General features: G+C 40.7%; 4 protein-coding genes across 11 annotated transcripts in view; 2 read left to right on the forward strand and 2 right to left on the reverse strand.

The window, feature by feature from the left end:
* The first annotated feature begins 3,746 nt into the window (after positions 1-3,746).
* LOC115040729 (anoctamin-9-like) lies at positions 3,747-36,410 on the forward strand. 2 transcript variants are annotated; one of them, XM_029497712.1, is made up of 24 exons: positions 3,747-3,955; positions 6,361-6,420; positions 9,070-9,192; positions 9,301-9,440; positions 11,784-11,833; positions 11,964-12,022; positions 14,762-14,841; positions 15,542-15,676; positions 15,809-15,902; positions 19,753-19,813; positions 19,898-19,980; positions 22,358-22,462; positions 22,719-22,883; positions 30,396-30,432; positions 30,664-30,775; positions 31,731-31,785; positions 31,870-31,967; positions 32,508-32,704; positions 33,141-33,293; positions 34,092-34,236; positions 34,333-34,455; positions 34,549-34,642; positions 34,727-34,839; positions 35,846-36,410. In XM_029497712.1, exons 1-24 carry the CDS (start codon positions 3,935-3,937, stop codon positions 35,877-35,879), a joined length of 2,337 nt encoding a protein of 778 aa, XP_029353572.1. In that variant the 5' UTR covers positions 3,747-3,934; the 3' UTR covers positions 35,880-36,410. The 2 variants fall into 2 exon arrangements, with proteins under 2 accessions (XP_029353572.1, XP_029353573.1); XM_029497713.1 differs by lacking the exons at positions 22,358-22,462; positions 22,719-22,883.
* A 9,373-nt stretch (positions 36,411-45,783) lies between these two features.
* Positions 45,784-50,724, reverse strand: fadd (Fas (tnfrsf6)-associated via death domain). Of its 2 annotated transcripts, none has more exons than XM_029498064.1 (3): positions 50,358-50,724; positions 49,209-49,471; positions 45,784-46,643 (listed from the first exon to the last, which is right to left on the reverse strand). In XM_029498064.1, exons 1-3 carry the CDS (start codon positions 50,659-50,661, stop codon positions 46,524-46,526), a joined length of 687 nt encoding a protein of 228 aa, XP_029353924.1. In that variant the 5' UTR covers positions 50,662-50,724; the 3' UTR covers positions 45,784-46,523. The 2 variants fall into 2 exon arrangements, with proteins under 2 accessions (XP_029353924.1, XP_029353925.1); XM_029498065.1 differs by lacking the exon at positions 45,784-46,643 and adding an exon at positions 47,870-48,159 and having other exon boundaries at positions 50,358-50,723.
* A 2,728-nt stretch (positions 50,725-53,452) lies between these two features.
* LOC115040951 (apoptosis regulator BAX) lies at positions 53,453-70,377 on the reverse strand. Of its 3 annotated transcripts, XR_003840585.1 has the most exons (7): positions 69,953-70,368; positions 67,393-67,441; positions 59,479-59,640; positions 55,981-56,113; positions 55,679-55,783; positions 55,428-55,577; positions 53,453-53,881 (listed from the first exon to the last, which is right to left on the reverse strand). XR_003840585.1 is itself a non-coding variant. In XM_029498116.1 (6 exons), exons 1-6 carry the CDS (start codon positions 70,023-70,025, stop codon positions 55,479-55,481), a joined length of 621 nt encoding a protein of 206 aa, XP_029353976.1. In that variant the 5' UTR covers positions 70,026-70,367; the 3' UTR covers positions 53,453-55,478. The 3 variants fall into 3 exon arrangements, 2 of the variants coding, with proteins under 2 accessions (XP_029353976.1, XP_029353977.1); XM_029498116.1 differs by having other exon boundaries at positions 53,453-55,577; positions 69,953-70,367; XM_029498117.1 differs by lacking the exons at positions 53,453-53,881; positions 55,428-55,577; positions 55,679-55,783; positions 55,981-56,113 and adding an exon at positions 56,122-57,855 and having other exon boundaries at positions 69,953-70,377.
* Positions 70,378-96,556: 26,179 nt separating this feature from the next.
* ano1a (anoctamin 1, calcium activated chloride channel a) overlaps positions 96,557-144,179 on the forward strand; it is a 61,108-nt gene continuing 13,485 nt past the window's right edge. For 3 of the 4 annotated variants that reach the window (XR_003840588.1, XM_029498240.1, XM_029498238.1), the window contains exons 1-17: positions 96,557-96,650; positions 101,847-101,989; positions 113,112-113,459; positions 115,472-115,570; positions 116,362-116,513; positions 119,151-119,205; positions 119,661-119,712; positions 121,346-121,401; positions 121,539-121,580; positions 128,046-128,110; positions 128,397-128,531; positions 129,213-129,373; positions 133,461-133,546; positions 134,284-134,295; positions 140,731-140,802; positions 141,562-141,636; positions 142,771-142,972. Coding sequence is in view for 3 of the 4 variants with exons in the window: in XM_029498240.1 (XP_029354100.1) it covers positions 101,891-101,989; positions 113,112-113,459; positions 115,472-115,570; positions 116,362-116,513; positions 119,151-119,205; positions 119,661-119,712; positions 121,346-121,401; positions 121,539-121,580; positions 128,046-128,110; positions 128,397-128,531; positions 129,213-129,373; positions 133,461-133,546; positions 134,284-134,295; positions 140,731-140,802; positions 141,562-141,636; positions 142,771-142,972 (1,711 nt within the window). In the remaining variant the exon portion in view is untranslated. The remainder of the gene's footprint in view (positions 96,651-101,846; positions 101,990-113,111; positions 113,460-115,471; positions 115,571-116,361; positions 116,514-119,150; positions 119,206-119,660; positions 119,713-121,345; positions 121,402-121,538; positions 121,581-128,045; positions 128,111-128,396; positions 128,532-129,212; positions 129,374-133,460; positions 133,547-134,283; positions 134,296-140,730; positions 140,803-141,561; positions 141,637-142,770; positions 142,973-144,179) is intronic. The other variant, XM_029498239.1, reaches the window with a different exon arrangement.

Genomic DNA, 144,179 nt, shown 5'->3' on the forward strand with positions numbered 1-144,179 from the left:
ATAATCTGGATGACCAAGACAAGATACGGACAACAAGGCAGCATCTATCAACATCCTCTCTAGTCTGCAGTTAGAGACACAGAGTGATTCATCCTGAAATTTCCTGCAGAAGATCATCTTCTCCAGACCAACAGACTGCTGAAAGAACTAAGTGCAAATCAGCTGTTAGCTTTCAGAGGAAAGAAGAAGCAGATGTACTTCAGACACCTTGAGCGGGAGGAATAAGGGGCAGAGTGCAGGAAGGAAGGCAAGGATGGAAGAATAGAGCAGCAAGAAGAAAAACTCAAGGACAACAATATGAGAAAACTATGGGTCCAACAAGGGAGGAGGAACAAAAACAAATTCAGAGAAGGATTTTTCTTCAATTCCTTCAAGAAGAAGAATTAAAATTAAAGGAGAAATTCAGAGAAAGAGGAGGACTGATCATGACTTGTGAACTGGCTCGTTCTTACAGTTTTTCTCAGTCACTTTGGTGCATTTCTCACAACACTATTAACATTTGCAGAACAGTTGATGCATTTCTCAAAACAATTAGTACAAACTGAAAAACCTATTTGATAACCTGCAAAAGTGCATAACATGGTTTAACTGGATAGTTCATTACTCAAAAGCAAGTATCCTTGTCAGTAAAAGTGTCAGTGTCGTCAAAATGAAAGTCCTGACATCATGGTTTATGAACAAGATAGTCAAATGGCTTAGTCATGTTTTCATTATGACAGTTTACTCTGTAAATGGTTTCCAAGGCAAAAAAGTCAGATCTTGGTGACACTACCTGAAAATGCTCTAGACAGCAACAGAAAACTACAGTAAAGTTACACATTACTGTATTTAGTGAGGAAATTGATTAGAAGACACTGAATATATAACTTTCACATTTCTATTGCATATGTTCTTTGCAATTCTAATTTGTACACAGCATTGTGAAAAAGAAAAAATACATTCTTATTTACAACAAACACAAAAAGTTAGTTGCACAAGTTTTTGTGTTTACTCTAAATTCCCTTTGGGTAGAACTGGAAACAATATTACAGTAAATATTGGAACTGAACATACACATTACTATAAATCTTTCATGCACATCTAGATGTTCCTCTCTGTCTGGCCACATATTTTCATCTACATCACAGTGAATATCATCAATGCAGCGAGGAAAGCATCTCCTCCTGTGGCGCTCTCTGCAGGACTCTGCTGTGATGTTGTCACATGCTGCATCCATAGCCGCTAGCAGGGCCATTTAGGTACATGGATGCTGGTCATATAACTTCCACCTCCAGGAAGAAAAACTAGTCTATTGGATTTCGGAATGGTGAGTAGGGAGGGAGATATTCCACCAGCATACTATCATGTACTGTAAACCATTGTCTGACCACATCTGAGTGGTGAAAATGGACATTATCCAAAACAACAACATATTTGTTCAGATGGTCTCCTGTTGGACCCCTCTCATTCTCAGGGACTATGTCCCTGTAAAGAGTGTCTAAAAAGTCAGCAAATGTTTTTTGTTGTATGCACTATTTTCAGGAAAGAAAAAGATAAAAATTTATACAATATGCTTGACAGATTTTGACATTTAGTTCGACATTTTGGAAGGAACATACAAACAATGAAATGAGGATTATTAGTCTTACAGGAAATGACTATTCAGGATGCACAAGTATAGTTAATTTTGACTGACATGACAGAAGCGAATGATAAAGTTACACTAGAAAATTCCAGGGAAATTTTGAAGTGCCACAGGAAATTTTGAAATGTTCAAAAGTCACCCCGATCGCATTTTGGTTTGGAGAACTGATTGTGTTCGATTCAATTGTTTAACAGATCTGACTTTGACCTTGATGAATGAGGATATGTCTGTGTGCGTCTGTATATTTGTCTGTGTGTGTGTGTGTGTGTGTGTGTGTGTGTGTCTCTATGTCTGTCTTTGTGTGTGTTCTGCAGTCTAACACAAATGTCAGCAATAACAGTTGATCAGCTGCTCTCATATCAGAGCAGTCTGATGACATCATTGACTGCAGGTGTGTGTCTGAGCTTGGATTGCATCATCCCAGACTTCCCAGACTTGTATGGCAGCAGAGTTGTTGGCACCATTGCCTCACAGCAAGAAGATGGTGGGTTCAATTCCTGGGCCTGTCGCCTACCGAGGTGAAATTTCCATGTTCTCCCCATGCTTGCATGGGTTTTACTCCAGGCACTCTGGTTTCCTCCCACAGTCTGAAGGCATGCATGTCTTGCATGCATGTAGGTATGAGTATGAATGTGAATGGTTGCTGTGCAGAGTTTGCATGTTCTCCCCGGTCTAGAGACATGCATGTTTAGGGTAGTTGGCGACTCTAAATTGCCCTTAGTTCTGATTGTGAGTGTGAGTGGTTGTTGGTCTCTGTCTATCTCCACGTGTTTTGCCCTGCGATGGACTGGCAACCTGTCCAGGGTGTACCCGGCCCTCGCCCAATGTGAGCTGGGATTGGCTTCAGCACCCCCAGTGACAGAAGAAGTTGAGAGATAAGATGAATCCGTGAATGACTTGTGTCAAAGTCAGACTTCTAAAATGATACCTTCATCTGTTTTTGCCTCTCCAACCAAATCACAGGATGTCATAGTGATGTCATAGGACCAGTAACACCTACTTAAAGTCATAGATTTTTTCATAATTTTACTATGGTTTGTGAGGTTTTCTTCCAAAAAGTTTTTATTTTCAAGTAAAGTGACACTTTTCCTACCAAGTCAAGGAGCTAATATTTACTTTATTATTTGTATACAGCTGATTAAATCATCTGTTACCTTCATTAGCTCACTACAGTATATTCAACCCTTCAGCACATTTGATCAGTAGTTACCTGCATCAAGTAGCTTCTGTTTGATTTGATAATGATGCGGTAAACCCTGGATACTGAGTATGTACACATTGACTAGGTTTCAGTGAATTACTTATTCCAAATCAGTAGTATGACAATGTATTATTCTGTAAGGGAAAGTTGTTATTTATTTTTATTTTGATATAAAATAACATTTACACATTTGCAAGTATATCCAGCTTGTGTTTAACTCCAACAACTGGCACAACATATCCACAACAACAGCCCTAAGGGACTATGCATTCCTTACAGCATACAAGACATGTTCCCTAGATAAGGAACCCCCGCCCCCCACCCCCAAGAAGCCTTTCAACAGAAAAAAAATGAAGAGGTTTAAAAACTGTTGGACTTGATTATAATAGACTGAGCACTGGAAATTAACAATGTGGAGATAGCCACAAGTACAACTGCAATTCTCCTACTGTGGGACAAATAAAGGAATTTGAATTTGAAGTGCTTTGACCAGAGTCTTCCTCTGCAGGTCAAGATCCTCACTCTACTCAGTCCGTAGTTTTCATTTGCATTTTAAAAAATTACATCTATCTCCAGCTGAAATGCTGAGAATCTAGAGAGTTTATCTGGACTATGTAAACTCTAGGTTCTACTCCATATCACTGAACAAATATGTTTCATAATAGCTCCATTAAATGAGAAGATGTATTGCTCCAAGACACAAACACACACAAACCTCATTAACTGAAAGAGGAACTCATGATGAGCCTGAATGAAATATAGATACGGTTCCAGGCGTTTGCGACACCTCAATGAAAATTATGTCAGCCGCTGAACATGGAACTTTGAGGTCAAGTGCTTTACATTTTTCCCGCGAACATTGAACTCCTCATCAGACCGTCCCTTTTTTCTGGGAGATGACGTCATCGCCTCGACATACCTTTACCTGTCCACACAGAGCAACGCTCACCTGTAAATATCCGGAAGTAGAGAAATGATTGTCCCATTTTTTGTTCATGGAAATCGACGGTGGTTAAAGCAAATGAGATAAAGCGTTAACGCTTTGAACGGACTTGGCTAACAAGGGACATTTTCTTCTGAAGGTTCTTGCCTGAGGATCAAGGTCCGACATGTTCTTCAAGAATCGCCAGGTAAACACACTCTTAATTGTCTCATGTTGTCTCGATAGAGAAGCTTTTCATCTCATACCGTTTTATTCTGTATATAGCTTTCTCAAATAGAAATTTAAAATAAATAAATAAATAAAAAAATAGGAAATAGCGACAGTTTTCAGATGCATATTTTTATTAAACAACATACACAGAGAAATGTATGATTTATCATCGTAAAAATATGTCTCGTTGGTCATCTGTCGCATGTCTGAGATCCACTTCTTATATTTAATAGTTTTCAACTTTTCTAAGGCTTGGAGTCATTGTTAAATAGCTTTTTATAAAATTCTCTCAAATTGTTATAAATAGCCAAGCCTCAAAATGGATGGTTTATGGTGTAGTTGTTACTGATTGATGAGTACCAATGGAAGTAGGTTCTGAAAGTCCAACCTGTTTCTCTAATTTGCCTAAAGGTTTGTAGACATTGTATACCCATACATGGATATTTGAACATTTGAGTAGATCATGCACTTCAGTATGTATTAAAACTTCATACAGCACCAGTCAAACCTGTGCCTTTCTGGGAGAAGTTGAAGTCACATTAATGTTGAAGGTCTACTGCAGTAATTACTCTAGATCCAGTTTATGTCACTGGTCTACCAGAATAACCTGGTGATGAGAGGTTCTCAGTGAGTTGGGCAGGTCTGGACCTGCAAGCTTCTCAATATCTTTTTAGAGATGAAGAAAATTAAAACAAACGAATAAAAACCGATGCTGTAAGATTTAATGACCAAAAAATTATCAAGTGATGAAGAAAATGATTGACAGATCAAGTAATAATGAAAAGAAAGCTTTGTTGCAAACATGACTGGGCCAGACTTATGTGATGTGCGTGCTTTTCATCCAAACAGTGTCTGTTGAAAGACACACCTCTATATCAACACACAATCAACTTGCAGGTATGCATAGAGCAAGATAAAACCCCAAATTAATACAGTCCAACAATCCACAACTACCCCTCCACTCCTGAAACGCACACAAAAAAGTGACTTACACATAAAACCGCCCTAAAGGCTGCTGAGTAATAATATGAAGACATAGCATGGAGTCATAATACTGAAGCACACTGAAACTTCTACATTTTCTAAATAAATAAATAAACTAAATAAAACTAAATAAACTTCTGGCTTGCATGATTTTGTTCAGAAATTTTCATTTTTAACAGGGAAATATAAAGTAAAGATCTATTTCCTCTGAGAAACTGAAATGAACACTGTTAAATCTGAAGAGAATTTTTGTCTTTTAGAACCTCTAAGTTTTTAATCAATACTCCAGATAAGACACCTTAATATCTTATTAGTACATGTCCAAAAAGAAAACTGATTAAATCCTTACTGTGTGAAAATAACCACTCATCTTTATATAATTCAGCTCACAGAGCCAAACTAAGTATCACCGTAGGTCACCAACTTTTACATATTAGGAGATAATGGTTAGTAAGCTACTGTAACAGAAGAGCCCAAAGAAAAGATATCAAACAAATAAGTCGCTGGTTCGGTTCCCAGGCCTGGGGCCTTTCTGTGCAGAGTTTGCATGTCCTCCCCGTGCTTGTGTGGGCTTCCTCAGGGTACTCCCACGATCCAAAGATATGCATTTTAAGGTTCATTCATTCATCTTCTACTGCTTATCCGTGTCCCTGTCGCAGGGGGTGCTGGAGCCAATCCCAACTCACATTGGACGAGGGTGGGGTACTCACTGGACAGGTTGCCAGTTCATCGCAGGGCCAACACACAGAGACAGACAGAGACCAACAACCACTCACACTCACACTCGGAACTAAGGACAATTTAGAGTCACCAACTACCCTAAACCGGGGAGAACATGCGAACTCCGCACAGCAAGGCCCTGTGATCTTCTTGTTGTGGGTCAACGGCAGTAACCACAATGCCGCTCTGCTGCAGTTTAGGTTAATTGGTGACTCAAAATTTGCCTTAGGTGTGAGTGGTTGTTCACTCTGTCTCTATGTGTTGGCCCTGTGATAGACTGGCAACCTGTCCAGGGTGTACCCCACTCTTGTCCAATATGAGTTGGGATTGGCCTTAACATCCCCCACCACCCAGAAATAGATAAGCAGTAGAAGATGAATGAATGAATGAATGAATGAATGAATGAATCATGCAAATGAATTGAGTCAATACTATGTTTTATGCACCCACATTACCTATTTGCTAAAATAAATGCTAAAATTGTTTGCTAATGTGAAACACCACATGCTAACTGGTGAACCTGGAAAATGCTGTCAGAAAGATACATGTTTTTACTGTAAAGTGTTTTTTTTTATATATATATATATATATTTACTGTACATTGTGTATAGTTGTAATGATACATCTTTTTAAAGTACAGTGTGTGTAGTTGTAATAATTGGCATGTGTGTTTTAAAGGAGCACATGGAGCTATGGGGTAGACAATTGGACACGACTGAGCCTTTACTTCCTGCAATGGTAAGAAACCTCTGACAGTCTCTCTCGCTCTTGAAAATGTGAGTGACAGAAGAAAAGTACAGAGTGTTCTTTATCAGATCAACAAAAAGGGATTTCAAAAATAGTCATCATGAACTTTAAGTGCAATACATAACTTATTGAAATTCAATTAATGGTTGATAGTTTCTACAGAGACTTGTAAGGGCTCCAATGTGATCATTCGAGAAGAGATTGTTAGATGAGAGACATTATGTAATGGAAATAGGAGATAACAGACATCATAAAAAAATTTGCATCATGTTATCTTGAAGACTTGAACTTAGATAGTGAGACCAGAAACCCACTAGGAAAATGTTTACTGAGCTAATAGAACAAGGGACAATTTCAATACAGACAGACTCCAGTACAATCTGACCACTATTTACAGCCAATAGTCACCCCCTGACAGCCTTTACTGAGATGCAGGTTAGGACTGTCCAGCATTGACTTCCCTTGGCAGTTCCAGGGTCTACATTCAGGTTTACAGACAGTCTGTAGGGTTGGCCTCTCAGACTAAAGCTCAAGCTGTTACCTTTATAGCTCCCAGAAGAAGCTTGGAACTCTTCTTGTGTTGTCTGGATATGCACGATATACTTTCCCATTAATTTAATCATTTATATTTTTTTGTTTTGTTTGAAATCAAATCAGATTTATTAGTATAGCGCCAAATCATAACAAATTTACATCAAGGCACTTTACATATAGAGCAGGTCTAGACCAAACTCTTTATAAAATTATTTAAAGAGACCCAACAGATCCCCCGATGAGCAAGCATTTGGCAACAGTGGCAAGGAAAAACTTCCTTTTAAGAGGCAGAAACTTTGGGCAGAACCAGGCTCAGGGGTGGCGGCCATCTGCCTCGACCGGTTGGGTTGAGAGTGGGAGAGAGCGAGAGAAAGAGTTCATGGAGTTGAGCTGTAGTACAGAATTCATGAAGATATGGGACCAGCAGGTGTTGTAGGAACATGGGATGGCGATGAGTCACCACCTGCAGGACGAGGACAGGGAGAGTGGGGAGAGGAACTGGGGGAGACAGAGACTTTGGCAGAACATGGTTAGTAAATGCGGTATAAATGCGTACAACTGGGTGAAACTGTGTTTTTTAAGAAGGATGGTTCTTATCAGCGCATGCAAGGGGGAAGGAAGGGAGCGCGAGCGAGAGAGAAAGAGGGAGAGGGGGAGAGAGGGTGACAGAGAGAGAGAGAAGCTCAGTCCTTCCCCCAGTAGCCTAGGCCTACAGCAGCATAGCTAAAGAGTAGAGGACTTTAACTTTTTAACTATAAGCTCTGTCATACAGAAACGTTTTAAGCCTGGTCTTGAAAATTGCTAAAGAGTCCGCCCCCCGCACTGATACTGGAAGTTGGTTCCATAGAAGAGGAGCCTGATAACTGAAAGATCTGCCTCCAGATTTTCTCTTGGAGACTCTAGGAACCACAAGTAAACCTCTATCTAGAGAGCGGAGTGGCCGACTAGGACAGTAAGGAACTATGAGCTCTCTGAGATATGATGGAGCTTGGCCATTGAGAGCTTTATATGTTAAAAGAAGACTTTTGAATTCTACACTATATTTTACTGGCAGCCAATTAAGAGCAGCTAACACAGGAGAGATATGATCTCTTTTCCTAGTTCCTGTTAATATTCGTGCAGCAGCGTTCTGAATCAACTGAAGGCCTTTTAGAGATTTGTTTGTACATCCAGATAGTAATGAGTTACAGTAGTCCAGCCTAGAAGTTACAAATGCATGGAGCAGTTTTTCTTTATCATCCTGAGAAAGGATGTTTCTGATTTTCCTAAGGTTTCTCAGTTGGAAGAAAGCTGCCCAACTGACTTGTTTTATATGAGGGACAAAGGACATGTCCTGGTCAAAAATGACTCCAAGGTTTCTTACAGTGGAGCTGGAAGCCAAAGTGATGCTGTCTAGACTGATGAGATGATTAGATAGTATTTTTCTGAGGTGCTTATGGCCAAGTACAATAACTTCTGTTTTGTCAGAGTTGAGAAGTAAAACATTTTCAGTCATCCAGACTTATGTCTTCAAGACATGTCTGCAGTCTGACTATCTGCTCTCCATTTTTTCTATATTGGAACAGGGTTTCCTGTTAATGTGTTTGTTTTGGATTGCAGTTTTTCATTGGCTACTCATTTCCTTGTCAGACTACAGTACAGAAACTAGGCATAAACTGAAAAGCAAATTGCAGCATAGTGAAAATCAAAGGGAAGTTATTTCAGTGACAAACAGACTCTCTCTTCTCTTGAAATTTATTTGGCATCAGACATGAAGACATACAAACTTACAGAGATGAGCTGGTGATGGGCCTATTAGTTAACAAAATCTAACATGAAGGTAAGGCGTGTATCCGCAGGAAAGCATATTTTTATCAGCCACAGATCTAGCTTTCTCTGACAGTATTGGTCTGATTAGATTTGAGATGGAGCATAGGCCCCTGACCTCCCTGATTTAAAAGTGGCCACATGTTCGATGGTACTCATTGCCTGATGTGTGAGCCCTCTGATTTATTATTGTCAAAATTGTCAATTGACATTTAGGTGACAAGTTTGGGTGAGAATATTCTGTGGACAGCTTGTGGCTCCTCAGTGTCATTGATCAGAGTATGTCTTGTGTCTGAACAGCCCGCTCACCGGACATTTGATTATGTCCTTGTGGCTCACAAGGTGGATAATGACAACAACCAGAAGTCTCAGAGACAACAAGCGTTCATTGAGCAGCTGAAGAAGAAAAACATCTCTATCACTGTGAGTTTCTTCAAAACAATGACCTGACAGATAACATCATGTAGTGAATGATTGCATGAACCTATGATACCAACTGATGAGTGTGGTGTTGATGTGTTTGTCTGTTAGAGGATTGCTCATGATGACAAAGTGTTCTTTGGGTTGCGTGCTCCCAGTAAGATGTTCGAAGACTACCAGTATCTCCTCAAGGTCTCTGACTCTTGCAACTGGTGTGGAGATGTGAGAGGAACAGTCACCCAAGCAACCAGGTGACAAACACACATTTACACTAAATGCCAAAAGTTTGGACATACAGTGCTGTGAAAAAGTATTTCCCCCCTACGGATTTCTTACTTTTTTGCATCTTTGTCACTCTTAGCCATTTCAGATCAAGCAAACTTAAATATAAGTTTATAAGATAACTCACAAGTACACACAAAATGCAGTTTTAAGTGTATTTTGTGTGTACTTGTGTGCAAATTTATTAAGGGAAAAAAGCCATCTGAACCTACATGGCCCATGTGAAAAAGTAATTGCCCCCTAAACCTAATAACTGGTTGACCAACCCTTAGCAGCAACAACTGCAGTCAAGCGTTTGCAACAACTGGCAATGAGTCTTTCACGTCGCTGTGGAGGAATTTTGGCCCACCATGCCACAGCATCGCAATTGGGTTCAGGTCTGGACTTTGACTAGACCACTCCAAAGCCCTAAATTAGTTTTTTTAAGCCATTCAGAAGTGGACTTGCTGGAGTGCTTTGGATCAATTACCCTGTTGCAGAACCCAAGCGCGCTTCAGCTTGAGGTCACAAACTGATGGCCGGACATTCTCCTTCAGGATTTGTTGGTAGAGAGCAGAGTTCATGGTTCCTTCAATCAGAGCAAGTCATCCACCTCCTGAAGCAACAAAGCAGCCCCAAACCATGACACTACCACCACCATGTGTCACTGTTGGTATGATGTTTTTTTTTTTTTTTTTTGTTTTTTTTAAATCAAATGCTGTGTTCAATTTACGCCAGATCTAATGGGATGCCCTCCTTCCCAAAAGTTAAACTTTTGTGTCATCAGTCCACAGAATATTTTAAGATGTTTTTTGGCAAAAGTAAGATGAGCCTTTATGTTCTTTTTTGTCAGCAGTGGCTTTCACCTTGGAACTCTGCCATGCATGTCATTTTTGCCTAGTCTCTTTCTTATGGTTGAGTCATAAACACTGACCTTTGCTGAGGCGAGTGAGGCCTGTAGTTGTTTAGATGTTGCTCTGGGTTCCTTTGTGGCCTCTTGGATCAGTTGTCGCTGTGCTCTTGGGGTAACTTTTGTAGGCCAGCCACTCCTGGGAAGGTTCACCACTGTACCATGCTTTCTCCATTTGTGGATAATGGCTCTCACCATGGTTCGCTGGAGTCCCAAAGATTTAGAAATGGCTTTGTTACCTTTTCCAGACTGAGACATGTCAATTACTTTTCTTCTTATCTGCTCCTGAATTTCTTTGGATCACAGCATCATTTTTGGGTTCAATATGTCCTACTTCACCTTGTCAGACAGGTTCTGTTTAAGTGATCTCTTTATTTGAAAGGCCTGGCAGCAATCAGGCCTGGGTGTGGGTATGAAATTGAACTCAGCTTTCCACAATAATATGATAAATCACAGTTAACCTCATCATTTAACAAGGGGGGCAATTACTTTTCACACAGGATCATGTAAGTTTGGATAGTATTTTTCTCTTAACAGATAAAATCATCACAGAAAAACTGCATTTTATGTTTACTTGGGTTATCTTTTTTTAATATTTAAATTTGTTTGATGATCTAAAACAGCTGAGTGTGGCACACATGCAAAAAAGTAAGAAATCAGGAAGGGGTCAAATACTTTTTCATAGCACCGTATGTTCCTATTCAAATTAGTAGGAAAGTGTGTCCCAACATCTGACGGATAATGCTGTGCACATTATATCAGAGGATCATTCAGCATTCAGACATACTTCACCGCTTCTTGATGATCCTCCCTGATCTCTTTCTTTGGAGGAAAGAGGTGCTTCAGGAGTGCAGTTATCTTCAATTTGAATCAACAACAGCTGTAACACTGATGATAATGATTACATCTCTTAGGATTTCATTCTGGTTTATGTGCAGTAATAATGACACTAAGCTCTGACTGAGCAGTTGCAGATGTATCTACATGACCTGCTGTCTACAATCAGCTGCAGGAAGCCAATGAGGTGGCACAGTATGAAGTAGCTGTGGTCAACAGACACTGTAACAACCACTTTATTTTATGTATCAATGCAGTATGATGCTCTGACATTTAAACACAATAAACCTGATTTTTGAGGATGTCTTCGAGTATTTGATTGAAATATCTATGATGTTGGTCACCTGGCCCAAATCAACAAACAAATGCATTGCATGGACAGTAGAGATTTTTCTATGTCAAAGAATTCCATACATCTTTGAAAGATCTTAAAAGTGTCTTACTCAGTTGTATTGCGGCATAACAGAAGACTAATACATTATGTATTACACTAATACTTTATGTTTGAAAACAGTAAGAGCATGAAATTAAAATGAGTGAGTCATGTATTCACTGAATTTCACTCAAATGTTTGTTGTTTGTCTAGAATCAGGGTTGTCCATTTCATCCTTCATCAGACCTTTATCAACACTGGAGGTGATGTTTTTCATACTCTGTCACAATCTTTAGTACTTTCATACACTGTTAGCATCTGTAAATAATGATAATCAGTCAGAACAGAAAACAAAACAACCTATCATGCTAACATGTTATTCTCCTCTCACAGAGAACCTGGAAGAACTACTGATGAAAGATGTTTTTGAAACCATATTCTGCCTCCATGAGGTGAGACAGTCTTAGACTACAAACTGCTGTCCCTTTAACATCAGAGTATCAGCTGATACTGAGCTACATCTTTAAGTTTCTCTGAAAGAAACAGCTGCTTAGTGTTCATTCAACAACAATTTGAACATGTATTTAGATATTTTTAATTCATTCTGAGAAAATGGTTTTACTAAACATACTCATTATATTCCATTTAGTCAGACTAGTGCTGACTAGTAGACCAACTAACATGAACTGATGAAGCCCCTTCGATAAGAGGCGAAATGTCTTCAACGTCTTCCTCGACAAATACAGTTGCCTACGAATCAATTTTGAGACAGAGTACAATGACCTGGATGAATGAGAATCATCATAGACATACTCGTTATATACTGTAAATGTAAGTGTAATCACAAACAAAGAGCATATCACAATCATTGCAAGAAAATCATATTTTAACAAGATCATACACATACTTAACCTGTCAGTAGTACTCATTAGTCATTACCAACTTATTACACCAGTGCATGCTTGCAAAAATGGTCAATACTGTATTATAATTATATTCAGTAGTTAACACTACATTGGTAGTCAGTGGTCACTTTTTCTTTTATTGGTCGATATCTTTTTTGAACTTTTTTGAAGTACAAACTAGGGCAATAGATAGGGGCCCCATTTATTTTTAAAACTACGCTCAAAAGCCAAAGTTTGCGTATGCCAGAAATATTTTCTAAAACACACACTTAAAGCAAACTTTCAGCAGTCAGATGGCGCACTCCACCACCAACAGTGCACAGGCATGAACGCTTTCCTCTGCGATCTGCGCATTTAAAAACTGGGTCTGCATCTGCACCGGGATGGCGTGGTTGCGGCGTGTTGTACCTTCTCTAATGCTTCACCCAGCTCCTCAAAAAATCCAAGAGCAGCTTAGGGAATCCAAAACGGCTCAGAAGACAGTCATCATAAGGGGCCAATAAGTCGTTGTAGTCCCTGAAGTCCTTCTCCCTCCTAACTCTGCCACTGGCATAGTCCTTCAGCAGTGCCATGATGCAGCACTACGCACAGGGCTCAACGCTGTATTTGTAGATTTAATCAGTTTGTGCTAACTACCACCACGAAAAATATTATTTAGACTGAAGTGTGCGAACATTACCATTTTCTTTATGGCTGGTTTGTTACGAAAAGTATCAAGTACAGCTGACGAACCGAGAATAGGAAAGTATATAGTATAACCATCTATGGGGAGCTCGGATCCCTCGAGAGGGACACTGGCTCCTCTGAAAGCCTGCCCTGAGACATTCAGGAGGAGCTCTAAACAATTGTCCACTTTAAGTTCTATTTTATTTTCCCAACACTGAGGTTCCTGAAATGAAAAAGAATTAACATATCATGGCTGTGTGTATTTATTTGCTCATTAATGTCCAATATTTCTGAACATTTGTCTAATTAACACAATTCCATATATTGCTGCTGTGGCCATGGTGGCACTGAAGTAGAGTTGCTAGACCTTAACTCCTCATTAGTGAAAGTGTGGCCCTGAGAAATTTTTTGGCGGTATATTTGAAATTGAATGAATGATTGAAAATGTCCAAATGAAAACAGCCATGTCTGGGACAGTTTGGATTTTTGAAGAACCATGCATAATTTGCTCGAACTTTGCTCAAACACTCGCAAAACGCAAAAACTCTGCTGCTTCCCAAAAGGGCAACCCCTTGCGTTGGGAAAGACAGCATCTGCTTTCCTTAGTGGGCAGATAGTCTGAGCGTGTATTTTCTTAGTAATGGCTTTGATTTCCACACTTAGGATTTCTTGGCATTTGATTGTGTTCACAGTATCACAGGAAAACATTGGTAGGCAAATCTCATACGGTCCTCTGCTGCTCCTGCACTCCAGGAGTGGACAAAATGACAGAGACGGTCTTGATTAAATATAAAAAGGGATTTTGATTTTGAATTTTCAGTTAGATTCTAAGGAGATGTTTCCAAAACAATTACCCAGTCCAATGCAAAATAACACTCTTGAATTAAATCATTGTGATGACATGGCTCTAACGCATGATATTGAAATTAAATGTCTGAAGGGCAATAATAAAATAATAGTTCTTCCCACTCTTTATTTCTTCAATCTGATTTCAGTTCACCACCACTCAGTCTGGGTCACCAATTTCTTTACTCCAAAATGTGTGTAAGCATGGGTCAAAGTTTGCATAGGGGTATGCAAATTTTCCAGCCAAGATAGTTTTTTTTATAGATCACAACCTTTTGCGTGGAAAGGGGCATACGCAACGTTTATAAATGAGGCCCCAGATCATCAGAGGGAAAGAGGTCATATAGTTTTTCTATATACAATACTACATCAGACACTTACACAATAAGGCACATAAGCCAAAACACAAACACGCAAAAACAAAAACAAGAAACATACACAAGTCTTCTAGAATGAGCACCCTCAAATTGTGTGATGGGCAGCCCAAATAAATAAATTAGTAGCAGAATTTTTGTATATAATGATATCCAACCACTATATAGGTCCATGTGTACTGGTGGCCATTTCCAAGGAGCTAAAAGAGTCTATATTGTCCTCTCATACATGACCATATAGTTTAATGCTAATTTCAGCCGTGACTGTAGTCTTTTCTCTCTCTCTACCATTGAGTAAACAATGATAGTGTAAAAATAAGCCTGACGTTTTCATGTAGCTGTGTGTAGTATTATTCAAGCCAAATAAATCTGATACGTTGATTTGTTCTATTATTCTCAGAGAAAGCAGCAGAAAGATCTGAAGAGGAAGTGGGCTCGATGGTCGGCCTTGTTTACAGGACAACCAGTCAACAATGTCAAGTCAGTGAATGCACCTCAAACACTATACTTACTGTTTTAGAGGGATAATGGATGCAATTGGTGTATTTTGGGAGATGGAAAACATAGTGTCATAATGTTGCAACAGAAATGCACACACATTAGTGTTCAGTGTTTCTGAAGATAGCCACACTGCCTGCATTTTTCCTTGATCCTTTTAGGTATAAGTCACGTGAAGACTAAGTTTGTTCATTCTCACAGTGCAGAGACCATGTCCTTGTTTTGACCTTGTATTAACACCGATCTCAGGTGGCCCAGTCTCAACTGTACAGCTGTGGATGCACTCAAGACAGACTGACATTTGAAAAAGTTTAGATTCTTCAGACACATGGTAATGCAGGTATTAATAGGAGCCAGGCCTGTGTGCCTGGCTGTTATTTATACATGTTTCCTTCTTAAAGCCAGGCTTCTTCACCTTCTCCCGAGTCAGACAGGAGATTTGTTCTGAGAACAGTAATGCATGTGCTTGAATTAGAGTGGATTTGAGTTGATAATTTAAGGGGAACTTAAATGATCCTGATCCAAACAGAGGCAACCCTCTGGAAGACATTGAGCTGGGAGTCATGTGGCTCTCTCTCATCCTGGGATACAATGCTATAAAACAATTAAATATGAATCAGTCCAAGGTTGTGTTATCTCTTGTATGTTGATCTGACTGTCTGTTTGTTTTTCCTCCCTGTAGATGTTACTTTGGTGAGAAGGTGGCTCTTTACTATTTATGGCTGGGTTGGTACACCAAACTATTGGTTCCAGCTGCTGCTCTGGGTATCATAGTGTTTCTGTATGGACTTGCTTTTTTCAACACCAACCCTCTCATGTGAGAAAAACATGTATAAATTGTAAAATGTCCTTTTATATAAATGACTTATTATAATGGAGCCATTGTCACTGTATGACTGATTTTTATTTCCATTAACTTTGAAAACTTTTTGTCTTTGCATGTCTTTAGTCAGGAAGTATGTAACTCCAGCATCATCATGTGCCCTCGCTGTGATAACAGGTGTGCTGTTTGGCAACTGTCAGACACCTGCTTCTATGCTAAGGTGAATCATCCATTTTTCACTTTGTTGTTGTCCAGTTCATCTGCTTTTTTTCAACCAGCTGCTCTGAATTAACATCATGTATACAGATTCTGTAGAAAAAAGGCAATGTATACGAATTAATCACTTAAATTGATATTAGCAGAAAAACTAGTTCTCACATCTGCCAGCTACTACGTGTAACAATTATAAGGCCCCGCTTCCGGATTTCTTCTGTTTTTGCCTTTTTGTTACGCTTACATGTTTCAGATTGAAGAAATTTTAATTTAAGAAAGACAGCAAGAATGAACATTAAATTAATTAATTCATCTTTAATGTAAAGAAAACCTATATCATTCATGTGAAAAGGTAACTGCCCCCCTAAACCTTATAACTGGTTGAGCCACCCTTTCACATTGCTGTGCAGGAATTTTGGCCTACTCTTCTTTGCGGAATTGTTTTAAGTCAGCCACATAATTTTCCTACTGCATAACCTCAGTGAACTCAAACATAAGGTCACACACTGATGGCCAAACATTCTTCTCCAGGATTTTCTGGTAGAGAACAGAATTCATGGTTCCATCAATTATAGCATGCTTCAGGCCCTGAAGCAGCAAAGCAGCCCTAGACCATCACAGTACCATGTTTGACTGTTGGCATGATGCTCTTTTTACAAATTGCTGTGTTAATTTTACCCCAAATGTAGCAGAATGTACAACTTACGAAAGGTTTGACTTTTGTCAGTCCACAGAATATTTTCACAGAAATCTCGGGCAAATGTGAAATGACCCTTTCTCTTCTTTTAGTTCAGCTGTGGGTTTTGACTTGAAACTCGAACAAGGATACCATTTTTGCACAGTCTCTCTCAGATAGACAGACAAAGAGACAGATATATAGATAGATAGATAGATAGATAGATACCTCATCGACCCTGAAGGAAATGAAGGGAATTTACTGTTGAATAATGAACAATTACTTACTTAAATGAGTGGCAAAACTAAGGCAAATAAGGGCTGCTGTTCTTCAGATCTTGTTCTGGGATAATTAGTGACCCACCTGCACTCGTGGAGTAATTTAAGTAGGCCAGCTACTCCAAGTAAGGTTCACCACTGTTCCAAGTGTTCTCCATTTATGAATAATGGCTCTCACTGTGGTTCACTGGAGTCCCAAAGCCTTAGAATTGGCTTTGTAACACATTGCTGTACAATTAAATTTTGTGTGGGACAAGCGTTCTCATTAGCAGCACATTTTGATGAATAGAATAGAAAAAAATAGAATATTCAGTCTCCTCCAAAAGTATTGGAACGGCAAGGCTAATTCCTTTGTTTTTGTTGCTTAAGACATTTGGGTTAAAGATCAGAAGATGAATATGAGCCTCGAGTTCAGAATTTCAGCTTTTATTTAATGGTATTTAGTATTTAGATGTGTTAAAGGGCATATTGCAGGTAAAAATTTTTTCCCAAATTTATATATAATTTATCTTTCCCACTCAAACTGGAAAGGTGAAAAACCAGTTCTGTGAGTTACAGTATACCGTCCACCTGGTCTGTGCTCAGAATTCCTATCAGAGTTTTCTGAGTTTTTATCAGAGTTAGTACACACCAACCATTACCTCATTACATTTGAGTTTACTTTAATTGGCTACACAGCATCAAGGAATAAATTTAGCTAAGCAAGATGTTTATCTGAAGATGCTGTGGCTAAATTCAAAGAGAACAGTCAGTCCCAACAATGCCATATCTAAATTCAAATAAGGATTTCTCCCATTCACAGGTTGATGACCTTGTGATTAGCACTATGGCCACACTGTGTTCAAATCTTGGTGATGCCACCCCTCTCAAAAAGAAAGTAATAAAACAGAGGAGGCTGGCTCCGTGTTATAATTCCCAAATTCGTGCCTTAAAGCAGATGTCAAGGAAATTATAAAGAAATTGGCGTTCCAGTAAGTTGCATAAGCTCTCAGCAGTGCTACAAGATCATATTACTCAGCACTATTAGACAAAAACAAGAACAACCCCAGGTTTCTCTTCAGCACTGTAGCCAGGCTGACAGAGAGCCATAGCTCAGTTGAACCAGTGATCCACTTAACTCTAAGCAGCGATTATTTTATGGACTTTTTTACAGATAAAATTCTCACAATCAGAAAAAGAATTCATCAGCTCTTGCCTACATTAGACAATAATCTCCTACTGAATACAGCAACTCCCGAATCAACTGCAACGCCTATTGTACATCTGGAAAAATTCTCGCCTCTTAATCTCTCAGCGCTAGCTTTTATCATTTCATCATCCAGATCATCAACCTGTCTAGACCTATCCTATGTTCCTGCAACACCTGTTGCTCCCGTATCTTCCTGAATTCCATACTACAGCTCATCTGCATGAACTTCATGCATTATCATGCCCCTGTCTACACCTGTTTTGAATATCCCCCTCTCCTGCTCTCATTCTCACCCTACACTAAACCCCCCCATGCCTCTCTCGCTCTCACTCTCTCCCACTCTCAAACCAAACGGTCGAGGCAGATGGCTGCCCACCAGAGCCTGGCTCTGCCCGAGGTTTCTGCCTCTTAAAGGAAGTTTTTCCTTGCCACTGTTGCAAAGTGCTTGCTCATTAGGGGAGCTGTTGTGTCTCTTTAAATAATTTTATAAAGACTTTGGTCTAGACCTGCTCTATATGTAAAGTGCCTTGATGTAACTTTGTTATGATTTGGCGCTACACAAATAAATCTGATTTGATTTGATTTGATTTGATTCATGTAATCTTGTCTAAAAAATACCATTTGAAAAGTTAATGGTGGTTTCAAAAGTTTTTTTCAAGACATGAGAGCACAAATTCGCCTCTAAAATGCTCTTTTTTTAACACTGTGTCACATGACATAGGGAGCGGGAGCTAGGGAGCAGGTAGTTATCAGTCAGAGAAGCTGTGTTGTGTTGCATTCATTTTTTATTATCATGACAAATTATTGCATTTGTGGAGGTTGCACAATCTCCAGCCGGTCAGGACATCAAGTCCGCAAGTTTCCTGCAATAGCACAGCACTATACCTTGTAGTGTTGATGGATATTACAAGTATGAGACACTTCATCAAGATCATTAATTATGATTATTTGTAAGTATCAATACTCCTGCCTGTAATAGATAACCAGTAATCATTTTGCTACTGCCTGACATATAATGGTAATCTGTGCAATAGTATCAGGCTGCGGTCCGCCATATATGTGTAATTGTAATTGTAACTGTACACATTTAATGTTTCTTGTGTCAAAACTGAGATTGGGATCCATTGTTTTCCTATTGCCCAGGTTCAATGCTCTCCCTCTGCCTATGTCACTTCCAATTTAGCTTTTTCAGATGCGGAATTAAAATTTTCACACAAAATATCTCCAGAAGCCTAATTAAAGTATTTAATGTATTTATTTTGAAGTAAAAAGAGTTCCTATATTATTTTTCTAAACATTGATTAAATGGGGTCTTGAATGGGGGCAATATACCCTTTAAACATTCTAGGACATTCAGTACCACCTTTTATTTGATTGCACCCATTTTTCAAGGGAGCAAAACTATCGGAATATGTAACTGACAGGTGTTTCTTGTTTCCCAGGTCTTTTAGATTGATTGTTTAAACATTAAATAGCTCTGAATGACTACACTTAGCCACTTAGGTTTTAGCCTTATAAAGATTTCTTGTTAAAAAGGATAAACCAAGATGAAAACAAGAAAGCTGTCTATGGGAGAAACACAAACCATTTTGAAGCTGAGAAAAGAAGGGAAATCGATCTGAGCCATTGGACAAACATTGGCCATAACCAACACAACAATTTGGAAGGTGTGTGTATGTGCATTCACATTCATGATGTGGTTGTGTCCACGCAGGTCAGCCATCTGTTTGACAATGAAGGCACTGTAGCATTTGCTATGTTCATGGCAATCTGGGGTGAGTCTTTCTGTCATGTCTAATGTGAGGTATTGTGGTTGTGTGTGAGTTCCTTTTGAATTGGTTGTGGCTTTGTTTTTTCAGCTACTCTGTTCCTGGAGCTGTGGAAAAGGCATCGAGCCAGACATGTTTCTCAATGGAAGGTCTATGACTGGTGTGAAGAGGAGGTACTGCTGCATGTATTGTTTGTTAAAATTTGCTTCTGTGTCTATATTCTGTGAAGTTTCATGTATTGTGTAGAATGAACTGAATTCTACATGGGCCCAGCGAGTAAACCAGCTTGAATCCAACTTAATCCAAATTTGGATCCATCTTCAACTGAACCCCATCTGATGGGTCCTCGTGTCCCTCATGTCATGCTCCAATGAGTGTTGGCTGTTGCCCCTCTGGATCTCTGGGATGGTGGCATGCCCTGTGGCTGCAGTAGCTCACTGGGTTTGGTGTCTTTGGTGATCTTGCAGGAAGGGTGGAGAGGAAGTCTGGAGCCCTTGACCCAACTCAGGGGTCAATTACCATTTACCAATTATCATTACCACTTGCATGGCTGGCTTCACCTATCAGCATGTGTTGGGTCACATCACAAAGAATTGGCGAAACCCAGAGGAATGGGCTTAGTTAAACCTAAACCTATTATATTATATAGGAAACTATATCCACTGTCTATTCATCTTGAACTTAATTCTTCTTTCAGGACATTTTCTCCTATCTGGACTCTCACTTCTCCAAGGATCAACACAAATTCTCCAGACTCCCATAATACTGACTACTGTAAACAATGCCTGCTTCCTTTCCCTTGTTCGTCATGCCTCATCTTGTGTGTTTCCCCATAGATTCACTGTGTAGCACTGTCCTTCATGCCTGACAAATCTAATTTCAGTTAATAAAGATAAACCAATTAGCCCCCAGAAAAGGCTGGTGATAGTCACAGACAGTGAAATAATAAAACACAAAAAGTGTTTTGGTACTTGTGGTGTTTAACTATGAAGAAAATGAAGACAAAAATAAATAAATACAAAAAAGAATAGAAAGACCTGAAGGTGAGCATCATGGCTACATTTTATTTATTTTTTTTAGCCTTTCAGGCTTTATTAGAAAGGACAGGGAATGGGGGATAGAGATTGGGAGATGACATTAAGCAAATGAGACTGGTTTTAACCAGACCAATGTCACTGATGAGGACCCTGTAACTTCCTGTTAGTGGGGTGCATGCTCTCCCCACTATGCCACCACTGTCCTATATTTAAACAGGCCACCTGGCTGGCCTGTTGAATTTAGATTGGCCCCATAACCCATTGGTTGGGTGCCCCCCCACCCTCTAGTAGGATTACCTGGTATTCAGAACAACTCTTTTTACAATATAGTAAAAGACTCAAATCTCAATCTAAACAAATAGCTATAACCAGACAGCTGAGCTGAATTTTTCTGAAGCTGTGGTTCTCTGGGAATTTTTTGTCAAAAAAAATCCCACAGCAACACAGTCCAGTGAGCAGTAGTTCTGTGTTGATGATGATAATGGACAAATAGGAATGGACAGAGTCATTTTTCTGGGCAGAAAAGCTTCACAGTGCACAATTCGCGCAGCCTTGTAGTAAATTAGAAACCAGAAAACCAGCAATCCAACACTGCAGTGGAGACAGGCAACCCAAGCCTGCATAGTTGAAGACTTGTTTTGTGCGATCTGGGTTTCTGTTGAGTTGAATCCACGATCCCAACGGTCTGTCGACTTAAAGCATGTGTAAGGACGTTAATGATCTAAGGCAGGGGTCACCAACTCCAGGCCTGGAGAGCTACTGCCCTGCATGTTACTCTGCTCCAACACACCTGATTCAAATGATCAGCTCGTCATCAAGCTCTGCTGAGGATTGATAAGGAGCCGCTCATTTAAATCAGGTGTGTTGGAGCAGGAAACATCTAAAACATGCAGGACAGTGGCTCTCCAGGACCAGAGTTGGTTACCCCTGATCAAAAGGATTTTTTCTTGACTGACTTTGACCCTTTCTAATCAGTTATTATCTGTACAGCACCATCTGTTTGAGTGTTGTAGCTGACCAAGACCAAACATCAAAAACAGTTGTTTTCCTTTGTTAAAAGAAATGTGGTATGAGAGGCTATAGCCAACAACATGTTATTATCAACAAATTACACAAGCTTGTATGTTGATGGTTGCAGTGTAAGAAAAATGGAATGTGACTAGATTTGATGTAAACAACCTGCACTAGGGTGATACTTGCTGTCTGGTTGGTACATACATCAGCTAGATGTTCCTGGAAAATGGTGATCGGTGAAATCTATACCATTATACATTTAATACACCCAGTGGCCAAAGATGGTTTTCAGACATATTCCTGTTATTATGTGGTACATTTCATTTAAATGGATAAATAGTTGACTGCTGCTCATGGTGCTGAATGCTGTCACACCATTCTCAAGCCTTGTGTGCTCTGGATTAGTTTTTTTTTGTGTGGGTGATTTGTATATTTAGTTTAATTCTGCAGAAAGTCATATTCTTGTTACAGCTCTTGATTCACGTATTTGTTTTGACAGGAAGAACTGATTCTAAAAATAGTCAATGATCCAGACTGTACACCCAAACAGTTCAGACATTCCTACATGCGCAACACTCTGGTCCTCATCCTGGTAACACTCATGGTAAGGCAAAGACACACACACGTCAGCAAAATGACTGAAAACAACCTCAGATAGACCCACATTGCTTTTGCTCCTGTTTTAACATACCACTGACCATCACAGAAATTATCAACAAAATTGGATCAACAGTGTTATTAATAGAAGTCACAGTTGGAGTAACTGCAGAAGTAACAAGTTATTACATCAGTAACAGCATGAGCAACAGCAACTTACAAGCACCAATCTCAACAAAATGTTATATGTGTTTGTGTTCCAGCTGATGCTAATCATTGGGCTAACTCAAGCTCTGGTGGTATTCCGAGTGGTGGCCGCCCCTATGATGTCTGAGGGCAGCTTGGAATTTTTCAAGGACCACGCCAACACGGTGGCTATGATGCTGGGAGCTGTTTTGCACTATGTAACAATTCAAATCATGACCCGGGTTGGTAACCATTTCATCAAATCAAATCAAATTTTATTTATATAATGTCAAATGAGGACTAAGTTATCTCAAGGCAATTTTAGTTTGTTATACTTATTTAAAAGGACCCAAAAATTAGTAAGCAAGAAATTAGAAAAAGAGAGGGAGAGATGATCAATGCCATCTCCCAGTCTAGTCCTATATCAGAAGGATTTCAAATTCTATGCTGTCCTAGAGAAGCATTTCATGTGAGGGACAAAGGACATGTCCTGGTTAGGAGTAGGATTACTCGAAGGTTCTTTACAGTGGAACTGGAGGCCAAGGTAGCTCCATCAAAAGTGGTTACATGATCAGATAATGCTTCTCTAAGGTGCTAAGCACCAAATCCAACAACTGTGGTGCAATGCCTGAAGTCTGGCTTGCTGAATTACTTAATTTGGCCTCATCAGTAAGCACAGCTGGGTCCCATCTGTGTACCAAGGAAATTGATGTAGCCCTTCTTGATTGTATAGCCCAAAGGAAGTATAGAGAGGGTGAAAATGATTGGTCCAAATACAGAACCCGATGGAAATTCTTGATTTACTTTGGTGGACATGAACAAATTGCAGTCCATTGTGATAATCATAATATGAACCATCTTAGTTTGGTTTCCTTGATCCAAATTTCATGTTAAATTCTCAGTAGTAAAATTTTATAGTTAGAAATGTCAAATGCAACGCTAAGATCTAACATGACAAAATGGAGGCCCGTCCATTGTCTGAAGCAATTAAAATGTCATTCTTAACTTTAAGCACTGCACCTTTTGTACTATGATCTTCTTGAAATTTTGACTGAAGAACTTCAAACAGGCCATTCCGATGCTGGTGTCATTGGTTTTCTACAGCTTTTCGGAGACTCTAGAAATGAAAGGGAGGAATATATAGATATGGGTCTGTAATTAGCCAAAACATTTGGATCAACAGCAAGTGTTTTGGGCAGAGGTGTAGTAACTACAGTCTTAAAGGTTGGTGGTACATACCCTTAAAGATAGAATGGAATTGATTAAATCATTAATATAAGCATTAATTAATGGAAAAACACCCTTAAACAGCCTGGTTAGGATCAATTCTAAGAAACAAGTTGATGATTTAGTGCAGCGGTTCCGGAGCTGCATGTGGCTCGTTCATCCCTCTGCTGTGGTTCCCTATGGCTTTGAGAAATAATGTGAATGTGAAATAATGGTTATTTCGTTTTTTCTGTTTAGTTATTCTTTTCAATGTAATAGTTATGATTCTGGAGATTTAGGTGATCTTGTAACATTGAAATAAAACTTTTTTTTCTCTATATATATATTTTGTCTATCAAAATTTACATCACACCCTATTTGGCTAACCTGTTGCAGACAAGCTGGTGACGCAACCCTTGGTTAGCTAAATCAAATCAAATCAAATCAGATTTGTTTGTATAGCACCAAATCATAACAAAGTTACATCAAGGCACGTCACATATAGATCAGGTCTAGACCAAACTCTTTATAAAATTATTTAAAGAGACCCGACAGATCCCTCGATGAGCAAGCACTTGGTGACAGTGGCAAGGAAAAACTTCCTTTAAGAGGCAGAAACCTCGGGCAGAACCAGGCTCAGGAGGGGCGGCCATCTGCCTCGACTGGTTGGGTTGAGGGTTGGAGAGAGAGAGAGATGCTCAGTCCTTCCCCCAGTAGCCTAGGCCTATAGCAGTACAGCTGAAGAGTAGATGGACTTTAACTTATTAACTATAAGCTCTGTCATACAGAAATGTTTTAAGCTTGGTCTTGAAAATTGCTAGAAACTGTCTTCTGGACCGATACTGGAAGTTGGTTCCATAGAAGAGGAGCCTGATAACTGAAAGATCTAACTCCAGATTTACTCTTGGAGACTCTAGGAACATGGGAGAGATTTGATCTCTTTTCCTAGTACCTGTTAATATTCGTGCAGCAGCATTCTGAATCAACTGAAGGCCTTTAAGTTTCACTTTCTGATTTTCCTAATGTTTCTCAGGTGGAAGAAAGCTGCCGTACTGACTTGTTTTATGTGAGGGAGAAAGGGCATCTCCTGCTCAAAAGTTACTCCAAGGATTCTTACAGTGGAGCTGGAAGCCAGGTGCTTAGGGCCATGTACAATAACTTCAGTTTTGTCTGAGTTAAGAATTAAAATATTTTGGGTCATCCAGACTTTTATGTCTTCAAGACATGTCTGCAGTTTGACTATCTGACTGACTTCTTTTGGCTTCATTGATAGGTACAGCTGAGTGTCATCTGCATAACAGTGAAAGTTGATGTTGTGTTTCCTCATCATGTTGCCTAGAGGAAGCAGATAAAGAGTAAAGAGGATTGGTCCAAGTACCAAACCCTGTGGGACTCTATAACTGACTACAGTGCATAAGGAGGAGCTTTTGTTAGCATGAACAAACTGATGTCTATCTGATAAATAGGATTTGAGCCAGCTTAGTGGCATTCTTTTCATGCCAATTTCATGTTCCAGTCTCTGTAATAAAATATTATGATCTATATAATCTATAATTATTATAAATATTATATGTGCCAAATGCAGCACTAAGATCTAAAAGAAGAAGTAAGGAGGCTGATCCATTGTCTGAAGCCATTAGAATATCATTTGAGACTTTAACCAGCACTATTTCTGTGCTATGATGGGCTCTAAATCCTGACTGAAACTCTTCAAGCAAACCGTTCCCATCCAGGTGGTCGTGTCATTGGTTTGCTACTGCTTTCTCTTTTTTTTTTTTTAGAGCATTTAAGTGGAGGGTGTTCCCTGTTTGAGCCTATTTGAGACCATGTGGTTAGTCCAGGTGAGTTGGCCTGTATTGGTTTGATTTGGTTTGATTATAGGACTGTGAGTTTGGCTGCTGAATCTGCTTGTGTAGCTTGTCCTCCACCTCCTGCACCCTCGATACTTTCATGCCCCTTACCCGAACCAGGGTCTGTATCCCCACCCCACTTTCACTGGTGCAGATGAGAGGTCAGAGTAGAAATGAATGGAGGGTTCGATATGGGTTTATAGTTTGCCAAAACATCTGGATCAAAGTTAGGCTTTTTAAGCTGGGGCTTGATGACTGCAGTCTTAAGAGTCTGAGGTTCATAACCCAAAGATAAGGTCAAATTGATCAGAATGAACGGTTCAATTAAGTAAAAAATCTCTTTAAAGAGGCTAGTCGATACTGGGTTTAATAGACAGGTTGATGATCTGGATGTTGAAACTATAGAAGCGAGAGATACAGAGATGAAAATAATTCCAGATGCACAACAGGCATTGCAGTTGATTTGGGAATCGTTGTATTCAGTAGGAGATTATTGTCTAATGTTGGTAAGAGCTGATGAATTCTCTCTCTGATTGTTAGAATTTTATCTATAAAAAAGCCCGTAAAATCATCACTGCTGAGAGCTAAGTGGATCACACTGGTTCACCTGAGCTGTGACTCTCTGTCAGTCTGGCTACAGTGCTGAAGAGAAACCTGGGATTGTTCTTGTTTTCTTCTATTAGTACTGAGTAATATGAACTTCTAGCACTGCGGAGAGCCTTTTTTTCTAATAATTTTTAAAGCTTTCTTTCTATGCTAGATGAAACTCTTCTGCTTTGCTGGAATGTCGTTTTATTTCTAATTTCCTTGACGTCTTCTTTAAGGCACGAATTTGGGAATTATACCATGGAGCCAGCCTCCTCTGTTTGATTACTTCCTTTTTGAGAGGTGTGGCATCATCAAGATTTGAACACAGTGTGGCCATAGTGCTAATAACAAGGTCATCAACCTGTGAATGGGAGAAATCCTTATTTGAATTTAGATATGGCATTGTTGGGAATGATGACCGAATGTTCTATTTGAATTTAGCCACAACATCTTCAGATAAACATCTTGTTTAGCTGAATTTATTCCTCAATGCTGTGCAGTCAATTATAATAAACTCAAATGTAACGAGGTACTGGTAGGTATGTACTGAGTTTTGAGGAAAAATTCTTAACTCAATTTCAATGCCATATGCCAGAATAAGATCAAGGATATGATTGAAGCAGTGACTTGGTTCATATGCTGGGAAAAGCCAATTGTGTCGAGTAGGGAAATAAACACAGAACTACGGCTGTCACATCTACATGTTTATTGAAATGTTTTTATCTGTTCTAACTACCAACTCTGATATAAACTCAGAAAACTATATACTGTAACTAATAGAACCATTTTTGTCACTTGTCCAGTTTGAGTGGAAAAGAGTAAGAGTGAGGCTTTAAGAAGGCCTACAGCCAGATTTTGGTCTAGGGTTGATTAATAGGCTTGACTGAAATATTGCAGCCACCCACCCTCCTCGGCCCGTGGCTTGAGGGACATGGAAATTAACATGAGTGAGGGGCGTAGCTTCATTAAGACTAACATACTCATCCTGCTGCAGCCAGGCTACTGCTATACAAAATAAATCAATACGATGATCAGCTATGAGATTGTTAACTAGCAATGATTTTGATGATAGTGATCAAATATTCAACAGTCAGCATTTAATTGCAGTGGTATTTGAGACCAAATGTGTGGCTATTTTTATTTCAAGTTTTTGTTTTAGCTCCTCTTCTGTTTAACTTCGGGTTTAGTGACTTTCGACAGGGATCCACTTTGACTCAGGCGCAGAGGAGTGTCTAAAATGTGGCTTTGCCTCCTCTTTTCGACTTGGGGTTGTCAGGGTTTTAGCTTTGTAGTAAACTCGGCCATATTCCTAGATATGACAACGGCTACACCCATGGTGGGATGGACACCATCTCTCCTAATCAGACCAGGTCTCCCCCAGAATGTCTTCCATTTATCTATGTAGCCCACGTTCTTTTTGGAACACCACCTCGACAGTCAGTGGTTGAATGACGACATGCGGCTGCACATGTCATCATTGGTCTGATTGGGAAGGGGGCCAGAGAAAACTACAGTATGGCACACATCATCAGTTGTGTACCTGCATCACAGGGTGTTTCAGCCATTTATCACAAAACACCCTACACTGAGGCAGGCTCACCACAGGTTGATCAAGCCTGGGTGTGTGTCCAGTGGTTAGTTTTGTGCCTTAGTAGCCCAGATGGTGTCACTCCTCTCCAGCCAGAGCCAATGACTCCTCTCAGTGGTGTTGGCCAGCTCTTTATTAGCCTGTCCGTGAACCTGTCCCCTAACTCCAACCTCCCCAAGGTGATTTGTACGTGTCTTGGCTACAAAACCCCTACACCCCATCTCCACCGGGCACACTTTTATTTTGCACCCTCTGTCCTCTGCCTCAGCTGCTAAGTTGGTGTATCTCAGCTTTTCTTTTGTCTGCATTTGTCCTCATAGTATAACACACAGTGTGTGTTAACTTTAAAAGAGGTTGATGCAGTTATAGTCTGGCAGCCAAATGTTTTATTATTTACATGTGTGTGTGTTACCATCACCAGCCCTCCCTGGTGCTAATTTGTTGATCTTTATTGAGTGAAATGACCTTTGTGTGGCAGGGAGGGCAGTGCTACTCCTCTGTGAATATAAGGGGGACCAAAGGACGGACAAGATGTGGAAAGATGAACAGGGGAAGAGAATCAAGTGGTGCTGGTAGGAACTGGTGGAGTGAATGATGCTATGCTTTTCCTGCCATCTTACTCAGGATTATAAGAGTTCTGAGGGTTTCTGTGTAGATTTCAGGAGAAATGGGAGTCTAGATAGGTGAAGGTGTCCTGTGTACCGCAGCTTTTTATGCTCATACGCTTTCTCAGTGGCATCCTCCCAGGGAACTGTCAGCTTGATGATGTAGGTGAGTTGGCAGGAATTAGACCAGATGACAAGGTCTGGTTATAATGTGTTCGTTGCAATACCCGGGGGGAGAATGAGCCTCTGATCTAATGCCCTGACTACGTTCAATGGGCCCGGATTAGGGGCTGACGGGCTAGACCTCAGCATATAGGGGCACATCCTGGTTGTTGAAGGGTTGGGCATTGTTGGATACTATCTTGCACTCCAGTTTATCGGCTGGACACCTGAGGACCTGGTTGTGTCTCTACGTGTATCTGCCTTACATGAAGTTGGACCTACAGCCAACCAAGATACGCTTGAATGTTGCTGGGTTTGTGCACGGGGGCAGGATGGGACCTATCCAAGCCACAGCTGCAGGGTTGTGGGAGAGGGTAGCACATCATACGTAGCTCGGGTGATGAAGTTATGTCTGTTGGATTTTATGCCCCAGAGGTCACTACATGTGAGTTTCCTCTTTTTGAAACCCTCCCACCTCATCCAGCAGCCCTATTTCACTTATGCTATAGCTTTGGAAAATCTGGCTTCTGTCAGCAAACCTCCTCTCCCATCATGGCCTGGCATTCGGTTGCAGATGCCTTTTGCCAGAGACGGGTTATGGTTCCAAGGCCAAGGCCTCCTCTGCCTTGTTGGACATGGCCCACTGCGTCACGATGGAAGAGAGCAGATTTAGCCTGTAGCACAGCTGTGGCTGGGTAGGAGCAGTACCTCTCACTACGGGGTCCTAGGAGTCGGTGAGGGACATGTCCAGCCCTAACTTTGTCACATTTTAACCCTTCAACCAGACTAAAAATTGGCAGTGACAGGGCTCTGTCACTGTAGAGTCCAATGCTGCTGAGGCATTTTGGAAGTCTGAGCCACTTCCTCACATGAGAGTTCACTTGCCTTTCCATTCGATGGCATGGCTCAGCGAGACCTTGTAAATGGTCAACAGCCATAGAAGTCTGGGAAGCAGCCCACCCTGGAGGCACCAGAGCTTCAGTTTCCCTGTTAGTGCACAGTTGCTGATCTGCCTGAAACCGTTAGCTGTGTCCAGCCCGAGTTGTTTTGGATTGGTCCATTGCTGATGTGGAACCGCTCACCAGTTAGTTGGCCTTTAACAATGGAGATGCTGTGTGATTTGCTTGGCTTGAACTCCATTCTTGCCCACTGGATGCTTTCCTGGAGTTTCTGCAGTGAGTATCTAGTGCATGGTTTTGTTGTTGTGATGATGGTCATGTCGTCCATGTAGGCTCTAATAGGTGGAAGACACAGGCCACTCATGTTCCTCTCACCTCCCACTACCCAGTGAGATGCCCGTATGATCAGCTTCATAGCCACACAATTGCCCCTTTGGCATTCTTCATGCCAAAGGGGGAAATTGTGCAGCCAGCTGTAATCCCAATTCCCAGATCCTGCCAAGCAGTGGTGTTGTTTTCAGCTGTTACACAAAACTGGAGATCCTGAAAGCAGCTCTTGACCAATTTTATTATCTGGTTTGGTATGCCGAAGTGATTGAAGGCCTTCCACAGGATCTTGTGTGGCACCAATTTGTTTTTTTTTTTTTTAGTTTTGCATTTATAAAATTAGGTTTCAGTTTACCACATAGAATTTAATACTTTATTTAAAAATATTGCATAAAATTTAAACATAACATGAAAAATTCTCAAAACATTTTGAATTCATTGCATTGTGAAACTAATAGTTCTGCTCCTTTGAAGGTCTACCTGCCATTATTGTAATTACAAAATTTTTTATGTTCAATTCCCCCTGTAGGTAAATCGGTGGGTTTCCCTGAAACTGTGTGACATAGGTGAGAATTAAATTAGAAGTTTTATTACATTTTCAATTACTAGTAAGTTTTACGATAAAGCCAAAATAGAACAATGCAAAAATATCAAAATAGACATAGTTCATCTCATAAATGCAATACAATAGACAAGTATAGCACACACCCGGTTCAAGTTTGAAATATCTTAGTTACATCAATGCATTTTTTCCATATGTGCTCTCAATGTGTGTGTTTGTGTTTGTTTGTCCTTAGAGAAAACAAACTCATTGGCTGCCACTGAGAGAAGCTTTACAGTCAAGATGTTCACCTTTCAGTTCTTCACTCTCTTTTCCTCACTCTTCTACGTGGCATTCTTCCTGGGCAGGTAATCAGTCTGTAACTGTCTCCTTGTTCAGGAGAAATATTTCAGTCGAATATTTCAGTTTGTCTGATACTTAAGCCACGCTTAATCATGACTAATAAAATGTACTGATATTTATTGCTGCACTTATTTGTGTCATTGTACAAAGAGCACACTATCAACTGCAAGGTAGGTTGATCACATTTAGTCAGGTTGTGCTTGAGTATAGCATAGTAGATAGTGATGGAAAACACAGAAGTGAACATTGGAAACACACTTTACTTTTGTTGATGTTGTCTTAGAACAGACCTTCAACTAGCAAAGACTGGCAAATGAGGTGTATAGCAGAAGGTCATCAGTAATCATTTTTATTTTATTATTAACTAATGAAGTACGTAATTTAGCTTTACTGAAGAAGAGAGGGTTAGGGTTAGGGTTAATACATCTAACAGATGTGATATGTCCAAAATAATGGAGCAAGGTATATTTACAGAATGGACAACATTTTAGATGGTGAACAAAGAGAATAATATCGCTAGATGAGCCTTACAACCTATTTTCTACTGTGACTGTCTGGAAGCAGGAAGTTTGCATTACTGTCCTCATCAGGATCACATGGACCCTACTGTATGAATGAGATTTAAGTAAACAAATTTATTCAGCTTAACACAGATCTGCTTGTGGATGAATGATAACACATACCAGATCTGAAGTGATCAAATAGGTCACTAACTGAAAGCTCAGGTGTGATGAAGTTTTCAGACTGCTTTTGAAATCGTGTTTCACCTCAGATTTGTGGTGAACTGATCAGGGAGTGAGGATACTGAATTGTATTATATTAGTAGTTCCACCTTTTCAATTTGCATTCACTGCTAGGAGGTATAGTTCACTAGCATCACCATCACTATGGTAAAATTTACTGTATACAGACCATTCCAAAAATGCTGAATGTTTATGTGAAATAGATGCTCTCTTACAGGATAAATGGCCATCCAGGAAACTATTTGCGTATTGCTCGTTGGAGGCTGGAGGAGGTGAGTATACAAATCATTTTATATTGAAACTCATTACATTTGCAACAAGGTCAAACTTCTTAATACATTCTATGCACCTTGTAGTGCCATCCGAGTGGATGTTTGACAGACCTTTTCATCCAGATGGCTGTGATCATGCTGCTCAAACAGACTATCAACAACATCTTTGAGTTCACAGTGCCGTGAGTGTTTTGAATTACAGGTCCATATAGTTCAAAAGGTAAAGGCCCATGTCTTCTTTCTTTTTAAATGAATAAATGAAGTTGCTCAGTCCACAGATACACACATCCTGATTCCAGGATCTAGGCCTTTTTTGCTTGCACATTAAAATACATAACAGAACAGTCACCGCCCCTAAACCCAGCCTGCCTAGTCCTAAAATCTAACCTTGCAATATTTTTCCCTTTTACTCTACCAACTGGTACACTTACACTGGAGGGTCCCAGTGTATTGTGTCTATGTGGCGGTTGTTGGTGATTTGGGGTGCAGTAATCATTACATATCATATAATCTGTTCATGCAATTGTCTTAACATGTTCTCTTGGCCCATTAATGCCATTTAGAACTCCACATGTATACATATGCTAATATTGCAATATTTACAACAGTTGAAGGATTAGCATTGAAGGTCTAATATTGGGATAAGTGTAGCTACTGCCTAGAACTCACAAGGTTGATCTCACAGTTCAGAACATATTAGACTCTATTTCTGTGTTTTTCAGCTGGCTAAAGAGTTGTGTGAGCAGAAATGCTGCAAAGACGCTGGAGAGGAAGTGTGGTCATTGTTACAGGAAGGCTTGCCGTGATGAACAGGGATGTGTTGAACCATGTGACATCTGCAAACTTCGGGACTGGCTGCGCAACTACCACCTGGCCAACACAGATGCCTTTAGCCTCTTCAATGAGTTCCTGGAGATGGGTAGGTCCACAGCAGATTCTTGGAGCAGACAGAGGCCTAACAGCTTTTGGTGAACCATTCTCTATTTCATTCAAATACACTAAGTCGACCAACTCAGTTTCCTAGCTATATTTGCAATGGAAGTATGAGTAAGATGCATCACATAGTGGTGATCATGACCTCAACTACACTGGAAATTCACTTCAATCAATACATTATCTTTTTTAACTGTATAAACTACAACAGTCTGTAGGCAGAAAGTATTATCATTATTTCTGCTCTCTCAAGAATTCTTAATGTAGCTTACAATTAAATACAGTTGTTTGAAATCTACAAAGTCTAGAGTCAATATTTGATGTGTACCGATTTATTTTTTAATGCTTTATTTTAATTAATCACAATTAATCACAGGTTTAAAAGATTTAAACGTTCTATGGTTTTACTCTATATATTTTAGTCATCCAATTCAGTTTCACCACCATATTTGTGGCTGCCTTCCCCCTCGCTCCCCTTTTGGCTCTCATCAACAACATCTTTGAGATTCGATTAGATGCCATCAAGATGGTCCAGCTGGAACGCCGTCTGGTTCCCAAGAAGACCAATGACATTGGTGAGAATTGTGTCTGGTTGTGATTGATATACATTTGACCCTACCGAATCATTCTCATAGTGCGTGAGAATAGTAGTTTTCATAGTAAAACCAAACTCACTGCAGAAAGGGCAACATTCAGTCAGAACTTAAACACGTCAGTGATACATTAATGCATCCTTATACTGACACATATGAAACCTTTGTCATTTCTTATGTCCTCAAATGAATGTTAATTTAAAGTCATCAATTAACCTAAACATGTATGTGTTTGGATGGGAAACCCACGCAGGCATGGGGAGAACATGCAAACTACACAGAAAGGCCCCAGGCCCAGGAACCAATCATGTGACCTTCTTGATGTAGGGCAACAGCGCCAACCACCATGACACATATGAAACCTTTGTCATTTCTTATGTCCTCAAATGAATGTTAATTTAAAGTCATCAATTAACCTAAACATGTATGTGTTTGGATGGGAAACCCACGCAGGCATGGGGAGAACATGCAAACTACACAGAAAGGCCCCAGGCCTGGGAACCGAACCAGCGACTTATTTGTTTGCCAACCACCATGCCACCGTGCTGCAAAAAGCAATTTCTTTTTCACTTCAGTTTACTTTAGTTTTGTAAGTGGATAGAGAAAGAAAAAAGCATTCACTCTCAGGTCGCATGACTTTATGTACAGTTAAGTGTTCTTTTTGCAGGTACATCTGTGTGTAACAGTATTCTCTCAGCAGGTGTGGGTCTGTACGTAACACTGTTGTGTTCTCTCATGCAGATGTCTGTTTGTGTGTAACAGTGCTGTGTTTCCATACAGGTGTGTGGACGAAGGTGTTGGAGGTCATTGGTGTTTTGGCAGTTATTGCAAACGGCCTTGTCATTGGAGTGTCTTCAGATTTCATTCCACGCCTTGTCTATCAGTACCGTTATGGTCCATGTGCTAATGGAAGCACTCATCTACAGTCAGTCATGTTTCAGCTTGGACAATCCCCTGACACACACTCTGAGTTTGTCTGTATTGTGTCTCATCATGTGTGTTGTCTTTGGTGTTGTTGCAGCTGCATGCAGGGCTATATTAATGACACATTGTCAACCGCTTTTATGAGCCACTCAGCAGTTCTGAAGGACTTCCAAATGAATCAGATGAGGACTGAGAATGGAGTCACTGTCACACAGTGCAGGTTAGAAGTTCTTATTCTGATTCAGCTCTGTCCAAACATATGAAATAGTGAATAATAGATTTGATAACTTGACAAACTGTGGCATGTGTGCAGTTACAGAGATTACAGGAGTGATGAGGACTACACCCTCACTTCTCAGTTCTGGTTGGTCCTTGCTGTTCGTTTTGCCTTTGTCATCCTGTTTGAGGTTTGTACTGTAGAAGAGAATAAGACAGTGATGTTCTTTTTAAGTGATGAGGCCAGTTAAACTGTCTTGTCTGTGCTTCTGCAGCATGTTGTGGTGGTGTGTAAGTTTATAGCTGCCTGGTTCGTTCCCAACAACCCCATTCAGGTGAAGAATGATCGTCTGCATGACAAACTGGCTCGGCTTAAGGAAGAGCTCCGGTGAGTCAACAGTAATGTAACAAACATTGCAAAACAAGCTGTGAAAACACAATAGTAACATTTACACCTGATATTATGTGTCTTCAAATGTGCTACAATACAACATACTTAGTTGTACCGTAATTTCCGGACTATAAAGCGCACCTGAATATAAGCTGCACCCACTAAATTTAAAGAGAAAAACAGTTTTGTACATATATATAAGCCACAGGAATTATGTTACACAGAAAGATTTCGCCTTTTCGCCAAATTGATTGACTTTAACTTGAAAGCTGCATCATATGCATTGCTTTGTGTGTTTTCCATGATAAGGGTGTGTGTATGAAGCGCAAAATAAATGACTGATCTGAAGAATTTAGTGCGGGTGCGTTTAATTTAATTTGCACTGTGACCTGTTGGGTAGTTTCATTGGTCTGATGTGACGCTAAATGTATTGGTGGCATGAAGCTCGTTACCTGTGAAAATCCATAAATTAGCCGCATAGTTGTTTAAACCGAGTTCAAAGCGTGTGAAAAAAGTAGCGTCTTATAATCTGGAAATTACTGAAATCCGGAATGAGCCAAAGAACTTCTGATTCCAAAATATGCAACTTTACTCCTGTAATCCATTCCTGGTTGGAAAAAATGTCTCTCAAAGATTTTTACAATTCCAATTATGTTTGATAACATTTTCTTTCACATGAACTGTCAAACTGAGTCACACTTCCCTTGTCTGACAATTCAGGGACTTCATAAAACTTTTATCAACTTTTATTATGCCACTCACTTTCTCATCTCAGTTAGTCAGACTTTCATTTTTCATAGCACATAATATCATTTCTTTGTGAGGACATATTTATTACATGTGCTTTAAATTATAGTTTTATTGTATAGGTAACAGGAAGTTTGCGATCTCAAGCCTTCTCCACAACTCTCAAGAACAATATGACACATTTTAATGCCTGGTATAAATACGATTAAAAAAATGACAGGATCTTACAGTCTATGCTGTCTTTCTTTTATTTTAGTGAGATGAAACGCAGCAGATCAACCGACGTTTGAAATTTTCACAAGTTACTTCAGATCTCCTCTAGATCTCCTCCTCTCCTCTCTTCCATGTGAAATAAAAAGATTAACCATTATTTCTATAATTTATATTTGCTGTTGGACCATGAGACTTATTTTGCAAACGTTTATGGTGTGATATTGAACTTTAAATTTTTTGCTGCTGACATGTTACCACAAAAGAACCGCCTGACTTTTTAAACACCAGTTGTAGCAGAGGAAACCTCATGCATAATAGCCATGTAGTGTTTTACATCAAAATTTGTTTTACAAAAAAATGATTCCATAAAACATCTTTAACACTCTTTTGTGACATGATCAGACTGTCCTAATATCTACACTTGTACTGGTAACTTCATAATGTACAATGACATGACGGAAATTCAGGAGTGTGTAGAAAGCTCAGGAGGATACAGTTTACTAAACGCTCATTAAAAAGACTTTTTTTATTCACGACTTCATAGCTCTGTGAATCCCTAAATTTACCCAAGTTACGAGAGTTGAGTCATCGTATGTCAATGTCAAAAAGCTAAAAAGAAAATAAATTCATGGCTATCACTTAAAATGAAGTCTGTTCTTCAAAATTAGACTCAATAAATGATAGTAATAAATTATAATAAAACTAAATAAATGATATTGACTAAATACTGAAGTAAATTATTAATAAAGATTTTTTAAGCACTTTACCTTATTCATCAGACCAAACTCCTGAAATCCTGACTTGTTGCACAATATTTTTGATCCATAACAATTTTCTCAGCAAATCACCTGAACTGTACTGAGCCTTGTGTTAGTGAGATCCGCCAGATGCTGTGTCTCCTATGTTGTACTAAACATCTTCACACTGTAGTGGTAAGTGACAATTGTTATAATTAAAAAATGAATATTGTGGCAATCCGAGTGTTCTTTTATTCATCCTTAGCCAAATGTATTTGTAGTAAGGTGAAGTGGATATATTAAATATAACCCACAATGTGGTGCTGTTGTGATCTACAAGACAAGGATGTGTGGAAGAAGAAATGCTGTTCTGAGCCTTACCATGGTGTGTACCCCAAGTTGCTCTTCTCTGCCGTGAGTTCAGAATAAAGTCTTCCAATCCATTTCACAAAGCAGAGCATAGTAGAGAGCATGGAAGTCTACGATCCTCCACCAAATTATTCAAAATATGCGCTTTCATTGCCCATTAAGAACCGCAGGGAATACCTAAAAAAATTACTTTTAGCCGACTTATTTACTTATTACTTTTACTGTCAACGAGAGCGCTAGGCGACAGCTAAATAAAAGCTAACTACCTACTAGGGGTGCATCAGTACAGGTAGCCCACAGTATGATCCTTGTTTTTGGGTCACAGTTTCGGTATGTGCTTTGTGCATAAAGAGACTTTTTTTTCCTCCCAAAATTATTTATTTATTTTGCTTGTCAGAATAAGTTCCAAACAATTCTGGCACTGAATTATGTCAGAGATACTCATTGCGCTGCTCTTCAAGCTTTAATTGGTTGCTAGTGTGGTAGCCTATAACAATAAGGTAACCGAGCCAATATTTTTTTTTTTTTCAAATGTGCTATTCATAACATCTGCATTATACGTCTCCTTTCATTGTCAAACCTGGCAACGCAGCACGCTTACAGCATTGTTTACAACACCATTACACTTGGTGAAGTTACTGTAGCTCCGCTAGCCACCGTAAAATTGATTGGTTTCTAATGAAAAAAAAAGGCCAAAATCCAGGCGGACAGACACAGAGCGTTGTAATGAATAGTGAAGATAAAGAGTCTGACAAAGCAGCAAACGAAAATTAACATGAAGACGCTGGAGAGGGGATGAGCAATCAAACGTCAGGTGTTTGGAGTAAAATCCGTGTGGCTCTCCCCTTGACTTTTCTCTGCTAACGTGGCTGTTGTGAAAAAAAAAATATATATATGAGGATCGCTGCTTGAAGTTAACAGTTGGTTAACAAATACAACACGTAATAGTACACTTCATAGTAGACTTGCCTCTTTTTCCTTGCCTATTACTTACACCGCAGGATAAAATAAAAAAATTAAACATACAAAAATGTAAACAAAAAACACTTTCTAATGTTGAAGTGCCTCTTAGCACTGACTACTAGTATACATAAATAGTAGCAGTGAGGGAAATAACGGTGACCCCTCTCCCAGAGATAAGTTTCATCTACACCACTCGCTGTCTAAGGAAAGTGCAGAACATCCTGTGTGACTACCACCACCCTGCTTATCATTTGTTCCATGTGCTGCCATCAGGTAGAAGGTACAAGTCCATACAGGCCCAAACAACAAGGCTGTCCAATAGCCTGTATCCTCCGGCTATAAGACTACTGAACACTGCCCCCCTACCACGGACAACAGCCACATCCACTAACAATAGTATGAACTGGACTTCGCATTGTTGCACTGTCAATATCTTCATGTATCTTCTATGATGTTGCACGGATACCATAGGCGGCAAAATGTTTAGACTGGGTTATTATGGGGTTATTTATTGGGAATTCTGGGGTCTAAGCACCTGTGGCACAGATTTCACATCAAACTAGGCAGTGTTGATGCTCTAAACTTAATTTTGTTGTACTCTGTGACAATGACAATAAATCCTTTTAAACTATTTACTATTTCCATCATTACAACAGCATTACTGTTACCGACAATTAAATGTGGTGCATTTTGAAGTGTGAAGTAAAGCAACTCACTGAAGCTGCCACCTGACTTGGCTCTCAGACAGCAGCCACAAGTGCTGCAATGGTGTTTTTTTTTTTATTTTTGGTGAGGGTGAGGGGTAGGATACAACTGCATAAGTGATGATTGGCTAAGGTAGATTTCATGGTAAGCCAACCAGAGGTGGGCCTTGTTTACACAGAAACACACACATGTACAGCAGCCTCACACAAACTATCAGAGATAGCCTGCGGCAATGGCGAGTCCAGAGCATTCAAAGGCAAAGTTGTTGTCAAGGTAGACGTTTTCCTGCTACTGTGTGTGTGAGCTGCAACAGCTCCAGTTGCAACAGTGTGATAGGTTAGTCACCGTGAGTGTCCACCAAAAAATGCTTTAGGCAGCATATGTGTCATATGTTTCATCAGCATTTAAGAAAGATTTTCTGTGAAATCCAGGCAATGTAATCTAACAGAAAGGGTTAATAAATGATAATGTACCTGAGATGAAGTGAGCATTACAAACAGAGCCTCTTTGACTGCAGTAGCATCATTCCAGTATTCTCCTTCTCAGTGCTTGGAGCCTCAAACGGCATCTATTTTTTTGAATGGGTGAGATCATGCAGGTAACCTGAAAAACTTAAAAAAACACTGCCAGTTCTATTCACACAGCCAACAATGTTACAACAAGGCATTGCTTTGTGATGTTCCGATTGGATGGACTGTTGATTGACAATGGCTTTGCCTAGTCAGAATCCAGGAAAGTCATAATTTTGTTTAAGAGAAACTTGACAGAATAACAACCAAAATGCACAGATCTTTACTATTTATTTTGTGTTTAGTTAAATTAAGCCAATGGAATGGCCCTTAGGCATTTAGCTGTCCTGTTAGAGCTTACGCAAAGTGACGTTCTTCCATAGACTTTGTGAGAGTTCAGTCGTTTTCTGACCCCAAGATGCATGCGCATATTTCTTTGACGTTGCACCGAAGGGTCCATAAACCTTGACTTTCTCTCTGAACTAACTGTCAAGCAAGCAGCAAGTCATCAAGCTCTGCTGAAGTCTGATCAGGAGCAACTAATTTGAATAAGGTGTCTTGGAGCAGGAAACGTCTAAAACATGCAGGACAGGACTGGATTTGGAGATGTCTGCAGTATGGAGTAGCCAACTCTGACTCTAAAAGTGTTTGGGCCCGAGTGGGCTAGAATAAAACCAGACTGTGGCCCAGATGTGTGCTGGTTTCTTTCACTGAGTTCATTCTTGAGCAACATGAGGAACTGTTATCAAAAAAAAAAAAAATGTTTGGGTTGAGAGTGGGAAAGAGTGAGAGAGGCAAGAAGGGGGTGTAGGTAGGAATATGATGCTGCATGAAGTTCATGGAGATGAGCTGTAGTATGAAATTCATGAGGATAAGGGAGTAATGGGCATTGCAGGAACATGGGATGGCGATGAGTCACCACCTGCAGGATGAGGACAGGGACAGAGAGGAGAGGAGCTGGGAGAGACAGAGACTTCGGGAAAACATGGTTAGTAAATGCAGTACACATGCTTAGAGCTGGGTGAAGCAGTGATTTTTTAAGAAGCATGGTTCTTATCAGTGCATGCAGGGGGCAGGGAGGGAGAGAGAGAGATGCTCAGTCCTTCCCGGAGTAGCCTAGGCCTATAGCAGCATACCTAAAGAGTAGAGCACTTTAACTTTTTAACTATACTCTCTGTCATACAGAAACGTTTTAAGCTGGTCTTGAAAATTGCTGAAGAGTCCGCCTCCCCCAGATCGATACTGGAAGTTGGTTCCATCGCAGAGGAGCCTGATAACAGAAATAACTGCCTCCAGATTTACTCTTGGAGACTCTATGAACCACTAGTAGACCTCCATCTAGAGAGTGGAGTGGCCTACTAGAACAGTAAGGAACTATGAGCTCTCTAAAATTTGATGGAGCTTGGCCTTTAAGAGCTTTATATATTAACAGAAGGATTTAAAATTCTACTCTTTATTTTAATGGCAGCCAATGAAGAGCAACTAACACGGGAGAGATGTGATCTCTTTTCCTAGTTCCTGTTAATATTCGTGCAGCAGCGGTCTGAATCAACTGAAGGCCTTTCAGAGATTTGTTTGGACATCTTTATAAATAAATTTATAAAGAGTTTGGTCTAGACCTGCTCTATATGTAAAATGCCTTGATGTAACTTTGTTATGATTTGGCGCTATACAAATAAATCTGATTTGATTTGATTTGATTTGACTTCCAGATAGTAATGAGTTACAGTAGTCCAGCCAAGAAGTTACAAATGCATGGACTAGTTTTGCTAGGATTGGATGTTTCTGATTTTCCTAATGTTTCTAAGGTGGAAGAAAGCTGCCCAACTGACTTGTTTGATGTCAGGGACAAAGGACATGTCCTGGGCAAAAGTTACTCCAAGGTTTCTTACAGTGGAGCTGGAAGCCAAAGTAAAGCTGTCCAGACTGATTAGATAATTAGATAGTGTTTCTCTGAGGTGCTTTTGGCCAAGTACAATAGCTTCAGTTTTGTTAGAGTTGAGAAGTAAAAAGTTGTGGGTCATCCAGACTTTTATGTGTTCAAGACATGTCTGCAGTCTGACTATCTGACTGACTTCATTTGGCTTCATTGATAGGTACAGCTGAGTATTGTCTGCATAACAGTGAAAGTTGATGCTGTGTTTCCTCATAATGTTGCCTAGAGGAAGCAGATAAAAGAGTAAAAGTAAGTAAAGAGTCAAAAGATAAAAGTAAAAAGGAAAGAGTCCAACTACCAAACCCTGTGGGACTCCATTACTGACTACAGTGCATGAGGAGGAACTATTGTTAGCATGAACAAACTGATGTCTGTCTGATAAATAGGATTTGAACCACCAATTCCTTTAATCCCAATTTCATGTTCCAGTCTCTGTAATAAAATATTATGATCTGTGGTGTCGAATGCAGCACTAAGATCTAAAAGGAGAAATATGGAGGCTGATCCATTGTCTGAAGCCATTAGAATATCATTGGAGACTTTAACCAGCGCTATTTCTGTGCTATGATGGGCTCTAAATCCTGACTGAAACTCTTCAAGCAAACCTTTCCCATCCAGGTGGTCATGTAATTGGTTTGCTGCTGCTTTCTTAATGACTTTAGAAATGAATGGAAGGTTCGATATGGGTCTGTAGTTTGCCAAAACATCTGGATCAAGATTAGGCTTTTTAAGCTGGGGTTTGATGACTGCGAGTCTCAGGTACATAACCCAAAGATAAGGAACCAATCCTGTAATTTGCGGTTGGGTCTGGCAAGGTGGTAGTTCAGTTTCTGTCTGGTTGGTGAGGGAAGGGTTATGTTTGTTTGAGTCAGTGGTGTCAGAGTCTGGTGTGAGTCAGTTTGAGTGTTAGCCAGTGGTATGGGCAGACCAGGAGGCGGGATCCCTGTGTCGGATTTTTTTCTGGTATGGCGGTGTAGATAATTGGGTGGTTCTTTACTGTTCTGAGTAGTAATGGAGTAGATGTGGGATTTACTAGTGACCGTTTAGTCTCCGAAGGATCCCAGGATGGAGTTTGTAGGGTTGTCTCTGTTCGTGTGGCAGTTGGTTGATGTTCACTGTCCATTGTTGATTCCTGTTGGTGCTCTCCTGAGGTCTGAGTTTGTATATGGCTGGTTGTGATTGATGTGACAGGGTTATGTTGTCCTGGTTTGAAAATCTTGAAGATCTTTCCTGATCTATCTCCCCCTAATGGTGGCATGTCAGGTGAAAGCCCTAATACTCTATTCTGCTCAAAATCTTAATATGTGTTTTTCAGGCACTCTTCTACTTCTATCTTTGTTGCTTTAAGCTGCCCTCCCTTGTCCTGGTTAAACAATCCTTTAACAAACTTGAATGAGTCCCTGCAAAACGCTGTCCTTACATATTCTTTCTTTTTTCTCTTTTTCCTAAGATATTCAGCCCTTCTGAGTACTCTTAGCCTACTTCTCAACCCCTCTTGCAACACATTAATTCCCTCCCTCTCTTCCTCTGTAGCTCTTTTCCATTGCTTTCTTAATTGTCTTCTGTCGAACTAATTTCTCCATTTCTCTTTGCTGTCTAGACTTACCTACCTGTACTCTTTCAACCCTCTTTCTATCTTGCACCCCAAATCTTTCGACACCATTGGAGTAAATTATGTCTCCCATCTTCTTTAATCTATCGCTTGCGTTTCCTTCTAGTCTGCTCAGAATTATTGACAAGTTCTTGTTGACTGTCTCCCATTCCTTGCTACTATTTGCCCTCGGCCATTTAACTCTAGCTTTCTGCTCCATATTTCCCTCTCTGACTGGCCTGTTCACCATATTACCAACCACGCTCACTTTGCTCTTCACACTATTCTGCCCACTTCTAGTCTGAGAGAATAGGCCCCTATCCTTCACTGAGTCACATATCCAACTCATTGTCTTAGCCGAAGAAAACTGTCTCATTTCATCCATTATGATTGACAACTGTTTTTGCATATAATAGCTGTGAATCAAGGTCATCAAGTCCATAAGAATATATGTGGTGTTTTTAGCAAGATTCAGAAACATGTTTGCACTCATTCTGTGTTTTCAGGATCTGCACAGACAGACTCCCTTGACCTTTTGTGGTAACATAGCAACTTTATAATACAAGTAGCTGTGGAAGGTCCCCCCCCTCCAGTAGGCTTGCCACCTACAGGGCTGCTGATAAGGGGGTGGTGCATTGTGGTTTGGGTAGCAGCTATGGACAGAGACTTGTGCACCCAACCCCTGGATAATGAATCTGGCATCAGGACATTGCCTTCATTGTCGACTGTGCTAAGAGGCACTTCAACTGATCACCAATGCCGTCAGGCTGAAGAATGAATCCTACCAGGCCTGGTTGGCTTATGGGACTCCTGAGGCAGCTGATGGGTACTGGCAAGTGGAGCAAAAACTCACGACTGGGAGGAGTTAGGGAAGGCCATGGAGGAGGACTATCATTTGGCCTTGAGGAAGTTCTGGCAAACCATTCGGCGTCCCAGGAGAGGGAAATACTAACCTGCCAACACTCTTTACAGTGGAGGTGGGGGGATGTTGACCTCAACCAGAGAAAGTGTCGAGTGGTAGAAGGTTTGCCACTGCTGGGGACTCAGGGGGAAACCTATGATTCAGGTGGAACAATGTGGTCTTTGTCACAGTTGTGGAAAACTGGATCAACTCTTTACTCCCTACAGGGTGGGTTCAGTGAAATTTGCCCAACAAGTCCACTTGTGGTCTGTGGACTTGGAGAAGGTATTTGGCCATGTCCATCATGGTATTTTGTGGGAGTTGCTTTGGGTGTGGTGTCTGGGGTCTTATGCTAAGGGCTGTCAAGTCCCTGTACTGATTGATATATATATATATATCATAGACTCTAGAATTACGAAGAGTTTGGTCTCGACCGAGCTTTGATGTAACTTTGCTATGATTTGGCTCTACACAAATAAATCTGATTTGATTTGATTTATAATCGTTGCCCTTTGTCACTGGTCATGTTTATTATTTTTATGGACTGGATTTCTAGTTACAGCAAGGGGCTAGGGGTGTCTGGTTGTGGGACCACAGAATTTAATATCTGCTTTTTGCAGATTATGTTGTCCTGTTGGTAAAAACCATGTTTACACTTATATTTAGTTAAGTATATCTAGTTTTTAAGTAAGGAAAAACTGAAATTAATAAATAAAATAAAATAAAAATGTTTTGAATCATACTCTAGCCTTTTCAGTATGCATGAACAAATTAATTTAATTGTCTCCTGGTTATAAAACAAGGTTTCTAGGATACAAGTAGATGTAATTTGAACTAAATTGGGTGATTTTTTTTTTATATCAAAACTAATAGTGTTTTTATTATTTGCACTCAATTATACACAGCTTTCGTGTATATATAAGACTTGCATTTACGCGAGGATCATTAATACACAAAGCATTGTACTCTGCAAATATGTCATGAGTCTGTGTTCCCAGTGTTTTCCCCTCCCCCATGTCTGTTTCCCTAGAAGTCCTCTAGGGGCAGATCCAGTGAGCGGGCAGGCCGGCAGGCGATGCACCTGCTTCCCATTATCATCAGTCTCAGTTAAAAGCCGAGTCTCTCCAATCACTCATCAGATCGTCCAGTTACCCAAGCGGTATACTGCGCTCTGGCTCGCAATCTCCCAGCGCTTTAGTCATTAGTATTTCCAGTCTGTTATATTTTGCTTCACTATGTTTTCCTTGTGACCAGATCCCCTCCTCACTCACCTGCATCCTGCCTGCAACAGCTGGACCTGTTGCTGTGCCACTCTGGACTCCTCTCCGAATTCCCTCATCGCCCAGCCTCACTACACTGCCTAACCATCCAGCCCCTTCAAAGTTCTCACCAGTGACTCCCTGGTTGCAGACACCTAAACTTATTCCTGTCTCGCTTTTGGGTCCTACCTCTAGGGCAAACATGACAAAATATAGCTACAACCATGTTCTGAGCTCAAAAAACATGGATTTGATCCACATATACTACTACATAGATGGCTTGAGAACTATGTAGGACCGCTGTCTTCTGCGCCCCTGGTTGTATTAGTCAGTGGTCTGTTTAAGCAACACTGGCAATAAACACATTGATTTGAATACAATCTCCTCTGCTAGTTTTAGTATCGGACAATGAAAGGGTGGTTGATTGCATTTATAATAACTTAGAACAAACATGTCATTGTATCTACATACTGGGGTGTATCTATATTTCTGCTTGTGAGTCTGGCCCCGTTGTGTCCTATGAGTGTATTCATACTCAGTGCAGTGAGTGTCTCACACTGATAAGAGCAGAAGAGGGTGAGTTTACTTTCTTTATCTGTAAGTGTGGCAGATGTTTCAGTCTCAACTTGGAACCCATCAAACAGAACACTAAAGACAACTGGCAAAATAAGTTTTTGTTCAGCACATGAAGATAGACATTAAAGACGTAGAAAAAAAAGAAGTCAAAAGAAAGGAAATATAAAAATATAGCTCATAAAGAAGATATGCCATTAAAATTAAAAATGATAATGTGGAATGCGGGGGCCAGGAAGGGTGAATACTAGAAGGTAATTGAATACAGTATGACAATTTCAAATCAAAATAAAATCAGCCGGTAAGAACGTTATTACATTAACTTGAGTATCAGTTGCCAACAATGCCACTCCCAGACTTTCACCTGGAGGATTAGGTTAACCCTTTACACAATGGTTAGAACACAGGTTCGTTTGCTCATGAGGGCTTGAGACTGGATCCAGAGTACAAATTCAATTAATCTTTATTAATCTATTTCAATAACTTCACAATAAAAATGCTTTGCACACTCACACACCTAAGGCAATCCAAAAAACAAACAAATAGCAAAATAGGGTTAAATCAATTAAACACATAGCTAAGCAAACCACACAAATACAAAAGAAAACTAAAAAAAAAAACAAACAAAAAAACAACTCACTCAAGTAATCTAGAAATAAAAAATAAATAAATAAAAATAAACCAAAAGTAACTTCAAAAGTGATTTACCTTCAATAGACTACACGCAATTAAAGAACAAAAACAAAAAACAAAGATTGCCAATAAAGTTCAGTCCAAATTTAACATCCTAAAAGACATAGATTTGGCGCTAGGGTAAAGACGTCGACCAACTTACTGCCACAACAGCACAGTCGACGGATGTAGGCTGGATGATTCGGTTCAAACAACCTTACTAGACAACAGGCAGAACAGCAGCCAGCTGTTACTGTCAATATCCATGACAGTAGCTTGAACTACCGTCAGGAGTTGAATGAGTGTCGCAAAGGTGAGGAGGAGAAACATCAAAGCCACAGCGGAACCATCACGATGTAACAGAGATACAGGAGAGAAACACTCAGGACCCCGTAATCAAGTCCGATGAGGGAGATGGAAAATTCCCAGTGAGGAACTGAATTAAGAAGACAAAAGCCGACCTCGATGGCAACCGCAACATACCAGGAAGCAGCGAGCCGGGCGACTCAGGTGAGGAGATGGACAGGTGCCGTGATCAGGGGGAGGGGGAGGGGGAGGGGCAGGGGCAGGGCACCCAGGAGCTTCAGAAGAAAGGAACTTCCCAGTACACAACCACCCACTCTGATCTGGAAACACAAGTGACAAGACTTTAATTCTGTCGGACTTGAAGTGTTTTCATGTCTACTCATTCATTCAGAGGGAGGACAGATTTCATTTCAATTCATAGCTTTCTATTAAAAAAATATTTAATCCAAACACCATCACTTCATTAGGCACACTGTGCTTGTACTGTTTGACCTTTTTGTCCTCTGTGTCATAGATTTAACAAAGACCTGGAAAGATCTCTAAAAGATTTTGGTTCTACTTGACATGATAGTATCACACAGTTGCTGCAAATCTGTCGGCTGCTGGTTTGAGATTTGGTGCATGTGCCTCCACATGCACACTTGAGCTCAGTGAACTTGCTATAATATTGAAGAAAACACTTTCAGATGATTTTCGCTTTGCAATATGGCATTTTATGCTGCTGGAGGTAGCCATGATAAAATGGAGATAGTGTTGTCATAAAGGGATGAACACATCCATCTTCTACTGCTTTTCCATTTACATGTCGCAGGGGGTGCTGGAGCCAATCACTCTGGCAGAGAGTAAGGCACACCCTGGACAGGTCATCACAGGTCATCACAGGGCCTAAACACCGAGATGGAGAACAACTCACACTATGGATTATTCAGAGTCAGCAGTTAACCCAAACATGCATGCTTTTGGATGGTAGGATGGGAGGAAACAGAAGTACCCACAGGAAACCCACGCAGGCATGGAGATCATGCAAACTCTGCACAGAAAGGCCTCAGGCTGGGAACTATACCGGCAACCTTCGTATTGTGGGGCGACAGCGCTAACCACTACTTCATGGTGTTGCCGAGGGTTAAACACAGTCAGAAAAAATACTCATTTAGTCGTACTGTAGTGATTAGTAGTGTTGTTGCACAGCGGGTTGTGGGTTCGAGTCCCTGGGCTGGGGCCTTTCTGTTGGGAGTATGTTTTGGTTGATTGGGGACTAACTTACCTGTAGGACTGAGTGAGAGTGATTGGTTGTTCATGTCTATATGTCTCTATGGGTTCACCCTGGCAACTTGTCCAGGGTGTACACCGCTCTCGGATTGGCTCCAGCAACCCCCGTGATAAGCGGTTGAAAATGAGGGCGAGTGAGAGGCTAAAAGTATTCCAAGATACCCCTGACACCATTATTACACAGCAGCCAAGCCAGGATAGAGCAATGCTTTCATGTTGTTTATGTAGCATTCTGACACATCAATATTTACTTTAATGATTACACATATGCTAAATGTAACAATATCTCAATTTTAATGTCAAAGTTTAAAGTTGTCTGTGATTCAGTTGCAATGTAAATCCTCATTCAGAAGGTGTAGGCAAATTTAAAATGAAAATTCAGCGTAAACTTGTCTTCATAGTGATGTGATGCAGGCAGGACCAGCAGCTCAGGGGTCTCTTCCTGTTGAATGATTGGTATGCGTGCCATGTAATCATGCTGGTCAAACATAACTGGATTCTTTTGGGATCAAATCCATATGCTGCAGGTCATTTTCCTCTCTTGCTCCCTGTGTCCTGTCAACCATTCTGCCACAAAAAAAGCAATGAATAAATAAAATAATAATAAAAATACTCTGCTGATGACTTTTATTGCCTCTACAGAAACTGTGACATTTGATATGCTGCTTAGATAACCTTGGTAGATATGAGGAAGACTTCAGGTGATTTAGATGATCCTGTAAAAATAAAACCAGCAAACTGAAAACCATTAGAGCTGATGTGAGACCTTTGACATACAAAATTAACTATCAGTGTAAACACCATCTGGTCTGAAAATAAAGCTACTGGTCTTCTATTATTACAATTCATCCACTTTCTACCTTTCAATACATGCTCATATTTTTACCAAGATCAAGTTAAATGAGGGGATTGATCCCACTCATGTCTGTTTGTCCACCAAATCAAATCAAATTTATTTGTATAGCACTAAATCATAACAGAGTTACATCAGGGCACTTTACATATAGAGCAGGTCTAGACCTCTTTATGGAGTTGTTAGAGACCCCACCGTGAAGCTATGGACACTAGATATTAGAATAAAGCCTGTAAACAGAATGAATGGCTATCCATTTGCATAATCCAGAGCATCTGGTTCATACAAAATTCACACAAGATTTTGAATAGGAAACACACCCATGCACAGTTTCGTGGAGTCAGTTTCAAACACTTGTTCACCCAGTCTGACCTGACCCTTTCAACAGCATTGTATTCCTTCTATTGCTTTCACTGACATGATGACACATGTCTGTTGCCTTTCCATATGATAAAGCAATTTCTCTGGTGATATTTATCTGAAACCATGTCCATCACTTAACCATGCAGTGACAAACTTCTCTTTTTCAGTTCTATGACTTAAGAAATCTTTCCTTTTCATCATAGAAAAAAAATGACATGGCATCATTTAACACCTAAACAAGTTTTTCCACTGTGTTCCCTTCTCTGGTTCATCACATTTAGGAAGTCAATTTATTCATCTAAATATGATTGTTTCATGAAGTCACAAATCTACTTTTTCATAGGTGATTTCAAGTCAATCTGTTTCATTTGACCTGCGGATTTCATCAGTATCTATTCACCTTTAGCTTGTCCTCCACTTTATCAGCAGTCAGGTTGAATTCACAGGCTCTCAAAGCTTTTATTAACGTCTCTGTTCGGGCTTCAGCTCCTTGACTCTTCCTCCACTCCTTCAGTAGCTCCACCGCCGTCTCCTCTAGGTCTGCATGATGTCTCCTGCTGATGGACTCCAGCTTGACCTCAGGCAAACCCAGTTTGCGGCCAAATTTCCGCCAAGACCTCCCAACATTTTGTGAAATCACAACTGTGGCAATGTCTATTTTTGCTGAAGGAGAAGGAGACATTGAAGTTTTAGAGTTAGCAAAATGTCACAAGCCATTGCAATGGGCTATGGATAACTTATGACACAGGCCTATTCAGATTCTAGAACTGTGAGTCGCATGTTGAACTTCACAGAATCAGCTCACCTGGCAGGCCTGATATCCACAACTTCTATTTCATACATCATATTCAGTCTTTTCAAGCACCATCCATGTTCCAATAAGCCACTATGGCATTGTGTGAAACACAGATAAAATGAATGCCTTACATTTTTTTTGTTGAGAGAAGATGCAGCAGAGGCTGCATTGTATTAGCATTACAGACTGTGCCATCTTATTTACTAAGGCAGCAAAAACGTGAAAATGACCTAAAAAAAAGCCAGAATATCAGCACATTGGGGAGTTTCTTTTGGAACTGTTTTTCCAGCAAAAGTTGATAGCTTGAAAAATGAAGCTTAAGTATCTCTCATAAGTTTTATTTTAAAGTTTATGTTATGTTACTTATGTGTGTAAGCCAGGAGTGTGCAAAATTTTATGACTTCATAATGACAATAAAGACACTTGAATCTTAAGTATTACCTTCAACGGTGAAATCTTAAAATGAGAGCATCAGACTAAAGTCAAGAGTTGGATTGATTTCACTGAGCAAACATGATGCACCCTTCTGAGAGGAACACCTGGAGCTTTTCTTCACACTGTGGAGTTTGGGACCTTTAGTTGGATTATAACAGCTTGCGTGTCTACTTCCTACATGTCTGCTCATCTGCTCACACACTCATTACCCTTGATGCATTGCAGCTTGTGTTACAATTTACTTTCCCCAGCAGAATGCCTGCCTGACACAATAACTTCTTCAAATGTATGACGATGACGATACGCGGTATGACCCACCTCTCTCGGTCTGATCCAGCTCTTCTCGGGCTCCGGCTCCGGGTCCAGCATGTAGACCCAGTAACGTGTCGGAGAGGTCTGGCCGCTGGATGTTGATAAGCAGCCATGACAGATAGTCGGTGTTGCCAACTCCCAGCTTGCCTCTCTCTGTTAGTAGCTGGAACAGCCGCTGCCCGCTGCTTATCTTTTCCTGGTCTTTTTTCCCGATCAACCCTTGACACAGGAACTTGATCTTCTCCAAGTCTTCCGACGACAACTGGTTGGAGATTTTTAGTAAATTTGCATTAAAGTCCGAATCGTTCATGTCTCTGGTAGATTTCGATCTGATCTCTGAACCAGGAAACTCTGAAGTGTTGCTTTCACTTCCGTTTTCCCTGAGTTTTCACAGCCTGGTCAGCTCCAATCAGAAGCTCGGAGAGTTCGTTTTGGACCGTATCCCAATCTGGAACTTCAAGACTCACAAATGCACACTTTCTTTATCAACTGGTAATTTTAATAAACTATGGATCATTAGTACTAACACTGCTCATCTGGCTTGTTGCATTTGGCAGCATTAGGGAGCAGTTGGTCTCCTGCAGACTGCCGTTTCAATTTGTGTTATAATTCGGTACCGAGCACTCGACAGTACAATGGCCCTATTGCCTCTGTGGTGATTATTTGTGTACTTTTTCTTCCGCCGGATTAACGGGCGTTTCGGGAATTTAAAGATCCCCCCAAACTCACGAAATTCTAACAGCATGTCAGAAATGCGTGAAATGTCAATATGTCATTGGTTACAGAAATCTATCTCATAAAAAGGCTCCACGGTGCCAGCTTTTGTTGAGCCCCATGCTCAGGTTGCCCGATTTGGCGATTTATAGCCTCGTAATTAACTCATTTTCATCCAATATACTTCATATTGGTTCAATATCAACTCAAGACCATAAAGATGTAAAATAATCAAAATCTTTTTAGCTTTCCCTCCTTGGTGTGGCGGTGAGGCGAGTTTTGAGGCTTTGCAATAAAAAGGGAAGTTTTCATAACTCCAGCGTACAAAATGCAATCAGGTCCAAATTCACCTCACGTGATCACAGTTCCGTCCTGAAAGCTTATCAATGTTGAGTGAAGGGCGCCGCCTACTGGACATAGGCAGTCACTCTCAAGGACCAGGGGCCTCATTTATAAAACTGTGCCAAGGGTCGGTACTAGAAGTGTGTGTACACCCAGAAGTCAAAGTTTGCGTACGTAGAAAACCGGAATCACAAACCAAAGGAAGCAAAATGAGTGGCAACAGGTTGCTGCAGCTGTTAGCAGGTGTGGGCAATCAGGTGCTCACATACAGTCCTGCAATGTACAAAAAAATACTTAGCGGTCGCACATCCTGACAGAGTCTTGCACCCTGTTCATATCCCGCCTGTCTTGAACTGGGCTCTGTCTCTGGGTCATATTGCACGCTCTTATAATGGGCACACTTTGGCAGGATGGTAAAGAAGCCTGCCCTCCGATGAATCCAAAGCCACCACTGACCCTGCAGAGGTATGGACCTCATTAAAGATGGTAATTCTGCCACTGGCATAGTCCTCCAGGAGTGCCATGGTGCAGCATTTACGCACAGGGCTCACCGCTGTATTTATAGGTTTAATCAGTTCGTGCTAACTACCATCACGAAAAATATTATTTAGACTGTGTGTGAACATTGCCCTTTTCTTTATGGCTGGTTTGTTATGAAAAGCATCAAGTAGAGCTGACTAGCTGAGAGCAGGAAAGTATATAGTATAATGATTGTTAATGGCTTGTTAAGCAAATGCCGCGCCGTTCTCTCCTCCTCCTGCTCTGCTGGAGTGGACAAAATGGCAGAGAGAGGGTGGTTAAATACAGAGGAGGGATTTTGATTTCGAATCTTCACTTAGATTCTAAGGAGATGTTTCCAACTACTCCAACTATTCAGTCCAATGCAAAATAACGCTGTTGAATTAAATCATTCCGATGACATGGCTCTAACGCATGATATGGGTTGAAATTAAATGTGTGAAGGGCAATAATAAAAACATAATCGTTCTTCCCACTCTTCATTTCTTTAATTTGACTTCAGTTCACCACCGCACCGTCTGTGTCCCGACCAGCTGGTCTCCGATACGGACCACTGGCCCCTACCAGCTCCTCAGTGGTCTGTCCTGTGGTCCCTGTGGTCTATGAAACGGCTTTTTTAAATTAAATACACCCTCTCAATTTTCCGGTCATTTTGGGCACTCTTAGCTGGATAAATGTGTGAAAGATCACAAACTTTTTTCAACAAAATACAATAATAATTTTTTAAATTATTTATTCCGGTCCACGTAGTCAGGACTAGCTCCTTGCGACCAGTGGTCCCTACCACTAGGACCGCTAAAGATACTGGTCCCTACCAGTGGCACAGCGGACATGACCAGCTTCTTACTGGGGCAGATCTAAGGACCAGCTGCCCCCTAGCACAAAGGGCACTATAAATTATTGGTCCTAACCACCTCCTCAGTGATCTATTCTGTTGTTTGGAGCGGTTGAGTGATCTCTGGTTTGTTTGTGTTTATTTTTCATAGAACCTTTTCCTTTTCTTACTGCAACACGGTGATGAATATATGTGAGAAGGTTTTAAGGTCACGGTGTCCCCCAGGGTTTTGCCACAGGAATATCCTGCTGGATTTCCTCTGCCCACTGTCCAGCATTTCTTTCAGTTCCTTGAAGAATGACATCTGTTAAGAACACTGGTTCAACATGTATTGTTTATAGAAAACTAGAATCAACCCCGAGTTGGGTTCCGCCTGAGGTTTCCGCTTCTTAAAGGAGGTTTTTCTTTACCACTGTTGCCAAGTGCTTGCTCATCAGGGAGATATGTTGGGTCTCTTTAAATAACTTTATAAAAGAGTTTGGTCTAGACCTGCTCTATATGTAAAGTGCCTTGATGTAACTTTGTTATGATTTGGCGCTATATAAGTAAAATTTATTTGATTTGATAAAGAGAAAGTACTGAGAAGATGAGCTTAGTAGCTATGTTCTTACCAAAAGCTGATGAAATTCCAGGATTCTACACTGGTGTCACAAGACTTGGACATCTTAGAACGCAAACAAAACAATTAGTCTTTATATAATTTATTTGTAGACACAAGATTCCAGTCAGATCATTAAAATAAACTCAATCTTAAATTAAACCCCAGAATAGCAGATAAATAGAAAATATGTGATGTCTCTCTTCAAAGTTGGTGGCAATAAAATTCAATTACAGCACAAACTATTTCCATTAAATTATCCAATTTCCATCACATTTGCACACAACGTGATGCTTACACACTAGAACATGTGAAAACATCACTTTAAACATTTAAACTGTAATAAAGTGTTCCCTCATCGGGTGTGGATATGTTTTATACCTAATATTAGACACGTAAAAACAAAATAACATAAATCCTTAAAACTGTTTTTGGCAGCAGTTGCAGAGGTAAAAATCAACTGGCATCTGGCATCATCTGTTCTTCATGAAAACTCACTAATGTGAGGAAAAAGTTGAAATACTATAGAAAGAGAAAGAGAAATAGATTGTCATAAGTATTACTACCCTGTAACATTGTAAGAAAGATGTTTAAAATAAGCTACACGGTGTGAAGTTGGTGAATGCCTCAGGTTATCTGAAAACCCTGATTAAATCAGAGAAAGAGCTTTCATTCATATGATGATATGGATATCATTATCAATCAAGTGTTATAGTGATTGCAGATGATAAAACACTTTTCAACTGGCTGGATAAAGGTCAACACTTCATTGTGTAGCACTTGCTTCTATTATTTTGTATTTTAATGATTTGTTCAGTCACTCAGATCCATGATAATGACCCTAACCCTAACCCTAACCCTTTTCCAAGTGCCTGACCACTGAGTTGTTTGGCAATTGAATTATTGAATTGGCTTGATTCACACACAAAAGGAAGATGTTCATATAAAGACAGGAAATTGGATTAGCTGGGCTTTGTTAGCAGGGTGGGCTATTGCAAAAATGAATCTCCAGTTCACTAGAAGCACTTAATTTTTCTGCTAGTGTGCAGCTGTTCACAGTACAGTAGTTGGTTAGTTGATGAGTCACTCGATGGAAACCGAGCCAACACCAGCATTAGTGTCTCACTGTCTACAAGAAAAGAACTGCAAAGTGGAAGATGAAGTCAGTGTCCACTGCCCATTTAAATAAGAACTAAGTCACATTCATCTCCTGCAAATACCAACATTAGATCAAACTCTGGTTCAGTCCAAAGAGGCAACTGTTTTTGAAACATCCTTTTTAATTAAAGATCCACAGGCACTGGACTTAATGCTTTAAAAGCTCAAGTAAACTGCAACTCAGGGGAGACTTTTCAGTATAAAGTAATAATATGTCTTTGCAAATCTAGTAGCTTGCAGGGGCTTAAAGGTCTCATACTTATATGTACAGGTTCATGGTGGACAAACAAAGCACATAATGTTAACTCATTGCATTGTTACATTAACCAAAGCGTCCAATCCATCTTTCTGTTAAAGAAGTGCATCATTTTAATTTGTAACTCTAAAATTATTCAGTGGATGTTTGAAAATGGTATACCGACTGTAAGGGATCTGTGATAGGGCTGGCTTACATTGGTTCCAGGCAGTGGTGGCCATTGGCACTGAGTTACTTTGCAAATTCTCAGTGTTGGAACGATGACACATATGACACTTAGGAGCTGACATAGCTGCATCTTGCCCAAAATTTGAATTGACTTAATTGAGATGCAGGAGATATGCTGTGTAGTGTAGTGGGGCGTTTTCATGTCCTCTAAGACCCAACATGTGGAGAAATCTAAAATGAAGAAAACCTGAGACCTAGGTAGAGTCAGGCACTTGAGCTTGTTCATAATCATCCTGCTCTGCTTACAGCAACTGATGTGCTCAAGCTGAGAAGCTCCTTAATGGCTGCAAAACCTCTTGTTTCGTAAAAGGCATTGAGTTGCTGGTGAGGGTGATGATGATGACCCCTTCTGTTTCATGAGGTGAAGGTTGTGGACTGGTTCTATTTTATGACCAGAAACAACCTTGATTGGCAAGCTGTGTTTACCCAAGAGGTGGGGCTGCTGCTTTGATTGGAGAGTTGTGAGTTCTGATGGTCTCAGCGTGTCTTTCTGTAGTAAACAATGGCTGCCACCAACACTACTGATGCTACTGCAGTGAATGTCCTCCATCGAGAAAAGCCATGAATCACCCCCTCCTGAGAAAATCAAGACACATAAATGAAAGATCTTGGCCCCAGTAGAGCAGTCAACAACCCTTTAAAACACACGGCTGACTGCACAATGATGTGTCACTCACCCAGCCTCCCTGCTGTATGAGCCAAGAGTAGAGCTGCTCTCTGATGACCTGGAGAACCCAGCTGATCACCATCCTGATATTCTCTATATGGTTGGTGGTCAGTGCCTTTAAAATAAACATCAGCAGTCCAGCCAGAACAATCTTGAAATCCTCAGCTATTACAAGATCTATGTTTAATGTTAATTTACAAACACTGAGCGTTCCCGACTTTATCCTAGCATCTTCATGGCAACTGGTAGCTCATATTCAAGATTAGCCCTGCTGAAAATCACTGCTGTTAGATACTTGTATGAGTGCATTACCTTGTGTATGAGTCTGTAAGCCAGATGGAAGAGGGCCACTACTCGACCCCAGTTGATGCCATCTGTGAAGATGCTCCTGGCCACCTGCATGAAGATGTCCTGAGCACAGTTTCCCTGAACCTGGTTAATCAGTCTGTTGGAATAAAATTATTTAATGGTTTCACTTTCTGTCAGATTTCTCTCAAGTTTATTTTGCCTCACAAGTAGTGTTCATAGTATATAAAGATAGGTGACATTGTAAAGTTCCTATAGATTTCCTATAGTAATAAAGTAGGGTTGCTCTGTGATGATTTGATACGCATTTAGATACACGGGTTACAATATGATTAAAAAATGTAGATATGTTATATAGATGTAGACATTAATCTTACATTATAAAGTGACATTCTTACAGTTTTTCAAAAATGTAAAAGACCACATATCCCCAAGCATTGTTGTTGTATAGCATTTGCAAAAATAAAATTAAAAAAGAACAACAAAATCGCATGTCAATATATTTATTTTTAGACATGGACCAAAAACACATTTGCTGAATGGACATCATTTTCTTGGAGGTAGGCAAAAATAGTAACAGTGCATCATTTCAGCCTGAGCATTGTGTTTTGAACACTTGAGGTAGGAAACAAAGGTGCAACATTTCAATGTGAAGATGTTACAAACTGAAAACTGTAAGCAGCAGTTATCAACATTACAGTTGTACTCTGTTTTCTGTCATGGTAACGCCAGCTACGGAGCATGCACCAGAGTTGTTTTGTGGGCAGCCACGACTCTTGCGTTGTTTTAGAGACACAAATTGTATAGACTGATTGCTAGTCTCGCAATACCCGAGCCATGACTCCATGGAGATCCATGACAATCGATCCATCTATGGAGTCATGGCTGATTTGCATTGATTCAGGAGGCTGCTACAGACACAACCGTATCTCTTACTTGTCAAACCGAATATCCGGTCATATCGGTTCAACGTTCGCAACCCGAGTATAAAGGTAGGTGTTCATTCAGTCATTCATCTTCTACAGCTTATCTGTTTCTGGGTCACAAGGGGTGCTTGAGCCAATCCCAGCTCACATTGGGCAAAAGTGGGATACAACCTGGACAGGTTGCAAGACAGACAGACAACGACAAACAACCACTCACATGCACCCTCATACATATGGGCAATTTAGAGTCACCAATTAACTTAAGCATGCATGTCCGGAGGAAAGCAGAGTATCCGAAGGAAACCCACACAAGCACGGTGAGGACATGGAAACTCTGTCCAGCGCTTGCCACTATGCTGCCTTGCTGCCTAATATCAAATCAAAATATACTAATATAAATGATATCACGTTCACAGATTGCACTCAGACTGCCTTCCAAAATTTGATTAACAGACACCTGATTGTTTTGTTGTATTTATATAAAACAAAACAATCAGGTGTCACAATAAGATACTTCGCAATTTGTTATTATCTCAAAACTAGCTACTGATAATGCTGTCTCTATTTTGCCACACACACAAAACTTTACCCTACACCATTGTGAGCACTTTACATAGAATAGCCCATTTTTACCATTCATTGCTGCACTGAACAGGCACCAAATGTGACAACAATATAATACATATAGATACAATAGAAAAAGCATGTCATAAATTATTCATCATATCATTATCAAGTGTTACTCGGCCTATCAACAAAATTTAAATATAGGCATATAGTTTGCAGTCTGTGCTTCCGATACACATTCAATGGGGACTCAGCAAAGCTGCGTCTTGTTGCTATACATCTTAAGACAGTCTTGCAATATGGACGTGCCAGCATGTCCGTCAGCTCCAAAAGGTTAAGTGTGTTGCATTCTCTGATAACCAGCGGCATGGCAGAGGTAGTGGTCTCCCTGGACACAGAGAAGGCATTTGATAGAGTTGAATGGAGATACCCATTTTCTGTACTGAATGGATTTGGGTTTGGTCCAAAATTTGTTTCCTGGGTTCAACTATGCTGCTCTGCTCCAAAAGCTGCTATAATCACTGATCTTTGCTCACAATATTTCCCTTTATGCAGAGAAACACGTCGGGACTGCCCTCTCAGCCTCTAGATGTTTATTTTAGCAATAGTACCTTTAACTTACAATCTATACATGGAATTAATAGGTGTTGGTATATATAATTTCTTTGTATGCCAATTATATTTCAATTTTATAGCTTGTTGTTTTTCTTGAACACCTGTGATTTTTGAAAATTTGTATGTCTTTTTTGAGTGTAAAATAACTATTCAAAAAGTACATTTCCCTAAATGACAAAACATACCAGATCAAGGATACAGACCTGCCCTTCTGTATATCAATGTCAAGATTTAAAGGTCTAGGCATTAATGTAACTCCTTACTTTTCTGGTTTATTTGAAGCTTACTTTATTCCCCATTCTTGAGAAACTGAAACTTGACCTATTTTTATTTACCAGGGAAAATCAACTGCATAAAAATTGAATGCACTGGACAGTTTTTTTTTTTTCTTTAACTTATTTCAGTCGTTCATATTTTTTTACCCAAGTCCTTTTTTGGCTCAACAGATGAGCAACTTTCAAATTTTTTAATGGGGTGGTAAAGATGACGTAAACGAAAAAAAGTTAGGTTGGCTTGCACTTCTAATGATGAGTTTCTCAACAAACCTACATAAAATGTTCATTGGTTCCAGGGCCCTGAAACAGACACAAAAAGCAACGTGTTGTAAACTGGCTTCACTTGCTGTCCTGACGGCAACAAAACTTCCCTTTCCTTCTTCACAATCCTTCTCCAGTCCAGTGGAAAATTCAGCACTGACGAGCCAGATACAGTTAAGCCAAACTTTTAACTTGTCTGATCTATCTGTATCTGCCGTTTGCAATAGTCATCTTTTTACTGCCGCTAAGTTGGATGACACTTTCAGTCCCTTATAACAGTGGAGTTATAAGGGACTCATTACATGTAAAAAAGTTTACTCTGAAATTTTGCAGACATTAAATATTTCTAAATCTAATTTTCTTGCGATACTTGTAGGTTCACCATTTCATTCAAACATAAATCCTGCCATTCCCTCAGTTACCTGAACATTCAATTCTTATTGATATACTTCAGGCTCCTCTGACCTTGCAAAGACAGATCTCTAATATCAAATCATTCAATCAGTCATTCATTCATCTTCTACTGCGTATACGTTTCTGGATCACAGTGGGTGCTGGAGTCAATCCCAGCTCACATTGGGCGAAGCATTGGTGCTGGAGCACCTGGACAAAACCCACACAAGCACATGCAAACTCAACACAGAAAGGCCCAGGAATGGAGCTCGCAACCTTATTGTTCTAAGTGAACAGCACTAACCACTATGCTGCCTTGCTGCCTAATATCAAATCAAAGTATACGAATGTAAATGATATGTGACCATTGTAGAACTTTCAATCATTTAGACCATAGCTGAAAAATAAAACCTTTGGATAAGCAAGCACAAACTGACTGAGCTGACATTTGGATGAATGAAGCTTACCGTTGAAACTCAACATTTCTGTCCAAATCATCTGCAATCTTCAGCAACTGCTCTACCACCTCTTTCACTCGTGGATCATGTTGTTCATCCGGCCTGCCTCCTAGATCCTCTGAGCTGACGTGTCGAGCAGGGTCCTCTGTGTTTATCCGTTCAATCACATACCTGTAACATCCAAAATAGCTTATCACAAACAGAATAATCATCTCATAAATAAGGTTAGTTTTCTCCATTTTCCTTCAAGGAGTCATTCCTAAGTTTTTCTATTGCTACGTAGCTAACATTAGCATTAACTAGAGGTGCAGCGGTACATGTATTCGTACTGAACCATTGCACTGTTGTACTGAACAAAAAATATGGCCAAGCGAAAGCGAAGCAGAACTACTCGCCACTCCTTGTTTCCTCCGGCTCAGGGTTAGACTATTGCAAAGCCCTGTATGTTGTTGTCGAGGCACCTTGGCAACCTTGTTTAGCACGTAGCATAGATCACACTAAGCTTGAGCTAACCACCAAAATTTTAGTTAATTAATCTTACTAACAGCCCATTCTCATGTTAATAAAAACGAGCCACACAAAACCATCTGGAAACTTGCTTTAGCACCTAGTATTAGCACTGTGTGTATTTTGTTTTCTACATTGAAAGAAGCATGTAAGATTTCATTTATTTCAACTTGCATAGTAAAGCCAATGAGTTTTTTTATTGAACTGAGCAGTTTGAGTCTGAAGATGAAAATGTTTATGCTGTACTTCAATTGGACTTACATTTGTTTTCCTACCTAGACCTAATTGTGTAATTGTTATGTTTAATGTTTTCAATTTGAGAATAAATTAAAAATAAGATTGGTTTTTAGTTTTTTTGTTTGTTTCACATTTGTCTGTACCAAAAATGTACCAAACCATGATTTCAAGGTACATACCGAACCGTGACTTTAGTCTACTGCTACACTCTTAGCATAAACAGCTCTTTAATTACCTGCTTTATCTTCTGGCAGCTTTTTCTTCAGTGCTGTCAAAATGCTGGAACCTATCCAAGCTCTTACTTTTCGCTGTTCTTTACATAGTCTTGACACCAATAATCAAATAAGTAATTGTATTGCGTTTTGCTTCTTTTGCTATTTGTTGTTGTTTCTACACTGGGTTTACCACTTAAAGTGGTTGTAGTGCTTTGTAGAACAATAACAATAAAGTTAATTAAATTTTAATTCAATTAGTTTCTGTCTCTTCTGTCTTTCTGCCTGATCACTTTCCCGATAATGAGTCACTGCAACATCCAGGCTGCTCTGAAGAGAAAGCTGCTCTGAGATTGTGTTATAACTAGGTTTGAGCAAGGACACCACTATCCGTATCATTGAAAAACCAGTAGCAAACCAATTATATGACCATCTGCAGAGGAATGACTTGCTTGAAGAGTTTCAGTCATGATTTAGAGCTCATCACAGCACAGAAATAGCGCTGGTTAAAGTCTCCAATGATATTCTAATGGCTTCAAACAATGGATCAACCTCCATACTTTTGTCCTTCACATAAAACAAGTCAGTAGGATAGTTTTCTTTCACCTGCGAAACATTATGAAAATCAGTAACATCCTATCTCAAGAGGATGCAGAAAAACTAGCCTATGCATTTTACTTCTAGGCTGGAATGCTGTAACTCATTACTATCTGGATGTCCAAACAAATCTCTGAAAGCCCTTCAGTTGATTCAGAATGCTGTTGCACGAATATGAACAGGAAGTAAGGGATCAAATCTCTCCTGTGTTAGCTTCTGTTCATTTGCTGCTGGTAAAATTCAGAATAGAATTTAAAATCCCTCTGTTCATGTAAAATGTGCATTAAAAATGAAAGAATGAAGATTAAATGCTATTGATTATGTCTTATAACTAGAAAATTCCTTGGCAGAAATTTCAAGAGTGACTTGGGGGGCTGCTGCCAGGATGGGGACGTCGACTTGGCGCAATACCAGAAGCATGTGTGCATGAGCGCATGCGTTAAACCAGTCAGACCGAGGTGTTAGGAATTGAGGAAGCCCTTTGGATAAGAGGTGAAATGTCTTTGATAAAACCTATGTCCAGAGTTCAGTTGCTTTTGATTCAATTGTTGGCCAGCTATTATTATGACCTGTGTTAATGAGAATATACACAGTCATGTCTTTAGACACGCATCTATTTATTTTACAAATACACCCTGAGACACTATTGTAAAACTGACAAGTGCAGTCTATCTGTTGTCTGTGTGTCAGCGTTGTTTCTGTTAGTGTCTCTTTATGTGTTTCTGTGTGTAAATTTGTGTGTCTGTGTGTGGTTGTATATTTGTCTCTGTGTATGTCTGTATATGTGTGTGAGTGCGTCTGTATATTTGTCTCTGTGTGTCTTGTGCAGTCTAACAGAAATATTAGTTTGGCAGCTAAGTTCTGATGTCTAAGTTGCTGAGTTTGTTTTTGTTGTTTTGGGGAAGCTCTCCTCTTCAGCGCTTCCCCAGAACTCCTCCAATTCACGACTCTCATAAAATTTCATACTGACCACTTTTATTTGGGGCTGACCCCAGGGCGTGGTCTGGTTATCGGCGCAAATTTGGTCCAATCGAATTTCTCTCTTTAGCTTCAGGGTATAACGAAGGCGGTGTTTGGATTTGAAGCTACACCTTTCATTCACCCAAGTTTGAAATCACATATAAAACAAAGAAAAATATATTGTTTTAATAAATAAAAATTTTCTCTACTCGCTATGGTTAATTCGGTGGACATGGGTATATCTTCTCATATTCACTGCAAAAATACAATTAAATGGTTATGATTTACCCACAACATCACATAACACATTCAAATGAACCACGAACAGAACATTTTCATGCATGTCTTGACTGGCTGTGGAAAATCAGAATTCTATGACTATGGATTATGTATGAAGTTTCTTTTTCTTTTTACAGAACATTTATAAGCAACAACCAGGCACATATATTACAGTGCTCAGGAGATGTACCATCAGTTCCAGTGGTTTGCCATTCAGGTAGTGCTGTGGTCACATAATTGGAATAGTTCATTTCAATAGTTTCAACAGTTCATCAGTCTGGTGTTATTTTTATCTCTGCCAAATTATTTTTATCTCTACTTGCAGGGGAACCAGTTTGGCATTTTTGCGGTCTCTTATTTGACTGGAATAGTCTTTTTTTTTTTTTTTTTTTTTTTTTAATTATATCAATCCTTTGTGTTTTCGTTTTTTTTTTTTGGCCTGGATGCATTCCGGCCATTTACAGCGGCAATTTACAACTGCTTTCTGGCAGTGTTATCAGGTCAACCCGGGTGAAATGTCAAAGAATGATACCTCTCTGGAGGGAGGTTTGGCAGGTTTTGCTGATTTGTGGCGTGAATTGTACTTTATCTGGGAAAGCAGGTTCTTTGGATGCCTCTTTGGATACTCAATCACCTCTCAATTAAATTTCTTTTAAAACTGGATAGAGCCAACTCTCATCTGGCTATCGCCCACTGTCATTGATCAATGCCGACATGAAATTTATTTCAAAAGTACTTGCATCTAGATTGGATACAGTTATCTCATTGATAATTCTCAATGACCAAACATGCATTATCAAAGGCCAGGACTCATGTCACAGCGCAGCAACACAGAAATTATTGTTCACTCGATGCTGAAAAAGCCTTTGGCAAAGTTAAGTGGTCCTTCCTCTTTGCTATCCTTCAAACATTTGGCTTTGGAGAGTATTATTATACCCATTTATCCATTGGGTATCTGCACTGTATATCTCACCTAATGCTACAGTCACCACAAACTGCATCACATCACAAAGCTTCACTCTGCAGAGGGGAACCAGACAACTTACTGTTTGCTATATTTATTGAACCACTGGCATCAGCAATACGTCAAAACACCAATATCAAAAAGGTATCCACTCGAATATTTCCAAACACTAAATCATCTTATATGCTGATGATGTATTGCAGCAACCTCAAAGATCATGACAGGAAACCTATAACTGTATCTCAAATTTCTCAGCTTTCCCTGACTACTCAACTAACTGGTCCAAGTCAACAATATTACCAATAACCGTGAATGCATGGGATCTTGCAGACCAAACTCTCCAACTTTCCTTCTCCACTTGTATTTATTTTCCATACTCCCATTCAAAACCACAGCAAAGTGGTACCAGAAATTAGATCCCGCTATTATAAAATTCTACTCAAAGAACAAAAAGACAAGAATTAGCCTGGCTACCCTTCAAAAAAATAAGTCAGAAGGAGGGTTGTATGCACCGAATTTCATGAATTACTACTTAGCAAATCAGCTGCAATGCATCACTAAATGGATAAATCCAAAAGCAGATGACAATTCCTGGCTTAAAATTGAACAGCTAGACTGTAACAACATGAGTTTCTCTGAGCTCTGAGTTTTGGTTTTAACACTTCAATGGCCAGCAATTTGCAGAAGTACAAGTTCGACCCTACTGCGAAGCCTAGAGCTGCGGCCTCAGGTGCTTCACACACCGGCTCAGCATACCTGAAAGCTGAAATCCTCGTCACTCTTAAAGATGACATTGCCGGGCTGTTCAGACCAGACTTAAAGTGTGCTGGCTGAGGAATTTGAAACTGTTAAATCCAAGCTACATGCTGTGAAAACTGAGGTGGCTAACAACACTGCTACAATCCGCTCTGAGGTGGAGAAAATGAAAACAACTATATCGGAAATAGAGCAGAGATTATCATCTTGCTCGGACGACGTGACTTCAGTACAGACAAAGATGGGCACACTCAAGATAGAGGTAACCAGCTTGCAGGAGAAATGCCTGGATATGGGGGTGAGGATGAGGCGCTCCAACATCCGCATACTAAACGTGCCAGAGACCCACAGCTCCAGTACTCCAGGAACTGTCTACAAACTCCTGAAAGAACTTCTGCACCTGAACAAGGTCTTCAGGCCAGAAGACCAGGCAGTAAGCCTGGCATTGTGGCGAAGATACATTTTTACCAAGATTGCCCCAAGGCGCCTCGCTGTACCAGGGAGTCTGGGGCTCTCCAGTTCAAGGGAACCACCATCTCTGTATTCCCGTATTTTCCACCGAGTATTGCACAAGCAAAATCTATATTCGTGGAAGTCAAGTGGCTGATCCATGGTAGAGATGACATCCGGTATGGTCTCAACTACCCAGCGCGACTTTGCATTACGTATAACGGCACTGAGAGACAGTTTTAGAATCCGGAGGACGCCATGGTTTATGTGAAAACCAAAATCCTACAAGAAGCACTGGAGGAATAACCATGACTGAAGTAAAGAGCGTTTAAACTCACACCAGCTATGCTGATGTCGTCACTTGGTGAGTAAGCAGCCAGCACTGTGACTACAAAAGCCATCCACTTCTTATCTAATTCTAACACCAGTGTGTTAGAAGGAATAAGATACATGTGAAGTGGACACAAACTTACACAGGCTACTTTAAGTTTTTTGTTTGTTTTATACTCTTCATCCCTTCCTGTGTTTATATATGTATCATCACCTTTCCTGACATAAAGACAAATGTGGAGTATAGGCTCCTTTTTATTTACTTACCTTTTTTTATCTCTTCTTTCTCCACTCTTTACATGAATAACGGTGTAGACCTACCATTATATCTGGCCAAAATGTGACATCTTATCCTATTTTATTAATGCCAAATATGATTTTCTCTTAGCTCTTTTCTCTCTCACCTTTATGTCCAGACACCACAAAGGTTACATGTAGTATCAGATCAGCGGTAAACTACCTTAAAGGGAGAAAGATGAACATCGGCAGTACTTATTACAGCCATTTTCTGTTTTTCATTTGTGTATGACGTTATGATCTTTCAGTCTTTCCCAGGTCAGGCTGATAGATGGATTTAAAGGCATCAGGTAGATTGCCATAGCACTTATCCGACAAGTCACAGAAATTAAAGTCCCCCAGGACGAAGACAGGTTGATTAGCTGATCTGGATAGCGCATGGTTATAGTCCTCTGCAATCTTAGTTGCCACCCCTTCAAACTCTGGCCCCGGTATATAGGTTAATATGATGGTGATCTGGCCAAATTCTCTGGGCAGGTCGAAGGGGCAAAATGATACCACCAGGAGTTCATAGTCACGGGTGCAGACTTTGTCTTGAACTGCACTTGTACTGCATGGCCCATTGGTTGTCAACACAGAGACACATGCCACCGCCAACTGATTTCCGTGATAGTGTGTTGTCTCTGTCCGCCTTTATCAATGTATAACCGGGCAAGTTTGGGTTTGTCATCCCCTCTTTTAGCCTGCTCTCTGTGAGACAGATGAGATTGCTTTGTCTAAAGTCACTGTCATACTGGACCTTCGCCGTCAGTTCATTTATTTTGTTACACAAAGATACAACAAGAGAGAGAACAATTACCGGCAGGGGATGTCTGCAGTCGTGTTTCCTTAATGTGTGTTGCACTCCTCCTCTCAAATCTCTTTTCCTTGTGTCCGGATCCCTTGTAATTCAGGATAATTATCTAGTATGTCCAAGTTAAAAGTTCCCCCTGCGTTTGCTGGGGGTTTGAGCAACAGCAGGCATTCATGTGCGTAAGTGAGGACGCCGTGATGCCCCGCTAAGCCTGGCTCTGCCTCTTAAAGGAAGCTTTTCCTTGCCATTGTCCCCAAGTGCTTGCTCATGGGGAGATCTGTTGGGTCTCTTTAAATAGACCTGCTCTATATGTAAAGTGCCTTGTTGTAACTTTGTTATGATATGGCACTGTATAAATAAATCTGATTTGATTTGGACTCTCTTCAGCCTGTGTAAGGTAACAGGAAAAGTACAGCATCCCTCACTCCACTAGTCCCTACCACCTGCTTCCCTTCCCCTGTCCATCTGCCCACATCTTTTCTTTAATTTATTCCCCTCTGTATTCACTGAGGTGTAGCACTGCCCTCGCTGCCAGACAAAGGTCATTTCACTCAATAACGATCACAAACTAGCTTCCAAGGAGGACTGGTAAGGGTCACATATATGCACTGAAATAATAAAATATTTTGCTACAAGATTATAACTGCATCAATCTCATACAATGTTGACACCCTGTGGTGCTTAACTATGACAATGCAGACAGAAAAAAGATATAATAAGCTTTTGGTAATCTTCTGTCTCTTCTGTAGGGGATGGCACTGAGAATAACGGGTGGGGTGGGTTGGTGTTATGGATATGTTATGGTTCTTATTTGTTGCGTTCCATTCGAGCATGGTAGGGCTCAACTCACAGCCTATTGAAGATGCCACATGGCAACACTAAGACTGGGTGATCTCCCATAAATGAACTTAAATCATAATATAGAGGCTGTGGACATCAATGATTAACATGGAAATTTTCAAATAGTTAAAACGATAAGCCTGGTGTTATTCTCGAGTTGTCTTACACTCCAAATATATACACACACACGCACACGCACAAATCACTAAACCAACACTCTATTCCTCAATTTCTCAACCCCACATCTGTATTTCTCAGCTGCAAGACCATGACTTTCATTCTCTTGAGGCACAAAGTAAATAGAGTTACAGATCCCTGACTCCAGAATAAAACAATTCTGTCTGTGACAATTTTGATTTAGTGTTACTTTAATATCACTGTTGGATGCCTAACAAGAGACACAAAGTTTGTGTGGCTGTTCCCTTGGGAATTCCACCTGTCCTGTTCTCTGTCATTTGAATATTTGGGAGAAACAATGTTAAAATGACTAAAAATAAATCCTTTGGTATTCCCCACACGCTGACTTTGTATTTTTGAACAAAGAGAGGAGGGACAAAAAAGAGAAAGGGGGTGGGGATGTCAAGAGGGGCTGAGTGAACCAGCTCTATGATTGAATAAGTAGCTATTTGAAAATAAATCAAAATATTGCATGTGTCTGTCAGTTTGTATGGGCTGCTAATTTAAGCACTGGTGACACTTACCCTCTGAGGACCACTGCTCCTTGCTCCAGAATGGGATCATCTATGACATCTGGAACAACCAGAAAACCAATTAACCAGAGCAGGAGAATCAAAATTGCTACACATGATTATGCCAATCTAAGACACTATACTGTATGTGTAAGCAGGTTGCATATTTTTATCTTTCCCCTCTTCTTGCGCTCATTCTCTCCCCCAACCAATCGAAGCAGATGTCCGGTTCTGCCCAAGGTTTCTGCCTGTTAACGTAATTTTTTCCTTGCCACTGTCGCCAAATGCTTGCACACGGGGGGATCTGTTGGGTTTCTTTAAATAATTTTTAGTTTGAGTGTGTGAAAACCAAATATTAATTAATATCATAGGAATCATTGCAGAGGATTTGATGTGTGTAGATATCATGTCACATCACATCCTAACATACAAAACTCTTAATAACCAAGCGCCATCATATCTCACAGTGGTCAGAGTTCCTTATTTTACCAGTAGGCTATTTCGCTCTCTAGACAGAGGCTTCCTTTTCTGTGGAGCCAAGTTCCAGAACAGTCTGAGATGCAGACTATGCAAAGCCTGTATTTCAATTTTAAATACTGTTCAGTCAACTGCTATAGGCTTAGACTGCTGGTGGATGCACTGAGCAATTTTCTCTCTCACTCACTACATTTACATGATACCTAAAAAAAACAAACAAATCATTGCATTAGTCCAGCCAAAAACTGGACTTTTAAAGTACATGTAAACATGTCAGCTCAACTGAAGTTGAATTTATAATTGTCAGACTAAGATAACGTGATAACATGATTGAAAGTCGATCTACTGCTGCATGTATACGGACAGTAGAGCTGGAGGAGGTGATAGCGCATGTGCTTAAGTTTCGCACCAAGATATGACATGGAATTCCAAAGGCATTCAAAATGTAAATGTAAACATAGGAGGTCAGACAAAGGAAGCCGTGTGCAGCAAAAGCTAATTTTTGGACGGATACAGAGGGTAACTTGCTAGCTCACCTGTCTTTTTTTCTTTTCACCTCTGTTGTGGCCAGTGACGTCATAGGTCAGTTGGTAGTGGCCCATTGCCCACGAGCCGAAAGAGTTCATAAATAAATAAATTGATTTCACTTCCGTGCATGTATACTGGGACAAGGACAGAAGTCTGATTAGATGGCTTTATCGCGCTCTAACCATAGCTCAACTTAACTGCATGTAACAAGCATGTGAACGTGTTGACTCTCAATCCAACTGTCAAGGCAGATTGCTCCGCCCACCCTGAGCCTGGTTCTGCCCGAGGTTTCTGCCTCTTGAAGGAAGTTTTTCCCTTCACTATCACCAAGTGCTTGCTTACAGAGGGATCTGTATGGAGGGTGCTGATTTGAATACATTTAAAGAGTTTGGTCTAGGCCTCTTCTATATGTAAACAAGCTTGATTATGATTCTGTTATGACAAGGCACTAAATGAACAAATTAGATTTGAATTTGATTTATACACACACACACACACATATTGCCAAGGCAAATAAATGTCTGCATTAACAGTTTATTTAGTTAATGCTTTGCTGCTCTGTGCACAAGTTTAGGTTCCCATTAGAAATTGAGAGGTTCTTTTATCAACACTGACATTAATATGGTGTAAATTAAATTTGCTACTTTATTCGCTGTCTACGTATTTTCAATGTAGTCATTAACCTATCAGTAATAACGCTTATGTAAAGCAAACATACCTGATTGGCTGATGAATCTGTCAATCAGAAACATACATTTGATTGACAGCTTTATCAGTCAATGGTGACGCTGGTTGACCAGCGACGTCAGGTCAGTCTCAAAATTCAACATACAGATTTCTAAATGCACATTCAGTAATTCGTATTGTAACCTTATATGCATTATATACGCCCTTACTTATTGTGTCCACGAGATGGCAGTGTTGTGTGCAGTGAGTCCTGGACGTGACTGATCACTGACTACAATACCCAGAAGCCTGAAGCTCCTCCTACCTGTTCCGGCAGATTGTTATGATTAGAGTGGCAGTTCGGTCACTTCGCTCCCTCTCTGCCTGTATAAATAAATATGCCTATGCTTAACCTATGAAGTGTCTATCGAGGGCCCGTCAATCTCCACCGCTACGCATCGCCACGTCACACGTATCCGTGAATTCACATTACAACTGTGCCTCAAATTTACATCTGTGAAGTCCGAAATACAACTACGAAACAAAGCATGTGCATTCGTGAAAGGCCCCGCGAGAGTTCACTCATTATGAGACTGTTCTGACTCCAGTTTTCACCCCCAGCAGTTCGGATCTTAGTTCAGCGACTCTTAGAACAAAAACACTCAGGACAGAAATGGCTGGCTGGATTGCTGCCTAACATACCCTTGTGTTTAGGGTGGAGTCTGACTGGGTCTGGGTCAGGTTATGCACCATAAGCACCTTCACATGAAGTTAGCACTTTGTTCATGTTTAGGTTTACATTTCGACTTGATAGTCAAGTGGATCCCACTGAATGTGTCCACTATTGACTGAATTCAAGCTACGGGTCTGGGCCTCCCGGTGGAGACATGGTTTCACTTACCGCCTCCCCCAACGGCACCCTGAGGCTCCAGCTCGCCGCCGTCTCTTCCCTCTTCTCCTTGGCTGTCGGACATGGCTCCACGCTGTCTGTCAACTTTTCACCAAGACAGGGATGAAGTTTTCCTCCAACATCTATCGTTAGCCCGGCAACTTGAGCCTGCGTCGCTGTTCCAGTGGTCTCGGACGATGTTCGGCTACACAGGAACGCGGAAGTGACAGAAGAGCCGCAACAGGCGCTTCAAACTTTCGTTCTATCTTTGATTTAAGAATCTCTACAGTGCCTACCAGCTTTCTAAGACACACAAAAGCCCTGTAAAGTGACATACGTTACTCTATATATCCAAAGCTATATCGCGTATACGATAAAGCCCGCACACATGATGATTTTAATAACAACTTAATAGATTAACTTTACTCAAAACTGGGCGGATCGGTCCCATGGTATAGATGTGTCGATACCCGCACGTCGCCCGTTTTGTTATCGACTACTAATTATTAAAGGCGAAATAAAAAACTCTAAACTGCCGTGATTATCACCCAGGCATAATTGCAGTGATAAACGGCCGTTTATCTGGCATTTTGTTAAAGGCTTTTGATAATCTTGCGCTGCAAAGTAATTTGTATTCTCATGTTTGGTCTTCTTTTATTATATTTTTATTTTCTATTCTCTTGGCTCTTAGGTAACAGTTTTTAATTGCAATCTAACATTACTTGAATGTCTGATTATACTGTGTTTTGCACGATGTTAATGCTCCTTACATTCATGTAAACAGTATGTTTAATTGCCTTGTGTTTGAAATATGCTATTGTGGTGATACTAGGGTCAAAACAATATTAGGGAGAAGGAATTTATGATTAAGAAATTTGAAAAGAAAACCAACAATGCCACCCCAGGAATTTCACCTAGGGAGTTTTAAATAGAATGGTAATGGGGAGGCACGCAAAGGTAAACCTCCACCCGGGACACCGCCTCCACCGTTGGCTCTCAGTAACTGAAGAGAGAGGGGAGACACAATAACTAACACACACTTCCTCACTTCCTCCTCGTGTTATCTGACTCCATTCTCGCGTTCAGCCCCTAGCGGCTGTTGATGGTCCCTGTTTTCTGTGCAAGAGAAAAAAGAACAGAGAAACTACAACTCCAACAACCCCAGTGTATCTTCTGCATTCAGTCAGCAATTAGTAGAAGGCCACAGTTGCATCATATACCATATATCAGTTACTGTCTAAAAGTAATTGATTGCTGTAACTCGTTACTTTTGTAAGTAACGAGTTACAGCACTGTGTGCTCAACTGCTTGCCTGGCTATCTAGTTGAATGGCCAAAGTGATCTCCGCCCAGACTTCCTCCTCTCCAGACCAATAGTTGCCCATATGATCCCCTCCTCCGCTCTCCACTGTGTGGCATATTTCAGAATTGTCAGTGTGTCATAGGATTTGAGTTCACTAGCCAGGCAGAGCAGAGCACATGTGCCAGAATGAAGTACCAAGAGCGGGAGTTCATGATCTGTTGGTTATGAGCTTGGAAGCTAATAAAGAACCAAGTCAAAATGAATACTGGGAGTCGTTTCGTCCTGTCACATGGAAATAATACCTGATACCAGGAGTACATGGACCTGGCCTTGACTCGACACCTGTGAAGTGAGCTGCCATTACTGTGGCACCTGAGAAGCTGGTGCGGACCGCCGAGCAGTGCAGCGACCGTGTGAGCCTTGACAGTGAGATTGGATGAAAATGGAGCAGCTAAAAGCTCCCACCAAGATGAAACTAACCAATAACATTGAAGACTAGTGGAGACATGTTAAATAACGCTTCACATTCTACCTAACTGTGATGGGGGCAATGGAGAAGGACAACATGCAAAGAAATTGCAAACAGAAGCCAAGAATATTGCTCCAAGAATATGGAAACCGATGTAAACCAGTTGCATACGCCTCCAGAACTCTTTCTGTGGCAGAATGTAATTATGCCCAGATTGAAAAAGAGGCATTAGCTCTGTCATTTAAGAAGTTCTATGTTTTCATAAATGGTAAAACTCCTAGTCACCATTGCAAAAAATGGTTGCCAAACACACCACCCAGGGTAAAAAGACTATTTCTGAACATGCAGAAATATGACCTAAAGCTAGAGTTCAGCCTAGGCAAATAGCTGCTTGTGGCAGATACACTGTACCCGGTTTGTGACAATACTGAACTGAATGCCATGTATGAACAGAAAGAAACTGTGCATGCAAATCTAATCAAAAAGAGTTGCCCAGTGCCAGATGAAATGTGGAAAAAAATGGCCCAAGCCACCACTAACGATATGGTCCCACAAAAAAACTATAAGAGGCATAAACTGTGGTTGGCCAGTAAATTAATATCCTGCACCATATCGCAATTTCACAGATGAACTGTCAGATTATTCAAGGGCTCCAGAGTGGTGGTCCCAGAAGTGCTAAGAAAGGAGATGTTACAAGATATTCATAAGGGGCATTTGGGGATGGAAAAATGTAAAACACAAGCAAAAGCAGTTCTATACTGGCCCAAGATGAACAGTGCAATTGAAGACATGGTCTTGTGAAATCTGTATAACATACAGAAATAAACAGCACAAAGAGCCAGTATAGGTTGAGGAAAAGGAAAGGTTAACACCCTGGAGTAAAGTGGGAATAGATCTCTTTATCCTGTATGGCAAGGTGTTACTAATGGACTATTATTCTCACTATCTAGAGATGGCAGTACTGAAGGACACTGCTGCCAGTACTGTGATGATCCACATCAAGCCCTTCTTCACATGCTGTGGAATACCCAGCACAGTACAAACAAGACAATGGACTGAATACATGCACTGAAACACAGGAAATCCCTGGCATATCTGTTTTTCAATAGAAAACTTAAAATTAGGTTACCAGTGCGTATTAGTCTGAAGCAGACAAGGGTAACAACAAGGTCCTCCATGCAGAAAGGAAGAACAAAAGTGATGCTGACATGCTGATAAAAATAAACAGAACATTGCAACAGCGATTCACGGTGGTCGTATTGTATGAAACAAAACGTCAAATGTTAAATAGAAAAATATTTACATCTATAGGACAATTTTTGCTCACCTCTCACTGTTCCTTTTTCTGTTGGAATCATGATTTTGCAATGCATCCTGGGATATCTTGCTCGGTTAGTGACGGGTTAGTGACCATTGGCTATATTCACTACTTTTCACAATCCATTGTGATTAGTGATTAGGGGGTGGTCTCGGACACAGCTTGTGTTTACATACTGTTAGTAACAACACGGTGAGGGGCATGCGTGTTGAGTTTCTGATGGAGAAATGGCCGACAGAAACAGAAGCTCAAACAGAATTCTTTTTTGAGAAATTTTTTTTCTGTACAAATGTAAATGTATTGATTTACATTTCTGTCGGGATCATTTCATTGTTTTGAAAATAATACTGCTCAGGAAAAGATCAAAGAAAGCTCTAAAGTTTTTTGGTTTATTTCTTATTCATATTTATGTTAATTTTCTTTAACTTATTTTTGAACTGTGCACATTAAAGTTGTTACATGGCCAGTATTTGATGTGATTTGTTTGAAAAGGTACTAATATTAATCGGAAATTACCAATTAATTGATAGCGAATTGAGAAGAGTTGAATTCTCGGTGTTAAACTAGGTATACACTAGTAGAATTCATTATACTGTGGATAGAGTCAAATCCATTATAATTAACTCTCAGATTTTACAAACCCAGGATCATTTAATTGTTTTGAAAATAATACACATGAGCATTCTGGTGGCAGGGATTGTAAATGAAAGAGGGTTTATTCTTGAATAGACACGGGAAGAAGTATATAAACCAGGAAAGGGGCCACCAGGTGCTGTCAAAACAAAGAAACATATAAAACAAAAGGAGGACACCTGAACCAATTGGAACTGGCTGTTATATTGCTAAATGGCATAACACAAATATCCTAAAACTAAATCCTAACTAACTATGCTATCAAATAGTAAAACAAAAATACAATGGACTGCACCCCAGAACCTAGTGAGCCTAAACAAAAGATCCTATGAAGGGAGAGCACTGGTGAACAGAAATACTTTACCCTGGCCCCAAGTCTGGGTTACAACCACAGGTTTTATGGGGTATGAACAAGACCCACACACTGCTGTTAAGGTACACGGACGAGAACCACATGGCTAACCCCAAGCTCAGGCCAGCTGTCTCTGCCCCCATCAGCAGCGGCAACAGCAGAAAGTCAGATTCTTGTAGGGACAGCTCAGGACTGACAGTCCTCTTCAGTCCCTGTTCTCCAATTGTAGTGGGTCTGGGCTGGAGGAGGGGGTGGGGAAAGAGGTTACCAAGTTCACCATTACTACACCATTAGTTCACCATCACCACTCACCAAGTTCATAATTTTCAATTCTTTTTTTGTTTGTTGGTTTTGCCTTTTTTTTTTCTTTTCTAATTTTTCCTTTATATACTGGTTGAAAAAGTCAAATAAATAGTCACAATAAAAATCCTAAAACCATTATTCTTTAAAATACAATGTGTGTAATCTCAGTATTTGACTAGGACAGACAGGGCGGTGCTACAGAGGGATCTGGGTGGGTCAGACTTTTCTTCTCTAATGGCCTCTTGCAGTGACGGATTGTTTTCAGCCCTGTGAAGGGTCATGAGGCCAGAGAATTTGTGGGTGAATTAATTGCTTGTGTATTTAGGCAGTCTGTAGCACATTTTGATGGCAGTATTCTGGATTACCTGGAGTTTTGATAGCTGTGCAGTCCCTATGTTACACCAGGCAGGAAGGCACTGCATATTCAAATAGTGGTCTGATGTATGACTGGTACACCCTTACAGCTGTCTCAGGGTTTGCTCCACTATGTTTTCTACATAGGACTTTCAGGTGGTGTCCTCCCTGCTTCTTTTTCAATTTTGCCTATGTGTGCTGACCACTGCATGTTCTCCTGGAATGAAAGAAAGAAAATGTGCTGTTGGTTTTGATCTGGAGACTTTGTCTGTATAGTTTGAGATTGAGAATCAAATCAAATCAAATCAGATTTATTTGTATAGCGCCAAATCATAACAAAGTTACATCAAGGCACTTTACATATAGAGCAGGTCTAGACCAAACTCTTTATAAATTTATTTAAAGAGACCCAACAGATCCCCCGATGAGCAAGCACTTGGCAACAGTGGCAAGGAAAAACTTCCTTTAAGAGGCAGAAACCTCGAGCAGAACCAGGCTCAGGGGGGGCGGCCATCTGCCTCGACCGGTTGGGTTGAGAGAGAGAGAGAGAGAGAGAGAGAGAGAGAGAGAGAGAGACAGGCAGGCAGGCATTGGAGGGGGGGGGGGGGGTGTAGGCAGGAACATGTTGTTGCATGAAGTTCATGGAGTTGAGCTGTAATACAGAATTCATGCTATATGGGACCAGCAGGTGTTGCAGGAACATGGGATGGTGATGAGTCACCACCTGCAGGATGAGGACAGGGAGAGAGAGGAGAGGAACTGGGAGAGACAGAGACTTTGGCAGAACATGGTTAGTAAATGCAGTATAAATGCTTAGAACTGGGTGAAACTGTTTTGTTTTGTTTTGTTTTGTTTTTTTTTTTTTTTTTAAGAAGGATGGTTTTTATCAGCGCATGCAAGGAGGGAGTTAGAGAGAAAGAGGGAGAGGGGGGAGAGAGAGAGAGAGAGAGAGAGAGAGAGAGAGAGAGAGAGAGAGAGAGAGAGAGAGAAGCTCAGTCCTTCCCCCAGCAGCCTAGGCCTATAGCAGCATACCTAAAGAGTAGAGGACTTTTTAACTATAAGCTCTGTCATACAGGAAAGTTTTAAGCCTGGTCTTGAAAGTTACTAAAGAGTCCGCCCCCCGGACCGATGCTGGGAGTTGGTTCCATAGAAGAGGAGCCTGATAACTGAACGATCTGCCTCCAGATTTACTCTTGGAGACTCTAGGAACCACAAGTAAACCTCCATCTAGAGAGCGGAGTGGCCTGCTAGGACAGTAAGGAACTATGAGCTCTCTGAGATACGATGGAGCTTGGCCATTAAGAGCTTTATACGTTAAAAGAAGGATTTTGAATTCTACTCTATATTTTACTGGCAGCCAATGAAGAGCAGCTAACACGGGAGAGATGTGATCTCTTTTCCTAGTTCCTGTTAATATTCGTGCAGCAGCGTTCTGAATTAACTGAAGGCCTTTTAGAGATTTGTTTGGACATGCAGATAGTAATGAGTTACAGTAGTCCAGCCTAGAAGTTACAAATGCATGGACTAGTTTTTCTGCATCATCCTGAGAGAGGATGTTTCTGATTTTCCTAATGTTTCTCAGGTGGAAGAAAGCTGCCCGACTAACTTGTTTTATGTGAGGGACAAAGGACATGTCCTGGTCAAAAATTACTCCAAGGTTTCTTACAGTGGAGCTGGAGGCCAAAGTAATGCCGTCCAAACTGATGAGATGATTAGATAGTATTTTTCTGAGGTGCTTAGGACCGAGTACAATAACTTCTGTTTTGTCAGAGTTGAGAAGTAAAAAATTTCCAGTCATCCAGACTTTTATGTCTTCAAGACATGCCTGCAGTCTGACTATCTGACTGACTTCATTTGGCTTCATTGATAGGTACAGCTGAGTATCGTCTGCGTACCAGTGGAAATTGATGCTGTGTTTCCTGATAATGTTGCCTAGAGGAAGCAGATAAAGCGTAAAGAGGATTGGTCCAAGTACCGAACCCTGCGGGACTCCATGACTGACTACAGTACATGAGGAGGAGCTGTTGTTTACATGAACAAACTGATGTCTATCTGATAAGTAGGATTTGAACCACTTTAGTGCAGTTCCTTTAATTCCAATTTCATGTTCCAGTCTCTGTAGTAAAATATTATGATCTATGGTGTCGAATGCAGCACTAAGATCTAGAAGGAGAAGTATGGAGGCTGATCCATTGTCTGAGGCCATTAGAATGTCATTGGAGACTTTAACCAGCGCTGTTTCTGTGCTATGATGGGCTCTAAATCCTGACTGAAACTCTTCAAACAAACTGTTCCCATCCAGATGCTCGTGTAGTTGTTTTGCTACAGCTTTCTCAATGATTTTAGAAATAAATGGAAGGTTCGATATGGGTCTATAGTTTGCCAAAACATCTGGATCAAGATTAGGCTTTTTAAGCTGGGGTTTGATGACCGCAGTCTTAAGTGCCTGAGGTACATAACCCAGAAATAAAGTCAGATTAACCAAATCTAGAATAAACGGCTCAATTACATAAAAGATCTCTTTAAAGAGGCTAGTTGGTACTGGGTCTAATAGACAGGTTGACGGTCTGGATGATGAAACTATAGAAGCTAGCTCTGAGAGATTTAGAGGTGAGAATGATTCCAGATGTAAAAGAGGCGCCGCAGCTGATTCAGCAGTTGCCGTCTTCAGAAGGGGATTTTTATCTAACGTAGGCAATAGCTGATAAATTCTTTCTCTGATCGTGAGAATTTTGTCTGAAAAAAAACTAATAAAATCATTACTGCTTAGAGCTAAGGGGATCACTGGTTCAACTGAGCTATGGCTCTCTGTCAGCCTGGCTACAGTGCTGAAGAGAAACCTGGGGTTGTTCTTGTTTTCTTCTATGAGTGCTGAGTAATATGAACTTCTAGCACTGCGGAGAGCTTTTTTATACATTTTTAGGCTGTCTTTCCAGGCTCTGTGAGACTCTTCTGACTTACTGGAACGCCAGTTTCTTTCTAATTTCCTTGATGTCTGCTTCAAGGTACGGATTTGGTAACTATACCAGGGAGCCATCCTCCTCAGATGAATATTTTCTTTTTGAGAGGGGCAGCATTATCAAGATTCGAACGCAGTGTGGCCATAGTGCTAGTCACAAGGTCATCAACCTGCGTATGGGAGAAATCCTCATTTAAATTTAGATTTAGATATGGCATTGTTGGGAATGATGACCAAATGTTCTCTTTAAATTTAGCCACAGCAGCTTCAGATAAACATCTTCTATAGCTGAATTTATTCCTCAATGCTGTGGAGCCCATTAAAGTAAACTCAAATGTAATAAGGTAATGGTCAGACAGGAGAGAAGAGTACACTCTGTGTTGTTGAGGGATTTAGTTTGACCCTACACATATTGGCCCAGGTTTCCATCTCTGAGATGCCTCTCTGAAGTTTTTTGGCAGCATATTGAAAATTTTTTGTTGATGTTCAATAACAAAGTTCATCGGCAAACTGGGAAACTTGACCTTGTCCTCTGGGTGGGTAATAGATGTCAATGATATATATTAAAAACAACAGGGGACTGAGGGCTGAGCCTTGGTGCACACCGGCTTGTGGGGTGAACCTGCTGGAGGTTGATGCACCCACTTTCACTACAATCTCTCTCTGGGTTAAAACACTTTTTAAAAGCACCAGCTTTAGTTTGGGGAGTTGAAGATTTCGGTCCAACAGCCTGTATATGAGCCCTTTATGCCACATTCTATCAGAGGCCTTTTTGATGTCAAAGAATACTGCAAGTGTTGATTCTTGTCTGTTAAAACTTCCCTGGATGTCTTCTGCCAGCCTTAGAATATTGTCAGTTGTACTTTGTGCCTTTCTGAATCCTGCCTCTCTCTATCGGAGCAAGGTACATCTTTGGTACATGGCAGAAGGTTCCGGATCATAAGGAGGAAGTTGGAGACTTTGGTTGGTAGTGGACAGTTTGAATGCTTGCCAGTTTGCTGATTTGTAGTTATATCTTTACTGTCTTTTAGCAGACTTGGCTTCAAGACTAAGTGAAGTAAGTACTGGGAGATGATCACTGCCAATGTCACTGCATTGCACTGGGGTTTCTAGCCAGACTGGAGATGAGATAAAGGCTGGGGTTTGGAGAATCCATGGAGCCGAATCATGGAGAGGACATATACATACACATATACTGTAATAATTAAAAAAGTAAAAAGGCTGGTAAAATTTAAAAGGCAGTGTGGAATTTTAATTAAAACAGTATCAGTATTCTAAAAGGCAATATTAAAAAATCTATAATTTATATGATTTAATATTTCAACTATATAAAAAAAATGGCTTTCTAATGTCTGAGAAGGAGCAGCAGCTCCTTTGATTGGGGGGAGGGGGGGGTTGCAGGCAGGAACATGTTGCTACATGATTACACGTGGTGCAAGTTTGCAAGTACACATTTTTAAACATACAAACATTACTTCCTTTTATTTTAGCAAACTTTATTTTAGGAATATATAAGAATATATTTACACATTTTAAGTGTAACGTAGTTAAGAAATGGTCCTCTGAGAGAATTAATTACTAACACTATATAGAAGTGTTGAGAAAACTAACACTGGTTGGTGTTAAGAAATGTAAAATTTTAACACCAAAAAAGAGTCAAAATTACACCAACTTAGTGTAAAGGTACCAACACTTGAAAAAGTGTTAAATTAAGTGTTAAAGTGTGCTATTGCCCATCACTACTCAAAAGCCCTGACCTTCACCAGAGTAGTGCTTCCCTTTTTCTTCCTGTGCCCAAATCACTGCCAGTCTAATTAACATCAAATTTCTAATAGCAATTTCTATTGTTTCACCATCATTTCATCTCAGCACTCTCTCTACAATCCACACTCCTTTCCATTTTCTGTATTCTCACAACATATTTTTAACTAATCTCTTATTTGTTCTGAATTTGAATCATTACAAACTCAGAATAAATAGCAACTCTCTATTGCTATTGAATGTAACCTCAGCAATATGAAATTATTTGATCAGACTTCAGTACTTACTTCTCTAGGCTTACTTGTTCACTCCCTAGATCTTTAGATCAAATAGTAAATATTTGCATATAATTTTATATTTCTTCTTTATATATTCTCGAGCCAAATGGTCATCCTTATCTCTGCCTATAAAAAGTATCCACCCCCATTTGACGTTTCAACCTTTAATTGCTTTTATAAATGAATGATAATTCAAATTATATCAAGTAAATGATTACATAACTATTCACTCCATTCAGTTCAGTATTTAGTAGATGCAACTTTGGCTGGAATCACAGCACTGAGTCTGTGTGGATATGTCTCAATCAGACTGGCACATCTGTACACTGCAATTTTTCTCCATTCTTCCTTGCAAAACGGCCCAAACTCTGTCAGGATGTCGGGGATTGGGAGGGAATAGCCATTAAATCTCGATTGGATTGAGATCTGGGCTTTGAAACTACCACTCCAGAACATTCACCTTGTTGTCTTTGAACCATTTCTGTGTAGCTTTTGTAGTATTGTTGGAGTTGTTTTCTTGCTGGAAAATAAATGTTATACAAAATCGTAGTTCTCTTGCAGATTATCCCCAGATTATCTGCATTCATGTCTCTGGTAGAGTCTGGTAGAATGGAACATGAATACCAGGGCCTACCGCTGAGAAGCACCACCATGCTTCACCATGTCTGCTCTTCGCCAAACATAGCGTCTAGTCTATTGGCGAAAAAGCAAAATGTTTGTCTCAGACCGAAGAATTCTCTTCAATTGACCTTGGAGTCTCCCACATGGCTTCTTGTAGCCATCTTGTGTCTTATACTTTTCAATAATATTTTCTCTGAGTTGCTCGGGTCTCTTTTGAATTCTATCATTTACTCCATGTTTGGAGCACCCAAATCAATAAGGTGCATCAAAGCAAGGACAAACAGTCTGAGAAACAGCTTCTTTCCAAGAGCCATCACCACAGTAAACTCTCACAAGATACAACTCCAACCATTAATATAACATTTAATATGCAAAATATTGTCTACTGCCACCTGTGCACTTTAACCAATATATTCATTATTTATTCTGTAAATAGCAAAACACCCTGTGCAATGCATCTGTACATTTTGGTTCATCCTCTTTAAATAAGGTAATTACGCATCAACATTTCATATTTCAATTTTCATATTTCATTTCATCTCTTATTTTATACTACATTTGGCCTTCTATTTTATACTTTTATACCTCTATTTGTTGTTCTATGTTTGTTATATATATTTATAATTATGCCTTTTTTTGCACTGAAAAGGGAAAAGTGCTCCAATCTCATTATACAGCTGTATAATGACAATAAATTCTAAAAATTCTATTCTATTCTATTTATCTACTGTCAGGATTGATAATGATAATAATTACAGGGCTACCTGGTGGTGCTCATATTTCTTGGCCATCTGGTGCACATGATTTCCAGGAGAAATTTCAGCAAATCTGGCAACAAATAAATAAATAAATAAAAAATAAACCAAAGCAAAAGCAATGTGGAGATAGAGGAGGTACAGATGCACCACCAATACTGTATATATCAATTCAATTTCATTGGTATATTGTTTGTTGTAACCTACATTTGTAATGCAATTAAGTTAAAGAAGAAAAGTTTGAGTTCAGGAAATATAATTGAAACTTATTTTCTTTTAAGTCTCAGTGTCCAAAACCACAGACCAGACACATGTCTGGGTGAACTAAGTGTGCATGCTCTCATACTGTATTTCTGTTGATTGCCTGTTGGGTCTGTTCGGTTTATACCGAGGCTTATGTGTTTCACAAGCCACCACAAGATGGTGGCCATAAACCATATATCTAACTCTCTCCTCACAGTACTGTTGGAACTGGCATCCTCTTAGCCTTGATAAACTTCAGTGTCTGTAGGTTAATGTTTATGGCCACTTTTCTTAGTTGTCCTTGGTTTATCTGAACTGGTTCTAATACAACCCTTTTCCCTCCAGATCTTGAAACCACACACACCACACACTAATGCAATGAGAAGCATCATTACATGTGCTCACAAAGCACAATACAAAGCACTCACAGTAGCTTCAGGGGGCTAAGCAGTCAGAAAACCAAGATTATAACCAAGTTGCCCGCAGGGGTTTACTTTCAAGTGCTTATATCTTGATCCTGGGAATTTATATCATTGTTTAATACCACACATACAAATACACGCAAAGAGTTGCCAGATAGTTTCCCATCACTCCTGGCTGCCATTGTCTATCAGTAAAACGCTATGAAAGAAATGCCTCTAATCACACTGTCAGTTGGCAAGCGGTCCAAAATAAAGCATGCTTTAATTTCAGCCTCATCATGACAGGAAGTCTGTGTGACAGAGAAGTAGAGAGATAGCAAAGTCTGCATTTAGAGGAGTAAAGGAATAACAGGAAGTGGAAAGGATAGTTCATGGGAAACAGTTATTTTTCTTGGAGACAATGGTGTGAGTAGGGCTGCTGTTCACAGTGATACTAAACTTGTCAGTCATTACTGATATCAGGGTAAGGGTCACTTGTAACTGTGTGTTAAGCTGGAGTAAGATGTGTATGAAGAAAAAATAAGGACAAAAAGGCAACTGAAGTAGTAGTCATTGGGAGTGCTAAAAATTCTGTCAAACTAATATAAAATATTTACAATAATCATTGACACTGTTACATACATATTTCAGAGACTTGACTGTAACATTATCATGAAATCTAGTTACCTCTTTCTCCTCATTATTAAATTTAAAAATGCACAGATGATGTGGTGGAAACTGTGCAGCTCCACTAACTACTGTTACAAACCTTTTGCCTGGTCACTAAAGAAGACTAGAGCTAGAGCCATATTTTTGTGTTTATTTTAAATGGTTGGATTAGAATCAACAATGGCTACTGATGTCTCAATTGAAATATGCTTTTTAAAGTTGTGTGAATGTTTTATTATTTCTGAGAGGGACAATAAAACCACAGAGCAACAAATGAGGGAGAAGACAGCCAAAATGCTAAGCAAAAACAATAAGTGATCAGTGAGACAAAAAATGAGCTTTCACCACACCAGAAAATTGTAGATCTCCCGCAACAGGAAGTGGTAGTTATCTGAGGGGCTAGATTCCCCCTCTTGTTCCCATTCCGTCCTCTTCCTCAGTGTGAGTATATCTTTTGGGAACTGTTCCATGAAAAAAAATCCTCCATTCACTTTAAATTATGGACTAGTTAGAGCATTAAAATGCATTCTGCCACCCTGATTTATTATTTTATTTATTGTTTTAGTTTTGCACACTTAAATGTTTCAAATCATCAAACAACTTTAAATATTAGACAAAGATAGCACAATTAAAGGCCCTGCAATGGACTGGCAACCTGTTCAGGGTGTACCCTGCCCTCAACCAATGTGAGTTGGAATTGGCTCCAGCACCCCTGCGACTTGGAAACGGATAAGTGTTTGATGAATGAACAAATTAATGAGCACAAGTAAACACAATTTTTTTTTTTAATTGAATGAAGACCTTGGCGTGGCCTAGTCAGAGGTCTGACCTGAATCTGATTCACCTGAAACTGAGATGCTGTGGTATGACATTGAAAAGGCGGTTCATGCTTGAAAACTCTGCAGTGTGGCTGGATTACAACAGCTCTGCAAAGATGAGTGGGCCAAAATTCCTCCACAGCGCTGTAAAAGACTCATTGCCATTTATTGCAAATACTTGATTGCAGTTGTTGCCGCTAAGGGTGCCCAGTTATTAGGTTTAGGGAGCAATCACCTTTTCACACAGGGCCATGTAGCTTTGGATTTTTTCCCTTAATAATAAGAACCTTCATAAAAAAAAAAAAAAACAAAATTTGTGTTTACTTGTGTTATCTTTGTGTAATATCTAAATTTGTTTGATGATCTGAAACATTTAAGTGTGACAAACATGACAAACCCCAAAATATATATGGGGTGATGTATTTCAATAATTTCAATAATTTCAATAATATAATTGCAGTAGTATTGACTTAGGACAGACGTTTCCTGGTGCCAAAAGTTATCTGGATCCTGTCAAAAATCTCTGAAAGGTTTTTCACTAATTTGTGCAGAACATTTCTAAACAGTTCATGAACATCTGCATCCACAAGTTAACACATATAATTACCCCTGGTCTAGATATGTTTCTACAATATTTCTCTCTCAGAGTTACATTTCATATTTTGTTATAATTCACACTGTACAATAAAAACAATCAATTTAAAACTACTACACCTCCACAAAAAATATTGAAAGGAGAAGATTAGGAGTAGGCCAAAACTGTGAGGAATTAAATTCAATTTATTAGGTCATCATTTCTAACTGAAGCTTATTCCACATCACATAGATAGATTTTTTTTTTTTTTTTTTTTTTTTTGCGCTCAGTTAAGATTTGGTACCTTGACTCTAGAAATCAAAGTCTGCATGTATAAAGGTATTCCCAAAGACCAGTGTATATTTTGTGAGATTGTTTTGTGAGATTTTGAAATGATTGAAGATGAATTAAATTTTCTGGTTAACTATTGTGTGTGTAGTGATCTGATAAAGCGTGTGTCTGAAAAAGTTCAGAGGAAAACCGAACTTATTTGGCTTGCTAAGTTTGATATGTTGAGTTGATTCATGAGAAAAGAACAGACTGATGCAATAATAACTCTTTGTACTTCAAAAGATTCAACTAGCGCCGCCTCCACATCAAGTAGTGTAAGACACCAGGCCATTATTATTCTGTCTTCAGCACCAGGATCACCTAACACAGTATTTGATATATAATGTCTGCTGAAATGTGCAAAGTGTGTGATGAGTGCATTTTAAGAGGCAGGCAAGTGAGGGCCCAGTCCCCAGGCAGAGGGTTGCTGGTGTGGCGATCCAGGGATCCCAGGGAATCCAGCAGGCCCCCCACCAAGACCCTGCACCCTAGTGCAGTGCACCAGCAGGAGACACGGTTTTGGGGACACCAGTAAGGAGGAATGGCCACCTCTGCTCCCACAGCTGATGACAACAAACCAGGGAATGTTACCAGAGAATCAACCACTGGGCACAATGTGAGAGCCCACCCACAGGGGCAAGCCCACGCCCATGCCAGAGAGGCCAACAGCCCCCCGGGGAAAGAGGGGGCAGAGAGCAGAGAGAAGGAAGCAGGAGCAGTGAAGCCAGAGAGTCCACTGGTCTACACCGCCAGGGCCGGCACAGCAATCCAGGAGGAGCTGGACAGCATCACTCCAAGACCCAGGGACAGCGAACAGATCCAGAGCAACAGGGCACGCCAAGCGGGGTGACACTGCACACCGACACGCGAGGGGAGGGAGGTCAGCCGGGCAGACCCCTCAGAAACAGAGAAATCAAATCAAATCAAATCTGATTTATTTGTATAGCGCCAAATCATAACAAAGTTACATCAAGGCACTTTATATATAGAGCAGGTCTAGACCAAACTCTTTATAAAATTATTTAAAGAGACCCAACAGATCCCCCGATGAGCAAGCACTTGGCGACAGTGGCAAGGAAAAACTTCCTTTAAGAGGCAGAAACCTTGAGCAGAACCTAGCTCGGGGGGGTGGCCATCTGCCTTGACCAGTTGGGTTGAGAGTGGGAGAGAGAGACAGTAAGATAGATTGGGGAACAGCCCAGGGATGAGGAGGTTATGATACATATTCTGCAAGGATCAACCAGTAGGAACTGTTGAGAGACTGTTTATTTTTTTCAGTAAACAAGGATAGTTTTCTTGGCAATGGCTAGAGCTATGAGTACAGATTGGGATAAATGGTTTGGTAAGTTGGTTGTCGTTAGATTGCCAATGAGGCAAGGTTTAGGAGTTAGTGGGATTCTGCAGTCCAAAATGCAGAACGTTGTGCTCGGAGGAGATGATATAGACCTGTCCTCCTGTCCATCATTATGGGAAATGTAAGATCTCTCCTTAACAAGATGGACAAATTAGCGGTGCTGACCCAACACCAGAGGGAGTACTTGGAGAGCAGTAGTGAGGCCTCACTATCTGCTGAGGGAACTCACACATGCTATTATCATAGCTGTGTATGTTCCCCCCTCTGCTAATGCTGATGTGGCCTGCAATGTCCTTCACTCTGTTACAAGCAGGCTGCAGACACAGCCCCTTTAGGCCCTGCTCCTTATCTCTGGAGACTTTAATTGTGATGTGTCACACCATGGTGAGGTTGTCTCGTCTTGGTTTTATTGTGTCCTGTCATTTCCTGTTTTATTTTTAAATTTCTAACTCTTCTCTCGTTTCAGAACACTTGCCCTTCCTCATGTATCTTGTGCGTCTTCATGATTACCAATTGTCTCCACCTGTTCCCCATTTCCCCCACAGCTCAAATAGTCTGTCTTCCCCTTGTCTTGTGCCAGTGTGTTGTCGTTTTTTGTCCCATACCAGCGTTACATCCTTGCCATAGCCCTCGATCCCTTTGTGCAAGTCTTTGGTCCTCGAAAGAGTGAATTTGTGTTGTAACTTTAATATCCTAGTTTAGTCATTTTTATAGCTTTAGTATTTCCTCTGTATGAGTGATTTTTTTTTTTTTTGTTTTGTTTTGTTTTGTTTGTAGATAACTTTTGATAGATTAATGTTTACAGCCTTTGTGTTTTTCCTCCATTCGAGTGATTTTGAGTTTCCATAACGTTATATCGATTTACCTTTGATCCTCCGCTTAGAAGTGTGAGTTTTTGTTTTGACTACTCAGGGTTTTCTCCTTACAGAGTATTTCCTGTTTTCCCCATTAGGTCCCTTTAGTGTAGCCTTATTATCCTCCTTCTGGAGCGATTTTTGTTTGAACTTAGAATCTAGTCACTTCCCTGTAGATATTATAGTTTGATAGCCTTGTTTGTTTCTTCACTTGGTTCTAAGATCATTGCTCATACAAATAAAGATCTGTGCCTCTGCTACCTCTGGGTCCTGGCCTGACATGATGTAACTGGGACAGCTCAATTAAGACAATTCTTTTATTTTGAAAGTGGGTATTTCCTGTTAAGTGGCAGTTACAGCCATTTTGCAAGTTTGAGTGCTCATGTTGATGGTTGCTATCTCCATCCATCCTTATTTTGTGTGTTCATGGGGGCATTGCAGGTAAATATATTTGATTTGGACATTTAGGGACAATATTATTATTTGTGTATTGTTGTGGCTGTGTTTATTAGTTCATTTGCTTACCTGTATGTATTTGTTTATTTCAGTTTTACCTTTTCTTACAACACATTGCCTGTCCATTGGAGAAAAACTTTTTGAAGGAATGAGTTTAGCTTGCTGTTTCATGTTGGATGAAAACAGTACGTTAATGCCCCTCCTTCCTCCACACTGCCCACTTTCACCCAGCATGTGACATGCCACACCAGAGACACTAGACTTATTATATGACCAGTGCCGTACCAGGGCTAAAAATGAATGAATTAACCTAGATTACCAGAATTATAAAATGCACTTAAAAAGGCCACAGAGCCATAAAAATAGCACAGAGATGGACAAATAATGGTTCAGAACAAAAGAGCTTTCCCCAAGATAAGTCTTTATTACAATAAGTATATACTTTTTTTTAAAATGAATCAATACAAGCAGGAGCACTGCAGGATAACTGGGTGGGTAGCTACAGTCAGGGAGGGAAAGTTAGTAAGAATAGAGTACTCACCACGCTCCGTACACAATGCAGGCACACACACACACACACAGCAAAATAACCATAGGGAAAACTATAAAGTGTGAAGGACATGCAAAATTACCACTACACACTGACACACACACGCCTAAGGGGGGTGTGGAGCTGGGGTGAGAAACTCTTGACACCAGTCCCTATGCTGTCCTGCAGTCCAGCAGCGCTCAAAAACAATAAACATGTTAAAAAGACGCACAAAGCTGCAGCAAACTATTAAAAATGTTTTGGGGGGAACGGCAATCAAGGCCTACTCTGTCAAGGAAAAAAGAACAACAAAACTTCTCAATACATTAAATAGAACATACTGAAATAATTCAAAGATAAGATGGCTGGAAGATCAGATCATAACCTGGTTCATCTCCTGCCTGTGTACAAATCTCGTGTGCACAGACGACCGTCACCCGCAAGGACTACTTCAACACAACAGTTTTGTAGTCTATGATCCTCATGGGGAGGACATTGACAGGTTCACGAGCTGTATCCCAGACTACATAAACATTTGTGCGAGAGACATAAAGGCTCTCCTTCAGGAGACCTACCAGCGAAACATTGGGGTGGATGACGCCGTCATCTTCCTCCTACACAATCTTTCTCACTTGGAGAAGCCTGGGAGCACTGTGAGGATCATGTTTTTTGATTTCTCCAGTGCTTTCAACACAATACAACCTGTGCTCCTAAGGGACAAGCTGGAGCACACAGGAGTGGACCAGCACCTCACATCCTGGATTCTGGACTACCTCACAACCCATCTACAGTATGTAAGGTCTGGGTACTGTGTGTCTGATACACTTGTCTGCAATATGGGGCCCCACAGGGAACAATTCTGGCTTCATTCCACTTCACCCTCTACACTGCAGACTTCACACACAACACACCCACTCGTCACCTGCAGAAGTTCTCTGACGACTCTGCCGTTGACGGTCTCATTACTGATGAGAGAGTACATTACAACAGAGAGTACAGAGAGAGCAGAGAATTGAATAAGACTTTGTAGACTGGTGCTTGAGGAACCACCTCCAGATCAACACGGGGGAAAACCAGGGAGGTGGTGGTGGATTTCCGCAGGCAAAGACACACCCCTCCAACACAAGTGAACATCCAGGGAACGGGCATTGAGATGGTGACATCTTACAAGTACATAGGTGTTCACCTGAATAAACTGGACTGGACTAACAACACTGCTGCACTTTATAAGAAGGGCCAGAGCAAACTCTACCTGCTCAGGAGACTGAGGTCTTTTGGAGTGCACGAGGCACTCCTGAAGACCTTCTATGACACTGTGCTTGCATCAGTCATCTTCTATGGGGTGGTCAGCTGGGGCAGCAGCATCTCAGTGGAAGAGACTGGACAAACTTATTAAGAAGGCCAGCTCTGTTCTGGGATGCCCCCTTGACCTGGTGGATATGGTGGGAGAGACGAGAATGACGGCCAAGCTGTCTTCTCTGATGTACAATGACTCCCACCCCATGAGGGACACCCTGACTGCACTGGAGAGGTCCTTCAGCAACAGACTCCTTCACCCCAAGTGCGTAATGGAGGGATATAGTAGGTCCTTCTTCCCTGCAGCTATAACCAGCACTGCTCCCAGAATTGTACATATTTTTCTTTTTATAATGCTCTTCTATCCTCTGTCCATTTGGTGCTGAAACAATGCAAATTTCCTCATTGTGGGACAAATAAAGGAATGTCTTATCTTAAATTATCGTGCCTGGATAGTGTTCTGGAGTATTGGAAATTTCTTCTTAATTGTTTTGATTACTTGCAGGTACTGGAAAAAAGTTTCTCATTTCAAAGGTTTCGAGCAAGTCTGTGTGTGTTACTGTAAAGTTGTCATGGAAGAGGCGATGATGATGGATGATTCTTTTCTGCTCCCAAGTGCTAAGATGAAGAGGAGCTTTGTCTGGCTTTGTCTGGGTTGTGCTAGATTGGGTAGAACATACAGGTTTTGAGTCGGGAATCTGTAGTCTCAAGAGAATTCCACCAAGCCGAGATGGTGGAGGCAATCATTGTTTTTTTTTTAAGCAATTATGATGCTTGAGGATCATGGTAATGAAGGCAAGGTTAGAGAAATTGATGTTGTAACAGTTGGATTTTTCCATTTAGTGATAAATGGAGTTGATTCAACAAATAATTCATGAAATTTGGTGTATCCAGTCCTCCTTCTGATAATTTTTTTTGGTAGGTTAGATCATCTTTTTGTTCTCTGAGTAGAATTTTGTAACAACAGAACCAAATCTTTGGAAACACTGTGCTGTGGGTTTGAATGAGATCACGGATCCATCCATCCATCTTCATCCACTTATCCTTGGTCAGGTCGTGGGAGTAACAACTTCATGGATCATGGATGAATGGAATAAATAGTTGATTGATGGTGACATTTTGATTTTCACCATAGCTACATGGTCCAGAAGGGAGATGGGAAAATGTTCCATCGCCCCAGGTCACCACAGATTTTCTCCAGGAGTGGGACAAATTTCAGTTGAACTAGATCTGATAAGTGAGTTATTTATACAAGTATTTCGTCTTACCTGAGAAGAAGGAAAGTTGGGAATTTTGGTCAGCAGGAGCCCACACATTCTTTGTTATAGGAAGTATTGTTGATGTTTTTGTTGGCATTTGGTGTTCCGATGTCACAGCGTTGAATAAATCATGCAGCCCTAACTTGGAGTCCCTTTTCATAAACTGTAAACTGTTTTAGTCTCCGCGGGAATCCTCCTTGTTTACCTCGTCAGTGTGTACATTCCACCTCAGGCCTGTTTAATGCAGGCATTACAACACCTGGCTGACCATTTAACAAACATGGAGAAAAAACATCCAGACACCCTGCTCATCATCCTGGGGGATTTTAACAGAGTGAACCTCAGCCAAAAGCTCACCAAGTACAGGCAGCACATTAGGTGACACTAACAGAAGGACCCCCCCCCCCCCCCCCCCCCCCCCTCCAATGCCTGTCTCTCTCTCTCTCTCTCTCTCTCCCACTCTCAACCCAATCGGTCGAGGCAGATGGCCGCCCCCCCCGAGCCTGGTGCTGCTCGAGGTTTCTGCCTCTTAAAGGAAGTTTTTCCTTGCCACTGTTGCCAAGTGCTTGCTCATCGGGGGATCTGTTGGGTCTCTTTAAATAAATTTATAAAGAGTTTGGTCTAGACCTGCTCTATATGTAAAGTGCCTTGATGTAACTTTGTTATGATTTGGCGCTATACAAATAAATCTGATTTGATTTGATTTAACATTTTGGACCACTGCTACACTGTAAGGACGTCTACCACTCTGTTCCCCGCGCAGCTTTGGGGCACTCCGACCACTGCATGGTTAAAATCTGCAAAGCCTGTAGTGAGGACAGGGAGGACTGCTAAGTCAAAGTGGAGTTACGGGCCTGCTTTGACTGCACCGATTGCCCAGCTGACATTTTAATTTGTGCCACTGTTGAATCACTGTCAGGTGCCAGTGTTGTGTAGATTTTGCAAATCTAATCAATGTTGCAATTTCAATGTCACTATAAAGTCCTGCTTTTCAATATAGTTTGAAACACTGTCTGTATTTTTTTACTGTTTTCACTAAAGTATCTCTCGAGTAAGTAGCTCCAGTAATACAACGCCTTGAAATGTACATTAACAGTCTACACTGTCATTTAAATTTTCACAACAAGGACAGTCAGCTATAAAGAAGCCAACAGGTCAAAGCAAGACAAGAGTGATAAAATTATCTGAGTATCAGTTGGTTGAATGTTCAAGCCAACTTTTCACAAACAAGCAGTCTTTTAGGAACATAATTTTTTATACAAAATATTATCAGAGAAAAAAACAGCCCGAAAATTGGGCAACATATTGAACAAGTCAGGGCTTTGAATCTTCCCTTGTGCTACTTCTTTCATCCACCACTACCTAGCCTCTCTGGTACTTATTTCAAATATTTCTTCTATTTTGGTTTTTCTTGTATTAAATGAGCTGAAGACTGTATAATGATTTATCTGCATTCTGGTGCAATTACCATACTGCTTAAAGTAAAGAGTAAACCCCCATGGACTAAAATGGAAATTCTTCTTAATCTACTGGTGTAACAGGACGAAAAGATTTGGCTAAAATTTTGATGTACACTGTGTTCCAAATTATTATGCAAAACAGAGTTTCAAAACACAAACAAAACATGGTTTCTAAAGGACTGAGAATAGAAATGTCTCAATTTCTTGCATAAAAAGGATTGTTTTCCCAAATCAAAGCTATTTCTATCAAAAACATCTTTGCAGATCAAGTTACATATAAACATAGAAGCCCTTCTTGGATATCACCTTAACAACTCTGTCATCCATTGAACTGGTGAGTCCATGTATACTGTGTGCCTGTATTTCCTTTGAAGATGACAGAATTACTTCCCAGAGCTGCCTTTTTGAGGTAAACTGCTGTCCACTATCATAGAACTTCCTTTTAAGTATGCTTCACAGGTTCTCAATAGGGTTGTGGTCAGTGGATGATGGTGGCCACACCATGATTTTTTTTCCCTTGATGCTCATAGGGTTAGAGCCAAGGCCTCAATGGTATTTATCTGCAGCATGGAATGGTGCATTGTCTTGCATGAAAATAATTTTACAGACTTCCAGTCAGAACACCGTCAGAAAGCTCTCATTGAAACCAGCTGTAGGGGGGAAATGCTCTAATTATTCTGAGAATATAATTTAAACTAACACCTTAAAAAAGGGGGAATAAGAGTTCTAAACTGGTTAAGATGGAGGACAGGTTTCAAGACTTGGAGAGCCACTCCAGGCATGAGAATGTAAGGATCTGTGATGTGCCAGATGGGTCAGAGAAAGAAGAAACAATAATGGGTTATTCTCATTTGTGGAAGATCTATTCCAAGAGGGTCTTAATGAAAGATGTGCCTGACTTGCAGATGGAAAAAGCTCACTGGTTGCTGGGACCGCAACTGCCAGAGGATGCACCACCACTATTCATCATAGTCAAGTTTTTAAGCTTTAAAATGAAAGAGACACTACTTCACAAGGCATGACAGGTGAAGGCATTCACCTGGCAAGAAAACCACCTGGACCACGATTATCCACCTTTAATTCTGAAAAAACAGAGATTTACCAAGTGAGATTCACCAAGTGAGATTCGCCAAGTGATGAAGGAAAATAAAGTTCAATTCCAGAGCCTCTTCCATGCCAGATTACGTGTGAGACATGACAACAAAAAAAAATTACCACTGTTAAACCAAGGCTTCATGAATAAAACTGAATCCACAATGCAGATCTTAAAGTTTTTTTTTATTAACAAAGAGTCCAAAGGGGAGAGGAGAGGAGTGAACAACAGGGCCAGGGAAACTTCCAGTAAGGTAGCCAGACAGCTGAGCGTAGCAAAAAATCAGACGATGTTTATGGCAGGGCACTGAGGACAAAGAAATGGAGACCCAGGCTAGTACGAGGTAAGCGAACAGGAGCCAACGAACAAGGCGTAGAAGTAACAAGCAAAAAGAGTGATCTGGTTACCACTGCAGGATAATCAACGAACTTGTGGATTTGACCCAGTATTTGACCAGCAGCCAAGACAAAACAGACAAAACAGAAAGAGGGGAGAAGTAAAAACAAGCTCAGAGAGATAAGCTTGCAGAGACAGGATCAATGAGGACAAAAGCATTTGGAAACAAGCGAGAAAGATAAAAGCCAAGTTAAATAGGAGAGGCAAAGAAACAATGAGATTGAAGAGGTAAATTATGACATATTAAGTAAACAGTCAGTGCATTATTTGTCACCGTAATTTAATTATTGTTTTGTGTGGTATTCTCACTTTGCAGTTGACACAAGATAGACCACAAAGTAGGCCACAAGACCAAGGACCCCCAAACTGATGAAGAGATGGAGCAAGGACCCCCTACTTATATCGCCTGGAGCCCCAAAATGGCTTAAGTTTTCCACTCCACTCCTGTCCCCCAGCATGTTTAGTGTCAGTGTTTTCTCCCATCTGTGCCAGTTTGTTTTTTTCACCTAGTGGCAGTTGTAGTCTTTTGGCTTTTGTCTTATTTCTAAATGAGCCAGAGCACAACCAGTTTTTCAACTTTGCCTTTTGTCCGCAGACTTTTTATAGTAACTTGGTGGACATTGTGTGAATTCACTCCTTTTGTCTGAGTAAAAACTGTTTCTTAAAACTATTGTGAGTGTCTCACAATTCTGCATTTGCTCTTGTCTCTGTGTTGAGTCAGCTTAACAAATGGACTGATCCTCAGAGTTTCTTGCAAGGTTTCGGTGTGGCATGTAAACCAACACTCGGGGCTATGAAAATCTCAGTATAGTGAGAAACACAATAGGACTAAGCTCAAACAGATGCACAACTCCCTTCTCTATGAGCCCATGCTCCCACTTACCTGTTGCACCAGGAAGGCTTGAATTTCAACTTGCAGTCTCAACCATTGTCAACACACAACTCTGTGGGAAATATTTTGTGCATAATTTCCTGATTCTGGTTTAGCTCTGCGTGTAAACCAGTAACCAAAATGACAGTTTGGAGTTTAACCATACTAGTAATCATTGGCATTTAATCACTTTCTGAAATGAATTCTTTTGGTAAGGATTATGTAAAACTGTGGATGACTGCTTGAATTTACCCTATATGCAGGTAAATGAGCGGAATAAACAAGGAAACCCTCAGTGATTTGCAGGCAAGAAATATTGCCTTTACACTGATGTGAAATTCCACACTGATGTTATATCTGCACCCCAGTGAAAGCATCTTTCACTCAGGCCACCTCACTGTACAACTGCAGAATTTAATCCCGATTGTGAATGTTTCTGATGTTACACAACCCACAGTGTTCCACTTATTTTGTATTACACCAAGTGTTCAATTAGTAAATGCAGGAGAGTAATGAAAAAGAAGTAGAATAACAGGAATCTGTTATAGTTACATCTGTAGGTTTTAACTTGCATTTTTATTGCATTCTTTTATACTTCTCTTGCTCTTTTTCCTGAGTTTGGTTCTGTCTGAGGTTTCTGCCTCTGAATTTCCCTCCACTGTCATGATGGGCGTGCTCATGGAGGGATTTGTAGGGTCTCATTAAATATTCCAAAAAGATTTTGGTCTAAACCTGCTGTATGCTGACATGTAAAATGCCTTGATGTAACCCTGTTATGATTTGGCACTACATAAATAAATTAGATTTAATTTTCATTTGATCGGATAAAAATTTTAGTGATGACAAGATGGACGCATCTAACTATATTCCACTTTAGACTTATTCTGATTCTTGTGATGTTTCAGCAGGATTACCTTCTGTGGAAGAAAGATCAAAGAAGTGACGGGGTGGGGTCAAATATCTTCACTCATTTTACTCACTTTGTGTGTTTTCTTTAAATTTGAGGAAATGCTGTGAGGTAAGGATATTTTTACAGCACAATACCAGACTAAATGATCGATGAGATAGAGATACCACATGGGGGGCCATGTCCATCAGAAATTTTGACATGTGAAAAGATGCTGACACAGGCATCAGGATTAAGATGTAATTGGGTTGTTCATATTTTTTATTTGTATGAGTGGCCCATTAGCTGCTCTTTTTACCCATCTGTTCTACCGTAGCTTGGGGATGGACTAGTTTCTTCTCTTGTGGTAATCTGCTGCACTTCGCTCCACTCAGTAAAAGTTGAAGATTTAATGTGTGATTGTTGTGGTTAATTGTTTGCTTTGAAAATAATATGCTAAACTAAGTTTGTACCAGGTGTACAGTTTGCACAGTGTGTTGCATAGTGAGCTATGTCCTGTTAATGACAGCTATGGGCCAATATAAAATGTGATTTGAAATAAAATCTTTTTACCTGTCATTCTTTGTTCATGACCTGCAGAGGCTTTAACCACTCAAAACTGCTAAGAGCTACACTACGCTGAGTGTTGTTCTTAGTGCAGTGGTGTAGACATACACTGTGTCAGACCCATGTTTCATTTGTTCCTTCATGGAAACATCACGTAATTTGTCCTTCAGTGGCATCAGGATAACACACATTCATCTTCTACCGCTTATCCATTTCTAGGTAGCAGGGGGTGCTGGAGCCATCTCAGCTCACATTGGGTGAGGGCAGGGTACACCCTGAGCAGAGCGCCAGTCCATCAGAGAGCCAGCAAAAAGACGAACAACCACTCACATATACCTATGGGCAATTTCGAGTCACCAATTACCCCAAACATGCATTCTTTGGATGGTGGGAGGAAAGCTACTCAAGCACAGAGAGAACATGCAAACTCTGCACAGCAAGGCCCCATGGCCGGGAACGGAACCCACAACTTTCTTGTTGTGAGGCAACAGTACTAACCTCTATGCTGCCCACAACCACACTTTTTTTTAATTCATTCATCTTCAACTGCTTATCTGTTTCTGGGTCACAGGGGTGCTGGAGCCAATTCCAGCTCACACTGAGTGAGGGTGGAGTCCACCCTGTACAGGTCGCCAGTCCATCACAGGGCCAACACAGAGACAGAGACAGAGACAAACAACCACTCACACTCACTCAGATCAATGGACAATTTGGAGTCACCAGTTAACCCAAACATGCATGTCTTTGGATGGTGGGAGAAAACTGGAGTACCCGGAGGAAACCCATGCAGGCAAGGGGAGAACATGCAAACGCCACACAGAAAGGCTCCAGGCCCAGTAACCAAACCCACAATCTTCTTATTGTGATGCAATAGTGTTAACCACTATGCTGCTTGGCTGCCAGAAAACACACTTTGAATATGTAAATATGAATTAAACGGTTGGTAGGAAATCACACTGAAAAGAATCCTTGTTTTCTGAATATGTTGCTATGAAGTTTGTGCCATGAAAAATTATTTCCCCTGTAAAAACTCTACCTGTTGCTTTGGAATGGATTCTGGGTCAAGTTTTTATCAAAACCTTTCAGAGATAGCTTAGGGGTGGGGTCACATTTTGCAGCTGGAAAACTACCAGGAAAGCAGTCGACTGCAAGCCCACACATGTTTGTATGAGAATAGTATCTTCGTGTCTGAAGTCACACTGAGTTCAGCCACATTACAAAAGAGAAAAAAAATAACTACACATCTGTATTAGCTACCACAATAAAGGTCCTAATCATACATAATGCATACAGCAGTTTTATTTTAGAGAATGTACACTTTGAGATACTGGCTACAAGTCCCAAGTCCTTACATTGTTACGCTGCATACCCATCCCCCCACCACCTGTGACTTCATGCTGTGTGGGAAAAGAGGCTTCACCCAAAGAGCTTTAAGGCATTTCCTCCTCCACCCTGTCTGTACAGGTAAGTAGGAAGTGTTACTTGGTGAATACCTGCTTATTCCTTCTTACCTTGTACAGGAGCAGCTTCTGCTTCGGTCTGGATTGAGGTAAATTATTTTAATTTTAACTATACATGTTCAGTGAGGTTTTATTAGTTTGTAGTGTGAAGCAGTGTCTGGCTTTGATTATTGATGTAATTTCTTGTTGCCTGTGCCTTGTGCTGTATTTGTATTGATCGTCAGTACAGACAGGATCAAGCCAAGACTTACACCTCTTAGCCTGAGGTGCTTAGTAGATTGAAGACGTTTCCCTGTGTGGTCCATGATGCAGAGACATATTTATTAGAAGAACAACCACTAGTAAATGAGAAATGTCCTGATCAATGCTGCCCCTTATCCCATTGGAAATAACATATCTAAACTTTGTGGTTAAAGCAACTGGCTGTGATTCTTTTCCTTGCTTCTATTTTCCATCATGAAAATGTGGGCTAAGAGCCAGACACTAATATTCAAATATTTAAAACACTTACACCTTAATTTTTTCTTTGCTGAGAGAGCAACTTAGGGGTGTCTTAAAGCTGCCTTGGTTATGGGGAGAAATTAGATTATTTGCTGCACTGAAAGAGATATTACAGTATTAACATTCAAACAGTAGTAATTCCTTCAATGTAAGAGTAAGATAAGGTGAAATCTTTCATGAACACTTTAAGGACACATTGTATTTGAAATTGAAGGTCTTTAGTGCACCTTTTTCCGATTCAAATGGAAACTTCAACCAGAATTTAAACATTGGGTATCTTCACTCTCTGAAAGGTCAATAAACCAGGATGTTATATTTGACAGACTTAGAGGGATCTCACTTCCTGTTGTCTTAGATGTTTCCAGAAGCTATAAAAACTTGCAATGTTCAACTTTTCCAGAATAAAAAAATCAGATTTTACAGGTCTAGTCCAGACAAGGGTCAGGACTTCTTGCTCTTTTTGTGAAATACAAGGACACAAAGTGTTGATTAAAGTGTGTTTTTTTTTACTAATAGAAGACATTGTGAAAGCATACAGGTATCTATTTATTCAGCCTTAATGGTAATTATACTTAATGTATTAACATGATGAAAAACAATATAGACATTCGGGTCAAAACTCACCAACAAGCAGACTTCAGAATCAGTCGTTTTGCTGAAGAACTTCCTGGTCTATATTTCATTAGAAAAAACTTGACTGTGTGAAAGCTTCTACATAACTGCAGTTAATTCCTTTTTCCAGATTCTGGTCAGGAAGTAAATGTTAGCGCTCTGATAATTTAGTCGCATGGGAGTATGCTTGAAACTGATATCTCCCGTTTTCCCGTTGAACATGAATGCACCATCATTGTAAACCGCTTTGGCACGATTTTCAGTGTTGGTCCGCGGTGTCTACTGCTCTGTCAGATTCACATTCAGACGTGTTTTTAGCATAAAGTCTAGTCGTTTATTCAGATCGCTTCAAAACAGCCCTCGCATTTTTCCACTAAGCGCAATAGATACAGAACATTTTGTACAAACAGATTGTTTTTGACACATCTGACAGGAGACACCGGTCCATCAGCTCTCTAACAGATCTCCATCAGAGCAATTAGTGCTAGTTGTCCGTTTCCATGCAACAGAGCAGGCTGCTGTGCAGTCGCAAACAGATGGAGGAATAGATGCTGGAGTAGAGAGCGGAGACGCAACAGATTTGATTTAGGGTCTATAGGAACCTTCCCGATGGAGAGACATGATGGAGAGGAGATCCTCAGGGGCTTAACGGACCTTGGTAGAACAGAGAAGGCCGGTAAGATTAACTCATGCAACATCACATTTCTTCTCAAATTTCCAATTTTGCAAGAAACAAATAATTTGCTTCTTGCTGCCCCTTTCTTGTTTCTTCGATCTTCAAGTGCCAACAATTAAGCTTGTTGGCACTTGAATTTAACAGATGTCCTCAAATTCCTGGCTAACTAGCTGTATCGCCGAAACTATGCCTACCTACCTGGGTATCCTATGGAAGTACATCACAGTCATGAGGAGGCTTAGGTCTGAGTGCCACATGCTGTTCCTGATTTTTTTTCCATGTAGATACAATTTAGGCCTTTTCTTTTCTATTTTTAATTAGTTTCTTTTTCTATATTGGTCTCACTGTGCTCTGTTGGTTCCAGTGTAGTGTCACGTGTGAGGAGGCAGCAGCTTGTTCCAAAGTCACCTGTTATTGAAGGGTGTGTGTATTACTCAGCTTCTCAAAACCAGTATGCAGTCACTGATGCTAAACTAGCTGGGGGTTAAGTAAGTCCCTTCAAACTGTAGATGACACTATTATTTAAATGATGCTATCCAAACATTTTCATGTATAAGATAACTGATACATTCTTTTGAATACATTACTTTTTTTTTACTAGCATGTAATGTAGACACATGATCGCCCTCTGAAGTTGAAATGGTTTCCACATGTTTAAACTGAAACAACTGAAATAGCAAAAAGTCTCCATAGAGTTATTAGAGTTTTGTTAGAGTTAGGCAGTTAAGGATACATTGTGGCTGGACAAACTGGTGGAGAGAGCTGGTTTGGTGATTGGATCCAGATTAGACTCACTGGGGCTGTGGTGGAGGAATGCACACATAGAAAGGCAGAGAATATCTAAAAATACTGGGACCATCCACTTCACATCACCACAGTGATTTCGAGAAACCTCAGCAGTGGATAGTTAATCCATTAATGCATCCACCTGCAATGCAGGATCGAAAAATCATTCATTCCAACTGCCATCAGACTTTACAACTTCTTAATTGTTAGAATATGTGTTAGCCTAATGGTAATGGAAAAGTTTGATCAAAACAGGTTTGATATTAACAACTTCCTGTTAAATCCATCCATCCATTTTCTATACTACTTAACTGTCATGGTCACAGGGGTACAGGAGCCAATTCCAGCTGACACTGGGCAGAGTCTAAGCCAACCCTGAATAGGTTGCCAGTTAATCGCAGGTCTGACATAGAGACACGAACAACCATTCACACTCCCACTTACACCTACGGGTAATTTAAAATCACCAAATATCCCATACCTGCATGTCTTTTGACTGTAGCAGGAACCTGGAGAACATGGAAGGAATCCACACAGGCATAGGGAGAACATGTAAACTCCACACAGAAAGGCCCCAAACCTGGCAATCAAACCCAGAACCTTCTTGGTGTGAGGCACAGGCATTTACTACAGTTTCATGAGCTATTAAGAGCAAATTATAGGGGCACTTTTAAAATAATGACAACTGTATGGAAAGTCATGTTTGATGTACCCAATCTTATTGTAGCAATCAAACAGATGTACAGTCACCATCATCATCAACCATTACTTTTTTCAGTCTTCTTCCAACAACACCCACCTCAACACATAAGAGCAAGAGGAATATGAATATTATATAAATGAAATAAAAGCTCAAGTAGATTAATGCATCAGGAAAAAAAAGAAAGACAAAAAACTCCAAACACAAAACAGCATAAACCGTAAACTGAAGTTAATGACAATAAACAAATACCGATATTACACATAGTCTAACAAGCCGATAAGTAGCAATTAGAAGTAGTGGCTGTTGTACGAGTAGTGCCATACCAAAGAGGTAGTGCAGTACAGTGGGTCCAGTATCTGCTTCAGTTTGCAAGTCAGGATATGCATTTATGCCCTACACAGTATCACAGTATTTTAAAGCTATAAGATTTATTATTTCAACATAGCTACATTACATTAGCAGCTTTTTACTTACCTTGAAACAGTTATTGTCTGCCAAAAACTGTTAAAACTGTATCATCACCAGATTATGTGTGTAGCTGCTTTTTTCTGGATTAAACAGTTAAAAGGTATCAATGTTCATGATAAAAATAAATAAATATCTCTGTGAAGTCAAATAATCAGAGTTGAGACCAAAGTAGTGTTTAGATTTGTGGCTTATTTGTACATTATGTTATAGTATAATAGCAGCATGAAGCAGTGCAATGTTTAGAATGTCCAATATGATGTTTTATATTTGGAGATGTGGCTATAATTAACATGTATTACATGTGGTCTATATATACTATATATACTTTTATACTTAATCTGCATTATTTGTTTAAACTTTGTAGATGTTGTCAGAAAAAAAGATGTATACAACCTGCTGACCATAATAACTCCAACATAATTAATTAGCCGTTCAAAATAAAGTTTGTCTACAGTGCAAATGGTTGATGTGTATAAATCCAGGTCTGCTATAGGACTTTCACAGTGCTAAATACAGTGATAATATGAAACATTATGGGAGATAAAGTAATTAAAATCCACCTAGGTTCAAATGTCACACAGGTGGATTTTGATTTACACTGAAAATATCTTGTGTTGTCAAAGCAAATGCCAGACCCATGCAGGTTGGTGAATGTCCATGCCTGGGTTTACATAAGGTTTGTGAAGGTAAGCGTATTCTGCAGAGTCAAACTGGTCATGCCGGGATGTTCTAAACAAGCCTTAGCTTATCGTGGTTCATCTGACACTCTGTGTCACCTGGGTATCACCCAAGTGCTCTTAGTTCATGGATCCATACACGTTGATGCTGTTGTTTCAAATCACTCTATTGCATTGGAAGAGACTAAAGGTTTAGGCTACTTTGATATAGTAAAGGCACAATATAGCACAAATTCAGCTGCAGCTTCAAGTCTGAAACTTTATTAGAGAGAGGGGATTCTGGGTTAATTCACAGTAAAATAATTTTGCTTGGGTCCATTGAAAATGCAATCAGCAGTTATATGCTATTTTTTAAGTATTGCTTATAGTATATGGTATATTCATTTGAAGATAGCAACAATAATTTTGCTTGCTCTTAGCTGGGTTTTGCAAGTGGTCTGTATTAATGCTGTACATATTTTTAGTCCCTAAGTTTAAACAGTAAGAGCCACATAGCCACCCTTCCTCTTCTCTCTATTCCTCATTCAGTTAAAACCAGGATGGTGACTCCACCTATTCTTAGTCTGGTTCTGAAGTGTTGGGTCTGTTTAAATAAGAGACCCACCAAAAGAGTGTGGCCGGGAAGTGCCTTGATATAACTCTGTTATGATTTGGTACTATATTAATACATTCGATTTGATCTAACCCTGCTCTTGTGTTTCTCACCTTTTTGACTGACTGACCCATCGAGATTAATCCATCTATTCTCATTCTGCCTCTCTTTGTACTGCCTCACTGTACTGCCTGAACATAGCAGTAAGCACTTCCTTATAAATCATATGATCTCCATGATGATGTCAGTACATGTTGTTCCTCTCATCAGGTTCTGCTCACCTGGCGCGTGAGCATCTGCAGGACAAACCCGCCATGATGAGGAGGGCTGACAACTATCTGCTAGTCCCTGGTGATGAGAAGAACTTGGATGTGGATGTTGCCAACACAGAAGCCAGAAGCAGCCAATCTATAGTAAGTCACTGCATCCACATTAAGTAGGGCTAAAGTTTTGGACAATGGCGGTGTCAGATCAGACACAGACATGAGGACTCTGTGTCTGACCCTTTGCTGGGTATGGGTCAGGTGACATGTGAGACAGGTCCATCCAAATGATGTAAAAAACAATGAGTAATTTTGTTGGTTCTTGTCTCTAAAATTATTACACTCACAGCTTATGGAGAATAGAAAGTGGTATGATACCTGATTCCCGCATTTTGTGTTAAATGTAATTTTTGGTTCTCCTATACATTGTACCATTATTTTTGGTGACTAATCCTAGCCCTTCACCTTAAATAAGTTTCTTTTAACCTCATCTCTCCTAGATGGAGGTAGAGACAAAATAACCTACATGCTCTTTAAGGGAAATAGGCTTCACTTAGTTCAGCTGCTTTGTGATTAATGCGATCCATCATCCGATTGTGTTAACAACAGTTCAAAAGCCAAAATGCAGAGCACAGACAAGAAGCAGGTTGTGGTTCAAGACAGTTTTATTGAAGACAAGTGCAACTAGTGCAACTAGTGAACTATACAGTGACTGGCAGGTGGCAATTGGTCCACACAATATTTTGCAGTATATTCCTCAGTATATTTACTATAGATTTAATTTCCAACGTAAATTGCTTTTACAATGCTGTGTAATTCGAATTATTACAGTAAAACTGAACAAGTGTTCTCACTCTTTGAAGTTGTAGGGTGCTTCATTTAAAAATCAGTGTTGGAATACTGTAGCAAACATTACTATATTTATTTTAACTGTGCAAATTATTTTAAAATCCATGGTGTAAATCCATGGTGCTTGTGGTCTGGGACTGTTGATGGCCGGCTCCTCCTGGGTTGACTTGCAGGCCTTGGCAGTGTGGGCCAGCAGGCTCTCCAGTCTTTCCACTCCTCTCCTCTGCTGCAGCCTCCTCCCTTCGCCTGGGGGGCCTTCCTAGGGTTCGGCTGGCCCCTGTGGGTGTACTCCAGAGTTAACTCTTCGGCCTCCTGCCCCAGACTGGGATATGGGCTCTCACTTGCCTGCCTCCTAAATTGGACTTACAACATGCTGCACCCACTACAAACACTTTCAACTACTTTTCTCACAGCCACAGTTAGGCACACCATATACACCCTACACAACATTTTAATGCACCACACCTCCACCATATCCACCATGGTTGGGTAGTGCATGAGGCCGGCGGCCTGAGGACCCTATGTCTGACGGTTTGGTCAGGTACATGGGCCCTTCTATGTCCTCGTAGCGGGACTTTGTCTCCTGGCACTGTGTGGTGATGGGTCCGTGGCTGCTCCCTGGTGGCCTCTGTTGGTCCAGCGTTGGCTGGTCTGTGATGGCCCCAGGGAATGCCCACATGCATGTGTGGCCGATTTTTTTTTTTTTTTAATTTTCTGATAATGATACTCTAACAATATCCTGTACGATCAAGTATGATGCACTTTTAGGAGTCCAGTGCAGTTTGTCCCAAAAAAAAGTCCAGCAAAATTGCCTGTAAGTGTCCCAGTAATATTTTGGTGGATCTATGCATGCTAGCCTATGCCATAATGCAGAAGCCATTATGTTGTTAATTATAAGAGTTCTACCCCTATATGACGTTTGTGGTAGTACCCATTTCCCCTTCACTAGACTCAGGCCCATCCTTCTCTTCGCTTTTTTGACATTTTTTTTGGTTCAGTGACAGTACTCTTTTTCGCAGCACAGCTTCAACCTCCTCTGTAGCTACATTGGTTTCCTCGATGATTTGTGCACGTTAATTCTGTATTTTCAGTTGCTTTGTCACTGCTATTAAATTTAGTACAGTTTTGTTCAGTAACATTATTCAATACAACTGGTCTATCAGATTCATTTTGTGTTTGTTCCTGTCTCCTTTGTGATAACTGTTGTTAACTGTGATACCTCAGGTTTCTCAGGGCAACCTCTAATGAGGTGTCCCTCTTGCAGGTTGGTGAATATCCAACCTACCGTATCCAAAACATTTAATCAATTCTGAGGTTGCAAATAAAACACAGTCAAAACAGTCAACTCTTAACCTGAAAGCCAGGTTTAGCTCTTCATTTCGGTTATTTAGTATCATATGAACCTGTCTCCTATGTGAAACAACGTGTTTCAGCAGTGGCGATTTACAACCAGAGGAAATCCTTTAAATCGCTGAGACTAATTGTCCATGTTAAGACTCTCCTTCCAAAGCAGTATCGCTAATAAAAGATGGCACGTTTGACAGAGTGACCCATTTGATAGGTGCGGCTAGAGGCATAACCAATGCAAGTGTATCATTCACAACTACGCCGTTCTCAACAACAGTGTTAACTTTGCCAGTAGAGTCAAGGAAAATTACAACTCCTTATGTTGCCATGACCAACCAACTCAGCAACAGCCAAACTAACATCCTCAACTGAACACGGAAAGGAAAGTGAGATTTTGATTCCATTCGTTCTTGTTAACTTGGTCAACTCCGTGACTGTCTGTCTGTTGATCACAAAACATTATGAAACAAAATCAGCTACGTCTATCTACACAACAGAAAGACACCACAAAACACACAAACAATTAGATGACATACGACATAAAACAGAGATATAGAATAGTTTGAAAGAAAATAATGGCCTCTCACAAATCGCTCATCTCTCTTTCCATTCACTCACTCACTTCCACTTAGACAGAGAGAGGGACACTGGTGGGGGGCGAGCAAAGTTGGTTAGAGTAGGGAGCGAATGAACAGGAGGAGGGCATATTCAATACAGGTACAGGCAGAAACATATGATGATGCACGAAGTTCATAGAAATATGGGAGCAGCAGGCATTGCAGGAACATGGGGTGACAGTAATTCACCACCTGCAGGATGAGGACAGGGAGAGAGAGGAGAGAAACTAGGAGAGACAGAGACTTCAGGAAAGCATGGTTAATTAATAGTTACACATGGTTAGAACTGGGAGAAACTGGGAAAAACAAGGTTATTGATATATCGGTGCATACAAGGGGGAGAGAGAAAGAGAGAGATAAAAAGAGATGCTCAGTCCTTCCCCCAGCGGTCTAGGCCTATAACAGCATAACTAAAGAGTAAATGAACTTTAATTTTTTAACTATAAGCTCTGTCATACAGAAAACTTTTAAGCCTGGTCTTGAAAATTGCTAAAGAGTCTGCCCCCCAGAACGATACTGGAAGTTGGTTCCATAGAAGAGGAGCCTGATCACTGAAAGAGCTGCCTCCTGATTTACTCTTGGAGATTCTGGGAATTTATTTGGACCTCCAGAGAGTAATGAGTTACAGCAGTCCAGCCTAGAAGTTACGAATGCATGGACTAGTTTTTCTGCATCATGGAGAGAGGATGTTTCTGATTTTCCTAATATTTCTCAGGTGGAAGAAAGCTGCCCTACTGACTACTCTTACTGCTTTAAGGCACAGATTTGAGAATTATACCACAGAGCCAGCCTCTTCTTTCTTTTTGAGAGGGGCTGCATCATCAAGATTTGAACACAGTGTGTTCAGATTTACAAAACTCTGCTTATGCATACTTAAAGCAAATTTGCTTTATAAATCACACTCGACTACAAGTGTTCTCAGCTGTGTTGGTGTCATGCCATGCCCTATAAACCCCCATTTTTAACCATAAGCATAAGCAAAACACTGCAGTACTCCTGACCTGACACCGATGCACACAAAAATCATGTCCATAGCTGGAGTCATTCTGGTACTCTTGTGAGTGGTCAGGTTCCGCACTGATAGTCCTGCAGCTACAAAGGGAGACAATTCAAGCAATCAACAACCTGATGGAGGAGTTGAGACAAATGAGAAATGTAATGATTGAAATAGCAGAAATATTAAAAGGCAATGTGCAAAAAGAATCTAATTGTCTTTATAAATGCTGCATGACATCCTGATGGAGTCTTGCACCTTGTTCATATCCCGCTTGTCATGAAAGGGGCTCTGCCTGTGGGTCATAATGAAGGAAACCATTCCAAAGTGCATCCACAGCATGCCACCAGCACTTCAGGAGGTCGGTGGCACGCATCATGCACAGGCATAGACCTCATTGAAGATGGTTTCCTCTGCGATCTGTGCATTTAAAAACTATATGTGGACCTGCGTCCGCACTGGGATGGCATTGTTGTGGCATGTTGTACCTTCTCTCATGTTTCACCCAGCTCTGCACATAGATCCAAGAGCAAATGAGTCAAGACTCAGAATGCCTTTGCCCTCTTAGACTCGATGCTCAGTACACCCAGGTTGCTTAATCTGTCATCGTTCATGGTGGATCTGAGGTATGTTTTCAAAAGCTTTAACATGTAAACACTCAGAAGAACACAAGAAGCAGTACTCACTGGGAACTGCAACTGCTGTCGGCACTGCTATCTGACGAGAGGAAGAAGAGGAAGCAAGTTGCTTCTTCTTCCTCTTGTCCGGTGGATGCTCACTTTGCGATTGTCTTTTTCACCATATATCTACAAAACTGACTGCCGTTTCAGAGGTGCTAATATAACAAATGTAATAATTTCTGTATAATCTTAATTAGACTATACAGAGGTTTGAGGGGGGGCCAGAGGGGGGTCCAGACTCAGCACCCTACACCCCCCCCAAGAACCGTCACAGTGGAGTGGATAGTTAGTGTGCAGTATTGTGTGTATAGCTGTCTTTTTGTTTTGTGTGTCAAAATAATGAGGTGATACATGTATGTGCAGTGTCTGTCAAAACTCCCCTGTCTTGTGGTGGACCTAGAAATGTGTCCTAAATAATGTGTGTGGCTTCTTATCGTGACATTGTTTTGCAAATAGTTCTTTAAAAAAGAGAGAAGAGGAACTGTTTCTGGAATGGCACAAATTATGCCTGCATTTTCCTGTAACTAATTGAATATAACTTTGTTGTTTACTAAATGTATACATAAGCTTTTGAAATGTATTATTTATATTCCCATTCCAAGTTGGGAAAATGGTTCATTTAATATATTTGTGGTTATTTTGAATTTCAGTTTTTTTAAAATACCCTCCAGAAGGTTAAAGTTATTAAATTTGTCCTGAAGCAGGTGCTGAGGAATGGGATCATTTTAAGTAAAGGTGTTACTCACTTTTGAAATACAGATTTGCGCAGTAATGATGTGATAATTAAGCTGTTAACTTTGACTTTATATGCTCTGACAGTTTGTCAACAGTTCCTGGTTGAATTTGGTCATAATCACGCATAATTCTCATGTGAGTCACATGTGATTCACACGTCTTTTTAGAGGAAGTGTCAAGCCTGGTTTATGGTCCTGCTTTAAATCAACGGCGTACCTACATCTTAGGGTAGGGAGGCTCGCCATAGCTCCCAGTGTAGCCCAACGTGCACCTCCCAACAAACTAACTGATTGGGTTGCATGGTAGCAACGCATTTCCGGTTCAGTATTTCTAGATGCTTCTTCTGTTGCAATCTAGATGTTGTAAGGATGCTTTCTTCGACAACTCCAACTCCAGCAAGATTCTCTCTCTCTCGGTTGCCATTGTTCACTGTGACCAGAAAAGTTGGAAGCTGAAGAAGTACTCAATTAGAGATGATGATAACCATTCAGGAAAGCAGCACAGCCCCCTAACGCTCTGGTGGTGAATTACAATGCGACGAAATGGAGTGATGGAGAAGTTTGAAGGGTTCACGACGGCGTCATGTAGGTATGGCATTGGCACTCTATTGGAAGCTATAAGTTTACATTAGCACCTTCTTAAGTAGAGTAGCCTTCTGTACATTGTCAGACAAAAGGCAAGCCCTGCCCCGTTCTTTCACAGCAGTTCAGCTTGGAGTTAGTTCTTTGTATGAACAGGAAAACCTGTTCCAAATGAAGAATTCTCACTGTATGCAGGCATGTGTGCATGCAAGCAGATTTATGATTCCTTTTCAGTTCACACAATAGTTTTGTAAAGTTGTGAAATTATACATTTTTTTTCATTGAGTAAAAATCCTTTCTTGTCAACAAATATGTTTGTATGGACTTTGAAACTTCTGTAGATTGTGTGTGATTGTTCCTTTCTCTGCTTAACCGTGGCTGCTGCGAGCAAGGAAAATCCCAACCTCATGTCTTGCTACATTCCTTTATAGGCTATATAGGCTAATTATTCATCAAATCAAATCAGATTTATTTGTATAGCGCCAAATCATAACAAAGTTACATCAAGGCACTTTACATATAGAGCAGGTCTAGACCAAACTCTTTATACATTTATTTAAAGAGACCCAGCAGATCCCCCGATGAGCAAGCACTTGGCAACAGTGGCAAGGAAAAACTTCCTTTAAGAGGCAGAAACCTCGAGCAGAACCAGGCTCAGGGGGGGCGGCCATCTGCCTCGACCGGTTGGGTTGAGAGTGGGAGAGAGAGAGAGACAGGCATTGGAGGGGGGGGGGGGGGGGTGTAGGCACATGTTGTTGCATGAAGTTCATGGAGTTGAGCTGTAATACAGAATTCATGCTATATGGGACCAGCAGGTGTTGCAGGAACATGGGATGGCGATGAGTCACCACCTGCAGGATGAGGACAGGGAGAGAGAGGAGAGGAACTGGGAGAGACAGAGACTTTGGCAAAACATGGTTAGTAAATGCAGTATAATTGCTTAGAGAGGGTGACAGGGAGAGACAGAGAGAGAGAGAGAGAGAGAGAGAGAAGCTCAGTCCTTCCCCCAGCAGCCTAGGCCTATAGCAGCATAGCTAAAGAGTAGAGAACTTTAACTTTTTAACTATAAGCTCTGTCATACAGAAAAGTTTTAAGCCTGGTCTTGAAAATTACTAGAGTCCACCCCCCGGACCGATACTGGAAGTTGGTTCCATAGAAGAGGAGCCTGATAACTGAACGATCTGCCTCCAGATTTACTCTTGGAGACTCTAGGAACCACAAGTAAACCTCCATCTAGAGAGCGGAGTGGCCTACTAGGACAGTAAGGAACTATGAGCTCTCTGAGATATGATGGAGCTTGGCCATTAAGAGCTTTATACGTTAAAAGAAGGATTTTGAATTCTACTCTATATTTTACTGGCAGCCAATGAAGAGCAGCTAACACAGGAGAGATATGATCTCTTTTCCTAGTTCCTGTTAATATTCGTGCAGCAGCGTTCTGAATTAATTGAAGGCCTTTCAGAGATTTGTTTGGACATCCAGATAGTAATGAGTTACAGTAGTCCAGCCTAGAAGTTACAAATGCATGGACTAGTTTTTCTGCATCATCCTGAGAAAGGATGTTTCTGATTTTCCTAATATTTCTCAGGTGGAACAAAACTGCCCAACTAACTTGTTTTATGTGAGGGACAAAGGACATGTCCTGGTCAAAAATTACTCCAAGGTTTCTTACAGTGGAGCTGGAAGCCAAAGTAATGCCGTCCAGACTGATGAGATGATTAGATAGTATTTTTCTGAGGTGCTTAGGACCGAGTACAATAACTTCTGTTTTGTCAGAGTTGAGAAGTAAAACATTTCCAGTCATCCAGACTTTTATGTCTTCAAGACATGCCTGCAGTCTGACTATCTGAGTGACTTCATTTGGCTTCATTGATAGGTACAGCTGAGTATCGTCTGCGTAGCAGTGGAAATTGATGCTGTGTTTCCTGATAATGTTGCCTAGAGGAAGCAGATAAAGCGTAAAGAGGATTGGTCCAAGTACCGAACCCTGCGGGACTCCATGACTGACTACAGTACATGAGGAGGAGCTGTTGTTTACATGTACAAACTGATGTCTATCTGATAAGTAGGATTTGAACCACTTTCGTGCAGTTCCTTTAATTCCAATTTCATGTTCGAGTCTCTGTAGTAAAATATTATGATCTATGGTGTCGAATGCAGCACTAAGATCTAGAAGGAGAAGTATGGAGGCTGATCCATTGTCTGAGGCCATTAGAATGTCATTGGAGACTTTAACCAGCGCTGTTTCTGTGCTATGATGGGCTCTAAATCCTGACTGAAACTCTTCAAACAAACTGTTCCCATCCAGATGCTCGTGTAGTTGTTTTGCTACAGCTTTCTCAATGATTTTAGAAATAAATGGAAGGTTTGATATGGGTTTATAATTTGCCAAAACATCTGGATCAAGATTAGGCTTTTTAAGCTGGGGTTTGATGACCGCAGTCTTAAGTGCCTGAGGTACATAACCCAGAAATAAAGTCAGATTAACCAAATCTAGAATGAACGGCTCAATTAAATAAAAGATCTCTTTAAAGAGGCCAGTTGGTACTGGGTCTAATAGACAGGTTGACGGTCTGGATGATGAAACTATAGAAGCTAGCTCTGAGAGATTCAGAGGTGAGAATGATTCCAGATGTAAAAGAGGCACCGCAGCTGATTCAGCAGTTGCCGTCTTCAGAAGGGGATTTTTATCTAACGTAGGCAAGAGCTGATAAATTCTTTCTCTGATTGTGAGAATTTTGTCTGAAAAAAAGCTAATAAAATCATTACTGCTTAGAGCTAAGGGGATCACTGGTTCAACTGAGCTATGGCTCTCTGTCAGCCTGGCTACAGTGCTGAAGAGAAACCTGGGGTTGTTCTTGTTTTCTTCTATGAGTGCTGAGTAATATGAACTTCTAGCACTGCGGAGAGCTTTTTTATACGTTTTTAGGCTATCTTTCCAGGCTCTGTGAGACTCTTCTGACTTACTGGAACGCCAGTTTCTTTCTAATTTCCTTGATGTCTGCTTCAAGGCACGGATTTGGTAACTATACCTCATATCAGATATTACTGTGTGTACATTCATGAGGGAAAGAATCTTCTTAAATGATTTTAGCAAATTGCTGCAATGTAATAAAGAGTGAAAAGTTTAAGATTAATATTTAATTAATTAATTTGGTACACAGCAGTGGGATATATGCACAGAAGCACTGTTGATGGTCATAAAAGTCTGGCCAACATTAACTTATTGAGCCTTGACTCTTCAAGATAGAAAAACAGTTTCAGCTCCCACATGGTACAGACTGCTGATGTGAAACTGTACTCCCTGGAATACCGCTGGGGAGCCTACCTTGAGCTTAGAATGCTTGGAAATGTGTGTGCTGTGTGTGTGGGTGGCACTGTGAATGTAGCAGTTTATTTTCCAGAAAATGGGTGAGAAAAAAAAAAAAGAAAAAAAAAATCCTATCGATGGGTGATGTATACACCACCACATCCTAATGTGCCCTCTGAGTAACCACCTCTGACCCAGCTATGACTACTTCCTGTTGAGAGAGGGCTAAAAATAAAATGTGTGTAGTGAGGACGAGGCTGACAGCCTTATGTATTGTACAACCAAGAAAACAGTATGCTGCTGTGCCTGTTAAAAAAGAAAACAAAAAACTGCTTGTTTCATTTTTGTGGTTATTCTGATCTATCTACATTCAGTCTTGTCACAACGGGAAACGCGGTGCGAGCGCGTTGCAGGGAGGACCCAAATGCAGGAGCCGGAAAATCAGGTAGGTGATGATGAAAACACTTTAATAACGAACGGACAAGGCAGGAACAAAATGACAGGGCATGGGCAAAACAACAAGGCCGGGCATGGACAAGGCAAGGACGAAATGACAGGGCAAACGACAAAGATCCGACAAGGACCCGACAAGGACTAGACCGAAAACAGGACTTAAATACACAGTGCTAGACAAGACACAGGTGATCCACATTAGGGCAGGGAAGGCAGTCAACATGGGACACAACCAGGAAGTAACATAACGGGGAAACACAAAGGAACCAGGACTACAAAATAAAACAGGAAATTACATGGACAGAACACTAAACACCAGAATTAACTCAAAACCTGACAGTACCCCCCCGCCTTAAAGGACGGCTACCAGACGTCCAAAAACCAAAAAACATCAAACATGGGGTGGAGGGCCATCGGAAGACGGCGGGAGGAGGAGGCCAGGGCTCATGAGGCGGTGACACGGGGACGGGAACACAAAACGGCTGCGGCGGCGGCAGGATCAGGAGCGGGAGGTGGCTGCATGGGTGGGTTGGAGGTCCGCTGCAGGTGTTCCTGCAGTTCCTGCAGCAGGGACGACAGCCGATCTGCTGCTGCCATCCACGCCTCCTGAATATCCGCCTGGTGGGAGGGCTTGAGACCCACAAAACCGAGTACCGGGGGCTGGGGAACAGCAGGCAGAACGGGCAGCCGCACGGTCCCCAGGGCAAGCACAGACTCCGCTGGGTCCATTACTGGTCGGATCATTCTGTCACTACGGGAAACGTGGTGCGTGCGCGTTGCAGGGAGGACCCAAATGCAGGAGCCGGAAAAACAGGTAGGTGATGATGAAAACACTTTAATAACGAACGGACAAGGCAGGAACAAAACGACAGGACATGGACATAACGGGGAAACACGAAGAAACCAGGACTACAAAATAAAACAGGAAATTACCTGGACAGAACACTAAACACCAGAATTAACTCAAAGTTTATGAGAATTGTATAAACAGCAGGTAAATATCTCTTTAGATGAAGGACTTTGGTACATATAGGAATACATTTAAATACCTGATTGCTTTGGACTTGATTTGGACTATGTCTCATGTTATTACTTTCTGTCATTGTCTGGTTTTTCCTCCAGTTTGATTGTCAGATCAACACTAATGTGTTCCAGCAGTGATCAATTGCAATTTCCTTCATTGTGTAGTTAGTTATTTGTCTCCCCTTTTGCCTTTGTCAATTTGAATTTTTGTGTCCTTTTGCTTTGTTCTTTAGTCCTCTCAGGTTGAATCCTTTTGATTCTTAATGTTTGACTTCCTACGTTGATTCTGGAGTTCCTGTTCCCATTTTTTGTTCCTGTCTTTTTTTTCTTTTTTTTTTTTTTTGACTTCATATTTTTTGTAGACAGGAAAACTGCTGGCGCATCTACCGACAGCTTAGAATGCTTGGCCCATGTGCTTTTTCCTCCAAAAAGAGCACCTGAAGTGTCCACAACAAAATAAATCAAAACAAACATTTTTATATAGTGCCAAATCATAACAGAATTACGTCAAAGCTCTTTACATATATAGCATGTGCACACCAAACTCTGGATAGAATTACTTAAAGATACAGAACGTATTTCTCAATAAGCAAGCACTTTGCGACAGGATGGGTGGAATCATATATCGAGACACAAATAAAGACAGCAAAAATATTATTCATTTATTGTTTCTTTTCCTGTAGCCGATGAAAGACCTATCTGTGGACGATGTCTCGACCCTATACCCGCAAGTAGGGCCATACTTCTCTGATGGGCATCGGCGGGTGGACTATGTGCTGGCCTACCACATCCAGAAGTCTGTCAACATCCGGCGCCGCTCATCTAGGTTCAGCGACAACAACTTTATCCAAGGGCTTCGCCGAAGCCTGAGCATGAGGAGTAGCCGAGCCCCGCTACAGCCGAAGGAAGACCCAGAGATCGCTGCTCAGGAACAGCGGACAAATTATCATGAGGATGACAAGCGTTTTAGACGAGAAGAATTTGAGGAAAACCTCCTGGAGACAGGTCTGGAACTAGAGAGGGATGAAAGGGTAAGTGGAAGACAAGAGAGTTGTGTTTTTCTTGCCTGCTGCACAGTATTTCTCAAGTCACTCCTATTACCTTTCATTTTAGTTGCTGAAGAGATCAATATCTGCCAGTGTAATGTGTTTTCCTGGTCTTCCTGCTCTACAGAGGAGCAGCTGTTGTTGGAATGTGGACCAATGATCCGTATTGACTTCAGACATGTGGAGCCTGAAACAGCTCCTAGCTCTTTTGATGTAATGCACTAGTGACAGATGACAATGGACAAGTGAAGACCATGTTAATCACACTCTTATACCAGGCCAGATACTGCAGATGAATTAGTAATATGAGTTCCTTTCTGAACCTGGTTAAAAATGTCAGGTTACTGATTCATTCATTCATCTTCTGCCACTTATCTGTTTCCGGGTCACAGCGGTGCTGGAGCCAATCCCAGGTCGCAATGGGCGAGGGCATGGTACACCCTGGATATAATAGACCAAACTATATAGAATTATTTAAAGAGACCCAACAAATCCCTCCGTGCGCAAGCTCTTGGTGCCACTGGAGTAAAAAACATCAGAACTATATTTAGGATGGGCAGGAAAATGAAAATACAGTGCCTACTCTTTAAAAAACTAATTAGGTAAAATATAGTTCAGCTACCTGCGATGGACTGGCAACCTGTCCAGGGTCTCATACAATGTGAGTTGGGATTGGCTCCGGCATTTATGATCCATTTAAAAAGTTTATTAGTTGAAATTCTAAATTATAGTTGGTATAATATGTATAGTTAGGGCCCGAGCATTTGACCGTGCAAGAGACCTATTGGTTCCCTTGGTATTATTTTGATGTTTCGACCACCTATTTGGGGACTTAAACATACCCCAAAGCCCCATGACAGCATGTCAGGATTGTGTGAAATTTCAATATTTTATTGGTTGCAGCCAACACGCTGTCTTGTTTTGAGGTTCATGTAGGCAAATGCTCAGGAATGGCCTACATGAACTAAAATTGGGAAACCCATGTGTGGTGAGCTGCACAAAAAAGTCTTAAGGAGCCATACCCTCATTTAGACAGGATGTCAGTTACTTTGATTAGAATTTCTGATTTTTGGCTGATTTTGTCGATTTCCTCATACTTTAATGAATTCCTCCTAAAGTTTTCATCCAAATACTTCATATTTGCTCAGTATCATCTCAAGACTATGATGATGGAAAACTAGCAAACTCTTTTTCATCCGTCATACCAGCTTGGCAAGGAGTGGCAGCGAGTTTTTGAGGCTTTGCCAGGTTCCACCATAAAAAAAGGAAGTCCTCATAACTCCAGCATACATAGTCCAATCAGGTCTAAATTCTAAAGTGTCAATAGTGGCTCTGACTTAGAGCGAGAGAGAGTCAAGCTCATTGCGAAAACATATTTCAATGATATTAACAGGATGTGTTCTCCACATTGTACATTTCCACATGATGTAAAACTGATGGCTCACAATACATTGTGCACACGCCACTTGCAACAAAGCCTTTCAAGTTTTAAGGCGTTTGGGCGGGAGTGAGTCTAGGAGCAGGCCGAGTTTCATAGGTGTACGATTGCCCGTTTATCGCTGCTTACAGCTTTAAGAGAAATTGTTTTTCACTTATCTACTCATAAGTAGTTTTCAAAATATATTTAAGTAACCCTTTAACTCAAGATATCCAAAAGTCCGGCACTGTTACAGTTTTTCTTTCTATTTAAAGTAAATGTACAAAATTACACATTAGCCTTTGCTTCTAAGGGGGAAAACAGCCTGAGCAATTTCCATAAAATATGCTGTATGATATGTACCCTTAGTCAGCTACTTTGCATTGGATGTTATATTTCTGCATCCAGACAGGTCAGTGTACTGAACTGTGTGAAGGGAGCCTGGCAGTGGAGGAGGTTTTACATAATTGTAGAGGTTGCAGAGCTAATCCAATAAGCAGTAATGAGATGTGAATGCTGTAGCTGTATAAATGGTTGTGTTCACAGAAAACAGTGTATACAAACAATGTTTGTGTTTCAGTGTAAGATCCCAGGAATTGGGTTCCTGAAGATACATGCTCCCTGGAATGTCCTTTGTCAAGAGGCTGAGTTGATGAAGCTCAAAATGCCAACAAAGAAGGTACTCCACCCGACAACAGTGGCTGCACCTTTCCGTCTCCATCAGGCTGAGCAGACCGGCTTGCTGAGTTGCAGTCCAACTTTGTGAAAAGAGTGACAATCAATGTTTACAGTTGCATTGCCCTTTGCATTCATATATTACAACACTTTGGTGTGTCTGTTTGGCTTGGTCAGCTATTGCAAGGGTTAGTGTTGTCTCATTGTTAAGGTACAGTGACATGTTTCTTGGCTTTTTATGGCATTATTTCAGACAGTAAGTAGCAGAGAGAAAGGGGAATGACTCAGTATAGGTCCCTTAGTCAGATTTGACCCAGGATGCTGCAATTATATGCCATACACACTAACCACTTGACTAGCTGTGCTGCTTTACAGTGGGAATTTGATCCAAATCACTCATGAATAAAAAATGTATGAACACCCAAATATTTGTCTAGTGCCACAGGGAAATTTGTGCAGTTCAAATACAATACAAATTTTCAGCTGACTCAGTCTAAAACCCACCACAATCTTTGAAAAAATATGTATTACAACTTCTACACATGGTCTGTTTCAACCTCTGGATTTAGACAGTGACACATTAACCAGTTTTAGAGATGTCCTCGAGAAATTAAGCATTTTCTCATGCATTTAATGGTAAAGAACAACAAAAAGCCCATGGCTGATCTTTTCAACCATAAACATAATCTTGTTTCAATTACTGACACATCTGCCAGACATGAACATAACATTTTACCATTAGCTCTTGTAAAGGGAATCATGCTCTATGATTTACCTGCTTTGCTTCCTTCACAGGTGTACGATGTGAAACAAGGCAGTAATGTGGTGGAGAAGATCCGACTCTTTATTCACAAAGTCACAGCTCCACTCCATCCAAAAGTGGATGCCAACAGACAAGACAGCATCAAATCCCTCTCTCATCCTTTCTCTAGGGAGAAGCAGCATCTGTAAGTCAAGACCTTTTGTGTTAGTTTTAACAGACTGATGATAGCATTTTTGACACATGCTTGTCGAGCCTGAGAGCTCCCACATTTCATCTAACATAAAATGGCAATCATAGTTTGACCCTTGTGTCATGGGGGATGAATTGGATCAGTTGTAAATTAAAGTTTTTTGTCATTTTAAATGTATTTTAGCAAAATACGTCCAGAAGTCGAAGTCAGCAGACAATGTCTTTGTCCAGAGTCCAGAGCTCAAGTTCTGAGTGGTAGTTTCTTAAATTGGTTGCATTGCTGGTTTTGCAGTTAAGTTCCAGTTGATGCTAACTTGAGGCTCATTGATTGCAGGGAACAGCAGGGAATATTGCTTCAAGTTTGGTCACGTTCAGTTTGCTCTTAGACATCTTAGGTCAGACCTCACATCACTACCAAGAGAAGAGTGAAGCACTGCAAAGGAGGTCAAGGCTGACCTCCGAGCCAAGAAAGCTAATCTAAGGGAGGCCTCAGAAGATCCAGGTACCAAGTGGGCACAAGGGAAGCAAGAGCCTTGGGAGAGGAGAGATAGAGGAGGAACAGACAGAGAATTTTGTAGACCTGGGTCAAATGTCATACAGTTACACCCGTGCTCTAGAGCATAGCTCTTCAACAGGGGGTCCGTGGAGGTACTGCAGGGTTGATTAGACTTTTTATGGTCTTTGGGGTTAGGGGGAAAGAATCAAGGCTCTAACTGTGATGTAAAATATATTTATGGGAGATTTCTTGATGTAAATAAACAATCTATCGCTGCTGTGCCAATCACGAGGCGTATGTGACACGCTGGCTCTGTCAGGTCTCCCATGATTGGCCGAGAACCCATTCTTATTATGCTAGCAGCTTGCAGCTTATGTTTTGCATCGAAAAAATGAAAAAAAAAAAAAAAAAGATAGATTTTTAACACAAAAAAAAGAAAGCACAACAGAGACATGCCTCCCCTCCGCCTAAGAAACCACAGGTGAAAAGGAAAGTGGTGCTGTAGGCCCTGCAGCCCCAGTAATGGGTAAGCGTAAACTTCTCCAAAAGCGCGAGCGACAATACTTGGATCACCAAACTGGCATATCTTGCTGACATTTTTGCTGAGCTGAACAAACAGAACAGTTCGATGGAAGGTCGCAACACACATGCCTTTCAATTGTATGACTGGATGAAAGGCTTCCTCAAAAAAAATAAAATAAATAAATAAATAAAAATAAAAACAAATAAATAAAATAAAATCATAAGATAGAAGGAGCGCGCCGGGGGGGAATATTTTCTATGTTTCCATCAGTGGACAAGCTGGGAGATTCCGCTGTGCTCTCGCCTCCCGTGACGCATGCGAATCTTTCCAACCTGGACTACTTTTCAGAGGCCAACTCCTGGCTCAGTGACAACAAATGGATGCAGTTTCCATTCAGAGACAAAGCAGCAGATGGCGCACACCTGGCAGTGACAGAGGATCAGCTCATTGAACTTCTGTCATTGACAGCACGTTCAGAAACATAAATGAAAGTAAACTTCTCATCCAGTTCTGGATATCTTGCCAGAAAGACTTTCCACAACTGGCAACAAAAGCAATGAAGAGCCTGTTGCCATTTGCTACAACTTATCTTTGTGAAAGTGGATTTTCCTCAGTCACCTACCTGAAAAACAAATACAGGTCAAGACTCCAGCCTGAGGCTGATATGACTCTCTGCTTTACAATCTCCATCCATCCTAGGTTAGACAATTTGTGTGCTACGTATCAGGGACAGACATCTCACTAATGTTCACTGTTCACAGGATTCACAAAATTAAAACATGAATCTGTCAAGTAGTTAAATATTGTATGCAAGATAACATGTTGGTAGGTATCAGTTTCAGTTATGTTCATAAATGGCAGTGGCGTGGCCACCCTACTGTACCTTGCATGTTCGAAATAAAAACGTGAATATGAACCTGTGAACAAGGTACATTATACATTATACACTATAGGACCAATTTAATAGAAAACACAATTTTATACACAATATATATAAGTAGGGGGTCCCCGCTCCATCTCTCCATCACTTTGGGGGTTGTTGAAATGACAAACAAACCTTGAAGACCCCTGCTCTAGAGAAACTGTGCTGAAGAGGAATAGTGTTTTAGGGTGTAAGTGCTGAAGAGGCATAGTGCTCTAGACAAACAATGCTGAAGAGTCAGTGCTAAAGAGAAGCAGTCCTGAAGAATCACTGTGCTGAAGAGTCACTGTACTTAAGAGTCATTGCTTTAGAATCACAGTTCTGGAGTCACAATGCTGAAGAGTGAGTACTCCTAAACCAATGGCATGTGCTATAAAAGGCTGATATGGCTTGTATAAAATGCAAGGCCCAATAAAATGACATGACAAGACTACATTTACAATCCAACCTCCTACCATCACCTGGTACCTCTAGATGTAGATGTAAAATTAACTTCTTACTAGATTTCTAGTGCTATTTCTCCCACACCTCCTTCACTTCTCATTATAAGTTTGCTGTCAAGGTCTTGCCCATTGTACTGCAACTTATTGATGTAGACCCAATCTTCTTGTGGATAAGAATGTTTGCGTAACATATTAATTATTTTACCTTTGGTCCTGAAACCCAGATTTGTTGCGCTTTTTGTTGCCAGATTTGATCTGTCCGACAGGGATAAGTTCTTTGACAGCAAGACCAGGAGCTCAATAGTAAGTATTTCAGTGCTGTGCTTAAACAGTGGCCCCTTCATTGTGTAGTCAGTGACAGCATGTGTATGAGTTCAGTACTCCGTGTGCACTCTGATCTCCAATGAGACATCCTAACCCTCTGTGAGTCTACACAGTAAGACAGTTTCTGAATCTGCATCACATACATGTTGTTGCATTGAGACACACACACACACACATACTCCTACACAATCCTTTCCAGTGCTTGTTCGATTACTGGGTAATTTAATTGACATCTCAGTATTGGTTACCGCTTCAATCCAACTGAGCTGTAGCTTTGTTTTGTTCACCAAGCTGATTAGCAACCTGATGCAAAACATAAGACAGTTTCCCTTGTGTTAGGGGTACACAGGTGTAGAACATGTCATACACAATGTGTCATCATGTTTTTACTCAGGAAACTGCTTGTTTAACTATTCCTATTTCTATGTTATCAGGTCTATGAGGTACTGAAGAGGACAAGATGCACGAGAGCCAAATACTCCATGGGTGAGACATGGCATATATTTTACTTTGACATTCAGGTCAACTCATTCCACTGCTAATCTGAATCGTTGTATTATTGGAGAGCCACATGTCATTTCTTTGTATCTGGATCTGCTTTCTGTTCTTCAACAAGTCTAGACCTACAGCAGTGACAGTGAGCCCTGCCCTGCCCTAACAACAGTCTTGACAACTGAGATTAACTGACCTCAGTAATTCTCCGCTGTCACAATCCAGAACCATGAAGAAACAAAATGCAGAGTACTCAGAATATGGCTGAATCAAAGTCCTTTATACCAAAACAGGGTCATACCAGACAGGCAGTCAAGACAGGAAACAGGATCCAGTTAAAAAAAAAGAAAACACAAGACAAAAAGGCAGAATTTAAGTACAAAAGGAAGTAACACACTTGACTAGACAGGAAAGAACATTGATATGCTAACAAAAGACTATTTGGCACAGAAGGGAAGGGGAAATACATGAGGGAGCGCGCGCTAACAAGACATAGGCGAAATACATTAGGTTGGGGCCAGGTATGCACAAAAGGGAAACTTAACAGGAAGACAAGGGTAAGGGTACCACACATCAAAATAAAACTGGGAATGACAAAACTTTCTTTCTGAAGTTGTTAAAGAGACTCAAAAAATCCCTTCAAGACAAAGCGATTGGTGAAAGTGGAAAGGAAAAACTTCCCCGAAGAGAAACTGAGAGACAAAGCAAAACCGAGAAACCTCAGGCAAACCAGGCTCAGGGAGGACAGCCATCTCCCTTGACTGATTGGGTGGAGAGAGCGAGTGAGATAAAGAGCTAGCAAAGGAGAAATGTGATGTGTTTTTCTAGTTTGTGTAAATATTCCTGCAGTAGCATTCTGAATTAGCTAATGGCCTTTTTTGGGGTAGTCACAAATAGTAGTCCATTTTAGAAGTAACTAATGCATAGGCTAGTTTTTCTGCATCCTCTTGAGACAGAATGTTTCTGATCTTCGCAATACTGCGTAGGTTAAGGAATACTGTCTGAGACTTGTTTTATGTGATGTGCCCTGGTCACAAATGACTCCAAGATACTGAACAGCAGAGGTGGCAGCTAACTGAAGTCTGACTAGCTGATTTGTTTCAGTCGGCTGTCGGAGTATAGCATCATCTGAATAATAGTGAAAGTTGATGCTGTGCTGTGTGTCTGAATAATATTGCATAAAGGAAGCATATACAGGCTGAAAAGGATTGGTCCAAGTACAGATCCCTGTGGAACTGCATGGTTAACCAAAGTGCATGAGGAAACGCCATTAACATGAACAAAATGTGTAGAACAATCTATCTGATAAATATAATTTAAACCAGTGACAGAAACTGTTCAAACAAGCCTATGCAGATGTTCACATAGTTGGCTTGCAATAGTGGGTGTATCGATTACTGACATAACTTATCGATATTAATAAAAAAATACGAAATAAGAACAAATGTGTCACTTCTGAATCTTTTAGGCTAACTTACTCCAGGGTCAAGGTTAGGGCATTTGTGCTGAAACACCCCCAGGCAGCATAAACTACCTGCAACTCACAAATTTCCCATCTCTGAGGGACAAATAAAATTAAAATTAAAAAGTATTATCTGATCTCATTTTAACACCTTATATTTCACAGGGATCACCAGTCTGCTAGCCAATGGTGTCTACTCATCTGCTTATCCTCTACATGATGTGAGTATGATTGCCATGATAAATGATCAGCTGATGTTTGTACTCAATAATAATCTGTCACCCTCAAGTTTCTGTTAAGTTGCATTTCATCATTTTGTCATGTGTCATGTTTGTGCAAACACGTATATATTTTACAGGGAGACATTACAGAGGCCAATGCCGAATCTAATGACAGGAAGGTAAGGCGAGCCTATCCATGTAATAATGTTATTTATTTATTTATTACCTGTCCTCCTCCTGTTGCCATTTGTGTTTGGCAATGGTATTGGTTTGCTGGTAAAGCTACTGGGCTGAAGCTCAGGAATGGATGGAAAGAGAGTATAGGAACAGGATAGGGAAGAAGAAGAACAACAGGAGCAGCAACACTATTAACATGGGGAAGACAGGTACACAGAGACAACAACAGCAACAACAATATCAACATAAACTGTGAGAGCAGGGTTTTCCATGCAATATGAGTTGTGCACCTTGTATATATGCGAGCATATGTGTGTGTACGTGCAAGCTACAGTTTTTCATCAGATGTTGTGGGTAGCTGACTGTAGCTGGTATCGGGGGGGGGAGGTAGGAACAGCATGCCCCTGGCCCAGGATAGCAGGCAGGTCAGGACCGAGCCACCATGGTACCCAGCAACCCCCAGAGCACAGACATCACCAGGTCCAACCCAGGTCCAAGGACACGTGAGCAGCGACCCCCACCCGGAGGCAGCTCACAGAGAGACAAAGGAACCAATGGACCCCAGGCCTGTTGGGCATGCCCCACACAGCATAGGCTAAGCCCAGGGGCACAGAGCCAGCCTGACCAGAGGCCCCCAGCAAGGGCCCCGTCCCACGCCCGGATCGCGTCAGCTGCAGCCCACCACAGTGACCAGGACCCCAGACAGAGCTGCCCTCCCACTCCCCCAACCAATTCACCCAAATGAAAAAAATAAAAGAAACACCCCCATCCTCCTCCACCCAAACGGGGCCTGAGGGCTCCTCAGGTGTGGACGTAGTCCAGGGTAACCCAGGCCCAATAAGACCACCACCCAGGGCACAACATTGCACAACAGCAAGGTCCACGACCAACCCCAACCCAACCACCGTGTTGGGAGGCAGCCCCCCCTCCCGAGAATGCCAAGAGTACGTGTGTGGCCAATGTAACTGCATATTATATAATTGCACTGCAAACCATATAAACATCACATTCATAAATAAAGTATAACACAAAACAACAGACGGCCATTGACATACAGTTTGCCCACTGCAATGACAGCATGGGATCCTCCTAATTTTAGATTTAGATCTCAACCAAAGCATTAATATATTTACATATACATATGATCATCAGTAGGGAAGAAATTTCAAACACGCATACACACACCTCCCCTTTAACCTTAGCGTAATCTGCAGTATTCCTAGATGTGTTGTAACTGGCTCTTAGCTCGTCCAATTTGTTTTCCAGAGACCGCATGTTTGTTAGCAAGAGGCTGGTTACTGGTGGTTAGCTCGCGAAAGCTTTTAGCCAAGCATGGAGCCCTCCCCTCTTGCCTTGCTTGTGTTGCCGTCTCCGGAGTGATCCCCCAGGGTCAGCTGGTTCACTCGAGCTTTCTGCTTCAGGGTCTTCACGGGGTAGTGGTAGTGGAATCAGCAATGCCCAGCAGTGCCTGTCTAGTGTATGTTAGCAGTGCATAGCATATACGCACTGTGGAAAAAGTAAAAAACACACAAAAGATCAAACTAGTCCATTTATTTTATCCATTTATTTAAGATTCTGAATGTCCTTAAAGGAAAAAAGGAAAAAAATAAAGCTCTGTGACAACATTCACTGGCACAGCATGAAATTATTTCATTTCATGTATTTTCTGTTAAATGTTCTATAGGAATTTTATTTAAACAGAAATAAAAGGATAGGCGCTGCCTGCCTAGTGGACTAAATAGTTGAATCGTCACACTCCCACTTGCAGTTTGCTGGCAAAGTGGGAGGCCTGAATGCCTGTTGGCCTGTATGTCCAAGTGGTCTGGTTTTTAAGGCAATTCACCAAATTGTGCTCAAACTTACGCTAAAGTTTTATCTCCTGCCTCTAGGACCTGGAACAGGCCTAATGCATAACCAGAGTGCAGATTGAGTGGGATGCAGGGCTGCAGGTGGCCAATCTGAAATGTGAGGTTTGTTGTAAAATTTTTGGTGCTGTCTGGAAGTGTATTCCTCTGTTTGGCTGTTGACCAGGAAAACCTGTCACAGCTTCATCCTTTGTTGGAAGGGGAACTGTCACATCTCTGGTAATGCGTAGACAAAGGAAGTCAACAATGTCCTGCCCAAACTGGCATTTAGTGGTGTTGATATTTGCACCATGCAATTTAAAGTCACCGAAAAAAATTAAGAGGTGGGATGTGTGTTCTGCTCTTGAGAAGCTGGAGATGAAAACATTTTGTCAAGATGAACAGGAAAGTCTCTGAGCAGTGTCCATGTGGTGTTGCAAGGGCTGTGCTGCATTTTTAAGTCCAAATGGCATCCTTATGAACTCATGGTAGCTAATGAAATTTTCTTGTTCCTCTGAAACTGCATGGGGAGTAGCGTCTCTTGTGGTTAGACAGTTGCCATTTGCAAGCTGCAGTTACATCCTCCAGGGTTTATGATGCAGTATGAGCTTGTGCTTAAGTAACTGATAACAGTGTTTGTAAAGGCAGCTTGTACTTAAGTTGGCAGTTGATGAAGAAAGAGGCGTGAAACAGAAAATCAGTTTTTTTACTTCCTTGCAAAGCCAGCATTTTATCAGTTAACTCAGATGGCATGTGGTCACTGAATCCTTGGAGAATGACAAGCTGGTGGGACATCTCTTGGCTTCAGAAAAGCATAAAAGGTTTTAACAGGCTAGCCTTTGTTGTGGCTCCCAACTGCCAAGCTGAGGGCCATATAAGACCTGGCAGTGGTGCTCAACGTGGTCTTCCAATTTCCCAAATCAGCTGTTACATGCTTCAAAATTTTCAGGACAAAAGATATCAGAGGCTTCAGAGTCTGTTGAGGTTGCAGTTTTATTCAAAGTACAGCAAGTATTCTGAACAAACAGCGTGAGTTCGAACACACTGAGAAATGAATCCTTCCTCGCTATATATATATATTGAGCTTCAACCTACTACCTACACTTCTCCCTCGTCTCCAAGCTTCCTGTCCTCATTCATATTCCCACCAATAGGAATTCCCCTTTTCTGACTTTGATGCCATCTCAGCATTTTGTTTAGGCCTGCAAGGCCTTCTTACTATGTGTTTGCTCCTACATATATGTCTGTGTGACTCTCCTATCTCCTCTGTAAATTATCTTCTGACACCTGTGACCGCTGGTTCGTAATTTCTTTGTTTCCTCCACACCTCTCACACTGAAAACCATTATTTTTGCTTTTTTTATATTAATTCATTCTTTCATTCATCTTCATCCGCTTACCCGGGACCAGGTCATGGGGGTATCAGCTCCAGCAGATGACCCCAAACTTCCTTTTCCCCGGCCACATTGGCCAGCTCTGACTGGGGGATCCCAAGGCGCTCCTAGGCCAGTGTGGAGATAAAATCTCCCCACCTGGTCCTCAGCCTGCCCCGTGGCCTCCTCCCAACTGGACATGCCAGGAAGACCTCCATTGGGAGGCGCCCCAGTGGCATCCTTATCAGATGCCCGAACCATCTCAACTGGCTCCTTTCCACGTGAAGGAGCAGTGGCTCTACTCCAAGTCCCTCCCGGATGGCTGAACTTCTCACCCTATCTCTAAGGGAAACTCCAGCCACTCTCCTGAGGAAACCAATTTCAGCCGCTTGTACCCGCGATCTCGTTTTTTCAGTCATGACCCATCGCTCATGACCATAAGTGAGTGTAGGAACAAAGACTGACCAGTAGATAGAGAGCTTTGCCTTGGCTCAGCTCCCTCTTCGTCACAACAGTGCGGTAGAGCGAACGCAACACCGCCCCTGCTGCTCCGATCCTCATCCCAGCTGCTTAACACTCAGCTACGAACCTGTCCAGTGAGCACTGTAGGTCACAGCCAATAGGACCACATCATCCACAAAAAGCAGGGATGTAACCCTCAGCTCCATGAACTGCAGCTCTCCTCCCCCACGACTACGCCTCGATATCCTGTCCATGAAAATCACAAACAGGAGGATGGTGACAAAGCACAGCCCTGGCGGAGGTCAACCCCCACATGAAACAAGTCCGGCTTATTTCCAAGAACCCAGACATAGCTCTCGGTTTGGGAATACAGAGATTGGATGGCCCTCAGCAGAACCCCCTCACCCCACACTCCTGCAGCACCTCCCATAACATACCCTGGGGAACCCGGTCGTGCGCCTTCTCCAAGTCCACAAAACACATGTAGACTGGATAGGCATACTCCCAGCCCTTCTCCAGGATACGCACAAGAGTAAAGATCTGGTCCATTGTTCCACGACCAGGACAGAATCTGCATTGCTCTTCAATCTGATGTTCGACAATCGGCCGGACCTTCCTTTCCAACACCTTGGAGTAGACTTTCCCAGGAAGGCTGAGGAGTGTGATGCCCCAGTAATTGGCACACATCCTCAGGTTCCCTTTTTTAAACAAGGGAACCACCACCCCGGTCTGCCACTATGGTACGTATGGTACTGTTCCAGACTTCAACGCAATATTGAAAAGGCGTGTCAACCACGACAGCCCCTCGACACCCAGAGCCTTGAACATTTCTGGACGGATGGACGGCTGCAGCCCTTTGGGCCTGTTGGTACCTTGCAACCGTCTCAGGAGTCCCCCGGGCCAATACATCCCGGAAGGCCTCCTTCTTCAGTCGGACAGCCTCCCTGACCACCGGTGTCCACCACGGTGTCTGAAGGTTATTGTCCCTTGAGGCACCCAAAGCCTTGAGGCCACAGCTCCCCACGACAGCTTTGGCAAAAGAGGTTTTGAACATTGACCACTCAAGTTCAATGTCCCCAACCTCCACAGCTAGAAAAGCACTGCCAGAGGTGGGAGTTGAAGGTCTGTTGGATAGAGGCCTCCTCGAGATATTCCCAGTTCACCCGCACTACACGTTTGGGCTTGCCAGGCCTGTCTTCCCCCGCCGAGTCTTCCCCCGCCACCCAACCTAACTCACCACCAGGTGGTGATCAGTTGACAGCTCCGCCCCTCTCTTCACCCGAGTGTCCAACACATGCGGCCTCGGATCAGATGACACGATCACAAAATCGATCATTGACCTTCGGCTTAGGGTGCTCTGGTACCAAGTATACTTATGAGCATCCTTATGCTTGAACATGGCGTTCATTATGGATAGTCCATGTCCAACGACAAACCACAGCTTGCGTTCAGATCAGAAAGGCTGTTCCTCCCAATCATGCCTCTCCAGGTGTCTCCATCATTGCCCACATGCACGTTGAAGTCCCCCAATAGGACGATGGAGTCACCTACTGGAGCCTCATACAGGACCCAATTCAGGGTCTCCAAGAAGGCCGAATACTCCGAACTGCTGTTTGATGCGTACACACAAACAACGGTCAGAGTTTTCCCCCTCATAAAAATGAGGCGTAGGGAGGCGACCCTCTCATCCACCGGGGAAAACTCCAACGTAGTGGGGCGCAGCCGGGTGCTTGTGAGTAACCGTTGTGACTGACCGTCTACTTCACTAGACATTGATTTGCAGAGGGCTGACGTTGTAATAATAATACTAGTAGTATAATAGTAATACTTTCTCGCATCCACCACTATCTCCATTTGCACATGCTTGAGCAACCCAAGAAGTTAAGTGCAGACATCCAAAGCTTAGACATTTTCAATGAAACTGCATCTTTTTCCGTGCTCTTCTATGGAAACTTCGAGAAGAACCCATTTTAAAAAGGCTGAAGTTCTTATTTGTTCAAGCAACTATGTGCTGAGAAAGAATATATCACTCTGAATATGCTGCATTAATAGATTTTGAGACAGGTGAGAAACATAAGGACAAACCAGTGTCTGAGTCAGGTCTATTCCTCATGTGTCTTTTGATCAGCTTCACTTTTCCAGGTCTTTGGACAACAGAATGAACCAATGAACTTTGATTGTGTACTGGGTCTGTAGTGATTATATATTGAGTGTGTCTTTTATAGGAGGCTATTTATTGTTTTTTTAGTTTCTTTAGATGCTGTTTAGGTGTTTCTGCTGTCAACCAATGATTTTTCTGCTCAGTTTGGTAATTGTTTTTAGGGGTTAGGGTTAGGGTTAAGGTGCATGTTATACAGAGAGAGAACCAAGCTTCTGTTGAAAGTGATGATGGATTCAATGAAACAATGGATTCTATAGGAAATTCCACAGCTAGTAGCTTAACACTACTAGTAAAATCCTTTTGGTGTTTCTTCTGGTTTGGTTGAGCATCAATGGCAGGTGGTAATGACCTTTGGCCTCCAAACTATTCATTAAACATTTTAAGTTGTTTAATTTATTAATAAAGTAAGTGCAACTCTACATAACAACAATGAAAAGTTCATTCAGAGGGTAGATATTGGATACACTGGACCGAATCTATGAAGACAGACAAGTAAAAATCTTCCTACTGAAACAAACATCCCCAGCAGAAAACAGTACTCTTGAAGAAAAAAAAATGAAACAAGGCACAAATTGGTCTTTCTCTATTATATGAACATTTAATATTAACTTTTGCTTCCATTCACAGCTTCTGTATGAGGAGTGGGCCAGCTACAGTGTCTTCTACAAGTACCAGCCCATTGGACTTATCAGGTCAATGGTCCTGTCTCACTTCTCATGAGAATCACAGACATATGTTATAGCCTTACATGCTTCACAGCAGCACTAACTGAGGCTCTCTCATTCTGTCACAGCAAGGCATGTAACAGCCGCACTGATATAATAGGTCCCATAAAATGAGACTGCATGCAAATCATCTGCAGGAATGTTGCAGAAAGCAGGTTTATACAGTTATTGATGGAAGTGAAAGGTTGAATGATATTGCAGCATTATCTGATTTTATGGACAGTGTTTTGACATGTGGTGTCTCGTCCCATAGGAAGTATTTTGGTGAGAAGGTCGGTCTGTATTTTGCCTGGTTAGGAGTGTACACACAGATGCTGATCCCTGCAGCAATTGTTGGAGTCATTGTGTTCCTCTATGGTTGTGCAACCGTTGATGACAACATACCGAGGTACACAACCCGCTCACACAATCAAAATGTTTATACACGGGTAAGAAAACGTAATTAAGATGGGACAGTGACTAGTGTGAATGCATATCAGATTAAACATGATATAGAATGACTTCAGATGAAGAAAATTTGCCTTCTGGAGTGATCTAGTCAGAGCCTAGACCTGAATCTTGAAGAGATCCTGCAGACTAAGAAACTTTCTGAGCAAAAGCAGCTCTGTGAGAAGAGCTGTCCATCAGCTATTATCAACAGCTATTAAAGTTATTAAATCAAGGATGAGTTGTTGAGATGAAAATCTCTGTAGTAAGGAAACAAGCATTAATCACACACAGAAAATGACCACACCTCTTCGCATCCTCACATGCTGAGGCTTTAGTTCCTTTACAGTTCAGTACTGTGAATTTAAACAAATGATTAGGCTTAAGGCTGAGTATAGCAGAACATTTAATGTTGCTCTAAGAGTAGTTTAAACAAGCAATAGTCCTGGAGGATATACAGAAAATATTTTCTTTGTTGTGTCTTGGTCGAAGACTGTTTATTCCTTTACATCTGGAGAAGATGATTTATCTCAGTCTGTTGATAGTGTTTATTTAATTGTCAAACCCTGACACGCAGACACAACATTTTTTTGTGTTTTTGACCTTCAAATTCCTCATGTTTTCTTCCACGTCTGTGTTGTAGTATGGAGATTTGTGATTCCAGGAACAACATCACCATGTGTCCACTGTGTGACCGTGCCTGCAGCTATTGGAAGTTGGTGACTGCATGTGGCACAGCCCGAGCCAGCCACTTATTTGACAACCCAGCCACAGTCTTCTTTTCCATCTTCATGGCCCTCTGGGGTAAGGGCTCATTCAAAAACAGAAACCAAAAGATCCAGTAAAAACCAGGGCCAGGATGCACAAATTATTGTAAGTTTTTCTGCTTAAGCAAGAAACACACTAAGGAATTTACAGCAGTGAAAAAGATTTTACAGTAGAAAAACTCTAAATGCTACCGTTTCCATCATACAGGATACTACAAATCAAATAATCAAAAGCACAAAAGCAATTCCTTCTTGCTTAGTGTTTCCAGATGGCTTTTGCAGTTACAGATCATTCTTCTGAGGATGTGCTTACCTTATTCTTTTATCACAGTAAACTCAGCAACTCAGGATTTGCTAAAATCATCTGTGCAACAATTTAATTTATTTAAAATTATTGATTAAATATAAGTCCAAGCTAAGGAAAAAAAAACTTTAATTAACCTTAATTTAAGATGTTTTGTGCAACCAGCCCCAGCAGATGAGTACACTGTTACACATGGAGACTGTATCTAATCCAGTCTGTAGAGAAGGCTATTGACCACTACTTGTAAATCACCAGGAAAAATCTGCAAAGGTAACTGCTGAGTGAACACAGCCAAGCTTCCTCTGATGTCCTGCCAAGTCTCACTGCCATCTGTCAGCACCAGCATGGCAAAAGTAAAACCGCTAAACAAACAAGAACCTCAAATAAATCCTTACCCTGTGAACATGAGAACCCACAAACAAATAAATACATACATAAATAAATAAATACAAATCAAGTAACGCTATGCACCATAGCAATGCCAATAGTTTGTTCTGATGAATTATTCACATTTGGAGAGAAACAAATGAGGAGCTCATAGAGATATATGAAATACATGGAAGGAACCAGTAGTTCAACCAGCAGTTCATCATCATCATCAAGTCTCATTTAAGAGGCTGGTCAGGAAACCTAGGTTTACCTAGTTAGTCCTTCTGTTTCCCCAGTCCCCCCAAAGGCCATGTGATTGACACCTCAGTGTCTGTCTACAAGACTAGCCTGTTGACTGGTCTGCACAGTTGTCCAGCTCTGGTACAATACTGACCTGGTATCTGTGCAGGGGTGTGTGTGTGGCTTGTGGCTTCCTTCGGACTAGAAGAAACAGTCTCTGTAGTGATAACACTTGCTGGCTGGAAGTCACTCTTGTACTATCCGTTGATGCAAGTGGGGTGTCTTGCATCAACGGCTTGTGAAGACCGGATCTGCCCGGAGATGGTGGCGGTTCCTCCGTAACACTGCTCCTTGTAGTGTGTTGATGAGGTATGACCTTGGAGTCACATATTCTTTTGAAATGACTCCTGGTGTCTCCCAGGTCTTTTCCTGATCCAACTTGGTGAGGAATGTGTCTCCAGGTTGTAGTGGTGGAAGAGGTCTGGCTGCATGTTGGCGATTGCAGTAGAAAGCTTGTTTGGACTTCTCACTGGCATCCGTCTGTTTAACTGTCTTTCTGTTAGGCTAATTAGGTCAAATATTCTTCTCTAATGTAGAGAGTGGTATTCTGATCTTTCTCCCCATTAGTTCGAGTTCTGCTCGACTGACTTATGTGGTGGCACAGGGAGTTGATCTGTAGCACAGGGGGATTTTCTTTGCAGTCTGAACTGCTCTTTCCACATGACTGTTTCCCTGAGGATGGTGAGGACTAGATGTAATCTGTTTAAAGTCTAGCTGTCTTGGGCACTTGTAATGGATGATAGCTGCAGCACCTCGAGGAACCGTGAGTAACAATCTGATATTACAAGGTAGTTGTTTCTGTTGTGTTCACAGAGGTCACAGAGTCCTCAGAGTCTTTCCCATGGACAATCAGGCAAAGGTGTAGAGATGAGTGGCCCCTTTTGTTGGGCTTGCTTTTGCTCTTGGCATGAGTGGCATGAGATCAATGTGTTCTTGAGCTCTACAGAGAGTCCTGGCCACCAAACCACACTTTATTAGCCCCTGATGTCCATTGTGTATTTTCTTTAGGATATCGGGTCTCTGTGACAGTTGAATGATGATCCTGCTTCCATGTAAGAGCTTCAACCTCTGATAGCGCATTTTTCACCTTCATGTATCCACATGAGGGAGAAATCCTCATTTGAATTTAGACATGGCATTACTGCAAATGATGACCAAATGTTCTCTTTAAATTTAGCCACAGCATCTTCAGATAAACATCTTCTATAGCTGAATTTATTCCTTGATGCTGTGCAGTCCATTAAAGTAAACTTAAATGTAACGAGGTAATGGTCAGTCAAATGAGAGTTTTGAGGAAGAATTCTTAAATTTCCAATTTCAATGCCGAATGTTAGAATAAGATCAAGGATATGATTGAAGCAGTGAGTTGGTTCATTCACATGCTGGGAAAAGCCAGTTGATTCTTGTAATGAAAGAAACACAGAACTAAGGCTGTCACTTTCTACATCTCCATTAATATTGAAATTTCTCAGTATAATGGTTTTATCAGTACTGAGTGCTAACTCTGATATAAACTCAGAAAATTCTGATAGGAATTCTGAGTACCGAGCAGGTGGACGGCATACTGTAACTAACAAAACAGGTTTTTCACCTTTCCAATTTGAGTTGGAAAGACTAAGAGTGAAGCTTTTAAAAGACCTACAGCCAGATTTTGGTCTAGGGTTGATTAATAAGCTTGACTGAAATATCGCAGCCACCCCTCCTCCTCCACCTATGGTACGAGGGATATGAAAATTGTGTACTGACATACTCATCCTACTGCAGCCGGGGTTCAGTGATAGAAAATAAATCAATGATGATCAGCTATGTGATCACTGACCAATAGAGATTTTGATAATAGTGAATTAATATTCACATTTAATTGCAGTATTATTTGAGACTGCATTTGTGGCTGTTTTGATTTCAGTTAAGTTGTTCAATTGTTTGTTTCTTTATTTCAACTTACCTTTGTTTGCGTCTTTTGTTCAGACCCAGCATGCAGTGTTTTGGAGGGGGCCGCCCAGCACTTCCTGGCTTTTACAATAGTGGTAATATCATGGCTGACATCATCAGGCTGATATATGTGGAGGGGTTTTCCTCTTTTTTCAGTATTTATGTTTGGTTTTTTTTTGTGGAATGAGTAATGTTGTTATTTACTTTACAGGTAGTTATGTAGTGGACTAAAAGATACTAAGTTAATTATGTTCTGTTCTTTTTCAATTCAGTGTAATAGATATTGTGGTAGTAATCCTCTGCGGTTTGGTACTGGTTGAAGTGGACTAATTGAGGGCAATATATTAGATCAATGGACATAAGGGGCTGGGGAGAGAAGGAAGGCCATGCTGTGGTAAACATGCTGTTTTATTTTTGAAATTATTATTAATTATTATTATTATTTGCTTTGGTATTTTTGTTAGTTTTTGCTTTTTTTTTTTTTTTTTTTTTTTTTTTTTTTATATTTTAGTTTGAATGTTTTTGCCTTATTTGGCCACCAATGTCTTATAAACTTTCACTGGTTTTGGGAACTTAGATCTGGTTTAAGTGCCTAGGAAAGTGGAAGGTAGGCAGACTCAGCAAACTACTCTACACCAGGAACTCCTTTTTTACCATGGTTCCACTAATTGGAACACTCAGGGTTCTTTGAAAGGTCCCTGCAGCAGGAATGCAGCTTTTGTTATCCCTTAGTTACAAGGCCCGCATTATTGGATGATGCACTGGGCACTTCTCTTGCTCTCGTTCTCATATCATTAACTTCCTGTCTCCCCCACTGTTTTTATAAAGTGCTTTGAGGTAACTTTATCATGATTTGGCAGTAGATCAAAATTTTAGTTGGTTGAGTCAATCAAGAGGTTGATACCATATCAGATCAGGTGTATTTGAAACCTCTGCGTTTTCCTTTCTCTGCTGGGAGAATGGTGATGTTTTGATTCTTAGTGACAACAGAGCTTTCCCCTCCAGGGTTAGAAAGGGGTGCCTTGGCAATACCCTCAGCAATACAATATAAGTACACATTTAAAAAATGTATGGAAATTTTGACACTCAGTCCCGACAAGTTCATCTTAGACATTGTAGTTGCAGATACCAGATGCTAAGACAGGCAATATGAAAGAGTTAAGGTTCTCACAATGGTAGTAAAACTAGAACTGTGTTTTATGTTTTTGCTTGGTTGTAGCTGTTCTCTTCATGGAGCACTGGAAGAGACGACAGATGAGACTCAACTACATCTGGGACCTAACTGGCTTGGGTGAGGAGGAAAAGGTGAGACACCAGGATGGATCACTATTTGATCTGAGAACAACTGCCAAGCATTTTGGAAAATAAGATAATCTCTGAGTTAGATGGGTTAGCTTCAATTCTAAAAATGGGATGTTATTTTAGCTGAGCATAAACATGGAAATAAGCAGATGCAGTAAACTAGTTAATAGGGAATTTGATCTGTAACTGTCAAAACTGATACTGGGAGTAAAATGCCAGAAAAATTGTGTGCGTTGGATGGTTTATTAGCCAGGTTATCTCTTTCCATCTCCATGTCCTGCTAAATTAAGCTAATTAGCCGCTGATTACTCTAGCTTCAATTAGCCATAAGAGACTGAACAATTCTGAAAAAAATCTTTCTTTCTTTAAATTAAAATTAGGAACTTTCATCATGTAAGCCACCCTGGTTTATCTCAAACTGCATATTTGCATTGAAATACATACAGAAATGTACAAGTTTTCAAATATTTATTGAGGTGAAGGTGTTTTCATTAGACTTAAACTAAAAGTAAAGTCACAAAATTTGGAGGCTAACATGCAAGCAGAAGTCAGGATGTGTTTTGTTAGACAAAATCTAATATATTCTCACACAAAGACCCACGTTTCTTTTTTTATGCAATAATAAAATAACTGCGTGAGATGACGGGTCAGATATTACCTCCTTAGACACAATGCTTGGTGACTAATATTTTCTCCTTGTGTTTTTGTGTGTGTGTGTGTGTGTGTGTTATGTTTCACAGGAGGAACATAAGGTTTGCATTCAACTTTACCTCCAACCATCTCTCATATTTCAACTTCTTTCTTTTTCACCTCCAGTTTCAGATCTGTTCTGCAGAGATTGTTTTCTAACACATACCCTTTCTGCCTAAGAATCAGCCGAAAGACTATTCTTCACCTTTTTTGTTCTTGTTTTCTATAGCTCTTTCTTTTTCTTTATGATACTGGTTGATTTGTGGGCTCTCATAACAAAACTGAAGCTGCGATTCCAGTTCCAGTTCTCTTTCTGTTAATCACCACCCTCACCTCTCTTTTTAAGACATTTCTCAAGACAACGGAAACAATTGTCTCCACACTCAAAGATTAGCAGCACATACAATAACACAGTGAGGTTATACTATACAATTAGTCCAATAAAAAAAATCTACCCAGCAATCTATTTTCTTCCACTGCTGATCTGCAGTGGCAGCATTCTAAGTAAGGAGATCCAGACATCCATCTCCCCAGCAACATGTTCCACTTCTACTTCAAGTACCCTGATACGTTTGTAGGCACGATGGGATAAGTAATCATTCCTGTTGGTTCTGGGTCTATCCTGCAGTCTCCTCCAAGTAGGACATACCCAGAAAATCTCCAAAGGATGGCACTCAAAATGCATCCTCATCAGATGCCCAAATTACCTCATTTCAATGTGAAGGAGCTTTTATTTGGAGCTCCCACCAGATATTTAAGCTCCTCACTCTATTACTAATGCTGCATTCTTGCTATGATCCGTTTTATTACTACACAATTCTCAAAATTGGGTCTAAAAAGAACCTTGTTTTCTGCTTTAACTACCTCTTCGCCTGTTTGTCGAATCAAATCAGATTTATTTGTATAGCGCCAAATCATAACAAAGTTACATCAAGGCACTTTACAAATTAAGCAGGTCAAGACTAAACTCTTTATAAAATTATTTAAAGAGACCCAACAGATCTCCCGATGAGCAAGCAAATGGTGACAGTGGCAAGGAAAAACTTCCTTTAAGAGGCAGAACCAGGCTCAGGGGTGGTGGCCATCTGCCTTGACCGGTTGCGGGGAGAGGGAGAGTGCGAGAGTGAAAGAGGCACAGGCAGTGGGTCGCGTAGGGTGAGAATGCGAGCAGGAGAGGGGGATACTCAAAACAGGTGTAGGCAGGAACATGATGCTGTGAAGTTCATGGAGATGATGCTGTTTTATGGAATCATGACGATATGGGAGCAGCAGGCGTTGCAAGAACATGGGATGGCGATGAGTCACCACCTGTAGGATGAGGACAGGGAGAGAGAGGAGAGGGGCTGGGAGAGACAGAGACTTTGGGAGAACATGGTTAGTGAATGCATGGGGGGGGGGGATGCTCAGTCCTTCCTCACACAGTTTAGACCTATGGCATCATAGTTACAGAGTAGATGGACTTTAACTTTTTAACTATAAGCTCTGTCGTACTGAAAAGTTTTAAGCCTGGAAAATTGCTAGAGTCCGCCCCCCCCCCGAAACTGGAAGTTGATTCCATAGAAGATGGCGATTTACTCTTGGAGACTCCAGGGACCACAAGTTAACCTCCATCTAGGGAGCGGAGTAGCCTACTAGGACAATAAGAAACTATGAGCTCTCTGAGCTATGATGGAGCTTGGCCCTAAAGAGGTTTATATGTTAACAGAAGGATTTTAATGTCAAGGTTACATATGTGACAGATTCCTGAGATGGTTTAAGTCCTCCACTCAGGGCAGCAGCTCATGACCTTGGGAGTATGCCACCTTTTTCTGGCTGAGAACCATGACCTCAGATTTGGAGGTTCTGAAGGCAAAGTGCTTCTGCTCTGGAGGTCACACTCCAATGAACCGTGTTATCCGTGTCGGGCAGCGATGCAATCCTGAGGTCCTGCCAATCGACACACTCATGACCCTGGCTGTGCTGTAAAATCCTGCCCATGAATATTAACTAACAGGGCTTGTTCGTAGAATGTGAACACAGGGCCGTTTCACACTAGTTTTACTATGACTAGTCCAGGATACAATACAGTACTATACTCTTATCTCCTAGCACTCTTCCAAGAGTAAAGAGCAGATCCGCTGCCAGCAGACAGAATCCACATTTCACCTCCAGTATCTAAGACAAGATAGCTGTAACACAATGAATTTCTCCAATTAGAAACAAGCTGTCAGGTTTTGAGTTAATTCTGGTGTTTAGTGTTCTGTCCACGTAACTTCCTGTTTTATTTTGTAGTCCTGGTTCCTTCGTGTTCCCCGTTATGTTACTTCCTGGTTGTGTCCCACGTTGATTGCCTTCCCTGCCCTAATGTGGATCACCTGCGTCTTGTTTAGCACTGTGTATTTAAGTCCTGTTTTCAGCCTAGTCCTTGTCGGATCTTTGCCATTTTGTCCTTGCCCGGTCCAAGCGCTGTCCATGCCCTGTCGTTTTGTTCCTGCCTTGTCCGTTCGTTATTAGTGTTTTCTTCATCACCTACCTGGTTTTCCGGCTCCTGCATTTGCGTCCTCCCTGCAACGCGCTCGCACCGCGTTTTCCCGTCCTGACACAAGCCAGCCACTCATTGTGCACATTCCCAGTTGGTTTGTCTTCTTGCTGACAAAATAGGGAGATACATTTCATTCTACCAGGAAATGTTATCTCTGAAATTATTTTGGAAGTAGAAATGTTACTTTTCTTTGAAATGTGTAGTGTTACAACTTACTAAATGAGCAAGGAATTCTGTGCTCACAAAGAGAGCTTTGATCGGCCAGACAAATTCAGTTTAATACAAATTTAAGACGGGACACCACCCTAGAACCAGGAACTAATGCCAATATGGTCTTTATAATCTCAAAAAGGGGCCTTGGCTTAACTACTGAGGCACCAAGTAACAAAAAGGGGAAGGTGTGATTTTGATGATTGACCCCGGTTGACCAGCAATTATTGCAAGACCATCCACAATAAAGACATAAGTCAACAACTTTAAATGCTACTATTTATTTACCGAAAATATCAATAAGCCATCAATGTTCTTGAGGAACAAACTGTGAAATCATGTTTAACAATCAAGTAATTACTAGTGTAGATGTGTGTGTGTGTGTGTGTCAGCATGTGGAGCAAAAAATGGCTAACCAGGATAATTACAGCCAAGGTGGCAGATACCAAGATGGTGGAAGATACTTCGAAAGGGGGAAGGTCAGTGACCTTGAGTTGGTCCCAGGTTTTATGACCCAACCCCTGTTATTTGTGCCCCCCAGGTACTCATGAGGCCAAAAACCAACATAACTGTATGTGTTTCAGTGATTCCAGTGTGAAGATTTATGTGTATATATGTAGACACGGGGGTGACTGACGCTAAAGAAAAGCGAGAAGAGCAATAGAGGAGGTAGAGGCAAAAGAGGAACAGGACCCTATGGCAATTGAGACTCTTGGTAACACCTGGAGATGTGGACCTGCTTCCTTTGACCATGCAGCACTAGATGCAGGCTCTGTGAGCTGATGGAATTTTAGTGGGTGAAATTACAGTATGCTAAAATATTCAATTTGAAGATAATAAAAGAACCGATACTGGACAGTCTTGGCTGCTGTGTGAGATCTGGTGGATGTGGTCCATCTAATGTGGTGACTTTGCAATTTGTCCACACAACAAAAAGCAATTATTACCTGCTGAGTTTTCGAAGAATCCTTTGTTCTCAGCTCAACTCTTATCAGGCTTATGACATGTTTATAGGCCTCCTTTTGTTCTCAGTTCATGGTCAGTGTGACCAAAAATGTATAATTTGGATACTGTCCTTCGATGAAAATGTCTCGGAATCCAAACAAATATTATCTAATCACTGTTCATGCTTGTGTGGGTCTGGGTACTCCGGTTTCCTCCCACCGTCAAAAGACATCATGTTTGAGTTAATTGGTGACTCTAAATTGTACATAGAGTGTGAGTGGTTGTTTGTCTCTGTAGGCTGAAAACAGAAAAAACTAAAATATGTCAAGCTGGCAGTCAGACTTCTTCTCATGAGGTGAACACATGGCTGGTCATAAAGGGAATGTTGGAACACCTTGCTTCATCTGTCTCTGAACCAACTAGTCAGTGACTTTCATTCTAATTCATTCTCTCATTTTAAAAACATAGATCAACATCATCATGTCAGTTCTTGTTTATTACAAAAGAAATAAAGGCAATGCTAGAGAAAGGAAACAAGTTACAACAAGCTTATGAACTAGGCCTACAAAAACTACTGTTAAGTTCATGTGAAGTCATAGAAAGGATTTAACATGAAATAAAACAGGGTCAACTCAGTTGGGTGAGTAGCCAAATCATATGGAAATATTCATAAACATTTTAATGATCAATAATCTTTCTCAAATACATTATTTTGGTTGGCATCTTAAAGTTTGTAAAGATTATAATATAGAAATAAGCAGTTCCATTTTAATATTTTTTGACATATTTGAAAAGTTACAACTGTCCCTGCTCTCCCCTTACCCTGGTTTAGACTTTTGTGGGTATGCCGAGGAGCGTGATATGCTGACAATTGGAGCACACCCCCCCCCATTCAAACATGGGTCAGTGACCACTAGCTTGTCACTCCACTGGTTCTATTCCAACCCAATAATGTCCAAAACCTTCAGCATCTTGTGGAACATCTTCGTTATGTCATTTACACCTAGTAAATGACATAATAAATTGTGAAATTCCCCATTGTGGGACAAGAAAGGAAATTTTATCTAATCTAATAATCTAGTACACTTTTCCCCATCCTCCAGGTGGGACATATCAGCTGGGTTCACGGTTCCTCAAAATTTAACTCGAGTAACTGAGAATCTAGATAGAAATAGAAAACCTGAGAAGACCTCAGAGTTAGTCAAATTACAGTTCTGAAGTTTCCTGCAGGATCATAAGTTCAGATTTTTTGTGTCCTGGTAGTACAATGAAATAAACCCATGGTCACTCAAGGTTCAGTTGCTTTTGTAGCTACTGGAAAATACTGCAATGTAATATATATAATGAGTGTTAATGTGATTGAAGACTCTGGTTGGTCATTCAGCAATAGTACAGTCAAAGCAGTGATCATCACAGCAGAGTCTAGAACAAGTCCTCTTTTCTTTTGAAAAGCCCCTAAACTGGACTCTGTCCAGCTTGTATCCTCCAATGGGAGGAACTCTGGAATATAATAACCTAATGCTCAAACAACCTCATCTAGCTCCTTTAAACTTGAAGGAGCGGGTATTCTGCTCTGTCCTATCAGACACCCTCAAAAGAAAAGTCATTTCAACGGCTTGTATCTGTATTTCACTCTTTAGGTTACCACCCAGTGGTTATGACCAGAGATGGGATCAGTGGGTCAAAACGTTATCAACTTTCTCAAATGCATTAGCCTGTAATGAGCAATAGCCCATAGCCTGTAATGAGCAATAGCTCATTACAGGCTATGGTATACACTTTAAACATCCACATTATATAACAAATAAGGGGTGCTATTTGGCCGCCTTATGTGATACAATGTCACAGACTGAAGTGAGCTATTACTTTAATAAAATGGTTGCAAAATATGGCGAAAGTGAAAGTAGTAGACATACTTCAATTAAGTTTTTTAATTTTTTTTTTTTATTCTTGTTTAACACTTTGAAGTCAATGATCACGCTTGCATGATCAGATCCTGTGATCAGATCTTCAAAGAACTGCCAAGAACAAAACTAGGTCAGCTAGTTTTCATCAACTTCAAACTCTCTCCTAGCTAGCATTCTATTGCTGTCTTTACCTCAGAGTGTTACAGGTCTGTGAAAAGTAATTGGATGTAGCTGTTGTAAGGCTCATTATACAAGACCTGAATCAATCAGATCACCTGATTTGAGCTACCCATTTTATAAAGATATATAAACGGAGGCCTGGCCATTGGCTGTCTCAACCTGATTTCTTCTCAAGTGATACAGTTTCCTCTGTGCACATCTTCCTACTCATCCAACTGCAGACGTACTACCATACCTCTGGCTGTGTAATTTGTAGCAGAGGGTAACTTAGCTCAGCTATTTGCTTGGATAGCTAAAACATATTTCCAAAGTATAGATAAGAACCAAATCAAGTATACTTGCAATACCTTCACCATTATTCAGTTTAAGATTATGAGGGCAAGACCTACCAATCAACTGGTCTATAATAAACTGGTTTGTAGAAATTAGGTATTTTCAGAGGGGAGAGAGAGAGAGAGAGTGAAGATTTCTAACAAGGCTAAACTGGCTCTTGACAGATTTTGTTGATTTGAGTTCAGGTAATTGTGCATGAGAAGCTTCAGTACAGAAAACTGTTTTTAAGCTTGAGTTACACGATAACTCCTGGTATGTTTGTGCTTGTAACGACAGTATGTGTGCAGTTTTTAATCTTTTAATGGTGGCTCAAAGTTTCCTTCTTCCTTACCATGTTCATCTTAGCATTTTTTTTTCTTCTTTTTGATCAATGACTGAAACTAGATTGGTTTCTCTTCCAGGACCACAACAGAGCAGAATATGAGTTCAGAGTCATGCAAAAAACAATGAGACTGGAGCATTCAACTCCCAAGGTAAAAATTATTTAAAAAGTTTAATTATACGCATTGAAAATTGTACATATTTAGACATGACAAGTACAACACAGCAGCTGAACATTATCATTGCATTAAACTAAGATACATAATTTCCATTCATATTTTGAGTCATATTTCAGCTATTAAGAAAACATGATTTCAGAGTAATATTTGGTCTGTTGAACATTTTACCTCACTTTGTACTACACAGTTGTAGTTGACAGAAAGATGCCACCAACTCTGTCATTTTGGTTCTGCACTAAGCTCACTGCTTCAAATATACTGATGATACTAAACCTGAGAGAGAAGATCTCTTTGCAGAGTGTTTTATAAATCTTCCAGTAATTAATATGATGACAGTCCTTAACTTCCTGACTATCCACTACAACCAGCTCTGATTGGTGGAGAAACGAAGAGCAGTGCTGAAAAGCACCAGCACAACTAGCACGTTGTGTACTTAGAGAATGTTCACAATGTGTTTTACCATAGTTCTTACACATGTCTTACACAAATACAAAAAGTCATGCATACAGTCACTTGGGCACTCTTCTCAGTTGACATCATAACTTTGGGCATAATTAACTCTGCTCCACTGGAGCCACACAGTATGCTCCCAGGGTATAAAGAGCTCCTGCTGACAGGAAACTATGATGTTGAGACTGTTGAACCAGAAATATACTAACACAGACACACAGATTCAGTTGGAGATGACATTCACAGTAACAATAGACCTGTACTTCATGTCTGTATGTGCAGGGTGAGAAGGTGAAGCTGACCTGTACAGACAGGCTACCAGCCTATCTAACCACTGTGATGATGATGTGTTTTCTGGTGAGTTTCAAGTTTCCCTCCACATGTATAATAATATGATGTTTGGTCACAGCAATAATTGAGGTTTTATTAATGTATTTTAATGTGAACTAGCAACAAAACATACACCAGGTAATTAAACACAGCATTGATTGAAACATAGTAAAGGTTAGCAAGCCATTAGTTTGTCCCAGACTGAGACAGCAACCGCTACAATTATAAATCAACAATTGTGAGAGTGTGTATACTTAGCTAATTGTTTGGGGCAGCATACTTGTTAGCTCTTTTGCCTCACAATAAGAAGGTTGTGGGTTTGATTGCCAGGAGTGGGGCCCCTCTGTGTGGAGTTTGCGTGATCTCCATCTGGCTGCATGGGTTTTCGTCCACATACTACGGTTTCCTCCACTTTTTCACACTCAGTCTAAATTGCGTGAGTGTGAATGTTTGTTCACCTCTGTATGTCTCTATGTGTTGGCCCTGGGATGGACTGGCAATCTTTACAGTGTGTACCCGGCCCTCGCTTGGAATGTTGGCTGGGATTAGCTTCAGCAGCCTTATGTAGCCTTATGTAATAGAAAATGGGTGAGAGTGAGAGACGGCATTGTTGGGTGTGATCAAATTAATGCTCAAACTCCTTAATTTTAGGAATTAAGTGACAAACTTTGTAAATGATAAATAAGTGATTCCAAATTTAAGATGCCAAGAAACATCAAGATTGATGGAGAGAGAATCAGCTCAGTGAACAACAGGCCAGAGAGATCTAAAAAGAAGAATAAGGTGAGCACTTACCCAAGTAAAGGAAGGTATCTGGTGTGTTACAAGAACATAAAGAGCTGTCCCAAAGAAGATCCCAGACCAGCAAATCTATAATTTAATATGCACTGTGTGTAACACTGAAAACAAAATTCAACACAATGGACACAAAACCATTAAGATATATACATGATTGTTCACAAGATAATTAGTTATTGAGTTTTAAACCATTCATGAATCTTTTATAAGGATAATTGTATTGGTACTCAACCACTTACTGTTCTGATGTCAATCAGGGTTGACGAAGTCAACAAAGTCTCCTGAATCTCTTTTTAATTTTACAGTGGGATGAATAAAGTATCGCCTATCTCTGCTCTTTTCCTACTCTTCTACCTCTCATAGATCCTTGTAACGTTTGCCATAGTCTTCGGGGTAATCCTGTACCGGATCAGCATTAAGGCAGCCCTGCACGTGAGCACTTACCCGACAGCACGATCCAACATCAGAGCCACAGTGAAGACGACTGCTGCAATCATCAACCTCATCATCATAATCATCTTAGACGAAATCTACGCTGCCATTGCCCGCTTTCTTACAAATCTGGGTGAGGAAATTTCCCCTGAGAACTGATCAAAGCATCAAGGAAAGCAAAAAGGACAAGTGCTTGATCTCCCTTAACTGTGATGTCTGAGTGTATGTGTGCACATTGTTTGTAAAAAGTATTTTAATCAAAATTTGTTAGACAGCACCTTTTGCAGGAGACATATTTGTGGTTAGCTATTGTCTCTTGCATTCATAAATCAAAAATACAGTGTGTGTTATACAGCAACTTCTTGGGGCTCCATGACATGAGTTTGACAGCTTTTGACAGCTTTTGCTCCGCAGCGATGTCTCTAAACATCAGCTCAACCTCTTCAAACAACCAATCAAGGATATGCTCTGTCATTTTAGCTGGAAATTCACAATGTTAATAATGGCCATCAGCGATTGATCACGAGGTATCAGTTAGGTACTTGTTATGCCCTATGCTTCAGGAGAAATTTTGTTTCATTTGGAAACATGAGTCGCATATTAACGTAAATGTAGATTAGGTAGCTTTGCAGGCAGAGAGAATCAGAATATATATATATATATATATATATATATATATATATTATTATTATTATTATTTATTTGATTTTTTTTATGTAAACATTGACATTTGACATTTTTTAAATATTTGTAGTGGAATATAGTACAATTGTACATGAATTTCAGTTGGCTTATGGGCAAATCTGGTAGACAGCCTGCGGGTAGAAACTGTTTTTAAATCTGGTAGTTTTGGTGAACAGAGCTCTGTAGCATCTACCAGAGGGAAGCAGTCTGACCAGTTTGTGTCTGGGGAGTGAGGGGTCTGCAGCGATGGCACCTGCCCAGTTTCTGACTCTGATCCTGTAAAGGTCCTCGATGGAGGGCAGATCGGCCAGTGATCTTCTCTGCAGACCTTATAGTCCGCTGTAGTCTGTTCCTGTCCTGCTTGGTGGACTTGGTGGCCGAGCCAAACTAGATAGTGGTGAAAGTGCAGAGAACATACTGGATGATGGCGGTGTAGAAGATGACCAACAGCAGGCAGTTTGAACTTTCTCAGATGAGACAGATAGTACAGCCTCTGCTGGGCCTTCTTCCTGAGTCTATGTGGGAGGTCTACTTCAGAGTTGAGGTGTTGGAGGACGAATTGCAGTCCCATGTTGTCCCATCCACTGACCAGTTTACCCGGTAGGCAAACTGCCGGGGATCCAGCAGGGGTCCTGTGATGTCCTGCTGGTGATTCA

The sequence above is a fragment of the Echeneis naucrates genome, chromosome 3, assembly GCF_900963305.1.
Source record: "Echeneis naucrates chromosome 3, fEcheNa1.1, whole genome shotgun sequence".
Taxonomy (NCBI): domain Eukaryota; kingdom Metazoa; phylum Chordata; class Actinopteri; order Carangiformes; family Echeneidae; genus Echeneis; species Echeneis naucrates.

Bases quoted from the DNA above. Each gene is read 5' to 3' on its own strand.
- LOC115040729 (XM_029497712.1), top strand. From the start codon at position 3,935: ATGTTCTTCAAGAATCGCCAG. The intron at 6,421-9,069 runs GTAAGAAACCTC...GTGTCTGAACAG, and splicing joins AGCCTTTACTTCCTGCAATG to CCCGCTCACCGGACATTTGA. The intron at 34,456-34,548 runs GTTAGAAGTTCT...GCATGTGTGCAG, and splicing joins GTCACTGTCACACAGTGCAG to TTACAGAGATTACAGGAGTG.
- LOC115040951 (XM_029498116.1), bottom strand. From the start codon at position 70,025: ATGTCCGACAGCCAAGGAGAAGAGGGAAGAGACGGCGGCGAGCTGGAG. The intron at 56,114-59,478 runs GTAAGCTTCATT...TTATTCCAACAG, and splicing joins AGAAATGTTGAGTTTCAACG to ACTGATTAACCAGGTTCAGG. The intron at 55,784-55,980 runs GTAATGCACTCA...TTTATTTTAAAG, and splicing joins CTTACAGACTCATACACAAG to GCACTGACCACCAACCATAT.
- fadd (XM_029498064.1), bottom strand. From the start codon at position 50,661: ATGAACGATTCGGACTTTAATGCAAATTTACTAAAAATCTCCAACCAG. The intron at 49,472-50,357 runs GTGGGTCATACC...CTTCTCCTTCAG, and splicing joins GCTGGATCAGACCGAGAGAG to CAAAAATAGACATTGCCACA. The intron at 46,644-49,208 runs GTGAATAGATAC...TTGTGTTTCCAG, and splicing joins AAGTGGAGGACAAGCTAAAG to ATCAGAGTGGGTGGTTGTGT.